The sequence below is a fragment of the Musca autumnalis genome, unplaced genomic scaffold, assembly GCF_047663935.1.
Source record: "Musca autumnalis isolate F117 unplaced genomic scaffold, ASM4766393v1 scaffold_1, whole genome shotgun sequence".
Lineage (NCBI taxonomy): Eukaryota > Metazoa > Arthropoda > Insecta > Diptera > Muscidae > Musca > Musca autumnalis.
In genome coordinates, this window is record NW_027411644.1 from 200763385 (window position 1) to 200907563 (window position 144179).

Below are 144179 nucleotides of genomic sequence, written 5' to 3' on the forward strand. Positions count from 1 at the left end.
TTGTATATCATGTGTACTGTGATTTCGATGTTGATTTCGCTGAAATCACGAAATGAGATGATTTCATTTTTGTATGCGAAATCATGATAATTTTTGCTTGATTCCGCGCGAAATCACGAAACGCCTTCGAAATCACGAAAAGACGCCGAATGTAAATCAAACATTATTGACTTTCCTCTGGATTGAATATCTCAAAAATTCCACGTGTAAAAAATACAAGGAAAGGACAGACGAAGACCAAATTTTCTAATTACATTTTGAAAGTATGAGCGAGGAGTCACGGTTATTAATAAATGTACTTATCAAATAAGTGAATTTAAATTATGTAAAAGTCCTAATATTATGTGCTGTTTATATTAGAGCTTTTTGCAGGGTTAACCTTCTTTATAAGGATTTGTTTGAAATATAAGCAATGGAATTGACATTTAAAACCCAGTCGGTTTGTTAAATCCGGTTATATATAAACGGGGTATTACGTTTATATATAACCGGATTTAACAAACCCACTGGGTTTCAAATGTCAACTTTATGCCATGTTCATACCAGCATTTGAATAACGTCGTTCGTTCTCATAATTACGAATTAACCCGTTCATACGACATGGTACATCATTCATAGCAACATGATTCATATTTTCATAGTTTTTGTTTACTGATTTTAAAGAAAGCTTCAGCCAAAAGACTAGTAAAATTAATTGATATGAACTGAAAAAATATTTGTCCTTCTTTCAGATATCTTTTTAATATTAAATTATATTATTTTCATTCATGTTTTCTATTTTTTCTCACAATTTTGGTGTTTTCAGTATATTTTCAAATTTTTCTATTTTAAAAATTAACGAGAGAGAAACCTGCCAAAATAAACTGTTGGTATACAGACTTTCAGGCAGGCATTTGAGTTTTGTTTCTAAATTTGTACGCGAATTTGAAACGATGGACAAGAAATGTAAATGCAATGAAAAAGAAGACAAAATTTGCTATGATTTGAATGTATACTAGTCGTTAAACCGTTTACTTTTCATTCATATTTTGCAGTTTTTCTAAAAATGTTTGGGTTTTTAATAAATTTTAAAATTTTGTATATTTCCTGTCATAATTAATTTATTTCGATAAATTCTCTCATTTTTTAGAGATGGGACATATTTTATCGTCGTTCTGAAAATAATTTAAATTGAACAATGTACACAAATCGTTGTTCGTTCTCAATATTTGGTATGGAAAATAAAGTAATTACATCGTAATTTGGGGTCGAACAACGAATAGAGAGCGAAACACCGTCAGTCTGAACAAGGCATTAAATAAATTCTCATAACGTGCATTTCTTCAATCATGGATATCTTCCGGGTTAATGGTACATGACCTTAGAGACTTAAAGGCTGCCTGACTATTGGCATATATAGTCACGGGTCCTGTAATAATCATTTACAGTTCCTGCTGCTTCCTTGATATCATGAATCTCTACTTGAAAGACGCTATTGTTATGCTTATATGAGTATATCAGGTATGTGATGGAAAACGATTCGACTCGTTTTGCAATAAATCGAAATCGTATACCTCTAATTTTGGTGAATAGTTTAATGAAATTGAAAATGGATCTTACAAATTTTATTCAAATAAGGGGCTTTTGCAAAACTATATATATCATCAACGACACTCCGATTATATACCATTTCGATTCTGCAAATCGAGTTGATTCGGTTTTCATCACATACCCGTATGATTAATTGATTTTCGCAGTAGACACCACTGCCAGTATTATCTTGCATCCGAACCAGACGGTACAGAGGACGGCTACCTACAACCCAAAAGTCCTTGCTTAGAATAATTAATGAAGGTGAGACAAACCTAAAAGAGGTGGGATTACTGTCAACCGTTTTAAATTGATTCTCGGAGTCTAAAAGCCGTCCGTCCTCCTTGGAACTGGACCAGGATGTTCAGAGGTTGGAGATCCAGGATTAATTTTAAAGAAGCTTGAGGAGTGATTTACTTCGGTGATTAAAACAGCGCTTTGCACACTTCATAGTTTAGATAGTAGTGCCTTATTCGCAGGTGCTTGCCACCAGACAAGTCCACTATAGGTAAATATGGGTGCAACCACGATGTATGACATGTGGTCTGAGCCCCCAACTTTTGCTTATGAAGATCTTCTAAAATCACCTTGTATATTTTATTTTTTTCAGAAAGCAGTTCAGTATATCCTTTGAAATTAATAAATCATTAAAAAAGCAAAGTATTGATAATTCAAAAATAAATGAAATAAATAAATAACGCCTCAAATTATGCTTTAAAATTGTTATTATTTGAATCAATGATATTTGCTCTGTTTATTCGATATTAGTTGTGTCTTTTTACTTTTTCAGTAATAATTATGATCTGTTCCAGTACTGCAAGAATCTACTAATTGAATTGAATTATCTTAGTAAAAAGTAGTAGCTTCTTGCAGGTTCTGGAACAGAGCATTATTCAGTAACTTCTTTTCAGAGAGTAAGAGAGATATTAATCTTTGATACGAAAATAGAGAAAAAAGTAAAAAGACAGCATTTAGTAAACTTTAGCAAGATAACAGTTGATAACCAAAACAAAAACTTTGGCGCCAATGCATAAAAGAAAAACTAAATACAAAGCAATGAAAAAGTTCTTCAATTTTAATCAAAATAAATAAAACATTATTAATATACATATGTATTAATAAAATAATCAATAAATATAGCTGAATCGTAATATTTATAGTATTTTTCCACAAAAATAAGTGGTCTGTTCCAGAACTGCAAGAATCTACTAATTTTTACTATTTTGTTCGATAACATAAAGGAAAAATTGTTATCGTAGTACAAAATAGTAGCTTCTTGCAGGTTCTGGAACAGAGCAAAAGTAAACATTGAACTGCTGAGCAGAACAGATAATTAAAAAAAACTGATAAACGTTGCTGGGAAAAATTCTTTCAGCAACTTTTAGCAATTTCTCAGCAATCAACTGTCAAAATTCTTCTCTCACTTCGCTCTCTTATACTGAACTTTTGTGTAAAAAGACAGCATTTAGTAACACTTCGTAATAATTATTATAAATAATCACGTAAAAAGACACACCTATTTAGTAGATCTGGCAAACCATCGATATTCCCAACATTAGATATTTTCGATATAATGTTTTAAAATATCGATTGCTATCGATATTATCGTTCAGTTGTCATCGCCATTAATTTGGAGATGAAAATGGCGGAAATGTCAATGATTTTCTTGAAAAGCAGCGAAATTTCTATTTATTTCAATGGATTTCAGGTTAGGGGTTTTTATTCCGATAATATCGATAGGCAAAACTATCTATCGATATTGAATTGCCAGCTCTACTATTTAGCTGAAATAGTCGATTAACAGATTAATCGAAAGTCGACTTTATACATCCCTACAGTTACTGTTGGCAACTCTGATTCTCTTCAGTTGCGTGTTGTCATCTCTCAGCGTCGCATTAAATTCATAGTTTTCATTTGAAAATATGCAAAATTTAATTAACTATTGATAAAATTGTAATTTGATGCAAATATTTTATAAATCAAATACATATAGCGAAAATAAAAGCATTAAAACGTTGAAAATACGGGTGTGAAAAACTTGAACATACCATCCAAAAGTAAAAAATTAAATCAAGGGGAACAAGCGAAAAAAGAAGAAGCAACATTTTCCAAAGAGGTGTGTGTTTTTTTTGCAAAATTATAAAAAAGAGGCGTTGTGTAGTGCGCTTAAGAGAGCCGAGAGCCTTAAAATTTAAAAAGAGTTGTGGTCCACAACTTTTGGATGAAGATAAATTGGCGCGTTTTTTGAGACTGTTTTTGTTTTATTTCAACTCAATTGTATTGCAGATGTTTTATTTGTCATGCTTTAATTTTTATTTTTTTTTTTCTTGAACAAAAAATAAAAACAGAAATAGGGGAGCAAAACAAATAAAAAATTGCTCATTGGTGCTAACTGCATATTTGCATATTTACCTTAATTTCTTTTTATTCGATTTCAAACAAGTAAAGAAGTGTCGAACTTTTTATGCCCTCCACCATAAAATATTCTGAACTAAAACGGAATAATTATTTTCTATCCTGTCATAAGGTAAAAAATGCATATAGAAATGTCTTCACTATGGGGATAAATCAAAGTGTGGACCTATGTTGATCATTGTTGGTGGAGAAGTTTTGTGACCACTGAGAACCTCAAATGACGAATTGCAGATACTTCGGTCTAAAATTTTACCTAAATTCCTCAGAATACCAAAAATCAGGAGGTACCCATTATATGGGGGCTATACCAAAACATGAACCTACGTTCACAATTTTTGGAACAAGAAGAGTTTACACGCGCACGCCCGATTTTTTTGAACTGTAGTCCTCCCGAGATATAGGCCATTAAAGTTCCAATTTTTCTTTTAAATTATAATTTTCTTTTGCAATAGCCGGGGATTTAAGACTTTCACCTATGGACAAGTGCAAATCTAGTGAATGGAAACAAAACTTTATTTTATATTATTAATTTTTCTCTAATTAGATATTTTTAATATTATTTTTGGAACTTTAAAGGCCTTTATCTCGGGAAGTATGGACTACATCTAGACAATATATATATATTTGTGATCAGGGCAACGAGACCTACCTGTGGTAATTTCGGGCGTGCGCGTGTAAACCCGTCTTAAGCCCAATTTTTACTGGAAATGTTTTGTGTCCACTGGGAACTTCAAGTGGCAAATTTCAGGTAGTGCGGTCATAAAATGAAACAAAAATTCTCAAAATACCGAAAATCGGGAGGTAACGTTATATGGGGAGGTTATATAGGGACTATAACCTATGTTGGCAATTTTTGTAGATGTTTTGTGACCACTGTTAGGTTAAACAATTTGGCTAAAATTTTCAAAATATCGAAAATCGGGAAGTACCGTTATATGAGGGCTATAGCAAAACATGGACCTATATTGACGATTTTTGTCGGAGAAGTTTCATGACTACTGAGAACCTTAAATGTCAATTTACAGCTGGTTCGGTTAAAAATTGTAGGTAAAAATCTCAAAATACCGAAAATCGGGAGGTACCGTTACATGGGAGCTATACCAAAACATGGACCTATGTTGAAGATTTTTGGTGGAGAAGTTTCATGACCATTGATAACCTCAAATCTCAAATTACAGCTAGTTAGGTTAACAATTGTAGCTAAAATTCTCAAAATACCGAAAATCAGGAGGTACAGTTATATGGGGGCTGTACCAAAACATGGACCTATGCCCATATCTTTTGGAATATAAGTTCGTTGATCACTAGGAACCCTAAATATCAAATTATAGCCAATAAAAACGTATAAATACCTGAAATCGGGCGGTACCGTTATATGGCGGCTATACCAAAACGTGGACCGATATAGCCCATCATCGAACTTGACCTGCCTGCAAACAAAAAGACGCATCTTCCCAAAATTTCAGCGTCCTACCTATATTTGACGTTTTGTCGGAGGGACGGACATTCATAGACCGACTCAGTATTTTACGCTGATCAAGAATATATCGATACCTCCAAATAATAGTATGCTAAGTCTAAAAAGTGAGTTTTGCAGGAGAAGCTCTCAAAGTTTGGAAATGTTTTTGAACTTCAGTACTATGCTAAGTCAATATTTGTTTATAACTTCTGTTCGGATTGACCGATCATTACCAAAATTAGACAGAATTTAATTTAAAGGACGTTCGACACTTCCAAATAATAGTTTGCTAATTCTGAGAAGAGAGTTTTGCAGGACAAGCTCTTAAAGTTTGGAAATTTTTTTGACCTTCAGTACTATGCTAAGGAAATATTTGTTTATAACTTCTGTTCGGATTGTCCGATCATTATCAAAATTTGACAGAATTTAAGTAAAAGGACGTTAAATATAAAAATGTAAAGAACTTGAAAACATGCTAAGTCGACTTAGCATACTATTGTTTGGAGGCGTCGATATATACTTTATAGTGTCGCAAATGATTATTTCAATGCGTTACAAACGGAAAAACAAACTTAATATACCCTCCATACTATGGTGGAGGGTATAAAAAGCAAACAGCACTAATAATTAAGGTCATTTGTATTCTGTGCACTCCACATGATTATTTTATTTGATTGTTTATTGGATTATTGACACTGTTGTATGTATTTGTTTATTTTTTTAATTTCACCGCCATTTATAATGTTTATTTTACTCTTTGATTTGAAATCATTAACAAATGATTTGCAAATATTTAAAATTTCCAATGCCAACTTCCTTTGGTTCCTTTGGGTACAGTTTTTTAAGGTAATTTATTTATGAAAAAAATGGCAAATGTTGGAGCAATGTTAACATATAAGGTCTGTAGTTCAATCCCTGACCTGAACATAACTTTTTTCAAATCCTCCTCTCATTTTGCTGAGCTAAATTTCTGGAAAATTTGGGCAATGAAAAAATTGTCTATAAGTTTTGTCGTATAATGTTCGATACGCCCGTTCGTATTGGGTTATATAATGGAAGTCAGGTGATAATTAGTCGAAAATGGAATGGGGAACAAATTCTCCTTTACAGAAAAAATAACAAAAAATTGTTAAATCGTAATTTTTTTAAGACGGGAGTAAATTTCGTCTACGCTTGCAAAATTTTATTTAGATCTCGGAAAGTATACATATCCAAATCAGAAGTAATACATCATTAGAATCGGTATGAAAAACACTATCTGTGGTAAAGTTTTCATATTTTTCTGCAGTGGGTCGGTAAAGGAAATATAAGCCTTCCTTTGACAGCTGGTGTTCTTCTGCTGCGATGAATAGGAGTACGACATTCACACTGTACCTTTGTACTGCCTGAGCTACTGCAACAGTTTGAATGCCTGAAACGCTCGTTGATCTAAAGGTTCTCGCTTATACATTTGGACCTCTCTCTCTCCAGATCATGAAGATCTCCCCTGACGTGCATAGGTGAGGAATCCTGTCCACCAAATCGTGGCAATATTACTAACGGCGATAACACCCAAGAAGGCACTGCATCAACAACATCTTGTTCTGTTGATATACCCGTAAAATCTTTGTCTCCTCATGTAGATGGTCCACTGGTGTAATGAGGAGGCACGTTGTTGCTGTCCTCAGGGGCGGCATTCTGTCTGGTTTGAATATTCTTCCACTGCGCAGCGCTAACATTTGTATAGTTTACAACAGACGGGCCTATTGCTTTGTAAGAGATCAATAAGGTTTCTTTGTAAGCACCCCAAGTGTTGTCGACCACCGACTTGAGAACTTTGATCCTACTTCTAGTTTTGTCTCAAATATCCGGGGCTGCGCGAACGACTTAAACATCGAACGTTACACCCAATATCTTGGGGTAGTTAGTGGTTGAAATCAGGGCACCATCGACGAATATTTTCTGGGGGAGTCTCCTCCTCAGCTCTTGTTCGATCCTTTCACAAAACTTTGTAACCTTAGCAACGTTGCAAGCTACAGGTGACGGTGAGCTTTGTTTTTTGGATCGCGGTGACTATGATGTTCATCCGACTCATAAAGTCGCTCACTCATTCATACATCCATTACATCTCACCGAAGTTGACATATGGTGGAGGTGGATTTGGCAATCGTCAAATTTGAACGAATTTGAATTCGAATAATCTTAGTGAACCTATCTTTAGAAACTAATAAGTTATCTCTAGGTTTGCTACAATTACCTTAATATCAAGGTAAAATGGTACTAATAACCATAACAGATAATCATCATGGCAAACTATTTGAAATTTATTTTTTAAATAATTTGCAAAACTTTGTTTTTAAACTTTTGGCTTAAAGGCCCGCTGTCTTTTTTGGTGAGCCAGTTTACAGTATGCTGGTGGTCGGTGGATGATGTATTTAGGGGGTGATAAAGAGAAGTTTATAACAATTTCCATTCGTTACGCTAGATGGTATTTTGAAAATCTGTTATTTTGCTGCAAATGTTGCGAAGAGGAGCTAGGGGTACAGTTTTTTTTTGCGAATCAACCAAACAACCATTCAGTCAGTCAGCCAAACAGCTATTGTGGCGGTTTTGTTTTTTTCGACATACCGCCTCTGTCCGATCAAATTTTGTTGTTGTTTCCTACCTTTATTTACTCACGTATCTACAAATGTTGTATTGTTGTGAAGATTTTTTCTATATGGCCGCATTGCTTGGCTGTTTCGCTATTTTTCGCGGTATCGCCGCCGCCACCACTGTTACTATTTTGCCATGCTTTGTTTATTTCAGGCATTTTTTTCTTGCGATTCATTGTTAGCTTTTTGGATTTTCATTTTTGTACACGGTTTGGCAAGAGTTTCAGTTCGCTGCTGCTTCAGTTCAGTTATAAAAGTGTAATCTCTTTACCAAGTTGTTGTGTTATTCTGTTGGTTGAAGCTATGTACGTTTATTTTTGCGGTGGCCTAGCTTAGTTAGAGCGTTCGTTATTAAAAGTAACAGCCATGAAATGAGAGATCCGTTGAGGTGTTTCACCAAAACTCGACTTAAGCTCTGTTGAACTCGTCGTTGGTTTTGGATTGTTGACGACGATGATGATGGTGATGGCTTATGCTTTGTTATGCCTACTAACTGTTTTCTTACTTTGTGACGGAATGAAGCGATGGTAGTAGATTAGAGTGGCCTATGTAGTGGTATTGTGACAGACCAACCAACCGTTGGAACTTTTGATGAACGTTTTAATTGTTGCCATTGTTTATATTGTTGTGCTGCTATTACTGCCATCGTGGGTATATAGACAGATACATTCATTATTATAGCATTTTTTAACTTCTAAAAAGTCACTGACCGATCGCATTTGAACGAAATAAAAAAATAATAAATCAATGGTTTGGGCAAGAAAGGCCGATAAAAAATGACTTTCTTTGTATTATGTGAAATAATGGATCGTGAAATTATATATATAAGAAACCTATATGGGAAGGCCGCATCCAAGAAAGTGTCCTTGACATAGTTGCAGAAATTATTTATTTAGTCAAAAGCTTTCAACACAGGCCAATCCATAATAACATAGATTTAAAGGTTCATCAACTGGTAGATCGATATACATACTTAGAACCACCTCGAACTAGTTCATCTGCTACTTCATTTTCCAGAAAAGTATAGCTCTAGATTTAATGGTCCATGACTAGAGATCCTTAAAATACCTATCCTGCACTTTCACCAATCTCTGCCCGAAAGACGCTGTAGCTATCATTAAGCTTAAATGGGTGTTTAAATAATGGTATCTCGCAGTAAACTACTGCGTCCCTTATATATTGCCATACCGTCAAATGGAGTGTCATCCTTATGCCTATTACCATATTTGGAAAAATTACGGATAGTAAGATACAGCTGAAGTAGGTGGGCACGTTGTTATATTCGAGCAGACTATCAATTATGTTTAAATATTTTTTTGATGTCCGAAATGTGAAGTACACCATGATACTGACTCTCGGAGCTTAAAAGTTGTCCTCACAGCCTGAAACTGCATCAGGATATCTAGAGGTTGGAGATCTATGATCACGTTCAGGGCGGTCTGAGGAGTTCTTTTAATTGAGACCATAATCAGAATTGCCGCAGCCCTTTACACACTTGATAGATTGGACAGTAATGCTTTATTCCTAAATGCTTGCCCCTAGACAAGCCCACCTTAGGTTAAGATGGGCAGGACAACGGTTACATACAGCCAGTGTATGACTTGTGTTCTCAGTCCCAACTTTTCCGAAATTGAGTTATTGCAGGAGTAGAGTGTAATAAGTCCTCTCTTCCCGCTCCTCTCGGTATACCTTTTCCGTGTTGAACCATGTTGATTGTACCGAGGTATTTTCCTTCCGGAGAAAGTGACAATGCAACTGCGTCCAAAACTTAAGGCTGGAAATAGGCAATTTTTGCGTTTCTGTTGAATTGTACAAGAACCGCCTTCTCTGATCGCCAGTTAGTCAATAGTACCAGTCCTCGGAGAAAATAGCCCTTCTATCGCAGCGTCAGCTGCCACGACAAAGCAGAGTAGTGTTGGCTCAACTACATTCGGGATGGTGTAGTCATCTAAATTTCTATAGGCCAAGTATCGATGACATCGGCCCGCAGGACACACTACACTCCCTCCTTTCCATCTTCTTTAATAGGAAGGAAAAAGTCTAATTGGTCTATAATCTTTGGGTAATGTGTGACTCGGCTTCCCGCTTTGAGGATGTAGGTCACCATTACCTCTTTCCCTAGGTCGGCTATGTGTGAGAAACGTCGGTCTTAAAAATCTCCGCCAGGATCGTAAGTACCGACTCCGCTACATCCTGAAGCATTGTCGGTGAAACCTTTTCATCGGCCCATTGAAGTCTTGAGAGGTTAGATAATCAGTCTATCAGCCGTTTATCCTTTACAGTTCGATTTTGATTGATTTGACTTGTCGTAGATAGGACACCATCAAAATCCGCACAACTGGCAAAGTAAACCCCTGATATCAGATCGAGGGTCTCTAGTTCAGACGGCTTCAGATTTGATGGCCGATAGTCACTATTTTATTATGATGAGCCCAGATAGCTCAGACAGCATGGACAAACATTTCCCACTGATTAGAATGACTCATCTGCGTAGGCAACTATCCTAGTTCCTAGTCTATCGAATTCTTTAAGTATCACGTTCAATCCACAGCCTTGGGTACGTACGTCATTGCGTCAGTAGCAGACAAGCCTTAAAAATTTCCTTTAATATGGTAGTCAAGACAGGTGACGCATTTTGAAGTATTACCACTCGGTCCGGGAGATTTATAGGGTTGAAAAGTATTGATCACCCACGAGATCCTTGGATTACTATAATCCCAACAGCAAATACCCCCTCGCAAGTGGAGCAGGTCATATTTGTATCCACACTAGTCTCCCTTGCATTCCAGAAAGTGAATATTTGTGAGCAGGTCTAGAATTTCTAGGGCAGAGTTCGTCCACGTGCCATAATTTCGATTGATACTCCCAATAAGTTTGGGATCCTTTGAGATCACCCTGATCTTGCAGCTGAATTAACTCTCTCTTTTGCCTCACTAAAGTTTATCCTGGAATTTCTCTTTCTCTGACATTCCTCTGACACCCTCCAGTCTAATATAGGCGTATCCTCCGTATTTGTAGGAGTTAGGTCTATCACCCTATTCTGCAAGGTGGCCGTATTACCCCTATTGCACACTCGTAGGATATTAAATACAATAGAATCGAATGTGGACTCATCCCTCATATTAGTTGTGTTTTTTTACTTGCCTGAGTGGTAAAACTCCTTCACTTTTGTGGCAAAACTGGTCATGAGAGAGCAATTTTGACAGTTTTCGCTTTTACAACTTTTACCATTAAAAAGTAAGGAACAGAGCTATTAATGTCATTGCTGATGAGCTTTCGCATCACAGTTCATTAGTACTTGGTCACACTAGATGGTTTCATTGAAAAAATTTCATGAAATCCAGGGTTCCTAGGTCGATTTCCATAGTAGACTAAAATCATGAAGTTGCTGTAGTGAGGAACTCCCTAAAAGTTTCAATGAAACCGCTCTAGTGTGACCTTCCACTTACTAAATTGCAACTGCCCAATGTCTCGTCCACTAGTTTGCGCACCAATTGACTTCGGGAGGGTCTGGTGCTTCATACGGCATGCAGACCGAGACTAGTCTCAAAGCTCTTCTGAGCCTACTTCCAGCCTAACTTCAGTCGTATCGCCGTCACTGTAATTGTAGAGTTCAATAAGATTTAGACTTTTCTTAGTTACGATACAAGTTCTTAAATTCTCCCCCTTCGAAGTATAGAATAGAGAGTAACGTCCATCGTTTGTACAAATAGGGTTCCTGAACCAAAGCGATGGCTACAACTTCAGTTATTCTAAGAAAGAGAAGAAGTTCCACAGCCGCCGCATTGCAAGTTTATTTGCACCACGCTAAGATCATGCAGCCTGCGTTCTTCAATGTGATTCCGGGATGCGGAGACGAAGCTGCCACAACCCGAAGTACAGCTCTCCCTTGCAGTATTTAACGTAATTCCTTCCATAGAGAGTTTATGAATTTATGTAGGTAGGTATCTGAGGAGACGATCATGGCATAGCCCTCCTCTACTATGATTAGAACTTGGCTACTAAGCTACTACTAGTTGAGGCGACGAGGTTCCGCTCTATTACAGTCGGTATTCTGACCCCATCCCAAAGTTATACTGCGAGATATTCAGTACAACTTCTTGGTTCACTTCGCGCAAGATCCCTTCTTCCTTTCTCAACCGGGCTTGGGACCGGCTTTGGCGTAGGTCACACATGTTTATATTCACGTTAATTTATCAAAAATGACAAGTAAAGTCTGCCCATGTATCACTCTCTTGTAAGAACCTTTGGCAGTTCCCCTGAAGAAAGTGCAGAACAAGTCTCGCTTAGGGGTACCTCTCGGTTCGGGTTGAAATTTTTACCACGGCAAGTCTTAAATCCCCGACCAAAGGCCGTCTACCTAAAAACACTTATTTTTTAAATGTAGACTTATAATAATGTAATAAATTATTATTAGAAAATTAAATTACCTTTTCAAACTGTTAACGGCATTGGAAAACAATCTTCATGAACTCTAAAACGCCACATTGGTTAATTAATAATGGTAATAAAAGTAAAAAGTCAAGACCCAAATCTCGGATAGTATTGATTTTCCCGGCAAAGTTATATATCGTTGTAATCAGGGTCCCAAGGGATACTTATGGTAAAAACTTCAGCCCGATCCGAGAGTTACCCATAAACGAGGCAATGGTGTTACAGTAAGACATGTCTGAAGTGCCAAGACCTATATCTCGGAAAGTATGGACTTCCCCCGTGATAGCTATATATCGTTGTGATCATGGTCCCAAGGGCTACTTATGGTAAAAATTTCAAAAATTTCCTTTGTTGGGCACGTTTTTTCACAACACGCATGAACAAGCCCTTAAACGCAGTTTGTATTAAAGTTTTTGGTGGGTTAACCTGCTTTATGGGGATTTATTTTGACGTATACGCAATGGAATTGACATTTACTGGTTTTATGCAAACGTACTATTAAAAATCCTTGCTGACGTTTGAACGCCAACATTGTGTTCATTGCCAGTCTCCACTCAATTAGAGAGAGGCGCAATTATTTTTGTTTGTTTCTCTCTCACTCAGCCCCCCCGAAAACAAAAACACTCGTGCATTTATTTTACTCAATTGAATTTTATTTGTATTCTGCTTTTAACGCGAATCGGTTGTGTGTTTTGTGACGGACGGAAGAAATATTTTATTTTGCAAGCCAACTTTTATTCTGTATTTAATTTAGTACATAGTGAAGAGTCCAACTGATTTCAACGGTGTATCGCATCGTTGTTTTGCCGCCGTGTATATTTTATTTGTGTGCTGCTGCCCGTCCCCATTTTTGTGTAGTGACAACAACAACAACAAGAAATAAGCAAGAGAAATTAATGAATAAAAAACAAGAATACAAAGAAATAAATTCAATTTAATAAAACGCAAAGTAAAAAAAGAAACCAAATGCAAATAAATAAATGTTAATAAATAAATGCAAATAAATACAAGAATATTGTGAAAAAGCTAAGCAAAGCAAAAGATTCAAACAAAGAAAAATAATTCCAAGTTGAAACTAGATATTCCAGCAGACATACACCACAGGAAATCAATAGATTATTAATAAAAAGGCGAAACTGTTGTGTGAAGAATTTTCCAAGAGTACTATAAAAAAAGTTATTTCTGTCTGCAAGAAATAGTAAATGAGCCAAGAAGAACAGAAAACCTAAGAGAGGATACCGAATAAGCTGGCAAAAGATAAAGGGTAAATAAAAACAAGTATACCTCCTAAAGCACTACTATGCCTGGCTGGCTTGGCTGTCTGATGTACATATTGCTGTGCTGGGCCCAGGAAAAAAGGGCGACGTCAAAAATAAGGAAAGAAAGAAGAAACCCCAATAAAAAAATAAACACCAGCCAGCCAAGCAGTGTACATAAGAGAAAGGAAATTGTGTAAAGTGATGGTTTTTGCGCCGTTTTTATTTTTTTCTGTTTTCGCTGGGGATATTCCCAGCTAACAATTTTTTCCGATTTTTTTCCGAATTCGGAACGAAACTCTGCACAAGTATGCGATTCTGATGTCGAATTCGTTCAGAAATCGGAACAAAATTGTGTGAAGGTGCCCACGAATTCGGAAAGTTTTATCGGAAAAAAATCGGAAGGAATATTAGAGTTTCTTTCCGAATTCTGAACGAATTCGCAAAAAAACTCGAATGAAAAAAAGGGAAATTTTAAGGGAATTTTCGATTATCTGCACAATTTCGGAAAAAACTCGGAAGGAACATTCGACAATCGCAAAAAATTCGGAAGATTATCGGATGTTTGATCCGATATTCGGAAAAAAATCGGAAAATTATCGGATGTTTGATCCGATATTCGGAAAAAAATCGGAAGATTATCGGATGTTTGATCCGATATTCGGAAAAAAATCGGAAGATTATCGGATATTTTATCCGATATATGGAAAAAAATCTGAATATTTTCGTAAGGTTTTATCCGAAAATCGGAAAAAATTTCGGTGATTTATATTTCGGAAAATGTTCGGATGTTTAATGCGAATTTTTTTATTCTTTATTTCATCATCTTCACAAGTTGGATTTAGTAGTATTCATTGCTGCTGCCCGCTGATATTGTGTGTTTGCAAAATTATAAAACACAACTTTTCCTAATAAAGTTTCCATGTGTCATCACGATGTTGTTCTTTATTCGGCGTATCTAAAATAGAATTAAAAATATTTGTTATTATAAACAGCTTTTTTCAAAATGTGTATGCAAACTTCCAATTTTAATTTGTTTTAAAACACACAATCATTTGTTCCGCTACGTCTTACTCACTTAACTGCTGCAAAATAACTAAAAACAAGGTACAGCATGCAAACAAAGCAAAGAAATTTCCCTTGCCGCTGGCGTTGTTTGTATACAATTAACTCTCAACCAGAGTTCGGGATTTTTGCTCGCGAGAAAAATACACCGATCAAAAATTCTTTCAGATTATGTGCAGAGTACTCGGAAACTAATCGGAAAGAAAACAAATCAAAATTTCCCTTCCGAGATTGTGCAGAGCACTCGGAAAATAATCGGAAAGAAAACAAATTAAAATTTCCCTTCCGAGATTGTGCAGAGCACTCGGAAAATAATCGGAAAGAAAGGTTACGAAATCTCGGAAAAAAATCTGATATCAGAGCCATCGGCAAAAATTGTTGGCTGGGTTGTTTGTGTATGCCTGCCTATTTATGTATTGGTTGTGTGTGTACAATTGTATATATTACGGTGAATGTGTTTTGCTTTGTTTTTGTTCGTCGTTTCTGGTGAATGACGACAAAAGGTCGGACTCGAATCGGACCGGTAATGAATGTGTTTGCTGTTGTTATTATTGTTCTTCATTAACGTGTGTTTGGGTGTGTGTTGTGTGTATTTGCTGCTGGATTTGTTGTGTTGTCTTGATCAGACAGAAAAAGCAAAATGAGTGTTTTTCTGAGAAAGAGGGTGTTGGTTTTTTGAGTGGCAAACGGAGAGAAACATTAATGAGAGAGATGTTTTTGAGAGTTTTTAGTGAATTAAAAATGCTCCAACCGTTGTTGGAGCCAAAATACTAGGGTGTAATGAAATCTCCCCACCTTAACTTCTCCTGCAAAACATGACTTGCTCTATTACATGTTTGTATGTATTTTAATCTCCCTATATAAAATACTGAATAAAAAACTTAAGTGTTTTTCATGTATGTATATAACTAACCATTGCGTTACTATTATTGTCGGCTTTGGTTTCGTTCGTTCGTTTTTTTTGCGGTAACGTTTTATGTTATCCGATGAATGAGTCAGTGTTTATATTTCTCTATATACATAAATATATGTACATACAAGTTTGTATGCATATAATGACGCGGTACAACGTATATAAATAATATGTACATACATCAATGACAATTGTTTGGGTGGTGCGTTTTGTTTGTATGTGAAAAATTACTTGAATGAGTTATGCAGCAGTGCTGTAAGGTGGCGGGAGGAGGGAAATCCCATAGAAAAACAAAACAATAGTGAAAAAAAAAACAAAAACATTGCCAAGTTAATGGATGAGAAATTCATTTGACATGAAATTGTGTTAAGTTTTCTCTGGTATAAATGGAAATCTTTTTTCATATGGGTTTGTTTTATTAATATCTATTAATCAAAGACCACCAGTTCATGAAAGCCATAGTAATTGTAATTACATATTTTATTCTTTGTTTTTGTTGATTATATTGATCATATGACAAAAAGTTAATCAGCTGTTCTAGTTTAAATCAAAATAGGTACAGATAAGAGGTCGTCTTAAAAATTACGTATTTCAAATTGTTGTATTTATTAGCCAGAGATTATTAGGAATAGACACAAAAGAGTTTGCGTTAAATTGTGAACAAAGTTTCCACTTTGGTATGATTATTTTTAAAATGGTCGGATGTCTGTTTGTCTTACACACAGACAGAACTTAGCGAATTCGATACTCCAACTAGACATCAATGTCCTCAAATTCATCCGTCAGTAACCTAAACTTAAATATCGTTTAGGGGCACATCTCAGATCGAGCCGAAAATTTTATCATAGTTAGCCCTTGGCACCCTGATCTCAACGATATATACATAGTTTTCCAGAGATTATTAGGAATAGACACAAAAGAGTTTGCGTTAAATTCCGAAAAAGTTTTCACTTATTTCGCGAAGTATGGACTTCCTCCAGATACAAAAATGGGCTGGTAGGTGCAAAAGTGGGCTACGCGAACTAAATTTTATTATAAATTATAAGTTCGTCCCAATAGCCGGTCTTCTGACGATGATTTAAGACTTGCACGGCTACGAGATATTTTTGGAGCTTTAATGTCTTATATCTCAGAAGGTAGGTACATATTCAAAAAGTTGAGCACTCAGACGACCCCACTGGTCATTCTCAGGTTGTTTGTAACCGGGGTTCAGTCCATTTCAACCTATGGTTGTTGTAGTTTTTGTTGTAACAGTGTATGATACGTTTATAAGTTCGTTTCCTGGCTCTGGTTCTATCTCCAGTGGTTGCTACTATGGGTTGTAATCACAAAGCAAATGGAGTTAGTTGAGCACTTTTGGCAGGGTAGTTTAAAAGGAGCAGAGTGTCGTGCGGGCCTGTGCTACAAGCTGGGCAGATGTTTTGCACGGTGTCATCGATCCATGCCCTATAGGAATTTAAACAGCGGTACTATCCTGAGCGTAGTTGAGCCAAAACTACTGTAGTTTGTCCTGCCAACTGATGCTCCTCAACTGCGATATATAGTGAATGTTATCCAAGGACCGCATTCTTTGTGAATGCTATTTACACCTGTTTGATAGGCATGTTGATCTAGGTGTTCTCTTTTGCAATTTTGGACATCTCTTTCTAGATCATGAAGATTCCTCCTGATATGCCTGGGTGAGAGGCGCTATCCACCATATGCGGATTAGAATAGCTCTCACGTAAAGCCTGAGTAAGTACTGCAACGAAAGCATGTCATTGTGTTGCTGTACCGGAAGAAAATTTGTCTCTTCATTCTCACACTATCGCAGTTCTTCCCCGTACGACTGCCGTCCACATATATAATTTATTATACAACGTTTGAAACTTGACCCGAGGGTAGTCTACTCGATGTCCTCAAACACCGTGGAGTGCTTGACAGTATCAAAGGCTTTTAATAAGTCAAGTGCCACCAAAACTGTTGTATCACACGGCATGCTTTGGCTGAGTCCTCCTCGACTAATAAGTGTGAATATGGCGTGCGTCGGTGTTGTCGTGCTGTGCTGCTTACGGAACCTATGCTGATGATTGGCAACTGGATAGCTGGAAGGACTAAAGGCTCAAAGATCTTTGCTAAGGGCGACAAAAACGAAATCGGTCTGTACGATTCACATTTGCTGGCATCTTTGCCCATTTTCCAGACTTCGGATACAAAGTGGGGGGCTAGTGACAAACTGAGAACATTAGTGAGATACTCCACTCCCGGCTCATCCAGCTGTTTCAGTATTACCATGGAGATTCCATAAGGGCCCAACGCTTTGGATGATTTAGCGTTGCTGCTGGCATTCGCATTGTAAATTATGGCGGTTCTTCCTCGGCAGGACGTAGTACTCCTCTCTTAGCCCTGTCACATCTGGGGTGCTCGACAAACTGTCGATTGAAATAACTTGCACACCTCTTCGCATTAGTCAGGGTAACATCGCCAAATGTGCCTGAGGTTCTATCTGCCTTCTTTCCAGCGTTCGTGATATAACCGTTGATGTAACTCTTCAGACGATTAACCAATTGTATGCTCACCGACCAACTTCTGATTCTGCGGTCACTGGGGTTGGCACGCCAAAGCTTATCACGCTCATTTGCTAATCCCGTCGTCTCTGCTGCAAAGTTTTGATCTTACTTCGGGTATTTGACCAGCAGGTATATGGCGAGCGGGTGCAGAAGTGGTGATGCCGTCTTTTCTGAAGGGTTGGTCAGATCTCTGAACCGGTGATTAGTGAATTCTCTGAAACTCGGCCTTTCATGTGATTCAGAGGTGATCAAATCGGGTGGTCTGCTGATGGAGAAAATTATGGGGAGAAGAGAAACAACGGTTTGCCATGAGACGTCATTTGTCAGACCAATTGCCGCGATGGTTATATATGGCGAACTGTGACATTCTCCGCTCATTCTGGTAGGGGAGTCCACATTGACCACGCGAAACGTAGAGCTATACATCTGTTCAGCTACCACTATACCACTCTGGTCATTTTCCAGGACCGAATGCCACAACTCATGATGAACATTAAAGTCCCCCAAGACCAGGCGGTTATGTTGGGCGTATAACGTAGAGTACAGCTATTTAACGGCGGTATGTATACGTTCAGCAACTCTACCTCGGCAATCTCACACCTGACTACGGGTGAGTCGCGTATTCTGTTGACCACGACAATGACTCACGCAGCATGTAGCAACATAGTCCCTGGCATGGACGAGTCCAGAACCATTTTTGTATTTGTTTCGATTATGTACATATATTGTTTTGGCTTCTTCTTCGAATACATATGTATGTATGTAGCTCTCTTATAAGAGCCACAATCGTCTTCATTTTTCGTTTCTTATAAGAAAAACCAATCGTTGAGACTTGAGATGATGCTTGGTAATTTTCCTATACCTAACATTCTTTACTTCCTTCTATATATGTATTATGTACATATAAACGTCTGTGTAAATTTTTTAGGTTTCCGAGTTCTGTTTCCTTTCACTGCCAATGAAAGGGCAATATTTCTTGATAGATACAACAATCCAAACAAATAACCAATCACTGGACCATTCGTCGTCGTTTTTGTATCAAGTGATGCTTCTGCTGCAATTGTTGTAATGAAAAATAATGCCATTAATGATTATTATGGAAATTGTTTTTGTATTTTAAACATTTTAATGTTTTTCTTTCCCTCTTCGCATAACATTCATTTTCATTTATTTCCCTACTTAAGACCCTTTTTGTTATTTCTTTTCCGTAATTTTATTTTGCTGATATTATTTTTCGCTGCTGCTGGTGGTGATGGTGGTATCCATTGGAGAAACTGTCTTCAATGCGATACCACGTTTTTTTTTTGTTGTTTTCATGATGCGCTGCTGGTGCTGGTAAACAGTGTAGTACTCTTTCGATGGTGAGGACGACGTTAATGTTGCAGCTGTTATTGGTTCGTTGCCAGCAGCAGCTGTGGTGTTTCTTTCTTCTCATTTCACAAAACCATGCAAAAAACACACAACGACAACAACATCTCTTGAAATTTAAGTGGGTTTTTTTGTTTGCTCCATCATTATGTCTGGCTTGGTTGGTTGGTTGATTTGCTTAGCAAGCTAGCTTGCTGACTAACTTGCTGGCTGGCAGACTTGCTCAATGCAAACGTGTTAACACGACCTACGCCTTTAGAAAAAAAAAACAACTGTATATAACACGAAAGAAGAAGTATAAAGAAATGTTAAAAAATATATTAACCATTTAACTTATCACCTTTTTTTCTGAAGTAGTTTTCTGGTTTTACCCTACTTCTCATAAGAATAATGATCTATTATTTTTTTATTCAAGTTTGTATGCTGATGTCTCTTGCTGACCCTTGTCCGCATGGGAATAGAATATAAATCATTTTGTATGGGACCATTGAAAGTCATTTCAAACAAAGAGTAGAAGAAGAAGTTACTCGCCAACTTGTCTTTCTCTCCAGACAATGTGATTCATTCACAAAGGAAGTGTTGAGAGGAGACTGCATTATTTTCAGCCTTTAGGCTGAAGAGGGTACATACATTGGATAAAAATGTGCCTCATCGAAATAATTGTTTTAGGCCCCAAGAATGAAATCCATTTCCGACAATTTTGAGTCGTTTTATCCATGTCCGTCTGCCTGTTCGAATGGCTGGAGCGCACAAAAACTCTCAAACGGATCAACCGATTTGGTCAAAAATTCGGTTCTCGTAATATTTTGTCCAAACTCAGACCAAGTTCGAAGATGGGCGTTGCCAGCACCAACTCCAATGACTGATGAGCTAACGCTCCTCTGTCTGAATTATGTTCAAACCTGCTTGATAGGATGGGACCTCTCTTTCTAGATCATGAAGACACCTTCTTACATGCCTGTGTGGCGTGTCCTTACCATCATATGGTGATTAGGATGGCTCCCACGGTAACACCCGACAAAGTATTGCCACGAGTGCATGCCATTGTGTTGTTGCAATGGAAGAATCTTTGTCTCCTCATGGAGATGGTACTGTGAAGACATGAGGAGGCACTTTGATGCAGTTCTCAGTCCGGCATTCTGACAGGTTTCAATATTCTTCCATCGCTTTGAACTTCTATCGTGGACCACACTGGTGTCGCATAGCTTTCCACAGATCAACCTATCGCGTTTTATGTGGTCAACAAGGTTTTTAGGGACTTGAGGACATTGTTCCTACATTTCAGCTTTTCGCAGATAGCTGTGGCATGCGCGGACGACGTGAACATGCTGTTGAATCTGACTCCTAGAATTTTGGGGTAGTTTGTTGTCGCAATTCTGCTACCATCGACCATGACATTCAACTCTGTTCTCACAGAGTGGCCGTAACTTTAAAGGCGGATATTTGCATACTCCTTGCGAGGAAAACGGTGGTAAGATCGGTCAAACAGGAGTTCCGACTTTCACAAATGTCATCAGGAAGGTACCTGTCGCTAAGATCGTACAATCATCGGTATACGTTACGATCTCGATGCCGTCTGGAGGGCACGGAATACGTAAGGGGTAGAGTTAAAACAGTTCAACGGGGTTTGGACTTCTTGTTCCTGAATTCCACGTACGACTTGCGTCCACACATATAATTGATTATTCAACGTTTCAAGCTTGGCCAGAGGGTTGTCTGATCAATGTCCTCAAACAGCGTGGAGTGCTTGACCGTATCGAAGGCTTTTGATAGGTTAGGTTAGGTTCAGGATGCGCAGCTGCCATGTTGACAGCTACTCCACTCGGAGACCTTGAGGTCCATTGTGATCATCCAAACTATTATTTTATTCGTGTTGTAGAGGTGAAAGATGATGTATTGATGTGTGGTTTGGGCTATTTGATTATAGATGCTGGATATGGCTATGTGTGTTGATGTTGGTTGAGTTGTAGATGGTGATGATATGTAACTGATGTGAAGATAATGGTGGTGTGGAGGACAAGTGATGTGGTGCCTGTTGTGCATAGAGCTATGTAGTGCTGTGTGACTGTGGGTGATGATATAAGTCTGTTGATGTGCTGTGCTTCTAGATGGTGGTGATGTGTAACTGGTGGCTATATGGTGATTTGTGCATTCAGGTTATGACAAGGAGATATGTTATATATATAAGGCTTTTGATAAGTCAAGTGCCACCATCACTGTTCTATCACACGGCTTTCTCTGGTTGAGTCTTCGACAAATACGTGTGGAGTTGGCGTGCAAGGCTATTGTCGTGCTATGCTTCATATGGAACCCATGCTGATAATCGGCAACTGGATAGCTATTTCTGACGCTGGGGGTGGAGTAAAGCCTCAAAAGTCTATGTTGTGGGCGACATCCTGCCTCAGTAGCAAAACCACCCTGACCATTTTCCAGACTTTAGGACGATGGGATTGAGACTATAGTGAGATATTCGAATACCGGCTTATCCAGCTATTTCGACATTGCCATGGAGATTCCATCAGGTCCCAACGCTTTGTATGTGTTCCTGATGACATTCGCAACATCATCCATTATAAATTGTGGTGGTTGCTCCTCGGCAAGACTATATCTTGTACTCTGGCCCTCTCACTCCCGGCGTGCTCGACAAACTGTCGATTACAATAACTTGCGAACCTCTTCGGATTGGTCAGCGTAACGTCGCCAAACCTGACATGGGTTCAGTCATGAAGATTTCATCAGGTCCCAACGCTTTGATTTAACGTTCCTGATGACATTCGCAACATGATCCATTTTAAATAGTGGTGAATTCTCCTCAGCAGGAAGACATCTAATGGGACGTTGTACTCTTCACCAAACGCCAAAAGTGACTGAGGTCCTATCTTCCTTCTTTCCGGCTGCAACCTTGCAACTCTTCCGATGATTTAGACATTTGTTCCGCTTATGTGCACTGATCAACCTGTTAACTTCCAGCCTCAGCTCCGTGACTCTGGGGTTGGCTCGACGAAGCCCATCACGCTCGCTTGTTAATCCCACCGTCTTTGCTAGGAAATTTGGTCGCGGTTCGAGTATACTACAGGGGATGATGTATACGAACGTCCTCTCTGCTACCCGAACATCAGAAAAGGGTTGAAGCGGTGATTAGTGAACTCGATGAAAATATACCATTATTTATGAAAGTGCGGCGTTCAGAGGTAGACAATTATGGGCAGATGGTCTGACCCATGAAAAATGAAGTGCTGCTAGGTGACGTTACTTGTCCTAGCGGGTGACACGATGTTTGTATCTGGTGAACTGTAACATTCGTCGTCCTCATTGACGGTGAAAAACGTAGAGCTATCAATATGCTCATCCAGCACAGCTGATCCTTACCGAGCACCGAATGCCGCATTAAAATTCCCCAAGACCAGTCGTTTATTACCTTCGAAAAGATGGCTTGTGTTGAGCCTATAACCTGGAGTTTATTTATCGGCGGGATGTATACTTTGAGCAGGGATGTATACGTTGGCATTTCCATAACTGACTGCTACCTCCATACATTCCATGTACGGGTCATTAGAGGCAGGCTCAAGCGAGATAGGTCTGTACTGAACAGACTGGTGCAATAGGTGCTGTAAATTACAGTTGTTTTTGACCTTGGTTTCCGGCAACGATGCGACCATGATATTCTTTCGACACATAAAATCCACTATTTCCTAGATCTTACCTTGGATTCCCTTGCAATTAAATTACAAAAAGGTTGCAGTGTAATGGCTGGTGTTAAGTGTTGCATGTGCGGCGGTTGTTGGGGGACCTGTAGGTGATGACGACAACGACTCACTGGGGACTGTGCTCTCGCAGGATGCGACAACATTGTCCCTATCGTAGCCCCTCACATGGACAAGTCCTGAGAAACACCCACTCCCGGCATCTATTCTTTTTAGCGAAGTTTGAGTGTGGAGGATGTGGATGTGACAGACCGAGAACATCGATATTGTCACGGATATGACACTCCGAACACAGAAAAACGATACAAATACAAGCATATGTGACAGCTGCTGGCCCCAACACGGGTGTGGTTCCGGGTCAACCTTTTATCCAAGAACTTGCCGCCTTATAATTTATCTACAAATTTTGGATAAAGTCTCCGTTGTTATGAAGTGTAAAAATACTTCGTTTCGGTTCAATTTTTTCGTATTTCTCGTATATTATTCACATCCAAATTGCGTGTTGCCTTGCTTATACATACTTATTTATGTTCACATGTATGTACATGTGCATACATAACTTTTTTCGACTTCCTTATATACTGAAAATGTATGTTTCCGAGAATGCTTTTTATACTTTTTTTGCTTCTTTTCTGTGTTTGGGATTTGCTTCTTAACGCAAAAAACAAAAAACACCTCAAACTAAACACATTTTAGGCATATTGTCGTCGTCGTCTTTGTCGCCATCTCCTCGTAATGACTTGTATTTTGTTTGGCCAGGTTATTTTTTTATGTGCTGCCTGTGATTAATACCATCCATGTCTTTAATTTCAGTTTTCTTTTATGGCTCTTTTTCTTCTACCATTGTACGTACTGTGGTGCCATTGAGCAACAACACGGTTGAAGGTTAAATCACAGACCGGCCTATAGGCTATATTATATACACGGGCAGAGACAGGCTCCATAATGAATATCTTCCGTGGTATAGAAAAAGAAAATGAAGACAATAATACCAGCAACCACACATGTCTCTGTTTTTTCTTCATTGTTTAATTTAAATGAAAGAAAAGAAGAAACATGTGTGTGTTTTGGGAAACCAAAACCTCTAATATTTCACAAAAGTAGCATTAGTTTTCAATGTCGGTAGGGGGAGATGTACAATAAAATGCGGGCTTATGACGGACGACAGGTTTTAATGCGAGGGCATTTGGATGAGGAGTTTTTTCTTATTAAATACAAAAAAAGAGTTGATGAAGTTTTCAATTTCTTGGACTGAATAATTCAGTAGATGTTTGACATCACCAAGGTAAAAGGCAAATGGGTCTGTAAAGAGGAAAAAGAACCTTTACAAATTACATATTAAGAACAGACACCGCATTGGTAACTCCAGTGGCAAACCTGTTGGTGCCAATACCATCCACCCATTCAAGCGACTGTGTCCACGCTTACCAGAGTTCACCTGATTGTTTCGAATATAGCATGGACTCATCCGAAAGCAGTACAGATTGTCTTCGAGAAGATGACAGTGCAGCATCAACGAGCAAAAGAAAGCATAACCCTACAGGTATTGCAAAACGATTTGTTATAAGATCAAAGCTGTGCCCCACAAAGCAGCAACAGTGTGTCACTAGCTTTCCGCTTAGGGCATCGAAATCCCTGCGAAAGCTGCTCTGGTGAAGTACTCTTTATCTGTACCTGTACACTCTGAGAACTTTCAGTATCAAACCATGGTTCTCAAGAAAAAATCTACAGAAATTAAGTTCGCTGCGCTCTTATTAAAAGATGAGAAATCTTAAACATTCGCAAAAAGACTTCAGAATGTGTTAGATGTGTTCAAGTTGCTGGTGCAATGTTGTTGTTACGTCTGGCTCTATCTCCAGTTCTAAGAATGTGGCTGCTTCGATGGGTTGTAACCACAAATCTACTAGAGTTAGTTGAGTAGGTTTGGCGTGGTAGTTGAAAAGGTGAATTGTATTGGCAGATGTTTTGAACGGTATCATCAATCCTTGCCCTACAGGAATTTAGAGGGCTGTACCATCCCAAGCCTATTCACACCTGTTCGATAGGCCTGTTGATCTAGGGGTTTTGTCTTTTTAGATCATGAAGATCGTGGTTGAGTGGCTCTCACGTTACAACCGAGCGAGTACTGTACGAGAACATGTCATTGTGTTGCAGCTCGGGAAGAATCTTTGTCTCCTCAAGCATATGGTCCACTGGAGACATGAGGAGGCACACTGTTGCAGTTCTCAGTTCTCCATTGCGTTGGACTTATATTTGCGGACAACACTGGCGTCGCATAGCTTACCACACACCGACCTATTGCATCATATGTGGTCACCAAGGTTTCTTTATATGCACCCAAAGTGCTGCCAGCTAGGAACCTGGTTCCAACATACTTCTCAGTATGTCTCAGATAGCTGAGGGGTAGTTTGTGGTCGGAATTCTGCTGCCATCGACCATGAACAGAGTGGCCGTAGATTTAGTGGTGGATAATTGCATATTCCTCTCAAATGACAACCTTTCACAAATGTCATCAGGGTAGTTACCTTCCAAGATCGTACAATCATCCGCATACGTTACAATCTCAATGTCGTCACGAGGCAGGGGAATACAGGAGAGGTAGATGTTCAACAGTTCCGAAGATATCAGCCCAATTTGGGGAACTCCCTGTTTTACTCTGGACTTCTTCATCCTGAATTCCACAACGACTGGCGTCCACACACATATAATTCATTATCCAACGTTTCAAATTTGGTTGGTGGGTTGCCTGCTCGATGTCCTCAAACAGTGTGGATTTTTCTTGACTGTGTCAAAGGCTTTTGAAAGTTAATCACCACCATCACTGTTCTGTCAAACGGCTTGCTCTGGTTGAGTCCTCCACAAATCTACTTACTAATATGTGTGAAGATGGCGTACAGCGTTGTTGTCGTGCTGTGCTGCTTATGGAACCCATAATGGTGATCGACAAGCCTCAAGAATCTTTGCTACGAGCGACAAAAGTGAAATCGGTCTGCACAATTCACCATTGCTGGCATCCATTTCCAGCCCATTTTTTAGACTTCGGGAACGAAATGGGTGGCTAAAGACAGGTTGTGAACTCTGGTGAGATACCCGACTCCCGGCTCATCCATCTGTTTCAGCATTATCATGGAGATTCCATGAGGGTCCAAGGCTTTGGATGATTTAGCATTCCTGATGGCATTCGCAACACTATCCATTGTAAATTGAGGTGGTGCATCCTCGGCAGGAAGAGATCTAATGCGACCTCGTACTCTCCTCACTCCCGGGAGGGATCGACAAACTGTCAATTGAAATAACTTGCCCACCTCTTCGACTCAGTAAGCGTAACGTCGCCGAACGTGGCTTGTGGTCCTATCTTTCTTCTTTCCAGGGTTTGAGAGTGAATTTACCTAATGATACCCACAATTCACTTATTCCTCCACTAATATGTCGCTGCTTATGAAACCCATAATGGTGATGGACAAGTCTCAAGAATCTTTGCTACGAGCGACAAAAGTGAAATCTATCTGCACGATTCACCATTGCTAACATCCATTTCCAGCCCATTTTCTAAGCTTCGGGAACGAAATGGGTGGCTAAAGACAGGTTGAGAACTTTGGTGAGATACTCGACTCCCGGCTCATCCATCTGTTTCAGCATTATCATGGAGATTCCATGAGGGTCCAAGGCTTTGGATGATTTAGCATTCCTGATGGCATTCGCAACACTATCCATTGTAAATTGAGGTGGTGCATCCTCGGCAGGAAGAGATCTAATGTGACCTAGTACTCTCCTCTTCACCCTATCACTCCGGGGGGGATCGACAAACTGTCGATTGAAATAACTTGCCCACCTCTTCGAATCAGTAAGCGTAACGTCGCCGAACGTGGCTTGAGGTCCTATCTTCCTTCTTTCCAGGGTTTGAGAGTGACTTTACCTACCGTTACCCACAATTCACTTATTCCGGCCCCAACGTTGCAACCCTTCAGATGATTTAAACACTTCTTCCGCTTATTCTCGCCGACCAACCTGTTAACATCCAGTGTCAGTACCCTGATCCTCGGATCACTGAGGCTGGCACGACGAAGCTTATCACGCTCATTTGCTAATCCTTTCGCCTCTGCCGGGAAGTTTGATCTCACTTTGGGTATTCGACCTACAAATATGTGGCGAGCGCCTGCAGCAGTAATGGTGTCTCGGAACGTCCTTTCTGCTATCCGAACATCAGAAAGGTTGAGCAGATCTTTGAAGCTGTGTGAATTCTCTGAAACTAGGGCAATTGGCTGCACGATTGACGACGTTCAGGGTTGATGAAATCGGGCGGCCTGCTGATGTAGAAAATTATGGGGAGATGGTCTGATCCAAGATTGACCGATCTATCAGCCCGAACTATACCCCTCTGATCATTGCCGAGGACCGAATGCCACAACTTAGGATGAGCTTTAAAGTCCCCCAAGAACAGATAGTTCCAAATTTCAAAAGCGGACTACTATTGGGCCTATAACCTGGGTACAGCTATTTATCGGCGAGATGTATAAGTTAAACCACACAACCTCGGAAGTTCCACACCTGACTGCTACCCCCAAACTTTCTATGTACTGGTCATTAGAACCAGGCTCAAGCGAGATAGACCTGTATTGAACAGACTGGTGCAATAGAAAAGCTATAACCACCCACTTCCTAATCCCCTCTGGTGCGATCCTTCCTCAGTTGGTTGTAACCATCACAACGCTGTAAGCTGCAATTGTTGTTGATCTTGATCATGCACTGCCCAGACCATAATATTCATCCGACTCATGAAATCTACTATTTCCTCGATCATACCTCGTAGAACGTTGCAATTAAATGTTAAAAAGGATGTATTTTCAGGGATTGGAACAACAACTGCTGGTGTTATGAGCTGTGTGTGCGGCCCCTATTGGGGTATTGCGGGAAGTCGCGTATTCAGATGACGACGATTCACTGGGGGCCGTGTTCACGCAGCATGCAGCAACCTAGTCCCTGTCGTAGTCCCTTGCATGGACTAGTACAACCCCCAATATGACCCCATCTATTGCATCTCATTGAAATTTGGGTTTGGTGGATGCGAATGTGACAAACTGAGTACATCCAAATTGTTCATATCACCTTATATGTAAGATTTTATCTAATCTTAAATAAAACTCAGCAAAATACGATACAGGGATATTAGGTTGGAAAAACGTCTTCGCCCTAGTGAAGAATCTTTGACTCTACATTTGCAATGTTCAATGATGAACTAATTAGGTTTTTCAATAGAAATGATGCCACGAATAATAAATCTTTTTTATAATCTGAATAGTATTTGCACTATATAAGTACATCATGGATCTATGAACCATATCTGAATAACGTGGTTAATTAATCTAAATAATCTAACTGGTGGGAATCATTCTATCTACTTTATCCAATTTGGTATAAAGATGAATATTTTTATAAATAACGTTTTTTATGTATTATCATTTCTAGATATTGCAATGGTTTTGGTTATTTTTATTGTATTCGTTGTTTATTTCGTAGGCAATCGAATGGTATAAAATTTGCGCGATTTTTCAATCATTAAAGTGAAATCGTTTTTGGGTTACTCATTTGGTTTTTTGTTTTTATTTTGTTTTCGATATCGTGCGATAAACAAAACCAGCAAATCAGCTCATAGCCAATTCAAAAAAAAAAAAAAAAAAAAAAAACGAACGTTTGGTTTTTTGATGATTTGTTTTGAAAGTTTTTTTGTTTATACGCGAACAAATACATACATACTTAAAGATAAATCTATGTATGCATATGTATATACTTGTTTAAGAAAACGTATATAATTTTATTTCTTTACTGAATCGTACCTATTTGTTTATGTTTATTATTTGGAAATATTATTCGTCATACGGTTTTGGTTTCTTTAGAATCATTTCCAAACCGCAAAGGCAAACAATTTTGTTTTGTTTTTTTTTTAAGAATTCTTGTTTTGTTTACCATCACCCCACGATTGTTCATTGCCATTAACCTCATTATGAGGATGATGATTAAGTGGAATATGTATTAAGAAAGTAAAGTAAAGAAAGAAGGGAATGTTGGTGGTGGGTAGTTGGAGGGAAGGGAATAACAGCAGCCGAGTTGTAGCAAACAAAGAACCAAAATAAACAACTCAAGCAGAATTGCAAAACAACTGAAAAATATATCACTACTGTGAATATGGCTCAGGGCAATGATCAAACCCCATAATGATCTTCAAGTACGAGTTGCACGATAATCGGCCATAATCGCAAAGCCAGTGAAGAACATGAACAAAGATCTAATTGGTATTCTGAACGTCAAACCTTTAAAACACTACATGAGCACAAACATTAATGACAACAACAGCTATACTCCCAAAAAAAAAAAAAACAAAGTTGAAACTTTACCGGTCCTCAGCGGCTTTAGCCGGATGACAAACAACATACATATTAAAACAAAAACAACTAACAAAGCCAGTTGAACAACCAACCAACAACCAAGCAACGTAATTCACCTTAAATGTTATTAACATTTTTGTAGTTGTTGCTTCTTTCTCACCACCATAATCATCATTATTATTGTCATTCTTTAGAATGACACTTTGTTTGGTTTGTAATGATGTGATGATGGTGGTTGGTACCTCTTCTTAGTTGGTTTTGGTATTGTTACCCATATTTTGTACCTGGTTCTTTATGTGGATTCTTTACCTTGTTTGTTTTTAATGGCAGCAAGCATTTCACTTACCTTTTTGTTTTTATTTCTTAGTTCCTTCTTTTTTCTTTGCCTTGTGTTTTCAAATCACAACCACAAACCAAACATCTATCCTCCTAATATCTATCTGATTGTTTGTCATGCCATGGATTATTATGGTTTGATCAAGTGAGAGAGAATAAGAAGGCCTTCAGTAAGTTATACAAACATCATGACTAGTTTCGTTGAGCAATTTCCATTCTTTGTCGTTTCCACTTTTTTGTACTTTGTATTTCGAAATGTGGGAATTTTGTTTGTTCTTTTTTGCCATATTTGTAGTTAAAAGAAGTCTTGCTATATAGTCGCCACAGATAAAGGGGTATTCGATTGGCTAGAAAATATTCTCCAAATGACTCGAATAATGAATGCATCCACCACATTGTCGAATTACAAGCCAATGCTGATTGGAGATTCATCATGATTCTGGTGGGCCTTCAGGCATTTGAGATCCTTTGAGTAGTCTTTCAGAGATACAAAAAGTTCTTCAAAATAAATGATTAGTCCATGAGCAAGAAATGAATGAACGGAATGAACCTGTTTCGGGTTTCAGGCATCAGAATAAACTCAATCTATATAAACACCATTTCTTTCAGATAGGGCCTATAGAAGCACCCTTTCTTTCAGATAGGGCCTATAGAAGCACCCTTTCTTTCAGATAGGGCCTATAGAAGCACCCTTTCTTTCAGATAGGGCCTATAGAAGCACCCTTTCTTTCAGATAGGGTCTATAGAAGCACCCTTTCCTTCAGATAGGGTCTACAGAAGCACCCTTTCTTTCAAATAGTGTCTATAGAAACACCCTTTCTTTCAGATAGGGTCTACAGAAGCACCCTTTCTTTCAGATAGGGTCTATAGAAGCACCCTTTCTTTCAGATAGGGTCTATAGAAGCACCCTTTCTTTCAGATAGGGTCTATAGAAGCACCCTTTCTTTCAGATAGGGTATATAGTAGCACCCTTTCTTTCAGATAGGGTCTATTGAAGCACCCTTTCTTTCAGATAGGGTCTATAGAAGCACCCTTTCTTTCAGATAGGGTCTATAGAAGCACTCTTTCTTTCAGATAGGGTCTATAGAAGCACCCTTTCTTTCAGATAGGGTCTATAGAAGCACCCTTTCTTTCAGATAGGGTCTATAGAAGCACCCTTTCTTTCAGATAGGGTCTATAGAAGCACCCTTTCTTTCAGAAAGGGTCAATAGAAGCACCCTTTCTTTTAAAAAAATCCACGATTATTGGAAAATATTTAAAAATCCACGATTATTGGAAAATATTTAAAAATCCACGATTATTGGAAAATATTTAAAAATCCACGATTATTGGAAAATATTTAAAAATCCACGATTATTGGAAAATATTTAAAAATCCACGATTATTGGAAAATATTTAAAAACCCACGATTATTGGAAAATATTTAAAAATCCACGATTATTGGAAAATATTTAAAAATCCACGATTATTGGAATATATTTAAAAATCCACGGTTATTGGAAAATATTTAAAAAATCCACTATTATTGAAAAATTTTAAAAAATCCACGATTATTGGAAAATATTTAAAAATCCACGATTATTGGAAAATATTTAAAAATCCACGATTATTGGAAACTATTTAAAAATCCACGATTATTGGAAAATATTTAAAAATCCACTATTATTGGAGAATATTTAAAAATCCACGATTGTTGGAAAATATTTAAAAATCCACGATTATTGGAAAATATTTAAAAAATCCACGATTATTGAATAATATTTAAAAATCTACGATTATTGGAAAATATTTGAAAATCCACGATTATTGAAAAATATTTAAAAATCCACGATTATTAGAAAATATTTGAAAAATCCACAATTATTAGAAAATATTAAAAAATCCACAAATATTTGAAAATATTTAAAAAAATTCCACGTTTATTAGAATATATATAAAAAAAAAAATCCACGATTATTGGAAAATATTTTTAAAAAATCCAATATTATTGAAAAATATTTTTAAAAAATCCACGATTATTGGAAAATATGTTTAAAAAATCTACGATAATTGGAAAATATTTTAAAAAATCCACTATTTTTGGAAAATATTTTTAAAAAATCCTCGATTATTGGAAAATATTTTCAAAAAATCCACGATTATTGGAAAATATTTAAAAAAATCCACGATTATTGCAACATATTTTTAAAAAATCATGGACTATTGGAAAATATTTAAAAAATCCACCGTTATTGGAAAATATTAAAAAAATCCAAGATTATTGGAAAATATTTTTAAAAAAATTCGCGATTATTGGAAAATATTAAAAAAAAATCCACGATAATTGGAAAATATTTTAAAAAAATCCACGATTATTGGAAAATATTTTTAAAAAATCTTGGACTATTGGAAAATATTTAAAAAATCCACCGTTATTGGAAAATATTAAAAAAATCCAAGATTATTGGAAAATATTTTTAAAAAAATTCGCGATTATTGGAAAATATTAAAAAAAATCCACGGTTATTGAAAAATATTTTTAACAAATTCACGATTATTGGAAAATATTTTTAAAAAATCTACGATTATTGAGAAATATTTCTTTGCCAGGACTTTCATTGCTGCCTACCAGCGACTTGAGGACCTTGTTCCTACTTCTGATCTTATCGCAAATAGCTTTGGCTTGGGCGGACGATTTAAACTTACTGTCGAAAATTACACACAATAGTTCGGGTTAGGTTTGTGGTCGGAATCAGGGACACCCACGACCAATATGTTCAGGAGGAATCTCATGTCAGCCGTCCATGTGGTGAACAGTGTGGCAATGGATTTGGCGGCGGATATTTTCATATTCTTCAGAAAGAAAAACTGCTCTAAGTCAGCCATGTAGATATTTAAACTATCAAACCTTTTTCACTTGCAAAAATCATCAGTCATTAAGATCGACTCCAACGAAAAATTAATTAAAAATAAATATTAAAAATTATCTTCGCCCTAATAGAGCAAAATTTTCAAATAAATATCACATATGTCATCGACGATAGGACTCGGCGCCAAGATCGTACACTCATCCCTATACATTACGATCACTATGTCGTTTGGAGGGAGTGCAATTTCAGAAAGGTAGAGTTTAAATAGTTTCGGAGATATCACCCCGCCTTCGTGAATTCCCTGTTTCACTCTACAGATTTTGGACTTGTTATTTCTGAATTCTACAAGCGACTGGCGTCCTAACAAATATAGTGGATAATCCAACGTTTCAAATACTGCTGGAGGGTAGTTTTCTCTATATCCTTGAACAGCTTGGCATGGTTGACGGTATCGAAGACCTCGATATGTGAAGAGCCACAATGATTGTCTGGAAATGGCGGGCAATACTGTTGCAGTACTATGCATTTTCAGGAATCCATATTGATGTTGGGCTACTGGCTTCTCATTGTCAGGAGGAGTGGTGCTTCTAGTATCATTGCGGTGGTACCGGCGTAGTACACTACTATTCGCCTTATCACTCTCGGGATTCTCTATCCTTCTTTCCCGGATTCTTGTACGAGCGTCTTCATTCACCGTTCAAAACGTGAAGCTATTAATTTGCTCGGCCAGCGCTGTTGTATTACATAGGGCGGAATGTCAAAGCTCATGATGGGCATTGAAGTCTATCACCAGACGGTTATTGCCCTCATAATCAAATTAATATCGGGCATATAACGTGGGGCACAACTATTCATAAGCGGTATGTACACATTAATCAGCTCGACCACGGCAGTACTACACTTTATTGTTTCTGTTTTTCTCCCATATTTTGAACTACCCTTTATTTCCTTACTTGGGATCCCTCATTCTTCTATTGCTAACAGGAGCATTTGTGTGAACAAACTTCTATTCCTCAATTTTTTCTTCTACTATAAGAATTGTCATTCCCATATTTGTGCTGTTGCGTTGTGGTTTTAGATCAAGAAAAAAGTTTCCCCTCTCTTAATGATCTTGCAGTGTGGTTAAACGACAACAATAACAACACCAACAACCGAAAAGAAAACTTTGAAATAAAACTTTATAATGTTGCCGACATAAAATGACGTGTCGTTTTATGCGATCCATGGATGGAGTGTGGAGTGAGTACAAAGAACAAGAAGAGCCAAGAAAATACAAGGAATCCGAGAATAGTATGGTTGGTTAAATGCTGCGTATTCGGCGCGTAACAAAGTTCAATATACTCTTAAGGCGACGTTGTTTGTCTGGGTTCTTTCTTGTTGATGATACATTCTTACATGAGGAACCAGACGACAACGACGGTCGATCGTCGGTCATTCAATGTTGTCTGTACTCGTATGCCTGCCTGTGTGTTTGTTTACATTGCATACTACGTGCGTATCTACACAACATCATCCAACCAACTACCGCTTTCCGGGCAATTGTCCATTTCCTATATGTTGTTGAAAAAAAAACGCTATTTAATGATTGATGATTATATTGATGGATGGACATATGGTATGATGGGATATGGTGGATAGACGGGGCTAGATTGTTGATAAAATGACATTTATCTGAATATAATTCTAATCAAATATCTCATACACACTGACTGGTGGTATAAGGAAGATGTAATATCTTTGTGAAACTTGTTTTGAAATGTGATTATTTAAATTCGATTTAAGGCATAAAGTATTGTTCTACTCCGGCCAAAACTGGCCAAACACAATTTTATTACTCAAGGCCTTTCCGAAGGAAAGGCTTCTTCTATAGACACTTTCTAAAAGAAAGGGTGCTTCTTTAGATCCTTTCTGAAAGAAAGGGTGCTTCTAAAGACACCTTCTAAAAGAAAGGGTGCTTCTAAAGACACCTTCTAAAAGAAAGGGTGCTTCTAAAGACACCTTCTAAAAGAAAGGGTGCTTCTAAAGACACCTTCTAAAAGAAAGGGTGCTTCTAAAGACACCTTCTAAAAGAAAGGGAGCTTCTTTGTTGGACTCTTTCTGAAAGAAACTGTGCTTCTATAGACCCTTTCTGAAAGAAACTGTGCTTCTATAGACCCTTTCTGAAAGACACTGTGCTTACATAGACCCTTTCTGAATGACACTGTGCTTATATAAACACTTTCTGAAAGACCCTTTCTGAGAGAAAGTGTGCTTCGATAGACCCTTTCTGAGAGAAAGGTTGCTTCAATAGACCCTTTCTGAGAGAAAGGCTGCTTTTGTAGAACCATTATGAAAGAAAGGGTGCTTCTTTAGAACCATTCTGAAAGAAAGGGTGCTTCTTTAGAACCATTCTGAAAGAAAGGGTGTTTCTTTAGAACCATTCTGAAAGAAAGGGTGCTTCTTTAGAACCATTCTGAAAGAAAGGGTGCTTCTTTAGAACCATTCTGAAAGAAAGGGTGCTTCTTTAGAACCATTCTGAAGAAAGGGTGCTTCTTTAGAACCATTCTGAAAGAAAGGGTGCTTCTTTAGAACCATTCTGAAAGAAAGGGTGCTTCTTTAGAACCATTCTGAAAGAAAGGGTGCTTCTTTAGAACCATTCTGAAAGAAAGGGTGCTTCTTTAGAACCATTCTGAAAGAAAGGGTGCTTCTTTAGAACTATTCTGAGAGAAATTCTGTAAAACCATTCAGAAAGAAAGGGTGCTTCTGTAGAACCATTCAGAAAGAAAGGGTGCTTCTGTAGAACCATTCAGAAAGAAAGGGTGCTTCTGTAGAACCATTCAGAAAGAAAGGGTGCTTCTTTAGACCCTTTCTGAATGAAAGACTGTTTCTATTGAAGCTTTCTGAAAAATAGGGTGCTTCGATGGACCCTTTTTTAAAAGAAACCGTGCTTAAATAGACCCTTTATGAAAGAAAACGTGCTTTGATATACCCCTTCTGAAAGAACATGTGCTTCAATAGACCCTTTCCGAAAGGGTGCTTGCATGGACCCTTTCTAAAAGATAGGGTGCTTCAATAGACCCTTTCTGAAATACAGAGTGATTCTTTAGACACTTTCTAAAAGAAAGGGTGTTTTTATACATCCTTTCTGAAAGAAACGGTGCTTCTAAAGACACCATCTAAAAGAAAGGGTGCTTCTTTGGAAGAAAGGGTGTTTTTATAGACACTTTGTAAAAGAAAGGGTGCTTCTTTGGATCCTTTCTGAAAGAAACGGTGTTTCTAAAGACACCATCTAAAAGAAAGGGTGCTTCTAAAGACACCATTTAAAAGAAAGGGTGCTTCTAAAGACACCATCTAAAAGAAAGGGTGCTTCTTTGGACGCTTTCTAAAAGAAACTGCCCTTCTATAGACCCTTTCTGAAAGACACTGTGCTTATATAGACCCTTTCTGAATGACACTGTGCTTATATAGATCCTTTCTTGGAGAAGGGGTGCTTCTGTAGAACCATTCAGAAAGAAAGGGTGCTTCTTTAGAACCTTTCTGAAAAAAGGGAGCTTCTATTGAAGCTTTCCGAAAGATATGGTGCTTCTATTGACCCTTTCTGAAGGACACTGTGCTTATATAGGCCCTTTCTGAGCGAAAGGGTTCTTCTGTAGAACCATTCTGAAAGAAAGGGTGCTTCTTCAGACCCTTTCTGAAAGAAAGGGTGCTTCTTTAGACCCTTTCTGAAAGAAAGGTTGCTTCTTTAGACCCTTTCTGAAATTAAGGGTGCTTCTTTAGACCCTTTCTGAAAAAAGGGAGCTTCTATTGAAGCTTTCCGAAAGATAGGGTGCTTCTATTGATCCTTTCTGAAGGACACTGTGCTTATATAGACCCTTTCTGAAGGACACTGTGCTTATATAGGCCCTTTCTGAAAGAAAGGGTGCTTCTATAGAACTTTTCTCAAACAAAGCGTGGTTCTATAGACCACTTCTCAAAGAAAGCGTGGTTCTATAAACCACTTCTTAAAGAAAGCATCCTTTTTTAGACCCTTTGTAGAAAAACCGTGCTTCTATAGACCCTTTCTGATAAAAGGGTGCATATAACGACGCTTTCAGAAAGAAAGGGTGCTTCTATACACCCTTTCTGAAAGAAAGGCTGCTTCTAGGGACGCTTTCTGAAAGTAAGGCTGTTTCTAGGGAACCCTTCTCAAAGATAGGCTGCTTCTGGAGACACTTTCTGAAAAAAATGCTGCTTCTAGAGGCCCGTTCTGATAAAAAGGCTGCTTCTATAGCCTTCTTTTGTCAGCTTATTGTAGAAATATTCTATTTGTTTACGACTTTCTTATCATATTTCTGCTTTTTCATTTCTTTCAGTGTAGTTTATGAAATGCAATTGGGTCTCTATAACGAAACTTTGTGTGTTTTCCTTTCCTTCCCATTCACTTTAAAACGCAATGAATTGTTAAAAAATTCTCAATTTGAATTACAGAACGTGAAGTTTATTTTGTTTATCGTTGTTGTTGTTGTACTTTTTTTGTATAATCAACAATCAATTGTGCTGCTGTTAAACTACAACAACAGACCTTTGATGAGGAAGGAAGGTAGGTGGGAGGAAGCGGCAAAATATTGAACAAAAGTGTGCATAAAAACGTGGTATGACCACCTTTCACAAGGTGATCAAACAACGTGACAAACAAAAAATTATAAAAAATACTACGCTACAGTAAAAGTGCGTTCTTTCTTTTCATTAACATTGTTTTCTTGTTGTTGGTGTTATTATACTTTCATTCAATTAAATATTTACAAATTCTTCTTTCAGCTAAGAAGAATTGGCGGCTATTTTCAACAAGTTGATTGATTGTTGTTTTTGTTTGCTACTTTTTTTTCTTTAATGAAAATTGGGTTTATGGCAGTCATTTAAGTGCTGCCGTTTAGGTAATTTCTATGCTTTTGCTTGTGTGCTGTTTGCTGTGTTGATGAATGTGTGACACTTTTATTGCAAAACCAAATCTAGGCTGAGGCATTTGGAGGTTACCATTTCAATGTGACACACACATACACTATTATTGTTGGTGTTGCCTTTTAATCATTGTACGTACTCAACAAACAACAAAAGTGTTCTACTAATCTTAATCAGTTTTGTTCAAAATAAATAAGCATTTCATGTGGTTTTGATATCCAAGGGCCAACTATAAATATGTGGACCGCTCAAATTATTTCCCGAGAGGCATATGAACACCACAAAGGAAGGGACAGGCATTGACTTATGAATGGGATAGAAACAGCTAAGGGAAATCACTAATTTTGGTCCTCATAGACCTCCAAAACGTAGAGCTATCAATCTGCTCAGCCAGCACTATACCTCTCTGGTCATCGCCGAGGACCGAATGCCATTAGAGCCAGGCTCAAGTGAGATGGGTCTGTATGGAACATACTGGTGCAATGGGAATGTTAATACCCCGCCTCCTCTTCTGGTGTGATCTTGTTGTTGGACTTCTTAATGGATATACACTACTAGAATATATTGTTTTCAGTTCTGCAGCCGTCGTTGATAAAAAGTTCCTAATGAATATTTGTGTCTGTACGCAAATTATAACCAATTATCAAGTTTTGCACCTTCATCTTTATAATCAGTTTAAATCCCCCTTAAATAAAAATAGCAAGTAAAATACGTATATTAATTTGTTATTCTGCCGCATTTGTGTGTGTATGTGAGTAAGGCCAACCAGTGTGTTGTGATCACGATATAATTTCTTTGTTCTTTGCCGTTTTCTTTATTAAACGAACTTTGTTTACATATTTTGTTATAAATAATAGCAAACATAGTAGAAGTGATCTGAACATAGGTCGGAGAAATGTTCCATAATGGGAGAAAAATCTTGCCGAAAAAATCACCGAATAAATATCCAAAGCGTTTGGCCCTAAAAATCTTCATAGTTAGGCTGAAACAGCTGAATGTGCCATAGTCGAGTATCGCTCTAAAGTTCTTAACCTGTCGCTAACCACCCACATTGTTCCCGAAGTCTGGAAATGGGCAGGTTACGGTGGTCCCGGTACTGAAGCCATGCAAGGATGCTAGCAAATGTGAATCGTACAGGTCTATTTCGTTTTTGTCGCCCTTGAGGCTTTAGCTATCCAGTTACCGATCATCACCATGGGCTGCGTAAGCAGCACAGTACGACAACATAGCTGCACGCCATATTCACACATATTAGTTGATGACTCAACCAGAGCATACCGTCAATAGCAAAGTGTTGGCAGAGCAAATGCCTTTGATACTGTCAAGCACTGAAAGGGTGCTCCTAAAGACCCTTTCTGATAGAAAGGGTGCTTCTACAGACCCTTTCTGTTAGAAAGGGTGCTCCTATAGACCCTTTCTGATAAAAAGGGTGATTCCATAGACCCTTTCTGATAGAAAGGGTGCTTCTGTTAACTCTTTCTGATAGAATGGGTGCCACTATAGACCCTTTCTGATAGAAAGGGTGCTTCTATAGACCCTTTCTGATAGAATGGGTGCTTCTATATACCCTTTCTGATAGAATGGGTGCCCCTATAGACCCTTTCTGATAAAAAGGGTGCTTCTATAGACACTTTCTGATAGAAAGGGTGCTTCTATAGACCCTTTTTGATAAAAAGGGTGATTCTGTTAACTCTTTTTGATAGAATGGGTGCCACTATAGACCCTTTCTGATAGAAAGGGTGCTTCTATAGACCATTTCTGATAGAATGGGTGCCCCTATAGACCCTTTCTGATAGAAAGGGTGCTTCTATAGACCCTTTCTGATAGAAAGGGTGCTTCTATAGACCCTTTCTGATAGAAAGGGTGCTTCTATAGACCCTTTCTGATATAAAGGGTGCTTCTATAGACCATTTCTGATAGAATGGGTGCCCCTGTAGACCCTTTCTGATAGAAAGGGTGCTTCTATAGACCCTTTCTGATAGAATGGGTGGCCCTATAGACCCTTTCTGATAGAATGGATGCCCCTATAGACCCTTTCTGATAGAATGGGTGCCCCTGTAGACCCTTTCTGATAGAAAGGGTGCTTCTATAGACCCTTTCTGATAGAATGGGTGGCCCTATAGACCCTTTCTGATAGAATGGATGCACCTATAGACCCTTTCTGATAGAAAGGGTGCTTCTATAGACCCTTTCTGATAGAATGGTGCCCCTATAGACCCTTTCTGATAGAATGGATGCCCCTATAGACCCTTTCTGATAGAATGGGTGCCCCTATAGACCCTTTCTGATAGAATGGATGCCCCTATAGACCCTTTCTTATAGAAAGCGTGCTTCGATATACCCCTTTTTGATAGAAACGGTGCTTGTATAGACCCTTTCTGATAGAAAGGATGCTTCTATAGACTCTTTGTAATAGAAAGATGCTGATGGAAAGGGTGCTTCTATAGACCCTTTCTGATAGAAACGGTGCTTTCTGATAGAAAGGGTGCTTCTATCGAAGCTTTCTGATAGAAAGTGTGTTTCTATCGAAGCGTTATGATAGAAAGGGTGCTTATACAGACCCTCGTTTTGCACGACAGCTGGGAACAGAGTTGAATGTCATGGTCGATGGTAGCAGAATTCCGACCACAAACAACCACAATATTTGTCACAGCTATCTGAGATTTAGGAACAAGTCCCTAGCAGATAAAGAAACCTTACATATAACGCGATTGGTCGGCCTATGCGGCGCCAGTTTGCAATGAAAAATATTCAAACCTGTCAGAATTCCGCCCTGAGAACTGCAACCATCGACATGAGGAGACAAAGATTCTTCAAGATCAGCAACGCAATGTCATTCTTTCGTTGCAGTTCTAACTGGGGTTTTACCGTAAGTGCCATACTATTCACCATATGGTGTTTAGGCCTCTACACACCCAGGCATGACAGGAGGGATCTTCATGATCTAGAAAGAGAGGTCCAACGTTACAAGAGGGAAAGAACCCCTAGATCAACAATCCTATCAAGTAGGTTTAAATGGCATTCACACTGTTGCAGTCGCAAATGCCATAAACAACCGTCGTGTTAATCTGGTCCTCGGAGCTGCGATCGTGCAGCCGCCTAAATTGCTATAGGGCAAACCCGCACCTGTCAAATTAACACTAGTAGATTTGTGGTTACATCCCATCGAAACAGCCACATTCCTAGAAGTGGATATAAACCCCAAGTCAGATTAAGCAGAAAAACGAGCATACAACCATATAAATAGTGTTACAACAACAACTACACGTACTTATGTATGTATACGAAGCATGGGTACTTGCGAAAGCAGATGAGACAGAACTTGGTGTGTTTGAGAGAAAAATTCTTCGAAAGATTTTTGGATCAATATGCGTTGGAGGTGAATACTTGGCATCGTATGAACCACCAACTATACCAGCCGACCGACCTCGATATAGCAAAACATATCGAGTTGCAACTATTGCGTTGGCCTAGTCATTTCAATAGGATGGATAAAGATGCCAACGAGAGAAGGCATATGAATACGAGTCATTGTTCTAAGGGAATGCCAAAACTCCGATGGAAAGAACAAGTTGAAGCTGATATCACGAAAAAAGGCATCCTTGAGGTCCAAAGACTGGGCATATGAAAATTGAAATAAATAAATAAAAGTGGAGAAGTAAAGTAGAAGATCGGTGCGTTTGGAAATCCATTCATAGTTCGGCTTATAGAACTAACGTTCAGTTTAGAATACAAACCCATCTAAGTAATTAAAGATGCGTCCTTAGGCATTTCAGATGACGAAATGTACAGAATAGGCTGAGGGAGATTGCCGATTTCCAAGAAAAACCTGGTTAGTTTGGAATCATAGATCCATTCGACACTGAAACTCTTGCAAAGTCAACAAAATAAAGTGCTTTAATCTTTTTCTTAACACCATTCTATCCTAAGACAATACGATTATTTGTTTTAATACCGGATGTTTTCGTCCACGTGTTGTTAGGAGGGAGTAGCCCCATAACATAGTGAAAAGTTTCTTTTATTGTATAACGACCCACTGTGTTGAGAGCTGCCTGTCATTGTAAATGACTAACAATAAACAGAATAAACTGAAATTTGGTCTTATCAATGGCGCAGTAGCATTGCACTGCATTACAAATTCGTTTTATTTTTTATTCTACTTTTCGTGTCTTTGTTGTTGTTTCGGCATATTTATCAATATTTGTTCTTGTTGTTTTTTTTCTCTTATTATTGTTTGCACAGTGTATCAGCAGTACATTGAATTGTCGCGCCATCACCAATAACAGCAACAAAAAAACACAATGGCATATCATTGGTGGGGATGATGGTGTGTTGGGTTTGCTGTGCTGCCTCGAGAGTGCTCGAGTTTCTTTACCTTAGCTTTTGGTCTTGTAGTTGCTTTTTTGTATTATTGTGCAACGTAATGCATTTTTCGTTTTGTTTGTTTCAATTTACCTTTTGTTTTCTTTCGGTTTGTTTTGTGGGTTTTCTCATCATCATCATTATGCTTTATTGTTTGTATTTTTTCTTGTTTTGTTTTTATTTTATTCTTGTTTTGTTTTTATTTTACCTTTTCCTCTTTGTCTTGCATAAATCTTCGACCCCTCTTCAATTGTTGTTTAAGTTTTTTAGAAGTAAAACAAACCACTTGTTCACATTTGTCAATCAGCCGCGGTTAAGTGTTTTGGTCTTCTTTATTCTCAAGTTAGTTTTTTAAAGTTTTTTTTTAATTTTAATTGGGTCGCTGCTATTATTACTGGGAATTTCCGAAGGTAGAAATTCTGATGAGTGTATACCCCAAAAAAGTGCTCGTGCTGTGACTCAATTAAGAAAGTTTTCTGCTTATCAATATTTTCGTAAATGAAGATAGCAACAGCTGCTGCATAGCCGTTATACATGAAAATGGTGTAAGTTTGTTTTTAGAAACTTGAGGACCTGGTTCATACATTCTAGCTTGTCTCAGATAGCTGTGGCATGCGTGGACGACTAGTACATGCTGTCTTATATGACCCCTGGAATCTTGGGGTTGTTAGTGGTCGGACTCTGGGGTTGACACGACGAAGCTCATCACGCTCATTTTCTTAATCCCCTCGCCGGGAAGTTTGGTCTCACTACGGGTATTCGACCAGCCGGTAAGCGGCGAGCGGCTGCAGCACTGATGTTGTCAAGGAACGTCCGTTCTGCTACCAGAAGGGTTGGGCAGATCTTTGAAGCGGTGATTAGTGAAATCTATGAAACTAGATCAATTGCATTTCCCATGTTTGATGAAAATGCGACGTTCAGAGGTGATGAAATCGGGCGGTCTGCTGATGAAATTATGGGGGAAGAGAAACGGTAGGTTGCAAGGGGCGTCATTTGTCACACCAGGTGACACTATGGTTTGGATTGCAACAGCAACGGCTGTTGTTAAAAGCTGCGTGCGCGCTGCTGTTTAAGGGGGACTGGGGGAGTCGTGTATTCTGATGACGACGATTCATTTATTAGGGGCTGTGTTCACGCAGCAACGTAGTCACATTGGCGAGTCTAGAGCAACCCCTAAGATGTATCCACTCCCGCCATCTATTGTATATCGCCAACGTTTGAGTGTGGTGACAAACCTAGCACATGCATATTGGTACTGGGGTTTCCTCCGTCGCGGCACCTAACAAAAGAATCCGGAGCAGGCATTCTGGTCCTCCCAACAAAGAAAAACAATACACTACTGAGGTGTCAGCCGCTGGCAGGAACATGGGTATCGTGAGGTTCCGTGTCAGTCTGGCACGAGAGAACCCGCCGCCGCGGGATTGACCGGTGCATCTTGGGTGTTAGAGCCGTGAGCATTCCTGCCACAATCTAGTGAACAGGCTTTCAGGTACGTCAGGAAGAACTTCATGATCTAGAAAGTGAGGACCAAAGATACAAGTGAGAAGTTTTAGATGAACGAGTATATTAGACAGCTTGACTAGCATTCACACTGATGCAGTTGCGCAGGCTGCACAAAGATACATTGCCCCCATCCGTCGCAACAGAAGAAAAACAACGACCAATTTAAACACTAGTGGTTTTAGCCCTGTTAAGATACGGTTTTAGCAGAGTTAAGATCCTCAATTCATATTGGGGCCCAAATTGATGACATAATACCAAACTTCAACAACAACTAAACCTGAATTCACTTAGAAAATCGGACTGGGACCTTCAAAATAACCAAAATCTAGATTTTGTGGTTCAATTTAATACAATGAGGTCACTAATATCCGCTAACATATAGTCGGGTTAGGCAATTTTTCATGTTGACTTAAGTTTTTAAACCCTCAGCCTTTAGGCTAAAGAGGTTATGGCATAAGTTGAGCTGAGCCGCTCAGCTCCGATCGGGACGAAATTTTTTACAGGTAGATCTCTACTTCCTGATCACGATAATATATAATTTTTTGGGAAATGTATACTTCCCGAGATAGGGTCGTTTGAAGTTCAAAAATTCCATTGGTTAAAGCCCAGCTACTAATAGTTCGTTTATATATAATCGGATTTAACAAACACACTGGGAATTAATATACGTCAAATAAATCCTTATTAAGAAGGTTAACCCTGCAAAAGGCTATAATATAAACATGGCCTAAGAGAAAAATTTTAAATTAAAAAAAAAATTGTTGTTCCCGTGCCCTAGATTTGCTCCTGTCCATAGGAGAAAGTTTTAAATCCTCGGCAGAAGGCCGTCTAATTAAAAAAATACTATTTAAAGAAAAAAATTTAGCTGAGCTACTCAACTCAACTTGCTTTGATACGACCAAAATAGTGTGCCTCGTCGAAGTAATGCTTTTAGACCCCAAGTATGTTTGCACGAAATCCGTTTCAGACAGTTTTGGGTTGATTTAGCCGCTTCCGTGTGCACGATAACTCTCGAACGAAGCAAGCAATCGGGTCCAAAATTTGGCATTCGTAATATTTTGTCCAGACTTAGTTCGAGATGGGCCAGCCATATCGGTTCACAAAAGTTCAAACATTTCCGTTAAAAAGGTGCGCACAATAACTCTCGAAGGAAGTATGGAAGTAACACAAAATTTGGAAAAAGTGAAGTTTAAGAGCTCTTCTCGGATTGTTTTGAATTTTTTTCAGCAGGTTATCCTTGCGGCCCCCTTTACGACGGAACATTTTTTTTCGAGGGGCAAGTCCATACTTCCTGAGATTAAAGGTCCAAGAAACCTTAACGGCACAAAGTAAAATGACAAATCCGCAACTCTTGCAGGTAGTCTTTGATTGGTCCAAACTTTGAATGAACATCATATTATTTCACCTAATCATGTATCAGGCTGGAATATGGACTGTATCGGGCCAGTCCTTTGGGCACCTCCCAAACAAATTTTGGGAATAGTGCAGACAAATCCGCAACTCTTGCAGGTAAACTTTGAGCATCGCATTATTTCATCTAATACATGAGGCTGGAATATGGACTGTATCGGTCCAGTCCTTTGGGCACCTCCCACACAAATTTTGGGAATAGTGCAGCTTATCTTGGATCGTTTTAATTTTTTTCAGCAGGTTGTCCTTGCAACAATTTTTTCAGGGACACGTCCATACTTCATGCCCTGCAAACTCCAAAAAGCCTGCCGGCACAAACTGAACAAGGTAGTACGTAATATAACCCTCGAAAGATGAAACCGATTTGGTCCAAACGTTGTTCATCGTATTATTTCTTACCGCCTCGAATTATGGCCGAATGTTGACTACATCGGACCAATCTTTCTGGTATCTCCCACACAAAGTTTGGAAACGTCTCGTCTGGTAGCGTTTCTAAATCTTTCTTTCTTTTCGAGCACAAGTCCATACTTCATGCGGCCCACAATCCCCAAAAAGCCTGCCGGCACCAACTAAACTAGGTAGTACGTAATATAACCATAGAAGGATGAAACCGATTTGGTCCAAACGTTGTTCATCGTATTATTTCTTACCGCCTCGAATTATGTCCAAATGTTGAGTACATCGCACAAATCTTTCTGGTACCTCCCACACAAAGTTTGGAAACGTCTCGTCTGGTATCGTTTCTAAATCTTTGGCAACATGTGTATGGGCATACATTTTTTCGGGACAAGTCCATACATCCTGGAATTGACCCAAAAACTCAAAAAAACCCTTTAGGTCGGTCCGAGGCTGAGGGTATGTATCTGTCGGCACAGCTGACTGATAATTTCTTACTTGTTTTTTTTTTACAATTTGTAATCCGCTTGTTGATCAGAGTTTTCTTTGTGAGCTGGATCTTCTGCCATGGTTTTTGGATTTGGAACACATTACACACTCATTACATAGATAATAATCTTGTGATTATGTTTAACAAAGACACAAAAGAAGAAACCAAATTATGTTTTTTTAAGTTTTAGATCATGCTGCCATGGTTTTAAATAAAAAATAGATCTTCATTGTGTTTGGATAACACGAAACAAGTAACAAAAATAAGAAACTTTAAAAATATTGTAGGCGGCAGTTTCTATTTTGTACAAAGTGTATTTCTTTGTGTGAGACTCTCAAGCGTGTCTCATGAACAGTAGAAAGAAAACAGCAATACATCGGATGACAACGAATCGTCGCTATATACAATAATAATTAAATAACTGAGTTATTTTTGTTGTTTGCTTCATTGTATATTTGAATGGTGGCCTAGCCTTGTCATTGTCGCCGTTTGATGATAGTCCACGTTGCTATGCTACCTACCTTCCTTTCTCCTTGCAACCTACCTACTTTTGTAGCTGTTTTTTTTTTCACATACTACTATGTAGATAAATTGAAATCCAAAACCATTCATAGCCACTAATGTACGCTAACACACAACTAATCGCAATGTTGGCTTGAAAAAAATTGTATATAATTACAAAATATTGTGTTGGCTGTGATAATACAGTAAATGCTAGATTTTATAACCAACGATACGATTAGTTTACAATATATGAGAGAGTCCTTCCTATAGATACTAAAAAATTATGGAATTCGAATAAAAAACATTTCTAAATACAAAATAATAAGAAAATATTTTTGTACTTATATATCCTAATTTCAACTCTTATATCTAAATATAAAATTACTCATCTACAAAAAAAAATATAAAAATATCCCTTTCTGTTCAGAAATCCGATATTTTCTAAACATTTAGATTTTTTAGTCTGTGGTCCAAAACAAAGAAATATTTTAACACCAATATCTGGTTTACTCCTTTCGATATCCCACTGTATATAGTTGTAGTCAATGGAAATATTTGAAAGCCACTGCATTTATTTCAATTCTTTTGTAAATGATTTAATATAATTTTTCTTTGTTCTTTTCTTTTTCATTACAGGTTTTTTTCTATGGTAAAACAACACTCACAAGATCAGCAGCAAATCCCCCATAGAAACATAATCTTAAAACAAAAACGTTACGGAAATAATTAACGTAAATCTCAACTCTCATCGTTTATAAATTATTATTAAAGAATCCCGCTGATTATAAAAAAACATTAAATGTGTTGTAGGAGGTGTATAGAAGTTGTCGTCTATACTTGAAAATTATTTGTTGCGTGAAATTTATATAAAAAAGAAAACGTACAACAACAACTACATTGCCAACATCATCCAACCACAAAGTCTTTTTGAAATCCCAGTTTCAAAAAAGAAAACGAACAACAATAACATAATAGAAGCCCCAAGAAGAAGAAGAAGTAGCACACGCAGATATTGTTACCATATACCGTCTACGGGACATGTCATGTCAGCAAGCCTCAAGATACATAGCAACAAACAACAACTCTACCATTGCTGCTGCTGTCAACAAACACCACCAACAACTCAACTCAACAACAACTAACATTAACAACAACACAATCAACACCAACAGTAATTTAGCAAGAATTCTTGCAGCCGAAGATCCGTATGTGTTCACAGAATCAGTGCCAACCACACCACCCATATTATTTAATACTCAGGTAAATATTAAAAGAGTGATAATATTTGTTTCAGATATTCCTACAATGGGGAAATATTTGCATAGCCTTATTTTAAGGCCATAAAAAAAGTGAATGAATTGGTGGATATTACTCTTAAATTTGGCTTTGATGTCGAATAATGTTCGGTGTCCCTATTATTGTTGTTTTTTTGAGGCTTGCAAAAGAAGAAATTTATTTTACTTGGGCGGATTTATTAACATTTTCCAAACATTATAACTGCCATTTTACATTTAGGATTCTTGGTGAACACGTAATGTCCTTTCCAAAATGTGTCGATATAGGATCACGATTGAATGAAGGCCCCTTACACAAGATTACCTCCTATTTCAAGTATTTGGACGAATTTAGGGAGATTTTTCAAACGAATCAACTCCAAATAGAAAATGTTCTTACCAAATGTTCTTGCCAAATTACAATTAAAATTAATTTAATTAATTACAATTAATTGGTTTGTACAATGTGGCTAGGACCGACCTTTCAAATACAGCCGAAATCGCTTTAAAGACGGGACTTGCGGATTTCGTCATAATAACCGATATGTTGTTATAAACGATTAGGTAAGGTTATAGGAAGCTGCCCATCCTATAACCTTAAATAATCGCCGTTGACCATTGACAGCCACTTTACTCAGAGATCAGTGATCCATTGTGTTCCCCATTAAAATAGATAAAAAAGGGGGTAGGGGAAAAGGAAGGAAGAAAGACAAGAGGTAGAAAGAGATATAACAGAGAGATGGAAAAGAAAAGGTAGTTTGTTGAATTTGCTTAGTCTAAAATGATCCGCCCCATAGCCACTTAAGGCTCTTGTAGTAGGTTAGGTTAAAGGACGCGTAGCTGTCATATTGGACAGCCACTTCACTCGGAGATCTTATGGTCCATTGTGTTCATCCTGTAGGGGGTTTGAAAGAGAAGAAATGTATATTACATGGAAAAGAAGAATAGATATCAAAGAAAGAGTTAACAAGGTAATGGAGTAAAAGAGTATTAATGGTAGAGAAGTCATTAAAAAGGATGTTTTAGATATAAGAGCGAGAGAGGAGAGTTTGCCACGCTAAGGCACATTGGTTGGTTCTCGTTGAAGCCATTTTAAACCTTTGGCCAAAAGAAGCAGTTTCGTCGGCTCGACTTGGCAGAACGTTGTCAGAGATGTGGTGTGTTCACCCTGGTCATGAGCACTGGACAACGACAAAATAAGTGTTCAATCGTCTCCGTCTCTTCTTCATCTTCGCATAATCTGCAGTAGTCGGTAGTGTCGTCTCTATCTGCAGGTCAGAGATCTTATCCTGCAGTGTCCTGTGATTGTTCCAACCATTAATTTCAGATCGGATTTCTTCATGGAGAGAGGGGATATAGTTCTTCGCTGAGATAGGTTGGGCCAGATTGTAGTAGGTTAGGTTGACAGCCACTTCACTAGGAGACCTTGTGGTCCATTGTGTTCGTCCTGTTAAAGTACTGAAAAGAAGATAAGGTTATAGAGAAAATAGGTAATGTGGACAAAAGGAAAAAAGGTGTGTATGGGGATTTAAGGGAGACCAAACCGCCTATGTCTTTTGACTGACAGTCTAGGGCAATGGTAGAGAAGTTGCTCGATTGTTTCAGTCTCTTCCATATCCTCACATAAACTGCAATACTCAATGTTGTTGTCCTCACACTTGCTTGTCATAGATCTGATGCCGCAATGGCCAGTAATGACCAAATCCTTACAGCTTTCTCTGCATTGCGCTTACAGAGTTTGTAGAGGAAGACAGAGGATTTTGGAGCCTCGTCTTTCCAGTTCATCAACTGTCTCATTTTCCTCAACATTGCAGTGCCCTGATTTATATTACATCTTTTTAAGATAGACCTACAACTTTGAACAGTCTTAGATTTAATAGTGAAAGATCCTAACGCCTTTAGATCAGCCTGGCTATCCACGAAAACCGTGAATATCCTCACCTCAAGGTCTGCCATAAGCGATTAATTTGTAAACGAGTTCGTCGACTGTATTTGAAATCTGTAGGAACCCTTACATGGACGCTATTCCAAAACGTCGTAATGAGATTGTATTTTCACTTCATATACATACGTTAAATCGGGAGATACCTTTACACAGGGGAATATATCAATATGTATACCAATGTTGACAAATTTCGGTCTAATTTTTTTATTTTGTAATATTTTTTTCAAACTTATGAAGTGTGAAGATGGGCTTGATCGATCCGCTCTTTCAAATATGTACCTCCCCCACATAAGTTCATTACAGCTTAAAGGCTATTTGAGGATCGTTTTCAAAATTTGTGGTTCTGTTCGGTGTGGTGCTGAAATTCAAAATCTCTAAAAAGAATCTATTGCTGGTGACCACAAACAACTTAACTTAATCACTGTTACAACAACAACAACAAAAACTTAACAGAGCTATCCGATTTTGTGCAAACTTTGCACATTGTAATATTGGATCAAGTCCGAGCAAAACATCAAAAACCATAATTGCAGCTTAAAGCGTTGTGTTGGTTACAACGTACTGAGGAAAGATCGCACCAAAAGTGGAGGGCGGGATAAGCTCTCCTATTGCACAAGACTTTTCATACAAACTTATCCGACTTGAGGCTGGGATCCCACGGCAGCGGATTATTTCTTACCGGATTGACCCAAAACCATAGTGTTTCGGCCAGTGGCTGTCAACCCAGCATCTAACCTGTACTTAACGTATGTTTCTAAGCTGCTACAACAACAATTTGAGGCTGGCTTGATGTAGCAGCCGAGTGTAGCAGTAACCGTACTCTATGATATAGGCCCAAATTTACCCCGCTCTTGCAGCATAATTAACTGGTATTAGGAGACTTTAATACTCATCATCAGTTGTGGCATTCGGTTCTAGGCAATAACCAGAGGGGTAGAGTGCTGACTGAGCCCCAACAAGAAATAGTGGATAGTGTCACAGTTCGTCAGATATACCATCGTCATCGTCAGATATACCTAGTTTCAGAGAGTTTACTAATCACCGCTTCAGTGATCTGCCCAACCCTTCTGATGTTTGGGTAGCAGAGAGGTCGAATACATGAAGTGCGAAAAAAAATTCCTAAACAGAGGCGCCGAGATTAGCTGTTGAAAGTGATGAGCTTCTACGAGCCAACCCCAGTGACCCCACAGTCAGGAAGCTGACACTGGAAGTTAACAGGTTGGTCGGTGAGCATAGTCGAAACAAGACAAGTGCCGAAATAAGTGACTTGTGAGCAACGTTTAAATCACTTTCGAACCCTGGTAAGAAGGAAGATGGGACTGATCCCAAGAGATGCGCAAGTTATTTCAGTCGACAGTTTATTTTGCACCCCTGGATTGACAGGGCGAAGAGAAGTGTACTATGTCGCTTTGGATTTCATCCTGCCGACGAGGAACCACCACAATTTACAATGGATGATGTTGCGAATGCCATCAGAAACGCTAAAACACCAAAGCGTTGGGCCCTAATGGAATTTTCATGGTAATGCTGAAACAAACAGCTAGTCGAGTATCTCACAAAGGTTCTTAACCTGTCGCTGGCCACCCACATCCTTCCATACAGATTGATTTCGCTATTGTTGCCCGTAGCAAAGACCTTTGGCGTTTTACTCTTTCCTAGAGTCAGAAATAGCTATCCAGTTGCCAATGGGGTTCCGTAAGCGGCACAGCACGACTGCAGTGCTGCACACCATCTCTATACATAATAGCCGAGGACTCAACCAGAGCAAGTCGTGTGATATAACAGTGATAATGACGCTTGACTTATCAAAAACCTTTGATACTGTCAAGCACTCCACGTTATTTGATATCTAGCAGACAACCCTCCGGCCTAGTATTAAACATTGGATAATCAATTATACGTTTGGACACAAGTCGAAGTGGAATTTAGAAACAAAAATTACATGCCGCGCAGAGTGAAACAGTTCCCCCAAGGTGGGGTGAGGTCTAAGCTCTACCTCTATTGTATTCCGTGTGGATGATTGTACGATCTTGGCGTCAGGTACCTTTCCTGATGTCATTTGTGAAAGGCTGTACTCCTATTTGACTGATCTTACCACCTTTTCCACGCAAGAAATATGCAAATATCCGCCACTAAATCTAGGGTTACTTTGTGGTGAACAGAGGTGAGAGCACAGTTGAATGTAATGGTCGATGGTAGCAGAATTCCGACCACAAACAACCCCAAAATTCAAGGGGTCATATTCGACAGCATATTCATGCCGTCCGTGGATGCCAGAACTATATGCCATAAGCTGAGATGTAGGAACAAGGACTTCAAGTCTCAAGCCGGCAGAACTTGGAGTGCAGATAAAGAAACCTTGTTGACCACATAAAGGTCGGTAAGCTATGTGGAGCCAGTGTGGTCCGCGAATATTAGTGCAACGCTATGGAAAAATATTTAAAGCTGTCAGAATGCCGTTTTGAGAACTGCAACGGGGATGCCTACTCATGTCTTCATTGGATCATCTACATGAAGAGACAAAGATTCTTCCAGTACAACATAAGAATATCATGCTCATAAGAATACTTGCTCGGGTGTTATCTAGAAAACAATCCTAATTACTAGATGGTGGGTAGGACCCCACTTAGGCATGTCAGGAGGGATCTTCATGATCTAGAAAACTGGACATCTCATTCTAGATCATGTAGATCTAGAGAAGAGAGAACCCCTGGATCAACAAGTCTATCAAGCAGGTTTAAATAGCATTCACACGGTTGCAGTCACAGATGCCATAAACAATTATCGTGTGAATGCTGTCCTCGAAGAATATTCCCCATCTATCGCAGCTGAGTAGTGTCAGCTGCCACGACAAACAAGCGAAGTTTTGGCTCAACTACGCTCGGGATGGTGCAGCCGTTTGGATTCCTATAGGACAATATCTCCATTTTAAATGTGAAAAGCTTTTCGTTAGCTTATATCAGAAAACTAAATTCGATTATGCGCTCCAAGTCTAGCGAATAGGATATCAAATAAAAATTTCCTCAGATTTCCCAGTCTAGATTCCTTTCTAAAATACTTATACATATACATTGGGTCATTTTGCTGATTGATTTGTTTCACTTTCCTCCTTCATTTGTTTTAAGGTCATTTGCCTTGTTGTAAATGCATTTGTTTATAACATTTAGGTCAACAACATATGGCTTGTTGTTGTTGTTGTTGTTTTTAAATAACATTCACATGACTTTAAAACACGTTTTATTTATTTTATGATTTCAATTGACGCATTCAATTTAAATTTAATTTACAAATGTGCACCCAAGTGAGGGAATTAAACCTCTTCAAAATTGGAATGAAATGTGTTGCACTTGAAATATTTCAAGGGGTCATGCGTCTATTAAAGTGAAAGTAGTTGATCGGCATGAAATTCTATGTCGGTTTCGACAACCCAGCTACATTGATTTTCATGAACACGCGGGTTTAAAAGAATCACCGTAGCTTCCAAAACGTAGTTTAAATGGGTAGAATTTTTGGTTTTGAAAATTGGTAATATAGACCCTCCTTTGGTATAGTCCCCCATAATATTGGTGCCGCCTGACAGCTGTAAAATAAAATTTTGTCTTCATTGGGATAAGTAAACGTGCCTTCCAAAAATTGGCAATATCGATCGATATATTAGAACAGGCCCCATATAACCCATATAACGGTACCACCTGTTTTAAGATAGAGTGTGTAAAAATATCCTGGCTTCATGCAGACGGTACATTAAAGTTTGCCTCATAGTGGAGAGTTTTAAAGAAGAGTGCGGGCCATCTTATTGTTTTTTTTTTTTAATATGGAAAAAGATGTGGATATTTGATTCTGCAAGATTTCGAGATGTATGGCGGGGTTAAATGTCCTCGTTGACAAGAAAAATCGGCAATGTTTATTTGCAGTTTATAAGTCCACAGGTCTTGATAATTTTTTAAACCTATTAATACTCACTTTTCAATAAATATTAAATATTTTAATTTAAATAATCTTTCGTATAGAAAATTTTTAAATCATCTAAAGTTCCGTGGCCTTTTCATTTTCAACGCATATACTTTATCATGCACCGTTTTTTTGTTCTTTCTTTTCCAATTTTTTTAGCCATTATTTCGTCATGCAGTTTCTTGATAAGACTTGAACAAATTTTTCCAAGTCAATAAACCTCGTGTCTATCTCTATTTATAATTGTGGGAAAAGAAGAAGGTAAGGTTTTTTACGGTCCAAGATCGTGTACCATCTGGAGGGGGGACAATAATAAGAATAATTACAGCAATTGCAAGTTATTTTGATAGAGATATTTTTCATTATATACTTCCTCCAATGTGGACGCGAAATTGTGTCCATATATTCTTTTAATGAAAATGAATATTTTTACTGCAAAGGGTGCTTTCCAAATGTTTGTAATTTGTCCAAGTTCTATGTACCTGTAAAATTTTCACCATTGCATTCTTGTCTATTTTGTTTTAGAAGTCTCGTTCCCGGTTAAGTGAAATAATCGGTGGAACAACAATCAGCTTAGCTAACGTACAGCATCAACAACAAATAACAACAACACAAACCAATGGCAAGTTAGCAGCCATTAAGACGCAGGCGTCTTATGATAAAAAATCCTCTTTATCCAACTCCACAACAGGAGCAACAGCTACTTCTTCTCTGAGTAGTTCTCTCAAAAATGTAACAACGCAATCTCTGGCAAACTGCAAGACATCATCAACCCACAACAACAAAAAAATTACAAATGTCTGCATTGTAAGGCCACAATTGCAACAACAGCAACAACAACCGCAACATGTGATTCACTCCTCTTGCACAGGGTTGGAGGAAGATTTGAAATCTATATCACCGCCACCGCTCTATACACCACCAACACCCTCATTATGGCAAACTCCGCTCTTAATAGAAGCAGCATCTCCTCCGGCAGTGCCAAATCCACCACCGCCGACTGCCGCCACACCTGCACCATTACAACAAAACAGTGTAACCTCGTCATCAGGTGGTGGGAATGTTGTTGGGCTAAGTACAAATGCCACAACGGTAATGGCCAAAGTGGCTCCTATTGTGGTACAAACAACACCATCATCAGGTTCTTTGGCCTCATGTTTGCCTCCTTCGAAATTCCACAATCACACATTGGCCCAACATTTACAAAAGCTAGAATGTTTGAAGAAACCAAAAAAGTCTGTTCAACCCATGGCAGCAACGACGCCAATGGTTGCCCCACCGTCGCTACCCTTTATCGAGGATTTGTTGAAGAACAAATCCTGTCTCTCCTCCGTAGAGCCGCGCATGGTGGTGGATAATGACGATTTGAAATCTGACAAACATTCCGATAGTGAAGAATTGAACGAAATTCCGGTTAATGTTATCTTTCGCATGGCCTTGGTGCCCCAGCAAGAGCAGCAACAGCAGAATGATAACCAAAGTAAAAAGCAAAATAAAACCACACCCGCCAATAACAGATTAACCTCGTCATTGTCAACAACGACAACGCCACATCCTCAAAACATAAAAGTGAACAGGAATCGTTTAGCCACAGCATCAAATACAACACCCGCCTCGAGATACCATTATACACAACAACAACAGCAACAACAAATCAATACGTCTTCCAAACAGCAGTCGCTTGAACAACAGGCGATAAAATTGCCCACACAAGACAATGTTATGGGAAATAACAATGACGGACAGAATATTGAGAACTCAGCTCCAACTTGTGGGCCACCACCACCAACAACCCTTTCAAAATCGAAATTTTCGAATACCAAATCACTCAATACCACCCGCAAATCTTGTAATGCCCACTCTCTGCAAAGCTTTGACACCTATCCAAGTGGTTGCTCCACCAATTCTAAGGGTGCAGTGGCCATTGTCCGCTTATCTCATCATCCCAATGAAGATCCAGCTTCAATGGATATATCCCACTTGGCCACGGCAACTGGTTTGCCGTATTGTTTGCAGCACTATTGGTTTAACTCCTATGAATTTCGCAAATCTTCGTCTGCGATGAAGGCGGCTGGCGGCAAAAAGCTAAGACGTTCAGCCTTAAGAGAGGAACGTATAGCTTGCTATAGGCAACAATTGCATCGTCAAGCCTTGCAATTCCTTTCCACAAGATCTCTGCAGAAGTTACCCTTAAAGGCAGCCCGAAGACGTCTGATATGTGTGGATCGTTTGTTGAGAAAGTATTATAAACAAAATGAACAGGGGTAAGTAGAAGATGACGTAAAAATTTACATTTTATCAACATCGACTTCCTTTCCTCTCTTTTACAGACTTTCTGCCAATGTAAAGCGTTGCACCTTTACTGGCTGTGATGCCAACGCTTTGGAAATGGCAACACACTGCCAAAAACATATCGTCTTGAGTGCTGGCAAGGAACTCTTCTTGCCTTGTACTGCAAAGTTTGCCGATAATACACAATGTCGAGTACCAGTATTTGATATAACCCACGATTTGCCATTGTGTCTGGAGCATGCCAGGAAACGTGATGCCTATAATCGTCTGTTATATGAGCACAGGCCACGTAAGCAATCAGCAGCGGCAGCCTCTGCGCCCACACCGGCAAGCATTCTCATGCAAGATGGCACTCACAAAAACACTTTTTCCTTGGGAAAACAAACTTATAAACAACAGCAACAACGACCTTCTACAACTGTGGTTAGCATTGGTAGTCAACAACAGACACCAATGCGTAAAAGAAAACAAACTGGCAATCCTGTGGGTAGGCCGCAGAAACGTCCAAAGAAAATACCAGAATCATCATCAACAACAGCATCATGCTCTGCTTCAAATGCTCCTCTATCCATTAATTTAATGCAAACGACAACAGCCACATCTTCATCAACAACAAATCAAATGCCTCGTTTATCATCAACAGTTTTAAGGCGTAAAGGTAGTATCACTTCCTTAGAATCCATAGCCAGCAATTCACAGCATTCAACAACATCCAATACCTCGCATACAACGCCTCAAGCAACACAACAACAATTCTATTCCATGACCAGCAATTCATTCTCAAATCAACAGCCAGCCGCAGCAGCAACAGCAACAACTGTGGTAAACACATTGCCACCTCCAGCATTAGCACCGCTCAGCACTGGAGGTTTTATGGTCAATAATAGTTTTCCACAACATTTGTTTAGTTTTGGTCATGACACCAATAACAGCAGCAACGCCACCACTGCTCCAAATGCGCATACAAATAAACATTCCTCCTCAGTCAGTAACAACACCAACAATCCGCCATCAATTATTTCACCCACAACAGAATTCAAGGATTTCATATCCAATTTACCAAGTTTTACCGTTACCCAACAAAAAACCGCAACAGCAACAAATTCAGCTTTAGAATCTATTGATCCTATGACCATTAATACAAATTCCAATTCGAATTTTACATCTTCGGGCATGGGCTCAACCACATCGCTAACCACTGCTGCCGATGATTTCTTAACACAGGATATGCTTAGCATATGTGAGAATAGTTCTGCCAGTTCGGTAGATACTGGTTTAGGTGGTTTAAGTGATCGTGAACTGATGTTAGTTGGTCCAGATGGAGGTGAGTGCATTTTGTTGACTTATTTTTTATTTATATTAATCTATCAATTTTTGTTTAGATGATATACCCTTGGGCGATACCCATCTACTGGAAGAAAATGATTTGGCAAATGTTTTGAATTCCCTGCCGGAGGATGCATTTAAGGAGTTATTTGCAACAGGTAAATGCGAATGAAATTATCTATTTTTACTTCCACTTTTCCACATAGCCTGGTTTACGTTAGATGTTTTCAACTTTAAAAGTATTTCCAACGAAGATTCCGGGTGAGAGAACGCCGACTTTACTAAATTTTTTTGGCTCAAATATATGGCACCTCTTTCTTATTGACAAGCGCAGCTCGGTGTCAAATGCAGTACAAAGCAGGTTATAGAAACGTTGTAATATGAAGCGGATTTCTTATCATGAAAAGAAATATTTCTTGATTTTGTTTAAGCTATAATTCCTGACTCTAAATTGATTGCAGTCCACCGCTTTTTCTCATTCTCTCCTTTTCCTAAAACCCGATATATTAAATGTATGTACTGCTGGTGCTGGTTTGATAATCCCTGGCCGAGTGGGGTATGCTGTAGTCAGTATCATTCTCATTCCACGTTTACCCGATAGTATGCTGATTCGATTCTCACTCAACCAACAACTTCGCCACCAGAATAGTCTGTAACAAAAGTAGGCTTGCTACAAAAACAGCAACTGATTACAGAGATCTTATTATGAAATAATTTATAATGTGTATCCACAGCGGTTCTCTGAAGGATAATTTTTGTTGTAACACTTTAGCTGACTCATTAAAATCGAAGTTGATGAAAGTACATGTGTCTGTACTGACGGGTGTTTAGGGTGTGTTTATTATATGCGCGAATGACGTATGCGGAATTGTGTGACAATTATAGGGATAAAATGTATTTGTGACTAAGACATACTCCAATTGAAGTCTTAACCACAGATCTATGGGGCGAAGGCCTGTGGATTGTGCAGAACGAATAGATGCTTGATTTTGTGCGAACCCTCCTCTGCACTGAGGCCGGATATCTTCCACATCTGTAATGATTCTCGTGTGGTCGGCGTTGAAGATTGCTGAACAACCAGCTTAATTGAAGCTGTGCGAGGATGATTCTGGGACAAGTTTGACTTCGGCAACCAACTGTTCTTGTAACTGTATCTTATATGTATGCATGTTCGCCCCTCTGCTTAATCTGGCTATCGGTCTATCACCAGTTCTAGAAATGTGGTAGTTTCGTTACATCCCACCACAGATCTACTAGAGTTAGTTGAGTAGGTTTGGACAGCGCACTTGAAAAGATGCTTGAATTCGCTCTCTCCCTCTCTGCACTGACGCCAAAAAATATTCAACACATGTTATGATTCTAGTCTGGTAGGTGTCGAGGATTGCTGAACAACCAGCTTGATTGAAGCTGCGCTAAGATGATTCTGGGACTAGTTAGACTTCGACGACCGACTGAAGGATAGTTGTTGTTGTAACTGTATCGCCAGTTCTAGGAATGTGGCTGCTTCGATGGAATGTAGCCACTGATCTACTGGAGTTAGTTTAGTAGGTCTGGCAGGGCAGTTGAAAAGGTGCAATGTATCGTGCGGGTCTGTGCCACATGTTGGGCATATATTTTGCACGGTGTCATCGATCCTTGCCCTATACGAATTGAGACGGCTGCACCATCCCGAGCGTAGTTGAGCCAAAACTACTCTGGTACGTCGTGCCAGCTGACGCTCTTCAGCTGCGATAGATGGGGGATGTTCTCCGAGGACCGACCGCATTCACACGATAGTTGTTTAAGGCATCTGTGACTGCATCCGTGCGAATGCTTCATAGGCTTGTTGATCTGGGAGTTCTCTCTTGTAACGTTGGACATATCTTTCTAGATCATGAAGATTTCTCCTGACATGCCTAGATGGGGGAGTCCTATTCATCATTCGGTGATTAGGATGACTCTCACGATAACACCCGTGTAAGTACTGCAACGGAAGCATGTTACTAGATACTGGAAAATCTTTGTTTCCTCATGTAGATGGTCTACTGAAGGCAAGAGAAGACATCCTGTTGCATTCATTTTTCCACCGCGTTGCACTTATATTCGAGTATCAAGCTGGCGCCGCATAGCAGCTTACCACAGACCGACCTATCGCGACAAGTTCAACAAGGATTCTTTATGTGGTCAACAAGGTTTCTTTATCTACACCTCAAGTGGTGCCGTCAAGGGGCTTGAGGACCTTGTTCCTGCAATCAGCTTTTCGCAGATAGCTGTGACATGCGCGGACGACATGAATATGCTATCGAATGTGACCTCTAGAATATTGGTATAGTTATTAGTGGTCGGTATTCTACTACCATCGACCAGGATTCAAGTCTCTTCGCACCTGCGCCGTCCATGTGATGAACAGAGTGGCGGTAGATTTAGTTGCGGATATCTGCATATTCCTCGAGTGCAAAAATATGGTAAGATCAGTCAAAAAGGAGTTCAGCCTTTCACAAATGAAATTGGGGAAGGTACCTGCCGCAAAGATCGTACAATCATCCGCATACGTTACGATCTCAATGTCGTCTAGAGGGGGGCGAAATATATGAGAGGTAGAGGTAAAACAGTTCCGAAGATATCACCCCACAGGGAACCCCTGTTTCACTCTAATGGGCTTGGACTCCACACATATAATTGATTAACCAACGTTTTGGCCGGAGGGTTGTCAGCTCAAACAGCGAGCAGTGCTTGACAGTATCAAAGGCTTTTGACAAGTCGAGCGGAGTGTGGAGATAGCGTGTAGCGCTGTTCTCGTGCTGTACTGCTTACGATAATGATCGGCAACTGGATAGCTATTTCTGACGCTGGTGAGGATTAAAGTCTCAAGGGTTTTTGCTAAGAGCGACAAAAGCGAAATCGGTATGTTCGATTCACCTTTGCTGGCTTCAGTAGCGGGACCACCCTGCCTACTTTCCAGACTTCGGGAACGATTTGGGTGGCTAGCGACAGGTTAAAAACTTTAGTGAGATATTCTGCTCCCGGCGCATCCAGCTGTTTCAGGTTCCATCAAGGTTCAAACGCTTGGGATGATTTAGCGTTCCTGATGACATTCGCAACATCATCCATGGTAAATTGAGGTGGTTCATTCTCGGCAAGATGAGTAGTATTCTGCTTTTCAAATTCTCAATTGAAATAACATGCTCACCTCTTTGGATCAGTCAGCGTATCTTCACCAAACATGAATTAGGTCCTATCTTTCTTCTTTCCAGGGTTTGAGATTGACTTTACCGTTACCCACAATTTACTTATTCCTGCTCCAATGTTGTAAATCTTCAGATTATATAACCACTTGTTTCGCTTATGCTCACCGATTAACCTGTTAACTTCTCGTGTCACCTTCCCTACTCTGGGGTTGGCACGATGAAGCTCATCACGCTCATTTGCTCCGGGTATTTGACAGCAGTTATATTGCCAGCGGCTGCAGCAGTGATGATGTCTCGGAACGTCCGACCCTCTCCTCTAATTCTGGTAGAAGCGTGCTCATTGACCATACAGAACGTTGAGCTATCAATCTGCTCAGCTATACCCCTCCGGTAATTAAAGTCCCCCGAAGACCAGACGGTTACGACCTTCCAAAAGCGGGCTAATGTTGGGCCTATAACCTGAAGTGCAGCTATTTATCGGCGTGCTGTATACGTTCAGCAACTTTACCTCGGCAGTTGCACAACTGACTACTACCCCATACACTTCATGTACGGGTTACTACCCAGCAAACCAAATGTCTGATGTCCGACACGTCTGAACAATTTCTGAAGCAAAGTCGTTCAGATTTCGTTCCGATTTCTAAATGATTTTTCGGAGACGGATTAGGTCAGATTTTGTACCGATTTCGGAACGAATGTCGGAAAGAAATTTCCTTTCCGAATTTCCCAAGGATTTTCTTCAGATTTCGTTACGAAATCGGACCGAAATCGATCCGACATTTCGTTCCGAAATTATGTCAACCACTTCATACAACTTTCGTTAAGATGTCGGTACGATTTCGGATCAGATATCGGACGTATCGTCCGAATTTTGTTCCGATTTCGTTACGATGTCGGTACGATTGGTTTGCTGGGTAGGTTCAAGCGCGAGGAAAGTCAATTCTCCACTTACACTTCTAATGCGATCCTTTCTGAGTACGTTGTAACCATCACAACGCCCTAAGCAACAGTAGTACATGTGCCGTTGTTGTTGTTGTTGTAGCAGCATATAATGCTGGGTTTGGCAGCCGCTGGCCGAAACACTTTTGGTTTCGGGTCAATCCGGTACGTAAGACCCCGCTGCCGTTGTTGTTGTGCTTGGTTTTCTGCAATGCCGCGACCGTATGGAATTGCCTCTGTTTTGCTCCAGTACAAACTGTTTACGCTAATTTATCTTTAGATAGTAAAAGTTTATGTATTAGGTAATGACCTCACCCATAAGATGATGACAACATTAACAAGGTTAGTGATCTGTCATATAAGGAATAAGACAACTTTCAAATAGATCCATGAATCGGTAAACTTTTGGCAGTTCATGGTTGTTCTACCATGAGTATTGTTGTTAGTGTAGAAGATGTGTGTAATTTTGTGAGTGATTGGAAATTTACATATATTCTGACATCGCAGCGTGATTGATTTGATATTTATAGTTCAAATCCTGAGAAAAAATTATCAAGGAAATTGGACCTTGAAGATGATGTTTGGATTTTATGTGCTCACAATTTTTATTCTTTAAGACAAGAGCTACAACTCTGCTTCTTATTAGCTGTTTAGAAGGTGTGAGCTGGATAAAATGATACTTTTTGACATCAAGGCCACAAACCTTTAAGGGTCCATAACTGCGAAAATACATGCGACGGGTCTTCTATTAAGCTGCGGTGTATGGGTAATTGTTTTCGTGTCGCACAGAGTAATATGCAGCTACACAAAGAAAGTGGGTGGTAGCAGTGTTGCTACGCTTCTCTTTCGTTCTATTTGTATTTAATTTTAGCTCCATTTTGGCAATAATCTTTCTTAAATAATCAACTTTTATTGATAGTAATATAATTGTTTCTTATCTTCTTCTTTTTTCCACTTCCAGTCCATCAAGATGAAAGTGATGAAATTGAAAGAGCCATTGAACTTGCCGATAAACATTTAAAAACCTTACAACAAACAATTAGCTCGGAATTGGGTGATTTTCTTGATTTCAGTGATGATATGCTGATGGATAATGGTGATATATGTAATGCTGAAGGTGTGGCGGTACCTAATGGTATTTTGGATACTGCATCTCTGTTTGTGGGAACTAATACAGCAGTTCCAGGAGGTTTAGTAAATGTCGGTGGCGGCAGCAGTATGGTATTGGGTGGGAATGGTACAACGACCTCTGTAAACGATATAAGAGGTTTAGTACAGACGTAGAAAGGAGATTAACAATACAACAACAATGAGAGGAAAATTAACTAGGTTGTTGTTGTGCGGAATGAGTTGCACCGCTATGAGGTTTGGAAAAGTTCTAATATTTTTTTTAAGTATACAAACTAAAAAATTAATTTTTAAATACATTTTAAAAATTGTATTCGAATTAATTGTAATATGTATTTTTTTTTTCTTCTTCTAAGAAATTTTTAAATTATATATCTCTAGAAGTTAATCTACACGTAATTTTCAGATGTAATTAAGGGGATTTCTTTTGTGGCAGGAATTTGGTAGTAATTCGAAAGAAATTGAATTCGAATCATCTTAGGGAAACTGGACCTAAGATTTCCTCCTTGATTTGGACATATATTTAATAAGAAGATTGCAAAAATATACAAATAAATTAGAATAAACTTTACGCAATCTGATGTGGAAAATTCCAATTAAAAAAAGTTTCAGCCCAATTTCCACAATTTTAGAAGTTAATAAAAAAATTTTGGTATTCAATTTTAATTTTTACAAAAATATAGTCCAATTCAGAACAAAAAAACTAATAGTTTTTACAGTGTTTTTTTACATTTTAACTCTCATCAGAAAACCTTCAATTTAAAAAAAAATGTGATTTATGTTTTTTCTCTAAAGTTTCAAAAGAAATCCTTTAAATTACATTTGAAAATGTTGTAGTTTTGTTCTAAGTTTATTATAATATTAAACAAATAAAAATAACAATGTGAAAGATGTGTGTATTTGGTTTTTTAATGCGAAAAAAAGAAACAAAATTGTAAAAAATGTATTTTTTCTGTTCAAAACGCTTATTTTTCAATATATTTTAAATAATTGTAATTATTATGTTAATTTCTATTTCTAAGGAAACTTAATGTTTGAAAACAGAAAAAAAAACAAAAAATGAACTTTAAGGTTTGAAATATCAAACACATAAAATGCTTTTAATTTCTAAAAAAATATATGTGAAATTTAATTATTTTATAAACAACAAATTTATTTTTATGAATAAAGTTTAGGCTTTGCTCAATCTCAATTGAGTTTTTATGTTTCTTAAAATAATTTGAAATTTTTTAATATTAAAACATAAAAACCGAAAAAGGCTATAAAATATTAAAAATAAAAATATAAACAAAACACACACAAAAAAAATTATTCCAACATTAATAATAAAAACAAATATAAATATAACAACAGAACATGTATTAAAAATTACTAAAAACAACAAATACAGTTTTAAAAACTTGTCGTAAAAAAAAAATAAAATTTTTAATATTAAAAATTGACAGTTTCGAATTTGTCAACAGAAATTGGGTTTGGAGTTTATCATTACTATAATTTTTATTTAAAAACCAATCCACATAAAACAAATTTTTAAATGTTTATTTACTTTTTATATTATTTTTATTTTTCTTTTAATTTTTTATTTGTATTCTTAATGTAACGTTTTTAATTTTTTATACATTTTTTTCTTTTCTTTTTTGTAACATTAACAGAATTTTTAGTAGTTGTAGTATAGAATTGTACTACTTATCAACCACACTATTTACAAGGGATTTATATTAAATATTTTTTCGTATATAAAAGAAATTATTTTAAAGAAAACAAAAAAATAAATATGTTTAGATTACAACTTTTTTTGTCAAACACCGCTTATTGTATTAATTGGATTAAATCTAATTAAATTTAATTAAACAAACAAACAAAAGAAAGAAACGAAAATATATTTTATTCCTAGGAAACACTTTTAGTTTAAAATTCAATAGTCGTTTTATTTTATTGGTGTTTGTTGGGGGTATTCGATGTTGGAAATGGGTTAATTCAAACAAATTCCACCATATTTTGTTAGGATTGCCCTCACGGTAACACCCGAACAAAGTACTGCAACGAAAGCAGGCCATTGTGTTGCTGTATTGAAAGAATATTTGTCTCTTCATAGATAATGAACTGAAGACATGAGGAGGCACCCTGTTGCAGTTTTCAGGGCGGCGTTCTGAAAGGTTTGAATATTTTCTATCGCGTTGCACTTATATTCAAGCACCACACTGGCGCCTCATAGCTTACCACAGATCGACCTATCGCGTTGTATGCAGTCAACAAGGTTGCTTTATCTGCACCCTAAGTGCTGCCGGCTAGGGACTTGAAGACCTTGTTCCTATATCTCAGCTTGTTATTGTTGTAACAGTGTTTATAGGTCTGTACGATAACTTCGCAAGTAAAAAGTATTTGCAAGTGCTTCTGTTGCTGTTCTCAGAGCGGCATTCTTACAAGTTTGAATGTTTTTCCATCGTGTGTCACTTAGATTCGCGGACCAAACTGGCGCCGCATAGCTTATCACAGGCCGTTATCGCTTTATATGTGGTCAACAAGGTATGAACGTCATGAACATGCTGTCAAATGTGACCCCTAGAATTTTGGGGTAGTTTTTTGTATTCGGAATTCTGACATTTAATTCTGTTCTCACCTTTGCCGTCTATGTGATGAACAGAGTGGCTGTTTTAGTGGCGGATCTTTGCATATTTCTAGAGTGGAAAAAGGTGGTAAGATCTGTCAAATAAGAGTTCAGAAAAGTTAACTGACGCCAAGATCGTACAATCATCCGTATACTTTACGATCTCGATGCCGTCTGGAGGAGGGCGAAATACAGGAGAGGTAGAGGTTAAACAGTTCCAGAGATATCACCCCACCTTAAGGAACTCCCTGTTTCGCTCAACGGGGCTTGGACTTCTTTTTCCGGAATTCCACGTACGACTGACATCTACACATAATTGATAATCAAACGTTTCAAGCTTGGCCGGAGGGTAGATGTCCTCAAACAACGTGGAGTGATTGACAGTATAAAAGGGTTTTGATAAGTCAACGGAACAATCACTGTTACACGCGGCTTGCTCTGGCTGAGTCATCGATTATATGTGTGGAGATGGCGTGCAGCGCTGTTGTCGTGCTGTGCTGCTTACGGAACCTATGTTGTTGATCGGCAACGGGATAGCTATTTCAGATTGCTACGTCCGACTAAAGCGAAATCTCTGCCCATTTTCCAGACTTCGGGAACGATGTGGGTGGCTGGCGACATGTTGTGAATTTTAGTAAGACCTGGCAAATCCAGCTGTTTCAGCATTACCATGAAGATTCCATCAGAGGCCAGCGCTTTGGATGATTTAGGCTTCCTGTTGACATTGCGCATTCCTCCTCAGCAGGGAGAGATCTTAGTACTCTTCTCTTCAACTTGTCACTCCCGGGGTGCTCTACAAACTGTCGATTGAAACAACTTGCGCACCTCTTCGGATTAGTCAGCATAAGGTCGTCAAACGTGACTGAGATCCTATCTTCCTTTTTTCAAGGGTTCGAGAGTGACTCAAACGTTACCCACAATTCACTTATGACGGCTCCAATGTTGCAACTCTTCGGCTTATGCTCACCGACCAACCTGTTAACTTCCATTGTCAGCTCCCTGACTCTGGGGTTGGTGCGACGAAGCTCATCACGCTCATTTGCTAACCCCGTCGCCACTGCCGGGAAATTTGGTCTCACTTCTGTAGTGGGATTCTGTAACTCATTTTTGCTGTTACCGACAAAAATCGGTAAAATTTAATCCCAAAATTATGACTAAAAACATAATGAAAAGTTGGCATCACTGTTTGTGTCGGTAGAGGCTAGCGATTACTTTTTACTCATCGTTAACTTACCGAAATATTTCGTTAATTATCGAAATTATAAGCATTTTAATTTTACCGACAATTATCGATAACAGCAAAAATGAGTTACAGAATCCCACTACTGGTATTCGACCAGCAGGTATATGGCGATCGGATGCAGCTGTGCTAATGCCTCGGAACGTCCATTATGCTGCCTGAACATAGAAGAGTTGGGCAGATTAGTGAACTCTCTGAAACTCGGCCAAGTAGTTTTACCATGATTGACGAAAATGTGGGCTTCAGATGTGATGAAATTGGGCGGACTGCTGATGAAGACAATTATGGGGAGATGGACTGATCCAAGGGAAATAATGGATTACCAGGTGACGTCATGTGTCAGACCAAATGACACGAACTGGCGAACTGTGACAGTCTCCGGTATCCTCATTAACCTCATTGCCACCCTCTGGTCGTTTCCGAGGACTGAATGTCACAACTCATAATGAGCATTAAAATCCCCCAATACCGGACGGTTATGACCTACCAAAAGCGGTCTAATGTTAGGCTTGCAACCTGAAGTACAGCCATTTATCGGTCTTATGTATACGTTCAGCAACTCTATCTCGGCAGTTTCACACCTGACTACAACCCTCATACATTCCATGGATGGGTCATTAGATTCAGACGCAGAGGAAAGCTAATCCCCCACCTCCACTTCTGGTGCGATCCTTCCTCCGATCTTACCTCGGAGTCCATTGCAATTAAATTGCAAAAAAGGTGCATTTCCTGGGATTGCAACAACAACGGCTAGTGCTCCGGGTCAATCCGGTACGAGAGAATCCGCTGCTGTAGGATTGCGTTTTTATCGTAGGTTGTTCCTGTGGTCCTGATCAAAATAAAATTTCTTAATTCGAAAACCTCATATTTCCTCATATAACAAAAACCTTACCTTGGTTTTTTTAACAAATTAGATTTGCGTTTTTGTTTTTTTTTTTTGTCTCGGTTTTTATTCATAGACTGAGTGCCTACATCTGTCATCAAAACTAACAGATACTTTACTTACCTTTTTCTAAGGACGGATTACTAAACTGACTTCTAAACCAAGACTTTTGTCGTTATCATCGGTAAATGTGGAATTGGGTATATAATGGACGTCAAAGTTGCGTCGATCCGGGGATGTAAAGTCTTACAGAAAATATCTAAGCCAATACAACTTGATTCGATTTTTAGAAAAACATTCGTTTGAAAGGTAACAAATTGTGTATTTAATATACACATTTAAACCTTCTGAAAGTTCACATAATAACCTGTATTCAGAATAAGTATTTGTTCACAAATCATAAAATATTTGTCTATATGTTTTTTAATTAAAAACTTAAACCGGTGCATTTACTTGTTAAACAAAGTACTTTGGTGATTTAAAACAAGGTAATAAACTTATATACATATTTTCTAAAATCTATTTGTATGTGTTAAATTATGTTGAGGTTAATGGTACAAAACCATTTATTGTTGTCGGATTACTACTACTACTGCTGCCTACTGCCGTTTTATTCGCTTTCGTTTCTTTTATAGTATCCTCGGATTTAAGTAGGGTACCTAACACAATACCCAGAAATAGAATTAGGCCCACTTGACTATTGGAAAAGAACTTTTTGGCACAATCTGTTGCATTATCAATATTAAGAGAGTAGATCTGTAAAGAAGCAAGAAACGAAAAGAGAAATTATATTAACATTTATTTGCAGAAATCTTAAAAAAATGCAATGCTTATTTAAATTATCCTAAGTTTCTTTAAAATTCATATCCAGTCCAATCATGAATATCAACTCTTCGTGAGATTTCTAACTCTCTCTTTAATGGGCCGATTCCGTACAGCGAGGCGAGTCATGTCGCGTCGTCTATCGTCTCTGTGACAAAATTTAAAAAATGCACTACGTACAGCGATAGAAAATAATCGTCGATAACAAGTTATTTTTATTTTATTTTTATTCGTTAGTAAAAATGAACGGCGACTGCTAATTTGTTGTCGCCGGAAAATGAACATTACGGCGACAAAATTTGACGTCGTCGTGCGATTTTGCCATACGTAATGGAAAAATTGCAACTGGCAACGCGACACGACTCGCCTCGCTGTACGGAATCGGCCCATAAGTAGTTGCAACTACAGGAAGACAAAATTTACGGGCAGTTTACATTCATGATCGGGCTGATTGCCCTTCTATCTTAATTAGGTGACTCGAATACCAATCCCTCCACCTTTTTTGGAAATCTTTTTCACTTGTTTTTCCAACGGAGTAGTGACCTTTCCGCATTCCGTATACCACTATGCCCTCATAATCATAATTCTTTTTAGCGGGAGCATTATTATTTGCTCTCACATAACTTGATCGTTGTAAAAATCGATAAGTTTAATCATGTTGACGTCATTACATATATAGCTGATGAAACTCGTGCTGAGACACTGTGACACTAAAGGGGCCAAGCCCGAGTCTTTCTAAAATTCTACAAAAAATCGTCTTTGGTCCTTCTTTCAAATTATGACGTTTCTTTATTGCTCTTCTGAAAACATTCGCATCTGCTATCCTTTCCCATATAATTTTTTAAATTTAAACATCAGAAAATATTCTCACATCTTTCACATAATTACCTGTTGTATTAAATGACCGCCAACAATACCAACTGAGGCGTAATAAGGTAACGTTTGATCACATGCCATACCGGCTGCTGTAAGTCCTGACAGCATTGCCGCTGTAAATCCAGACAACCATACTTTTGTATTATCACCAAATCGCAAAGCTGTTGATTTAACACCAATTTGTACATCATCTTTTTTATCCTGATGGGCGTAGATGGTGTCATAGATAATAGTCCAACATATACCGGAGAAATACAGCGGTAAACATGCCGACCAATCGACACTACCTTGGGTTGCACACCAACCCAACAGGGCGCCCCAATTGAAAGCCATGCCCAAAACCAATTGAGGCCAATAGGTAATTCGTTTCATAAGTGGATAGGTTATAACCAAACCCAAGGAACATGCACCCAACATAATACATTCCAAATTTAGCTGTAACAATATCAGTAGACCCAAACTTAATTGAGCCGATAAAAATACTATGGCATCGAATGGTGTTATTTCACCACTTGCCAATGGACGACTGCGTGTCCTCTCAACCTTTTTGTCAATATCACGATCCCATAAATCATTTATGGTACAGCCAGCACCACGCATTATTAAAGCACCGCTGGCAAAGAGACCCAGCATATACAGATCTGGCCAACTGCCAGCTTGGGCACTCAGCGCTATACTCCATGCACAGGGCCAAAAGAGCAGGTAGGTACCAATTGGGCGATCCATACGCATAAGGCGTACATATGGTGAAATTGCTGTGGTCACTTGATCAGTCAATTTTTTAGGTGGTTCCACCGATGGAATTTTGTCGTTTATGTTTTGCAGCAGTAATGGAGACTTGTGTAGGCATCTTAGTCCCAATCTCAAATAGTTACAGGTAGGAGGTGTTAATAACTTTGCCGGTCTTTGGTTATGAACTCTACGATCTTCAGTGTTTGTGGGTTGAAATTTTACACCCAAACAGCTGGGTTTAGGTAACCTTGCATTTATTAACAATCCTCGTAAACTCAACATTGGAACTTTTTGGGTAAGGAAAGTGGTTACAGGCGGGTATATCTAAAACAAAAAAAAAACCTTTTAACAGTGAACGCAATTTACCACCACAAACGTCTCACCTCAGTTTACTTGAAATGGCAAGATTTAGTTTTTCATCTAATATTCATCAAACTTGTTTTTCTTCTTGTTCTCTCGTTAAATTAGATTCGCAACTTTTATTATCATCCGATAAATTGATTGATGGGTTGGTTGAGAGGGAGGTCAAGGCAATCAAACTTATTTTTGCATTGACACTGTTTACAATTCGAACTTAACATGAATTATAATTTTAAACTATCCATTAATTAAAACCTAATTTATCGTATTCCTTTTTAATACTTCTTGTTAATTAATTATATTAACTTATATAATTTAAATTCTTGTTCTGAGTAGAAGTAGAACCGAAATATTTATTTACATCAGGGCGCATGGTAGAATCGTACAATAACAACGAAGAAGAAGAACAGATGAATTGGATGTCAATATCAGCTGTTCGCGTGATTCTTCTTCTTATATTTCGATGTATACAAAATTAAGTTAAGCATAGTTTACACGAAGTAATTTACGCTGCGTTTACAAATGCCAATATTGGCAAGACAATATCAAAAATACAAACCTTTTTCACAAATACATTTATAAATTTTTAAATATGTCCCAGCTAGCATTTGGAAGATTGCTTTTTCAAAAATCACATTGCGGAGTCTTTTTAGAATCCTTTTGGTGATCAAAAACTGATTAAGTCGCTTGTATGATCAGAAAGGCACTCGAAAGTGACTCCCTGTAATTATTAAAACGAGTTCAATTTATAATACAACAACAAATGCGTAGCAATCACAAATAAATCATTGAGGCGTTTAAAATGTGACTACTTTTTCGTTATTTATTGTAACATTTTGATCTTCATGAAGATTGAAAAATGCTTAATCAAAAAAGGGCCATGCAGGTGTTTGAAAAGTGATTATGGGGTCGATCATCGATAACAATTATCGTTGAGTGGCGTTGCCAGTTGTCAAAATTGATCCACGTAAGGCAACACTCAACTGAAGTTGCGAATCTCAGTTGACGAAGCGGCTGTTTTTCAGCAACCACCAATTTTCAGTTGCAGTGAACATTTTCGAAGAAACAAGAAGTAAAATAGAAGGAAAAATAAAAATTTCGTTAACAATTATTGATTCTTTGCATAATTAATTAATTTTGTGTATCAATATGGTGAAAATAACGACAAAGCAACAGTTCGAAATATTAATTGATAAACTGAGTGAAAATCCAAACTTAGCCCGAGGAGTTCGCGTTTTTGGTGAAACCAAAGCCACAGCGGATGAAGCGTGGAGGTCCATTTCGGACAATTTAAACAGCCATGGACCTCCAACACGAACACCTGAAGTGTGGCAGAGAGTCTGGATTCACTTTAAAGCAAAGTTGATAAAGAAAATGGCTCAAAATAAAAGAAACTTCAACGCCACTGGTGGTGGTCCATCACAAGAAGTGAATTTATCGCCTTTGGAGCAGACAGCAGCAAATCTTTTACAAATGAATTTGGTGACAAATCCAGTAGGTTCAGTTTATGGTATTGTGGAATCATGGGATGAAGATGAAATAATGCCAACTGTTGAAGCGGAGCAAGCCGTTGTTTCTCCTACCCAATGGACAGTGTTCGTCCCACTTCGCGGAGAAGTTGCAGAGAAGAGGACAACAAAACAAATCTCCTTAAGGAGCAAACGGCAACACAAAATTAGCTTTTGAGGACTATATCTAATCTGTACATTTTCTTCATCATCAAACAATAATTCCACCGAACTTATCATTTTTGGGACAGCAAATAAAACTTGACGATCCGAAGATTCAATGGCCAGGTTATATTCCAATCTTGGGTTGTTTTCCAAATTTGCTCGAAAACTCAGCCAAAATATTAAAATATTGTCCAGAATACACAAAAGAGTTATCCAAAGCGCAAATTATTTTTATTAAAAATAATGCATTTGTCGAAATTCGACGACACACACAAGTGGAAGAGGTTTGAATTGTTTCGCAGACACTTTCGTCGGAGTTGTATGAGGTTGCCAAGGAAAAACTTCTCATTGAACTTTTTTCTTTGCTTACCTTTATACTTCGAGCTGACGATTGATGTTTGGGTATAAAAAGTTTCTTGTTGAAGAAGTTATTGAAAAATAACTTCGGTGAAGAATATCCACAAACAAGAAACAAGGGAACTGATGAGATCCAGTGGCGTGGATCGAAACTATAGTATTCCCTGCCTTACCCCTTGGCGAACAATGCCAAATCTTTTCCACTAATAAAATAGTTGTTTTAAAATATTAAAACAACAACAATGGGATTAAGCCAGACTATTTTGAAAAAACAAAAAAAAAAAAAAATAATTAAAAAAATAATTAAACATTTTTTAAAATAGTTTTTTTTTGGCGAATAGAGGTCACAAGTTTGAAAAAACACTGATTGATAACATGTTTATCGTCCACCCAGTTGAGTTGACATTAATGGTACAACATTTCATCTCAGCCGCACAGACAACTGACAACGCAACTCAAGTTTAGTGGTAATGCAAGATCGACCCATATAATTATGTATCTTCTGATCATATTTTGAACAGTTAGGTTATTAAGAACTGATTTTTTTGTTTTAATTTTGTTTGGTTGTAAATAATTCTCATATACACTTTCTACAAAACGTTGATATAAATGTAACGTATAATATTAAGAGTATAGACAAACACAACACGTGTTCAGGTTTTGCCAAGTGAAATGAAGAATCAGTATACTAACCACCGCGCAACATAAAACAAAGGAAAGAAACAGAAAACAAAAAAGAATAAAAAGAAAATTCTTTTAATTTTTTCCTCTGTTAAAAAGACTCATAAATGACTCACTAAAGACTCATAAACGATTGTAAACATGACTCAAAAAAGACTCGAAAAAGAGTTACAAATTAATCAACAAATCACCAATAAATGATTAAAATACGACTAGAACAAGTAAAAAAGTATCAGTCGGCTTGGCCGACAGAGATATACCCTCAGCCTGTGTATATTGAAACAATTTTTACCCAAAAAAAACGCATGTATTTAGGGAATTTTGGGCGTTTGAACTGACAAAAATGTTGATTAGGATTAGAGATCAAAAGTTTTGCGGAGGAGATACTAAAAAGAATGGATCTCCAGCCACTACATATGGGGTTTTTTACAACTTCAGGGATGTTTGCTCAAGAAGTATGGACTTGCCCCTGAAACAACTTTTACCATCGCAATTGAGGCAGCGAATACAAGTGATTCGAAAGCAGGTCTTAAAGTGAACATGTATACGAAATTTTGTGAGGGAGGTACCGGATGGAGTGGACAAATATAGTCCATATTTGAACCTGATCTGTATCTGGTAGATATATTAAGATGTGTAAAGTATGGTCCAATTCGGCCACTCTCTTCAAGAGTTATCGTACGCACAATTTTACCGAACATTTTTGAACTTTTGTGGGGGAGGTACCTGAAGGAGTGGACCGATATGGCTTATCTTCGAACTTAAACTATGTTTGGACAAAATATTACTAAGACCAAACTTTGGACCGAATCGGCAGACCTGTTCGAGAGTTATTTTGCCCTCCAACCTCCTCACACGGTGTCATAGGGGTTTTTTTGCAACTTTCAGGCTATTTTCTCAGGAAGTATGGACTTGCCCCTGATGAAACTTATACCGTCGTATGGAGGGCAGTGAATATAAGTTGCTAAAGCAAAAATCAAAGCGATTCGAGAGATGGTCCTAAACTGAACTTTTCCAAATTTTTGTGTGGGAGGTACCCGACGGAGTGGACGAATTTAGTCCATATTAAAACCTGATCTAAGTCTGGTACACGTCCACGATGGGCAAAGTATGGACCATATCGGTTACTCCCTTCAAGAGTTATCGTGCGCACAAATTTTCCGAACATTTTCGAACTTTTGTGGGGGAGGTACCGGAAGGAGTGGACCGATATAGCTCATCTTCGAACTTAAACTAAGTTTGGGCAAAATATTACGAAAGCCAACATTTGAACCGAATCGGTTAATCCGTTCGAGAGTTATCGTGCGCTCCAGCTAGCCAGACAGACAGACGGACGGACATTGCTCAATCGACTCCAAATTGTCTGAAACACATTTCGTCCAAACATACTTGGGGTCTAAAACCTAGAGCTGGCAAATCATCGATATTGTCAACATTAGATATTTTCGATATAATGTTTTAAAATATCGATTGCTATCGATATTATCGTTAAGTTGTCATCGCCATTAATTTGGAGATTAAAATATCGGAAATATCAATGATTTTCTTGAAATTATGCAAAAGTAGTTCACAGAAATGTAAAGGAGAATAAACAAATGCTTTTATTTTATAAAAATGTAAACAATACATTTTATTTTACCGAAAAATGTGTACGTGTGACTACGGACTTACTTTCTTACAAACACACATAACCGAAAAGCAGCGAAATTTCTATTTATTTCAATGGATTTCGGGTTAGGGGTTTTTATTCCGATAATATCGATAGGCAAAACTATCTATCGATGTTGAATTTTTAAATAACAATCGATATTATCGATAGTGCCATCGATTTTTTGCCAGCTCTACTAAAACCATTATTTCGATGAGGCACATTTTGCCCGTATGAAAGTGTATATACCCTTCATAGCCTAAAGGCTGAGGGTATAAAAAGACACTATATACAATCAGAAAATTGGCAAAAATGACTGGAAACTAATGCAGAGGAAGACTCATTCGTGATTTGTTTAAAAGAGTCGCCCGAGGTTACATTTTCCTCCCGACAAAGGAGTCATTTATGATCGAGCTCATATTCCAGCTTTTTAATCGTGCGGTCGTATCAAATTTGATTAAAAATTTCAATAAATGCTTGCTGGAAAGTTTTTGGAACACTAAAGAAAGACTTTAAACTGACACAAAGCTTTACCCAACCTTTCTAAGCCATACACACAAGCAAAAGACGTGCTGTGACTAAATGACTAATTTCATGGAATTATTTCATTGAAATCGCTCTAGTGTGGACCAGGACTTACATTACGGCAAACTTTGTACGTGTCACTTCGGACTTTAAAAAAGGTAAACAGACATCTTCCCAGCAAAAACCAGCAAGCAATCAGCTGACTTGTCAAAACAGAACAATTTGTCCGCCAATAAAGTAAGTCCCAATTTACATTAGGCGAGTTTACTTGCGGCAATTGTCAGTTTGTAGGTGAGCGAAGGTGCTGAGAGGCAAAGGGTTACCATATGCCTCACCTCTCTCTCCTACAAAATGACAATTGCCGCAAGTATACTCGCCCAATGTAAATTGGGACTAAAAGGGAAGCAAAACTGTTGTATTTTATTTAAAATAAAAAAGAAAATGATCCAAAAAAGAAATTTTTCCACATTGCACCTTTGTTCTCCAAAAAAACAATGCAATTAGGCTTGCTATTTCCACAATAAAATTGTTTTTAATTTTCACAAGCATAAATCACCGAATAATTAAAAACAGCTGATTGATTGTTTTCAAGAAGAAGAGTTACAAGTGCTTGCTAGAACAAATTTGTCCAGCAAGAATTTGCAAACTCCCAGTAAAAGAACTGTCAAAATGTCTCTCTCGATTCGCTCTCTTTTGCTGGCTTTTTGTGTTAACAGAGGACTTCCAGCAACAATTGGTACAAATTGTTACAAGTTTTAGGGTAACCAGACATACCTATTATATGAAAAACATCTCCAGCCACCAAAACTTATCTACAAACCCTCAAACTTATTTCTACACAAAACCATTCCCTTACTTTTACAAGAGCAGTTCATTACTTTTGCTGCATTTTCGATTTAATAATAAAGAACAATTAAAGAAAAAAACATATTAGCTCTGTTCCTTTATGTGCAAGAATCTTCAATTTTTACCACTTTTTACTCGAAAAGCGTTCCTTTACTTTAGACACCGTACAATTCATATGGGAGCAGTTTACAACTTTTACTACTTTTGCCGGTTTTACTATTTTCAGAAGTAAGGGAACAGACCATTTGACTGTTTTGACGTGTTAAGTGCACCATTCTATGACTTTATGTTTTTTTTTTTTATACCAACGTACATAAATCGGCTTTTTCTTTTTATCTTAATATCCCTAGATGATTTTAGTTATCTACATTCATAGTAGTCCAGTTCAGAACCATTTCTTAATATGTTTATACTATCCACAACTAGATGTCGCTATCCTTAATTTCTTATACACAAAGAGCGAGACGTAGGAGGAGGAGGATTTTAAACTTACCAACAGATTTTGTCTGTGACCTTTCTTTTCTCTTACGGACGGTCGGATTTTTTTGCTCATTGATGCTGGATAGGATTTATTATCGGCCATGTCCCCTGTCTTTATCCTAAAGCGATCTAATTATAAAAGTTAACAAGTAAGAACGGCGTTAAGTTCGGCCAGGCCGAACTTGTTATACCCTCCACCACGAGTTGTATTAAAGTAAAATGGAACTATAAGTTTCCTTTCGCTTATGAAGAAGACTAAATACCTAATTTCAGCAAGTTCGGTAAAACAATGTGGCCAACCTCCAAAATACCGAAACGTCGATCTATTCCTACAGATTTCTTGCGGAAAGTTTTTAGACTCAAAGAAGACTAAATTCCAAATTTCCGATATTTTGGTAAAACCTTCAAAATACCCAAAATCAAGAGGCACGCTTCTATCGGGTACCCTTGTACCTATACTGTGTAATGTACAAACGAGAAGCTAGGAGTTTCCTAACTAACTCTCTGTATGAGTAGTAGAGTAATTACTAATAAAATTTAATTTCTGAAGTTCAATGAACTACAAGAGGACTGGGAGCCATGATATGCCAGCTTCAGCCGATTGGGGGGTTCGTGTCCCCTTGTAATCACACAACACCTACTCTCTACATAAACAAAAAAAGTTTTAAGACTCCCATATATCTGTATCTATCAATTGACAAAAGAAAAAATAAAAGAAGATGGATTGAATGTGCGTAACAGTAAACAGTAAACCCCATTTAGTAAAGTAGTATATCTATCATATTCTTAACTGAAAACAATTTAGTTCCTGATGGTATGGAACATCTGCCTCATAACCCTACCCATCCTTGGTCTTATTGGCCTGATCATTTTAAACAAGACCCCTAACTCGGACAATACTTACTCTACTCACACATCACCGCCGTAAAATTATCTCTATTTATAGATGCATGGTTAAATTTAATTTAACAAGAATTTCATTTATTCATAATCATGATCAATAACACTTTTATCTCTAACTTAGAGTAATTGTAAGTTATTTATGTTCGCTTCACACTCGAACATGTATGAAGAGATAAACTGGCATATTGCCGATTGCTTAGGTTTACTACAACAATGTGGATAGGTTTGAAGTTAAATACGCTTTGAATTAAACGAAGTTAAAGGAGATAAGGTATAGAACATATAATCAATTCCAGATTGCTTCTTGCATAATTAGTAGGCAGGTAGTAGATGAAATTCAAATAAACTTATCAATCATAAAATTAAAATTGCAAACTAAGTACTTGAAGAAACAATTTGAAATTGAGAATGTTGAAAACTTAGTCTATGATAGTTATTGGGTTTATATTAATTCACGTTTTAGAGGTTACTTTTTATAGAGCAAAATCAATTCCACAATTGTTCTTGCATTTTCTAAACAGATTTGGATCAGGTTAAATTCAAATATTTAACAATCACAAAATAATGCATTGAGATTTAGTAATTCAAAGAAAAAATTAAATCTTAGATTAAATCTCTTAAATACCTTTAGAATTTGGATCTCTTGCGACTTAGGATTTTATTATGTAGGGTGTAAACTGATTTAAAGAATAGTATACTTTGGTTAAAAAATACCAATATGAATTGAATTTGTGTTTCTTAAAAAATGAATAAGCTTTTTTAAAACTTCTATTTTTTCAGCAAAGATTTAAAAAAAAAAGATACATATTTAAAACATTTAGTTTTGCAATAGCACTACAGATGATGAGTTTCACTTACCACGTTTTGTTGCTTTTTGTAGAACTCCGAGGCCTCGTTGAACTTTTGCAGACAGTCGTGGCTGTATAAAATGTATGAAAAGGTTATGCTTCAAATATGCAATTGCAATTTAAAATCTTTGCTTGGGGACAAGAGATCTCGTTCTTATATCCATGATCAAACTTAGGCTAGTTTAGTAAAATTTTATGATGTAATTGAGTGCTCCAGGGTAATTGAGGTTGTTTCATTGAAGGTGGTGGCTTTTAAGTTGTCCAAAAAATCAGTATGACGTAATGGCGATCTTCCGACAAAATACCAATTGAAGTTATGATTTTTTTTTGTCGATATCTGCTTCATTGAAGGCAGTGAGAATAACTAATTCAATTGCTGGGTTCCTTTCATTCGTGGATTGACATAATGCTGATGAATTAGCAGGATTAATTTAAATGTAGCTCTTGAATAAATAAAGATTTCCTTTGAAATATTTGTGCAGCCCTTCTTTCGCCATGTGATTGGCCACAAACACAGGCTTTGGTAAAAACCAAAAGCCAGAGGGCTGTGAACACAAAAAAAAATCAAATTTATTAACAAACCCACTTTTTTATTGAATAATCTGATTTTACCTGCACAGGATTTCTTTAAGGTATTTAATTTTCTTCCGTAACGTGTTTGCTTTCTTCACTTGATTATTACAAAGGCCAAAGTAATATTTCTATTAAAATCAATAAATTAAATCGAGTTTCCTTAATATCCAAATTTATGTTTAAATTACCTCACCAAGTTTTGGTTATTTTTTTTTAAAGATTTATTACTATTACAATTTTACTCTGGCTATTGTAGTTTATTAATTGGTTATAAAAAGGTTGACAATAACCTTAATTAATGAATTCACTTTATTTGCGGAGTAACTTAGGAAATTCTGATTTGGTTACTGCAATTAATGTGTACTGATCAAGAAACACGAACAGAAAGATCGATGATTGGTACAGAGAAATCAGTGAACCTCTCTTGAAAGCAGAGATAAAATTCACCCCAACATTATCAGAGGAACATCTCAAAATTGGACTGTTTACGGTTATTTAAAACAACTTTGGGCTAATACGATATTAAGATTTCTGATTATGCATAACAGATTGAATAGAAAACGCTCAAAACATAACAAGAAAAAACAAAATGTGAGAAAAAAATAAAAACATTTTATGCCCGGACTTGGGCTTGAACCTGGGACTTCGGGTGTATGACGCCACGTTGCTACCCTCTGGGCTACAGCGAGTCTGGTTCGTAAAACATATTATTACAAAGTAGCTAGCGCTCACACACCTTGGCAATGTATTGTAACACACTAGGGGAAAGTATTAGGGCGCCAATATCACTTGGTCAGTGTGGTCTAAAAAAAGACACGAATCTAAAATAAAGAGTAAAGTCAAAAGAGGGAAGAATAAAACAAAATGTGAATTAGGAGGTGGTATGGGTGGGCTGGTAGAGACCTTACCCAGCATACAATTCGATTAGTGAAAAATTAACCGTCATAATTTTTTGTTTTTTTTTTTAAGCTTATGTAATTTTGATGCTCATTACAACTGATAGTTCTCTTTGATAACCCCATGGAATACTAAATAACAACTTTCAGTCTTTCGATGGGATATTGTCATCACAACCTTCAGAATTACGAAAATCGGTTGGTACCGTTCTATGGGGGCTATAGGAAGGCGTGAACCTATACCTCCAACAAAGATTAAATATGATTTTTTTCGTTCTAGGGAGGGCAAATGCTTGGTTTTTCGTAGTATTTATAACTTTTTACATACAAAAGAACTCTTTTGTAGGATCTAGGGGGGGGGGGGAGGGCAACCGCTCCCCTATCTACTCCTGGCTACACCCATGTTTATACCCTCTGCATTTATGCTAACGAGGGTATATAAACTTTCATAGGGCAAAATCGAAATTATGGTTTTAAATCCGTTTCAGACAATTTGGAGTTGATCTAGCCATGTCCATCCGTCTGTCTGGCTGGCTGGAGCGCACAATAACTCTCGAACGGATCATCGTAATATTTTGTCCAAATTTTGTTAAAGTTCGAAGTTGGGTTATATCGGTCCACTCCTTAGGGTACCTCCCTCACAAAAGTTCAACATTTGTGTCTTAGTTCATTTTAAGATCTGTTCGAAGATCCTTTGGAAATGTACACCGATGCTGTTCGTTGTGTTCCGTTTACAGCGATATTATATTTTCCATGGTTCCTGGCATACTGGTCCATTTCTTTAAGTACGTCCTCCGCAACACTTTTGAACTTTAATCCTAATCCATATTTTTGTCGGCAAGTTCAAATGTCCAAAAGATACTGAAAAGACCCTGAAAAAATGTTTCAGCAACATTTAGTAAGTAAAAAGACACACCTATTAAAGCGTCAAAAAAGCCTAGAGAGTTCTCCGACACTGATTTTACGGCAAGAGTCGCTTGCTTTTCTTATCTATTCGCGTTAAAATGTTTTTGTATCTCAAAACAATATTTAACTTGATCTTCCTGTATCGTGGAGGAAGAACTTGGTACTTTCATAAACGAAAGGAAATTAATTGTTCCTATTTTCTTCAATTAAGTTCTTGGCGTAGGTTATAAGAAGTTCGGCCCCTTAACGCCTTCTTACTTGTTATACCCTCCACCATAGTATGGAGGGTATATTAAGTTTGTCATTCTGTTTGTAACACATCGAACTAATCATTTGCGACCCTATAAAGTATATATATTCTTGATCAGGATAAAATTCTAAGACGATCTAGCCATGTCCGTCTGTCCGTCTGTTGTAATCACTCTAGCGTCCGCAATAATTGAGATAGAGTGCTGAAATTTTGCACCCGAAGGTCTTTTTTCCATAGGCAGGTCAAGTTCGAAGATGGGCTATATCGGTCCACTTTTTGGTATAGCCCCCATATAACGGTACCTCCGGATTTGAGGTATTTTGACGTTCTTCGCCACATTTGCAGACCGAATTAGCTATAATTTGGCACTTAGGGTTCCTAGTGATCAATAAACTTATATCCCAAAGGATATGGGGATAGGTCCATGTTTTGGTATAGTCACCATATAACGGTGCCTCCCGATTTTCGGTATTTTGAGAATTTTAGCCACAATTTTTAACCGAACTATCTGAAATTTGACATTTGAGGTTCTCAGTGGTCATGAAACATCTCCACGAAACATCGTCAACATAGGTCCATGGTTTGGTATAGCCCCCATATAACGGTACCTCCCGATTTTCGGTATTTTGAGAATTTTAGCTACAATTTTTAACCGAACTAGCTGTAATTTGCCATTTGAGGTTCTCAGTGGTCATGAAATATCTCCACCAAGCATCGTCAACATAGGTCCATGTTTTGGTATAGCCTCCATATAACGGTACCTCCCGATTTTCGGTATTTTGAGAATTTTAGCCACAATTTGTAACCGAACTATCTGCAATTTGACATTAGAGGTTCTCAGTGGTCATGAAACATATCCATCAAATATCGTCAACATAGGTCCATGTTTTGGTATAGCCCCCATATAATGGTACCTCCCGATTTTCGGTATTTTGAGCATTTTAGTTACAATTTTTAACCGAACTAGCTGTAATTTGCCATTTGAGGTTCTCAGTGGTCATGAAACATCCCCATCAAGCATCGTCAACATAGGTCCATGTTTTGGTATAGCCCCCATATAACGGTACCTCCCAATTTTCGGTATTTTGAGAATTTTAGCTACTGTTTTTAACCGAAATAGCTGTAATTTGACATTTGAAGTTCTCAGTGGTCATAAAACATCTCCAACGAAACATCGTCAACATACATAGGTCCATGTTTTGGTATAGCCCCCATATAACGGTATCTCCCGATTTTCGGTATTTTGAGAATTTTAGCTCCAATTTTTAACCGAACTAGCTGTAATGATCGGTATTTTGAGAATTTTAGCTACAATTTTGTCTATTCAAAAATAATCGTCAATATAGGCCCATTTTTTGGTATATCCCCCCATATAACTGTACCTCCCGATTTTCGGGAATTTTCAGTGGTCACGAAATTTCTTCACTAAAATTCGTCAACATGGGTCCATTTTTGAGGGTCTACATTGTTTTGATGAAACTACCCTCAATTTGACTCTTGAAGTTCCCTGCAGCTATAAAACTTTTCCGCCAAAAAATTTAAAGATAGGTTGACTCTTTGATATAGCCCCGTAGGTGGTACCTTTCACCTAGCTGAACACATTTTTTAGATTAGATTAGATAACACTGTGCAACAAAATGGAGGTGAAAGTCTGGGGCACGGAAAATTTCTCTTGGGGAAGAAAGGCCTTGGTGAGTATATTATGAACCCTGAAGGACAGATCCGCCGTGAGTCGAACTTCCGCGTTATGGCGTGATGAAATTTTTGTTAGAGACCCTGTGGGCCATCAGGAATTAGCGTTATATCTTTGTTCACTGTTGCTTAAGTGCTCTACAAAAACAACAAACAACGATATAATGCTAATTCATGATGGCTTACAGGGTCTCTTGCAAAAACTTCATCACGCCATAACGCGGAAGTTCGAATCACGGCGCATCTGTCCTTCGGGGTTTTTAATATACACACACCAAGGGCTTTCATCTCCAAAAGGAATTATCTCTGCCCCAACATTTGTGTTCACAGTGTAATTTAAGCAATAGTGGGAGGCAGTAGGAGTCTAACCATTGTCGAAAAGTTGTTCCACCTAAAATTGTAAAAGGACCCTAATTATTCCATTTTAATTAAGACTATTTTATGGTGGAGGGTATAAAAAGTTCGGCCCGGCCGAACTTAACGACTTTTTACTTGTTTTTAAATCAATTTGATTTGGAGTAAAGGGCAATAGGTTACCTGAAGGCATGAACCGACATAGTCCGCTCGGAATACCATCGGTAAAAATACAAACGATCCTTTAAAATGCCCTAATCTTCATTTAAGCAAAAATATCGAACTTTTGTGGGGTTGGCAGATAGAGGCCGTCTGGGAACTTGATGTAAGTTTGCAAAGTTTCGGCCAAATCGGATACTCAATTCGTAAATTATCGTGCTCATCAGTCGGTTTTTTAGCTCCATTGTTCATTTTGTAAAGCCACCTGGCCCCGAAAAAAAATTACCATAGCGGGGCAACAACATATTGCGAAAAAATTTCAAAACAATCAAGACATGTCCTTAAACTGACTTTTAAAACAAATTTCGAAGATTTTTGTGGCATGTACCTGAAGGAGTGTCCTTAAACTGACTTTTAAGACAAATTTTGAAGATTTGTCTGGGATGTACCTGAAGGAGTGTACCGGTGTAGACCATATTCTATCCTTTCTATGCGAAAATTTTTAACTATTGTGATTCAGGTACCCGAAGGAGTAGACCGATATGGCCCAACTACGAACTTGAATCACGTTTTTACAAATTGGTTTATCTGTTCATGAGTTTTATCGACTCGAAATTGTCTGAAACGGATTTCATTCAAACATACTTGGCGTCTACAGTCGTTATTTTGTTTGCCTAAAGGCTGAAGGTATAAAAATCCATTAACTGCATTGCGGCGAAATTGTTTGAACTTTAGAGATAGTGGTATCCAAAGGAGTGGACCAATGTTCATCTCGAACATCATCGAACTTTATATTTATATGTAGTCGGTTCAAAAGTTATCGAGCGCATCAGCCACTACACACGGTGGCCGTACGGGTTTTAATAGTTTCCGGACCATTTCCACAAGTTATACGTGTGTTCCCTGTGTGGGGGAGTTGCAGTCTTTGGGCAAGTGAGTTCTTGTGTTGACCCCGGTACATAGAACCAACTGCGATGAATGCCAGGCCTACAAAGCCATAGGACGCCCACTCCTCGACTATTCTGCCCCAGAATGGACTCCGTCCATTAGCGACACACAGTTGATTAACTTGCAAACTGTGCAAAACTCGGCACTGAGAAGAACCGCAGAAGAACACTTGCACCACGTCTGCAAGATGTAAAATTTTATACGGCATTCAACCCTTCTAACAAAACAGCACCAACTCAAATATACTCCCCCCAAATCACTCCAACCACACCACATACATGAACCCCCCCTCCGAGAGACAAATCCCAATTAGACACGCACAGAAGCCTCCAAACAACTCCACACTGACATTGTCCAGGACGCCATAAACTTGTACTAACACAGTGTTGTACTTGGAGGCAGACCCATCCACCCACCAATGATGAAGAGAGACGACAGAGACAGCTACCTACTCGGCACCCTCATAAACGCAACAAACAACATCAGTTGTGAAATAAAGAGAAGAATTGTATTGGCCAACAGATGCTACTTTCGGTTAAGTTTAAAAACAAAACCACACCTCGTCAAACAAAAATAACACTTTACCAAACACCCAAAAATACCCAAAAATATTTAAATCAAGGAACTTGACTTCATAAAAGCCAAGGAAAGGAAAAAGCGGTAAAAACGAAAATAGTAGATTCTTCAAATTTATAAAGGAACCAGTAAGAAAGTATCAGTCAGCTGTGTAGACGGAGATATATTATCAGCCTCTGGTAATACATTTATTATCAGCAAAACAATCATCGGGGCAATCATTAATAAAAATTCCTTGGGGAATTTTTCCCTTTCCGCAAATTCACAATTTTTTATTTCCATATTTATGTCCAAAAAGGGAATATTTTTGTCGATTCGGCGAAAATATTCTATAATTAAGCGATTCTTTAAGCTTTCAGCGTTTTAAAATATTGATTTAAAAGAATTTCACTTTTTTAAATTATTTTCCGTGCGAAAATTCCGAGGGAAATATTCATGATTGCCCAGAATAATTATGTCATATATAAAATATATTGAATCTGCGTCACGAGTTTGCTTCAAAATACGTAAATACCAACTCATTGACATACGAGTATACTAACAATTTTTAGTAAGCAAACTTCTGAATTTTCTCATGAAACAAAATAATATGTGTGTTCGTTTACTCAAAATTTGTACAAATTGTTACTGGATGTTGTTCGTTTACTCTACAGTACAATGCAAAAGACCTTAGCCGATTGCATGAAGTTACTGAACTTGTACAAATTTGTACAAATTGTTGAGTAAACGAACACACCTAATAAATTACATTAACAGCCTGTTTCTGTATGTCGAAAGAAGAATGTGTGCGAATGAAACACGTCCAAACTCTTGTGTATTTTCCAAATTTGTTTTTTGTTTTGAAGCAAAAGCAAAGGTAAAATTATTTCGAAAACTAAAGTTTGGGCGTGTTTCATTCGCACACATTCTTCTTTCGACATACTGAAGCAGGCTGTAAATAAACTAAGTTGGAAGACATTTTTGAAAATGTTTGAGAGTTATCTTGAGCACTGGTCATTTTATTATGTGCCGGCATTAAGTCTGGTTACTTTCCCAGCAAGAACTTTCTCAGAGAGTAAGCAGTTTTTATTCTCTTTTGCAAGAAAAATTTAAAAAGTAAACAGACATTTGAGCGTGTCAAAATAGTAATATGGTTGCCACCTTCTGATTGGCTGGTTGGCCGACTATGACATTTGTTTCGGTTTTTTGACATTTTTTCCATTTTGCCGTTCCCGTACTTTCACAGTACGCCCTTTTACTACTTTTACCATTAAAAAAGTACGGGAACACCCATATAAATCGCCGAATAAAAACAGACGATTGATTGTTTTGAGGAAGAAGAACAGTTGCAAGTGATTGCAAGAAGAAATTTGTCCAGCACGAATTTGCAAACTCTTAGTAAAAGAACTGTCAAAATGTCTCTCTCGAATCGCTCTCTTTTGGTGGATTTTTGTGTTATCAGACGACTTCCAGCAACAATTGGTACACTTTTGGGGTAACCAGACAAACCTATTATTTTTTGAAGCTTTTGGGTCATTACATCAGGAAGTATGGACTTACCCAGAAAATATCGTGCCGTTGCAAATGGGACCGCTAGGACAACCTGCATCAAAATCGTGAAAATCTATACAAACCCGGAAATGTGAACTTTGACCGCGATTTATTTAAAAAGCGATCCGGCAATTTTTTTTTTTTGATTTTTCTAATCTATGAACATGGTAGTTTCAGAATCCGCAAAAACTTCCCAGGTGTAAGCTCCTTTCATTTAAAGTTGGTTTGCACTTAACCGGATTTAACAAACCCACTGGGTTCCAAATGTTAATTCCTTAGTGCAACCGTCAAATAAATGCAAACAGCTCTAATACAAACTTCGTTTAATAAGCTTTTATTTTAACAGAAATAATAATATGTATAAATATACATGTTTGTTCAAAAAATAAAAATGCAAATTTTTAATAAAAAAGCCAGTAGGAAAAGACCAAAGTCGGGCGGGGCCGACTATGTAATACCCTACACCAGTCGAAATATGTAAAAATGGAATAATTAGTATACATCCCAATACGCAAATTGGAGCCATATTTGGGGAAAATCGTTAAAATACCTAAAATCGGGAGGTACCGTTATATGGGGGCTACAAAAAAACATGGACCTATCTTAACAATTTTAAGTGGAGAAATTTCGTGGCCACTGGGAACCACATATGTAAAATTTCAGCTAGTTCAAGCAAAAAATGTGGCTAAGATCCCTAAAATACCTTAAATCGGGAGGTATCGTTATATGGGGACTATACCGAACCGTGGACCTATCTTGACAATTTTTAGTGGAGCAATTTCGCGGCCATTGAGAACCTCAAATTTAAAATTTCAGCTAGTTTGGGCAAAAAATGTGGCTAAGATCCATAAAATACCTTAAATCGGGAGGTGTCGTTATATGGGGACTATACCGAACCGTGGACCTATCTTTACAATTTTTTATTGGAGCAATTTCGCGGCCATTGGGAACCTCAAATGTAAAATTTCAGCTGGTTTGGGCAACAAATGCGGCTAAGATCCTTAAAATACCTTAAATCGGGAGGTACCGTTATATGGGGGCTATACCAAAACTTGGACCGTTATAGCCCATCTTCGAATTTGATCTTCCGACGGCTAAAAAAATGGTATTCCCCAATTTTCAGCGAAATCGGTCAACAAATGCGACCTGTATGTTGCGAACGGACGGACGGACGGACGGACATGCATAAATCGACTCAGAAAGTGATTCTATGTATATCCCTAGAAGGAACTATGGTTCTATCTCGCTTCCTTTTGTATGTTACATACAAATGCACTAACACATAATACCCCTTACCACATAGTGGTGTAGGGCATAAATATCGTTGTCGGCGCGGAAAATTTTTTTACCGAATCGAGCCGCTAACGTTTTTCCTGTGAGCTCTCTCTCTCTCTCTCACAAACTAAATTTTGGAAACCCAATTTGTAAACATTCCCCTCTTCAGTTTGTATATTAGGCTTGTCATTAACAGATAATTAAATTGTTACTGTATCATTTTACAACGATTTTGTGCTTACATATTGCCTTAGGGCTTCCTACAATCAGATACAAAATAAACTTTGCCAGGTTTGTGGTTGGCTGGCATGGCAGGCATACGTCTTCTGTTTGTTTAGTCTGTTTGGTGTCATTTCCAAAATGTAACAAATTCGATTAGACAGTCAGAGTAGCTTAATATCACCACAATATTCTACTTTTCGAAATATGCCTCAAGGCATAACATGGAACTGGACACGCGAATGCCTGAGGATGTTTAAAATGTATTTATTTTAAATGTCACCAACAATAAGCTAGTCAACAGGGATGTTCCTTATTGCGGGATATGTTTTTTTTGTTCAATGATATTGCTTACCGGGAAGGACAATGACACAGTTGTTGCAAAGCTTGATCTAATTGAACAGTTAAATTATTTTGATTTCCATGAAGTTGTTATATTTTGCGATTTATTGTTAATCCAGTTTAAACTGTTGTAATTGTACTTTCCCTGGTTATATGAGACTTTAACCATAACTAATTATACCCTCAGCTTTTATGCTAACGAGGGTATATACACTTTCATACGGGCAAAATGTGCCTCATCGAAATAATGGTTTTAGATCCCAAGTATGTTTGGACGAAATGTGTTTTAGACAATTTGGAGTAGATTGAGCAATGTCCGTCCGTCTGTCTGTCTGGCTGGCTGGAGCGCACGATAACTCTCGAACGGATCAACCGATTCCGTCCAAAATTTGGCTTTCGTAATATTTTGCCCAAACTTAGTTTAAAGTTCGAAAATGTTCGGAAAATTTGTACGCACGATAACTCTTGACGGGAGTAACCGATTTGGTCCATACTTTGCAAATCATGAAATGTCTGCCAGACTTAGATAACGTTCCAATATGGACTCCATCAGTCCACTCCTTCGTGTACCTCCCACATAAAATTTCGGATAAGGTCAGCTTAGGACCTGCTCTCCAATCGCTTTGATTTTTGTTCTAGCAACTTGTATTCACTGCCCCCCATACGACGGTACAATTTTCATCAGGGGCAAGTACATACTTCCTTAGAAAATAGCCTGAAAGTTGCAAAAAAACCCCTATGACCGTATGAGGTGGTTGGAGTGCAAGACAACTCTCGAACGGATCTGTCGATTTGGTCCAAAATTTGGCCTTAGTAATATTTTGTGCAAACATAGTTTAGGTTCAATGATTAGCCATATCGGTCCACTCCTTCAAGTACCTCCCCCACAATCGTTCAAAAATGTTCGGAGTGGCCGAATTGGTCCATACTTTACACATCATAATTTATCTACCAGATATAGATCAGGTTCAATTATGGACTATATTTGTCCTCTAAATTCGGTACCACCCACACAACATTTCGGATAAGTTCACTTCAAGACCTGCTATCGAATCACTTTAATTTTTGTTGAATCAACTTGCATTCGCTGCCTTAATTACGATGGTAAACGTTTTTTCAGCGGCAAGTCCATTCCAACAGCCCGAAGTGCGTAATAAACCCCTACGGCACCATATGTAGTGGCTGGAGATCCACTTCCATAATGGTCAATGTCGATCCATTCCTTTAAGTATCTCCTCTGTAAAACTTTTGATCTTTAATCATAATCAAAATTTTTGTCGGTTCATACGCCCAAAATTTTTAAAACGCCCTAAATACATACCTGTTTTGTTTCAATAGACACAGCCTGTGTAACACAGGCTGAGGGTATATCTCTGTCGGCAAAGCCGACTGATACTTTTTTACTTGTTAATTCCTTAGATAGCTATTTTAAAACAGGTCGAATAAATTTGGAAAAAAATATTCTTTAAAAATCCACGCTTACAGGTCAAATAGATTTCGAAAAATATTCTTTAAAAAACCACGCTTACAGGTCGAATAGATTTCGAAAAATATTCTTTAAAAATCCACGCTTACAGGTCAAATAGATTTCGAAAATATATTCTATAAAAATCCACGCTTACAGGTCGAATAGATTTTGAAAAGATATTCTTTAAAAATGCACGCAAAATCGAAAATATATTCTTTAAAAATACACGTTTTCAATTCGTATAAACTTGGAAAAATATTCTTTAAAAATCCACCCTCGCTTTCAATTCGAATAGATTTGGAAAAATGTTCTTTAAAAATCCAAGCTTACAGGTCGAATAGATTTCGAAAAGATATTCTTTAAAAATCCAAGCTTACAGGTCGAATAAATTTCGGAAATATATTCTTTAAAAGTCCACGCTTACAGGTCGAATAGATTTGGAAAAAATATTATTTAAAAATCAACGCTTACAAGTCGAATAGATTTGGAAAAAATATTCTTTAAAAATCCACGCTTACAGGTCAAATAGATTCCGAAAATATATTCTTTAAAAATCCACGCTTACAGGTCGAATTGATTTGGAAAAAAATGCTCTTTAAAAATCCACGCTTACAAGTCAAATAGATTTCGAAAAATAATCTTTAAAAATCCACGCTTACAGGTTGAATAGATTTGGAAAAAAATATTCTTTAAAAATACACGCTTACAGGTTGGAAAAAATATTCTTTAAAAATTCACGCTTACAGGTTGGAAAAAATATTCTTTAAAAATCACGCTTACAGGTTGGAAAAAATATTCTTTAAAAACCACGCTTACAGGTTGGAAAAAAATATTCTTTAAAAATCCACGCTTACAGGTCGAATAGATTTGGAAAAAAATACTCTTTAAAAATCCACGATTACAAGTCCAATAGATTTCGAAAAATAATCTTTAAAAATCCACGCTTACAGGTTGAATAGATTTGGAAAAAAATATTCTTTAAAAATACACGCTTACAGGTTGGAAAAAATATTCTTTAAAAATCACGCTTACAGGTTGGAAAAAAATATTCTTTAAAAATCCACGCTTACAGGTTGGAAAAAATATTCTTTAAAAATCACGCTTACAGGTTGGAAAAAAATATTCTTTAAAAATCCACGCTTACAGGTCGAATAGATTTTGAAAAGATATTCTTTAAAAATACACGCAAAATCGAAAATATATTCATTAAAAATACACGTTTTCAATTCGTATAAACTTGGAAAAATATTCTTTAAAAATCCACCCTCGCTTTCAATTCGAATAGATTTGGAAAAATGTTCTTTAAAAATCCAAGCTTACAGGTCGAATAGATTTCGGAAATATATTCTTTAAAAATCCAAGCTTACAGGTCGAATAAATTTCGGAAATATATTCTTTAAAAGTCCACGCTTACAGGTCGAATAGATTTCAAAAAAATATTATTTAAAAATCAACGCTTACAAGTCGAATAGATTTGGAAAAAATATTATTTAAAAATCCACGCTTACAGGTCAAATAGATTTCGAAAATATATTCTTTAAAAATCCACGTTTATAGGTCGAATAGGTTTGGAAAAAATATTCTAGGTCGAATAGGTTTCGAAAAAATATTCTTTAAAAATCCACGTTTACAGATCGAATAGATTTGGAAAAAATATTCTAGGTCGAATAGATTTCGAAAAAATATTCTTTAAAAATCCACGTTTTCAGGTCGAATAGGGGGCGGGGTTTTATAATGACGCTGAATCCTTAAAACCTATATCTACACGTTTCAGTTTGAAAGTTGAATACCATCAACGAAGACTAAAGGCCAAAGTTCAGCCATTTCAGTTGGATGTTGAGCCCACAACCTTCAAAATACCGAAAATTGTGAGGTACTGTTCTATGGGAACTATATAAACCCGTTTGCCTATACACACACATTTTTGGTGGAAAGTTGTATATCCTCAACGAAGACTAAATGCCAAATTTCGGTCAATTCGGTGGGATATTGAGGCCATAACCTTCAAAATACCGAAAATCGGGAATTACCCATCTATGGAGGCTCTATAAAAATTTGGACCTCTACCGACAAATTTCAGGTAGAAAGACTAAAAAGCAAATGTGAGCCATTTCGGAGATATATTGAGGTAACAACCTTCAAAATACCGCAAATCGGGAGTTACCATTCTATACTGACAAATTTCTGGTGGATAGTAATATACCCCCAACGAAAACTAAATACTCACAACCCTCAAAATACCGAAAATCGATGCATCGATATAGCCCATTTTCAATAAAAAATTGTAGGAACACTAAAAACTTCTATACCAAATTATAATGCTCAGTCATAAATATTGCGAGCTGTATCTTGCTTCAACAAACGGACTGACGGACATGGTTATATCGACTTAGAATTTCATGCTGACTAATATGGACTCAATCGATCCACTGCTTTGGGTACCTCCAACATAAACTTTCGGAAAAGTTCAGTTTAGGACCTGTTCTCGAATCGCTTTGATTTTTGTTACAACAACTTGTATTCACTGCCCCTATACGATAGTCCAAGTTTTATCAGGGACATATTTAGACTTCCTGAGAAAATAGCTTGAAAGGTGAAAAAATAGGAAAAATTGTGTGCACGATAACTCCTGAAGAAAGTGACCGATTCAGTCCATACTACACACATCCTAATATATCTACCAGATATAGATCAGGTTCGAATATGGACTATATTTGTCCACTCCTTTAGGTACCTCCCACACAAAATTTCGGGCGTGACGTACTCCTAACGAACACAATATTTTCCCAATTTTTGAAAATGCGTAATTATATCCTCAGCATTTATGCAGACGAGGGTATATCACCAATATTTATGAAAATTTAACATTGCTGAAGCCAAGGTTTACCCTTTTAGAACACGCGACTTGTGATTGTATATTATACAAATTAAATATTTTTCGATAAAATGAAATGTTTTTGGACGTGGCAAAAAATATTGGCCTTAAAAGATAATTTGCGTGGAAGCTGTGGCTATATTTATGTTAAAAAATGGGTAAAAATGGGTTGAAGCCAACATGTCTTTTTTTGTTTTCTCTCGATTTGTGATTAAACCACACTTCTCTCGAAAAAGTAGAAGCAAACTAAATAAGGATCATCTCACTAATGCATTACTTTTCAAAATTTGAACTGCTTCTACCATTAACAGGTTTTTCAAAAAATCATATATAGGATTGTAGTACTTACGATTCTGAGTTATTTGATACTTATATTGTGAATGTAGTCTGCACAGCTTCATAGAAATCTGCATCCAAATGCGGAAATTTTGTGCGAACATTTTTCTAAAAATCATATTTTTCGGGTCTAATATTTGCAATTGTCTCTAGAATACCTCGTACTCCATTGCACATTTTAGTTTTTTATGTTCCGGATCCAATAAATCATTCCTCGTGAAAATCCATCTACTAAAACGCGAGTTACGAGAAATTCCAAAGTAGAAAAATCACCTAAAATTGTTTTTGAAAATGTCGCGTATTTTATCACGTTTTCTGCGGATCGTTTCCACTGCAATGAAAAAACTAGTGCAGCATCTTCGTTTTAGCGGAAACAGAGATTTGAAAACTTCACTGAAAAGGAAGCTACATTCATTTTATCCCAAAAAATAGTGTGTGATGCTACATCCACGGTTTTGGATTGATTCCCATTTCAGAAGCTTTGAGACATATCATCATCAACCCAAAAGCAAAATCCGTCTTTTTTATTGGGAGATTTAAGCAAAATGAAGGAAGTATTCCTACATATTTTTACAATATTTTCTACTACATAATACATGTGAAAAAAATATTTTTTCAAACAAAAACCAAGTGAGCCAAGGCTATAGTCGGGTCGGGGCCGACTATGTGATGCCCTACACCACTACCCCTGTTCATAAGCTTTTGACTAATAAAATTCAAAATATTAAAATTGAGATGGCTTAGCGCCTTTGCTCTGAATGTCTTCATTAACACAGGTCAATTTTTTTGAAACGCATTTAAGTGGATCGACAGTACAACCCAAATAAAAAAATGGAAAAGTGGGATGTATGCCAACCATCAATAGGCTTCTTTCTCCGTTAGACCCCCATCAACCCCCAAAATTTCGTGAGGATCCGATCAAAATTTCGTAGTGTGATTGCACAAAAATGGAAAAAGGGATGCATTACCGACTATTGCGATATCTCTGTTGTTTGACCACCTATGACAACATACTTCACATCGTTGTAAAGGTGATATTTTCTACTTTCCTTGCCAGGTTTTGCTTTCGATATACCTCCTACAGAAGAGAGATATTAACTTTGAAATAAAACGATGATCTTTTTTCCAAATATTTTTTTTCACATTCCGACCCCTGAATAATATCCGACCATTATCAAAAATCAAAAGTTTTTTCCTCTGTGGGACCCCCAATAACACCCAAAATTTCGTGACGATCCAATTAAAATTGCGACCTGTACCGTGATTTCCAAAGAAGTGGAAAAATGGGATGTATTACCGACTATTGCGATATCTCCGTTATGTGGCCACCTACGCCAACCTACTTTGTATCACTGTAAAGATGGGATTTTCTACTTTCATAGTCAGACTTTGCTTTTGGAAAGTCCCCAACCAAAGCTGTGATATTCGTCATTATAATTAAAATCGCAAAAATGAAAAGTTGGGTTTTATTTGCGACTATTGTGATATCTTCGTTGTTCGATCACCTACGATAACCTACTTTACATCATTAGAAAGGTGACATTTTCTACTTTAATGGCCAGGTTCTGCTTTTGGTATACATCATATTGAAGCTGAGATATTTCCTTAGGCAAAAAACGTTGTATTTTTCTCCAAATAAGTTTTTTGCCCATTACGACCCCTAAATATTATCCGACCATCACCAAAATCAATAGGCTTCTTCATCTGTGTGACCCCCATTAACCCTCAAAATGTCGTGACGATCCGATCAAAATTGCGACCTGTAGCGTGATTTCCAAAAAAGTGGAAAAATGCGATGTGTTACCGACTATTGCGATATTTCCGTTATTTGGTCACCTACGCCGACCTAGTTTACATCATTGTAAAGATGGGATCTTCTACTTTCATAGCCAGGCTTTGCTTTTGGAAAGTCCCCAACCAAAGCTGTGATATTCGTCATTATAATTAAAATCGCAAAAATGAAAAGTTGGGTTTTATTTGCGACTATTGTGATATCTTCGTTGTTCGATCACCTACGAGAACCTACTTTACATCATTAGAAAGGTGACATTTTCTACTTTTATTGTCAGGTTTTGCTTTTGGTATAGATGCTTTTGGTTGAGATATTCGCTTTGGAAAAAAACGTTGTCTTTTTATCCACATAAGTTTTTTGCCCATGCCGACCCCTAAATATTATCCGACCATCACCAAGATCAATAGGCTTCTTCATCACCATCAACATCCAAAATTTCGTGACGATCCGATCAAAATTGCGACCTGTAGCGTGATTACAAGGTTTAGATGGACAGACGGACAGACGGACGGACGGACGGACGGACTGACGGACGGACATACATAGCCAGATAGACTCAGCTCGTCGAGACATTCATTTTGATATATATATATAAGTATGGGTCTACGACCATTATTTCGATGCGTTACAAACTTTTTGGCCAACTTATAATACCCTCCCCACATAGTGGTGTAGGGTATAATTATTTTTTTGACAGAAATATGTGCTTATTTTGGCTGTAACATCGAAACTATAACACCAATCTGTATGATTGTAGTCTCATTTGATTCGCCGTGAAGTTTTGATCTACAACAAATTTTTGTGTAATTTTATGACCACTAAATGGGCCTTAATTTTGAAAAAATGGATTTTATGTACATTCCGCGAATTCTGTGTAACATTTTGCAGGTATTATGCAATCTACTCGCTGAAGTCACTTCGAGAGAACTTTTTTGTAACAATTGTGCTCATTAAAATAATTAGCGTTTTTATAATATTTTCTTTCTTAAAAAGCGAAATAAAAGCGCCATAACTTTTGTCCGCAACAACCAAAAATTGGCTCCCGACCAGATTCGTACTGGGAATTTTTTTCTTATCCTGCATATCAAAAATCGTTGATGTAGCGCGACAAAAATGTATCCTTTTTTCTGAAATGGAATATGAAATAATTGACAATATTTGTGATATACACTTTCATACGAGCAAAATGTGCCTCATCGAAATAATGGTTTTAGACGCCAAATATGTTTGGACGAAATGAGTTTCAGACAATTTGGAGTCGATTTAGCAATGTCCGTCCGTCTGTCTGTCTGGCTGGCTGGTGCGCACGATAACTCTCGAACGGATGAACCGATTTGGTCAAAAATTTGGCTTTTGTAATATTTTGTCCAAACTTAGTTTAAGTTCGAAAATCCGTTATATCGGTCCACTCCTTCCGATACCTCCCCCAAAAAAGTTCGAAAGTGTTCGAAAAATGTGTGCGCACGATAACTCTTGAAGGGAATAACCGATTTGGTCCATACTTTGCACATCGTGAAATTTCTACCAGACTTAGATGAGGTTTTAGTATGGACTCAATCGGTCCACTCCTTCGGCCCACAAAATTTCGGAAAAGTTCAGTTTAGGAGTTGCTCTCAGATCTCTTTGATTTTTGTTGTAGCAACTTTTATTCACTGCTCCCCATACGATGGTACAAGTTTAATCAGGGGCAAGTCCATAATTCCTGAGAAAATAGTCTAAAAGTTGAAAAAATCCCTATGACACCGGGTGTAGTGGTTGGTGCGCAATATAACTCTCGAATGAATTAATCGATTTGGTCCAAAATGTGGCCTTCGTAATATTTTGGCCAAACATAGTTTATGTTCGAAGATGATCCATATCGGTCCACTACTTCAGGTACCTCCCCCTGAAAAGTTAAAAAATGTTCGGAAAAATTGTTCGCACGATAATTCTTAAAGGTAGTAACCGATTTGGCCCATACTTTGCACATCGTGAAATTTCTACCAGGCGCAGATGAGGTTCCAATATGAACTTTATCAGTCCGCTCCTTTGAGTACCTCCCACACACAATTTTGGAAAAGTTCAGTTTAGGAGCTGCTCTCGAATCGCTTCGATTTTTGTAGTAACAACTTGTATTTGCTGCCCTCATTACGGCATTACATGTTTTATCAGGGACAAGTCCATACTTCCTGAGAAAATAACCGGAAGTTGTAAAAAAAACCCCTATGACACCAAGTGTAGTGGTTGGAGAGCACAATAACTCTCGAACTGATCAACCGATTTGGTTCAAAATTTGGCCTTCGTCATAATTTGTCATAGTTTCATTTCGAAGATACACAAAACCGGTCTACAACTTCCGATCTTCCCCCAAATATTTAAAAAAATGTCACTTAAAAGGTATGCACGATATCTATTGAACAAATTTGGTCCAAACTTTGGATCTCTTAATATTTTGTTCAAATTTAGTTTAACTTCTAAAATGGGGGTACTTTAGGGTACTTCATCCAAAAAAGTTCAACATTTGTCTCTAAGTGCAGTTTATGGTCTGTTCGAAGATCCGATGCTGTTCGTTGTGGTCCTCTTTACAGCGATATAATGTTTTCCGTGGACAAGTACATACTTCCTGGCGTACTGGTCCAAAAGTTATACGATGACCAACTGAAATGACTAGTGGGCGCGATATCTATCGAAAAGATATGACTCCCAAAATAAGATGGACTATGTTGGTCCATTCCTTTATGTGCCTCCTCTGCAACACTTTTTAACTTTAATCCTAATCCATATTTTCGTCAGCAAGTTCAAATATCCAAAAAGGCCAAAAAATACAGAAAAGACCCTAAATAGATTCGATCATAACATATATGAAAGTTTCAATTCACATAGGCTGAGGGTATATCTCTGTCGGCAAAGCCGACTGACACTTTTTTACTTGTTTTTGAAAATTTTTTGCTATTTCTTGGGAACTATAAAATATATTGTGTTCATTGTTTCTTTATTAGGTAATGTAGGATTAATGCATTTAAGAATCGTTTTAATAAATTACCGTAGTCATTAAACGCAGTGAGCTATTTTATTTTTCTTCAGGTACTAAATATCAGTAAAATTTCAATTTTAGAGGAGTAGAAGTTTTAGGAAACATCATGGAACAGAGTTTCGTTTTCGTAGAATGATGCCCGAGAGTGTTTTCTTTTAGGGCATACATATTTTTGTACCCGTCCCGGTCCGTCCGTTTAACACTTTTTTTTTTAATTTATTGAAATTACATGGATAAACATGTGTGTTTTGTCTATACCGTTTCCCATATTAATTACAGATTTTTTACACAACTGGACATTGTTTGAGGATATCAGTTTTTATATGAGTTATATTAGATTTATAAAAAACCACGGTGTATTTTTTAAGTTTTCAAGTACATCCTCCGCAACACTTTTTTATTTGTTTTTCCTTTATTAGCTATTAAAAATATTTACATTATAATAATGTCTCTGCGCCAAATGGCTTTTTAGAGGCTAGCTGGCAAATATACAATCTTATAAATTATTCCATACAATATTTAAAAATGTAAATGAAATATAAAATAATATTAAAAGGATCAAAATCTAAAGACAATGTCCTAAAATGACAGATTTATTTCAATATTTCCAATTAAGTGTTTCTTAAGTTTTTGTTGAAAACGGGAAATTTCATTGATTTCCCTTAAGCATATTGGAAGGCAATTATATTCAGTGAGACCACTATAAGCAACTCGTTGTTTAGTTAATTCTAAACAACAACGGGCAATACATACATAAATTCCTCGCTTGTAGTGTTCTCCCATGAGTAGTCGAGGTGTTTGCGTCAAAAGTTATAGTATGCGATCCTACTCCTCTAATACATTTAAATCAATTGCGAGAGACTCATGTATTTTTTACACTTTTGTGTATGAGGCCGAGCATTTCTGCCCAACAGTGATTTAAATACATACATACGTAATTATTTGTTGTTTGTATAAACATTTGATTGGTAGAAAGTTAGAAGCGAAATTTGGAAAAAGGTCCAAAGTAGAGTGTCTTTGTGGTAGATTGAAAACAATTTTCAATGCTCTGTTTTGAGCTGTCTGCAGTGACTTTAGATATGTAAAGTTCCTTGATGTGTATACCATGGGTAAATATGTCAAGTGTGAATGAATCAACGGTTTATAAAGAACCATTTTCAAATCAGTAAAGTTCCTTGATGTGTATACCATGGGTAAATATGTCAAGTGTGAATGAATCAACGGTTTATAAAGAACCATTATTGTTCTTGAATTTATGTAAAATACCTATGCCAGATGCCATTTTTGACTTTAATTTACAAATGTGATCCTCCCACAACAAGTTGCGATTCATGTACACACCAAGGTATTTCACACCTTTCGATTCTGTAATTACATCACCATCTACATATATGTACGCTAACTACTTCATCATTTTTCGAAGCATAAGGTCTAAATCTTACAAATTTCTTTTTACTAGGATTCAGTGAGCGTTTATTAAGCCATAAATACTCGCACAAAATTGAAGCATCGTATTCGATTTGAGTTTGCAATGCCCTTTCATAGTTGTAGTCATAAAGAAGACAAATGTCATCAGCCAACATAAATAGTTTGCCAAAAAAACTAATCCTTTAATCCTAATCAGTATTTTTGTTGGCAAGTTCAAATGTCCAAAAAGGGCCACAAAATTCTGAAAAGACCCTAAATACATTCGATCTGTCCGCACGGTGCTCTTGAATCAAAAATTTCCCAGGCGTAAGAAAGAGCAAATTCTAAATACTTATAAATTTAAGACCATAAGTTTGCCGAAGAGTGATGAGTTAGGTGTGTAAACAAAGATATTATCTTTGAGACACAACAAATAATAACAAGTTAGCAACAAAAACAAATCCAAACTTATCAAGAGAATCTTCACCTATATAAAAATAATCAGACCCTATTGTTCAAATGATCTACAAATAATACAATTAATCACAATTATACTTTTTTCAATGCAAATTATTCCAATCCTCACTAGATACGACCTTTAATACCCATATTATAAATCATTTAGAAAAAACATGCCTAAACAATTAACATTATCACCTGCAACAAAAGGAAATCATTTATCGATCAATCAATCGATTATAACATATGCCTCGATCATAAACCAATATCTGTTTGTCGCCAGGCATTGAACATTCCAATACATGTTTTTGATTGTCCCAATTTCTTTGTTACTCGTGTTTCAGTTTTATATTTTTTTTGCAAACTTATCATGTTTAATAAAAAAATATTTTAGAAATTTTATTATCGCTCTAAGTGCACATATTCCAGTCCAGCCATTGTATATCATATCACCTATTATGGTTTCATATTCGCGCTGTTTCTAACGCCATGTGTACCTTCACCCGTTAACTGTGTTCTTCTGTGTTCGAGTATATTTTTTCGTATTTGCCTAAAATTTTCAGAGACAGTAGTAACGTGTGAAAATTCACTCGTTACCTCCCAAAAGAGTTGGTTTTGGTGCGCTTGTTTTTAAGGTATTTGTGTACCGTCCGCAAGCTAAGAAATTTTCGTGTGCAAAAATTATTATTTTTCACCTCAATTTCCGAGCAATGAATGGTTTGTGCATTCGATATGTTAACATAATAAAACAGGTGTATCTATTGGGTATATCCATTGTCTATGTTAAGGATGATAACAGATTAATAATATAGATATAATTTCGGGAACATATTCTTTAAAAATCCACGCATAAAGGTCGAATAGATTTAAAAAAAAAACTTCTTCGCCTACAGGTCGAATAGATTTGGAAAAAATATTCTTTAAAAATCCACGCTTACAGGTCGAATAGATTTGGAAAAAATATTCTTTAAAAATCCACGCTTACAGGTCGAATAGATTTGGAAAAAATATTCTTTAAAAATCCACGCTTACAGGTCGAATAGATTTGGAAAAAATATTCTTTAAAAATCCACGCTTACAGGTCGAATAGATTTGGAAAAAATATTCTTTAAAAATCCACGCTTACAGGTCGAATAGATTTGGAAAAAATATTCTTTAAAAATCCACGCTTACAGGTCGAATAGATTTGGAAAAAATATTCTTTAAAAATCCACGCTTACAGGTCGAATAGATTTGGAAAAAATATTCTTTAAAAATCCACGCTTACAGGTCGAATAGATTTGGAAAAAATATTCTTTAAAAATCCACGCTTACAGGTCGAATAGATTTGGAAAAAATATTCTTTAAAAATCCACGCTTACAGGTCGAATAGATTTGGAAAAAATATTCTTTAAAAATCCACGCTTACAGGTCGAATAGATTTGGAAAAAATATTCTTTAAAAATCCACGCTTACAGGTCGAATAGATTTGGAAAAAATATTCTTTAAAAATCCACGCTTACAGGTCGAATAGATTTGGAAAAAATATTCTTTAAAAATCCACGCTTACAGGTCGAATAGATTTGGAAAAAATTTTCTTTAAAAATCCACGCTTACAGGTCGAATAGATTTGGAAAAAATATTCTTTAAAAATCGACGCTTACAGGTCGAATAGATTTCGAAAATAAATTCTTTAAAAATCCACGCTTACAGGTCGATTAAATTTGAAAGAAATATGTTTTTAAACATCCACGATTACAGGTCGAATTGAATTTGAATAGATTTCTAAAAAATATTTTTGAAAAATCCATACTTCCTGAGAAATTAGCGCAGTTTTCGCTGTATCTATGAGTAAAGTTTTCAGATCAGTCGTCTATTATCATCCTTAAGATAGACCATAGATACAACCTATTTTATTATATTAACATATCGAATACACAAACCATTCGTTTGTCGGAGATTGTGGTGAAGAATAATGATTTTTGCACCCGAAATTTTCTTATCATGCACACGTTACCAAATACCTTAAAAACAAGTGAACTAAAAGAACTTCTTATAAGAGACGGAGCGTGTGAATTTCCACACGTTACCAATGTCTCCCAGAATTCTAGGCAACTACGAAAAAATATACTCGAACACAGAAGACCACAGTTAACAGGTGAAGGTACTTAGCAATGCGACGCTATCGATGATTTAGAAACAGCGCAAATTTGAGACCATAATAGGTGATATGATATACAAAGGCTGGACTGGAATATGTGTACTTAGAGCTATAATAAAATTGTCATAATGCTGTTATATTAAACTTATCATTTTGCAAAAAATTATAAAAAATGAAACACGAGTAACAAAGAAATTAGGACATCAAACATATTTTGGAATGTTCCATGCCGGCCGACAAACAGATATTGGTTTATGATCCAGGCATATGTTATGATCGATCGATTGATCGATAAATAATTTCTTTTTGTTGTTACAGGTAATAATGTTCATTGTTTATGCATGTTCTTTTTTCTAAATGATTTATAATATGGGTATTAAAGGTCGTATTAAGTGCGGAGATGATAAGTATTAAGTTGCTAGAATAATTTGCATTAAAATAAATATCATTGGAATTGTTTGACCGATATGGGGTCTGATGTTGATTTAATTTTTATATAGGTGAAGATTCTCTTGATAAGTTGGGAGGTTTTATTGTTGCCGAGGTTATCGTTTGTTTTGTCTCGAAGATAAGCTTTTTTGTTTACATACCAAACGACTCATCACTCTTCGGCAAACATACGGTCTTTAAGTTTTTAATATTTTCTCTTTCTTCTCTTGAATCTCTTTTGATATTTATTATAGTCGTAGACCGACCTTTATATGTATATTTCAAATTGAAGGTCTCGACGAGGTGATCATCAGGAAATTCTTGGCAGAGGGGGGTCTCCCAGAGAGGAAGAATCCTATTCATTTTGGCTATGGTCAGATAAAATTCAGGAGCCGGAATGGGCAAACAATTCTGTGGAGGAAATAGTCATAATATTATTAATATACGACTGTATCTGCTGCGACTTCCTCAGCCTATATACCCTCAGCCTTTATGAATTGAACCTTTCTTCTAGGGACAATCGAATGTATTTAAGGTCTTTTCAAAATTTTGTGGTCATTTTTGGACTTTTGAACTTGCCGACAAAAATGTGGATTAGGATTAAAGTTCAAAAGTGTTGCGGAGGAGGTACTTGAAGGAATGGACCGACATAATCCATTATGGAAGTGGATCTTATTTTGGGAATCATCAAATGTTGAACTTTTGTGTGGGAGTGACCGATATGGGCCATTTTAGAAGTTAAACCAAATTTGGACATAATATTAGGAGATCCAAAGTTTGGACCAAATTGGTTGCCCCTTTAAAGAGATATCGTGCATACTATTTTAGTGACATTTTTTAAAAATTGGGGGGAAGTACCGGAAGTTGTGGACCGGTGTATGTAAGAAGAGTGGTCGTAATTGAGGCAGCGAATGCAAGTTGCTTCAACAAAAATCAAAGCGATTCAAGAGAAGTTCTTAAAGTGAACTTATCCGAAATTTTGTGTGGGAGGTACTCGAAGGAGTGGACAAATATAGTCCATATTCGAACCTGATCTATATATGGTAGATATATTAGGATGTGTAAAGTATGAACCAAATCGGTCACTCCCTTCATGAGTTATCGTGCGCACATTTTTTCCGAACATTTTTAAACTTTTGTGGGGGTACCAGAAGGAATCGACAGATATGTTTTACCTTCGAACTTAAACTAAGTTTGGACAAAATATTTCGAAGGCCACATTTTGGACCGGGTCGACAGATACGTTCGAGAATTGTCTTGCGCTCCAACCACCTCACACGGTCATAGGTTTTTTGCAACTTTCAGGCTATTTTCTCAGGAAGTGTGTACTTGCCCCTGATGAAGTGTGTACTTGCCCCTGGTACCGTCGCATAGGGGAATGTGAATACAAGTTGTAACAATAAAAATCAAAGCGATTCGAGAGCAGGTCCTAAACTGAACTTTTCCGAAATTTGGTGCGGGAAGTACCCGAAGGAGTGCATCGATTGAGTCCATATTGGAGCTTCATGTAAGCCTGGTAGAAATTTCACGATGTGCAAAGTATGGACGAAATCGGTTACTCCCTTCAAGAGTTATCGTGCGCACACATTTTCCCAACATTTTCGAACTTTTGTGGGGTAGGTACCGTAAGGAGTGGACCGATATAACCCATCTTTGAACTTAACTTTGGACAAAATATTACGAAAACCAAATTTTGGACTGAATTGGTTGTTCCGTTCGAGAGTTATCGTGAGCTCGGACAGACAGACAGACAGACGGACGGGCATGGCTAAATTAACTCCAAATTTATACCCTTAAATAACCTTGAATATACCGTAAATATCGTAACAGTATCTGTAATTGTAAATGGAATCATCTAATCTTCTAGCAAAAATAAGGAAACACCAAAACCTGTTCTAAAAATGTTGGTGTTTTGAAGATGCCAGAGCTAAAAATGGTGGATCCTGTAAGGAAAAACACAATTTTGCCCTCCTTTACTCCAAAAAATGAAGTAAAAATTGGTTGATATGAAATCTAATAGAATGTACGTGTTCTTTAAACATAGTCTAAAAGTATTTATTGGAAGCAAAATCGCGAGACTTTGAAGTAGAGACAGGATATGTTTATACATGTACTTGAAGGAAACTCATCTGAGCCTAGAACCTAAATTGCCCAGCACTTCAGACCTTTTAAAACACTGAGAATGAGTGGAGTTAACACAGTTGAATGAAAATCGTGCCAAGTTGTTATATAATTTTCCTTTGTTCAAATTAAACAAACTTTGTTACCATCTCTCAAGGAAATGTTCAGCCATAGGCCAAACCAAATGTACCTATGGGGACATCCATAAACATATTCTGCCTTTATTTCAAAATCTTGTGATTTTTCTTCCAATAAATACTTTTAGACTATGTTAAAACAACACGTACGTTCTATTAGAGTTGATATTAACAAAATTTTACTTCATTTTTTGAAGCAAAGGAGGGCAAAATTGTGATATTCCTTAAAAGACATACCATTTTTTGGACTGAAATCTTCAAAATACCAAAATTTTTTAACCGGTTTTTAGTCTTTCCTTTTTTGTTAGAAATTTAATCAATTCCATTAAAATTACAACTATTGTTACAATATTGCTGTATATTTTCGTGGTCCTTATAGGGTATTATCTTTATTTCTGGTCCCGCATGGGGTTTCAGCCCCCTCCGGGGTTTAAATTGTAATAAGCGGTGCGGAATTTATTCTGGAAAATAATGCTAGGAACTACAAACAGGACTTAACATTTTTGTAATTGATCGTAGTTTAATAGTACAAAATGTCAAGAAAATCGAAGGGGTCAATCATTGTTGAAAATTGATTTTAAATATTAAATCGCGAAAATTGCATCCATAAATAGCTGATACAGCAACAAAACATACAAAAAAGATTTTTTTCAAATTGGACCAATATTAAAGAAGTTATGAGTATTTCTTTGCATATAATTTTTACAGAATTCGACTTTTCAAGGCGCGATATCTCTGGAGCCGTTGGTCGAAAAAATGAAAATATACTGAAATGTTTTGTTGATGAGCAGCATCACCACTGCAAAAAATAAGGAAAATCAAAAACAAAGCAAAAACAACAACTTTCTCCTTGTTTTACCCCCGCTTATTGAAGCAACACTCCTATGTTCGCATTCTTTGCAAAGCAAAGACGACATAAAAACAGTGGTGGATATAAAATTCTTTAGTTCGACTCAAATTGTAGGGTAATCAGTTTTAGGGCCATATAGCAAATTTCTCATTTTGTTTAATTTGCTGGATGGGCTTATTGACCTGTTTATCGATACAGAGTCGGCGGAAAAGGGAACTGATGAAGTTGTTTGGTGACAACTGAAACTATAGTATTTCCTACCCTCCGCCCGCAACTAATCAATTTCATATCCACTGTAAAACATTTTGTTGTTATTCAAATACTTGAATACAACAAAATATGGACTAAAGCTGAAATAAACACAAAGATGAAAATCAAAAACTTCATTTTGAAAATGTTTCCGATTTCACTCAGAAATTCCCATATACATTAAGCAATTCTACTCGCCAGTCGAAATCGTTTGTAACGACATATGTATGTATCTAAAAGTCTCAAATTTCTGAGGTACTTTATAACTAGATAGCGGAACCCTATGCAAATTCATATATGGTTAGGATGGCCGTAGAGAAAATCTGATTAGACAGAAACTAGTTTTATCACAAATCACTAAATATTTATTTATTTAGTCTTCCTTAGAGGTATACAACTTTCCACCGGAAATTTGTAGGTATAGGTCCACGTCTTTATATAGCTCCATAGAACAGTACCTCCCGATTTCCGGTATTTTGAAGGTTGAGGTCTCAATATACCACTGAAATGGCTGGGTACTGGGTACCGGTCAATACCTCCCGATTTCTGGTATTTTGAAGGTCGTGGCTGCACACAGAAAAAAATGCCTCTCTAACATATTTTGCAGCAAACATATATTTGTTTGCAAGCAGTCCCAAACATAACAACGCCTTTCATAAAGAAAACAAGTAAAAAGTCGTTAAGTTCTGGCCTGGCCGAACTTTTTATACCCTCCACCATAAAATAGTCTTAATTAAAATGGAATAATTAGGGTCCTTTCACAATTTTAGGTGGAACAACTTTTCGACAAGGGATAGACTCCTACTGCCTCCCACTATTGCTTAAATTACACTGTGAACACAAATGTTGGGGCAGAGATAATTCCTTTTGGAGATGAAAGCCCATGGTTTGTGTATATTAAAAACCCCGAAGGACAGATGCGCCGTGAGTCGAACTTCGGCGTTATGGCGTGATGAAGTTTTTGCAAAAGACCCTGTAAGCCATCATGAATTAGCATTATATCTTTGTTTGTTGTTTTTGTAGAGCACTTAAGCAACAGTGAACAAATATATAACGCTAATTCCTGATGGCCCACAGGGTCTCTAACAAAAATTTCATCACGCCATAACGCGGTAGTTCGACTCACGGCGGATCTGTCCTTCGGGGTTCATAATATACTCACCAAGGCCTTTCTTCCCCAAGAGGAATTTTCCGTGCCTCAGACTTTCACCTCCATTTTGTTGCACAGTGTTATCTAATCTAAAAAATGTTTCAGCTGGGTGAAAGGTACCACCTACGGGGCTATATCAAAGAGTCAACCTATCTTTCAATTTTTTGGCGGAAAAGTTTTATAGCTGCAGGGAACTTCAACAGCCAAATTGAGGGTAGTTTCATCAAAACAATGTAGACCCTCAAAAATGGACCCATGTTGACGAATTTTAGTGAAGAAATTTCGTGACCACTGAAAATTCCCGAAAATCGTGAGGTTCAGTTATATGGGGGGATATACCAAAACATGGACATATATTGACGATTATTTTTGAATAGACAAAATTGTAGCTAAAATTCTCAAAATACCGATCATTACAGCTAGTTCGGGGGCTATACCAAAACATGGGGGCTATACCAAAACATGGACCTATGTTGACGAAATTTCGTTGGAGATGTTTTATGACCACTGAGAACTTCAAATGTCAAATTACAGCTATTTCGGTTAAAAACTGTAGCTAAAATTCTCAAAATACCGAATATCGGGAGGTACCGATATATGGGGGCTATACCAAAACATGAACCTATGTTGACGATGTTTGGTGGAGATATTTCATGACCACTGAGAACCTCAAATGGCAAATTACAGCTAGTTCGGTTAAAAATTGTAGCTTAAATTCTCAAAATACTGAAAATCGGGAGGTACCGATATATGGGGGCTATACCAAAACATAGACCTATGTTGACGATGTTTCGTGGAGATGTTTCATGATCATTGAGAACCTCAAATGGCAAATTACAGCTAGTTCGGTTAAAAATTGTAGCTTAAATTCTCAAAATACTGAAAATCGGGAGATACGATTATAAGTGGGCCATACCAAAACATGGACCTATGTTGACGATGTTTGGTGAAGATGTTTCATGACCAATGAGAACCCCAAATGTCAAATTGCAGATAGTTCGGTTACAAATTGTGGCTAAAATTCTCAAAATACCGAAAATCGGGAGGTACCGTTATATGGGGGCTATACCAAAACATGGACCTATGTTGACAATGTTTGGTTGAGATATTTCATAACCACTGAGAACCTCAAATGGCAAATTACAGCTAGTTCGGTTAAAAATTGTAGCTAAAATTCTCAAAATACCGAAAATCGGGAGGTACCGTTATATGGGGGCTATACCAAAACATGGACCTATGTTGACAATGTTTGGTGGAGATATTTCATAACCACTGAGAACCTCAAATGGCAAATTACAGCTAGTTCGGTTAAAAATTGTAGCTAAAATTCTCAAAATACCAAAAATCGGGAGGTACCGATATATGGGGCCTATACCAAAACATGGACCTATGCGGACGCTAGAGTGATTACAACAGACGGACAGACGGACTGACGGACATGGCTAGATCGTCTTAGAATTTTATCCTGATCAAGAATATATATACTTTATAGGGTCGCAAATGATTAGTTCGATGTGTTACAAACGGAATGACAAACTTAATATACCCTCCATACTATGGTGGAGGGTATAAAAACTGGTTTTTCTGAGAGATTTATTTTTTATTTATTTATTAACTCTTTTTATACCCTCCACCATAGTATGGCATTGAAATACTCATTTGCGACCCTATAAAGTATATATATTCTTGATCAGGGTAAAATTCTGAGTCGATCTGTGCACGTCCGTCCGTCCGTACGTCCGTGCGTCCGTACGTCCGTGCGTCCGTACGTCCGTCCGTCTGTGGTAATCACTCTAGCATTTACAAAAATGGAGATAGGACGCTGAAATTTTGGGAAAATTCGTCTTATGTTTGCAGGCAGGTCAAGTTCGATGATGGGCTATATCGGTCCACGTTTTGGTATAGCCCCCATATAACGGTACCCCCGATTTACGGTATTTTGACGTTTTTAGCTACATTTTCAGACCGATTTAGCTATAATTTGATATTTAGGGTTCTTACTGACCAGAAAAACTTATATTAGAAAAAATTATGAACATAGGCCCATGTTTTGGTATAGCCCCATATAACGGTACCTCCCGATTTTCGGTATTTTGAGAATTTTACCTACAAGTTTTAACCGAATTATCTGTAATTTGAACATTTGACATTTGAAACTCCTAGTGGTCATCACACCTCTCCACCAAAAATTGTCAACATAGGTCCAAGTTCGGATATAGCTCCTATATAACGGTACCTCCCAATTTTCAGTAATTTTGCAATTTTAGCTACAATTTTTAACCGAACTAACTGTAATTTGACATTTGAAGGTTGTAGTGGTCACCACACATCTGCATCAACAATTTTCAACATAGCCCCAATATAACGATACTTCCCGATTTTCGGTACTTTGAGGATTTTACTTGAAATGTTTAACCAACGTAGGTCCATGTTTTGGTATAGCCCCAAAACAAACCTCCCGATTTTCCGTACCTTAGCTTTATTTTTTGGACGAACTTTCTGTAATTTGAAATTTAAAAGCCAGCAAAAATTTTTCATTTAAGTTCATATTTTCGTATAGCCCACATACCACGGTGGTCGAAAGCACTGATCTAGCGGCGCGAAATTAATAACTTGCAAACGAATAGAGATACGTCACTGAAATTTTGCACAAACTCAGTTTGTACCCGTGGATAATAATGGGCCAAATATGAACAATATCGGCTAATGTTTTGGTATAGCCCCCATATAACGGTACCTTCCGATTTTCGGTATTTTGAGGATTTAAGCCACAATTTCGTAGCAAATTAGCTGTAATTTGGTACTTAGGGTTCCTAGTAGTCACAAAATATTTCCACCAAAAATTATGGACATAGGTGCACGTTTTGATATAGCCACCATGTAAGCGTACCTCCCAATTTAAAGTATTTTGAATACCATGACCACATTTTTAAACCAACTTGACTGTAATTTTGCATTCCGTGTTCTCACTGCGCATAAAATCTTCTTACAAAACATTTTCAATACGGATTTATGTTTCGATGTAGCCCCCTTTTATGGTACCGCCGATTCGTTGAATTTTTACTTGTCATCCCATATTTAATAACATATTTAGCTATAATATGGTATTATAGTGCCTCCGGGGGTAGAACTCCTCCTTGCAAACATTTCTCAAGATAGGTCCATATTTTGATTTAGCTCCCATACAAATGCACAGCTAAATTTGTATGAATTTCATGCAAAATCCCTTATTTTAAAAGTGCAGTCATCAAAAGATTTGCAAATATTTGCAGCCCAAATGTGGTTATTCCGTATCCAGAGAGTCCAATTTCTTTCCCCAAAAAATAATCGGACCTAAGTTCGGCTAAGTTTACAAGATGCACTCTATGGAACAAGCGCGTACAACCCATAAAAACACTAAAAAATTGAATTTTTTGAAAATTTATTGCTATATAACTAAGTACCTCCAGACCCCAAACTAATTTTTATAATTTAGATCTCACCCTCTGCTATTATTTAAAAATATATCTTGTCCATTTTCATTACGAATTTATTTAACATTTAAACAAATATGAAGTTAATTTTTTTGCAACAATTTTCTAAAATCTAATGCAACAAAAACTCTTGCATTTGATAGTGAATAACTGAGTGAATATTTACAACAACAAAATTGAAAAAACCAAATCTTTGTCTGCAAAGTGTCTGTAATCGATACAATGGATAATATTTCGCAATTTTATAGTTCGATTTTTTGACTTTTGCGCCGCTAGATCATTGGTTTCGACCAGTGTGCATACCTCCGAACTAGCTGTTAATGACATTTGAAGTTCCCGCGTTATGTACCGATTTTCGGTATTTTGAGGATTCTAGCTGCAATTTTTAACCGAATTAGGAGTTATTTGACATTAAAGGCTCCCATCAAAAACTGTCAACATAGGTCAATGTTTTATAATAACCCCTATATAACGGTACCTCCCAATTTCTCGCCCACCAAAAATTGTCAACATACATAGTTAGATATAGGCACCATAAAAAAGGGCCTCCCGAATGAAGCATTTTATGTACATTATCTGACATTTTAACGTACCCACTTAAAGTTGGGGACAGGAATGAAAACTAATTATTCCATTTTAGTTCAGAATATTTTATGGTGGAGGGTATGAAAAGTTCGGCCCGGCCGAACTTAACGCTTTTTTACTTGTTATTTATTAATTCTTTGTATTTATTAATTGTTTTATTTTGTAATATTGTAACTTACCGTTTCTTCTAAAGAAGTTCACTGTAGTTGTTATCGTCTTGTAAGCATAGCAGAACAATATGAATCATGTGTACATACATGTTGAGTCAATCAGCGCTAGGGTTAGCTACTAGATGTTGACTTTATATTAAAGAAATTACAAATTTGTAGTTGCGAAGTATTTGACTATACGAACTTTGTTTTTTCGACACTAAACGCACTGTAGTTGTTTGGTTTGTCGGTTTGTCAGTAACCTAACAACAATTGTTGCGACAGCGGTAGTTGTTGTGTGTGTGTGGTTTGTTAATAAGGCATTCCGCAGCTGCGAGAGCCCTGTTGTTAATCTCTTTGACCAAAATCCTCTCCACCCATAAAAAATATGTTCTAACATAAAAATATGTTGGTACCCAAACATATTAAATTGAGATATGTTACAAAATGTGCAAACATATATTTGTTTAGACACAAACAAATTATGTTTGGATCCAAACATATATTTGTTTGCAATCAGTCCCAAACAAAAATTTGTTTGGATCCAAACATATTTCTAACATATATTTTTCTGCTTGTGTGGATATGCATTTCTCTATTTTATCGACTTGTCTGAAGAGAATTTTAAAGGGGGAAAAATGTACACTAAAAATTTTTTGAAGATATTTTTTAAATATTTGTTGCATACGAAAATATGTAAAATGCATAAATTTTACATATGCAGAAAATAAAATTTGCATTTGTATAATTTATGCATTTTGCATATTTTTGCATATATGATATCTTTCGATTGCAATTTAATCAGAAGTCAAAAATATGCCCAGCCCAAAATTTGACTTTAATCGGATCAAAAATAGGGGTTGCATAAAATTTCTCTGACTATTTATAAACCACACAAAAAAATATCGCTTATAACGATATATCGGTTATAACAACATATTTGTGTCGGGAAAACTTTTTACTTTTTTATACATTATATTTCAATAAAATTAATTTCAAATTCAATTGAATACAACCTGTTACATAACACTTGTCACTGATCATTCCCATGACTATGTGTGTCCATTCAACGGAAATCAACAATAAATAAATTACTTCGTTTACCAAGCAATAAGTTGGCACAATGCGTGTGAACTGTGTGAAATTGGTTAACACGAAGGGATACCATGGGAATTAAGGACATTCTATGGCGTTTTAGCTTTACGCCTTTTACAACCTGTTTGGCCCACAAAACCTCCCTCTCTCTCTCTCTGTATGAAGGAAAGGAAAACAAATTTTAAAAAAATTCCCACCCAACCCCGTTTTACTCCTGTTTTGTGGTCTTTCCCACCAAATGACCAACGTTATTTCAATTTCTAATTGTGTCAACGTGAAAATTTATTTCTTGTTGCTTTTCCCCGGAAATGAAAAATTTTGTTGGTGAAAATTTCCACTTGTTCTCTTTTGTATTTAAGTAATTATAATTATGCACATATGTGGATGTGTGTGTGACAGTAATTTTGTCTACAAATATTTATAAAACCGTTAGTTAGTTTTGTTTTGTTGTTTTTTTTGTATACCTGTCGATTATAAAAATGTCATTTTAATAGCATATGGTTTACATAGCGTCGTCAGTGGGGAACAGCAAAGGTAGATGGTCATAAATTAAATTATTTACATCATATGAAGAACCAACAAATAATAGAAGCAACATATGAAGAATTATAGAGGGTGAGAGAGAGTATCATCTACTATTAAGGGAGATGTTTGTAACGACTTTCAAGTGATCAACTTGTTTTCTACCACTTTTCTATAGAAATTGTTGCTGCTGTCACAGCAACAGTTGGTGCACAATGGCATGAATTTTCGAAGCGTGGGATACACTAAATCGTTATGCAAGGAATAATAATTTGAAACAAGTAAAAAGGCGATAAGTTCGTCCGCGACGAACCAAAGTATACACTTATTTTGAAAATTTTTGACGGTGAAGTTTCCTGACCGCTGGTAATGTCAACATGCAGCTAGATCCGTCAAAAAATGTAGCAAAAATTCTCAAAATTCGGAAAATCGGGAGGTACGATATATGAGAACTATACCAAAAGATGGATCTATTTTGTCAATTTTTGGTAAATAAGTTTTGGGATCACTGGGAACCCCAAATGACAATTTACAGCTTGGTCGGATAAAAAATGCAGCTAAAATCTTCAAAATAATTTAAATCCGGAGGTATGGGGCCATACTTAAACATGGGTCTATGTTGACAATTTTTGGCGGAAAAGTTTTGTGACCACTGGGATTCTCAAATATCAAATTACAGCTAGGTCGGATAAAAAATGCAGCTAAAATTTTCAAAATAATTTAAATCCGGAGGTAAACCAAAACATGGACCTATATTAACAAATTTTGGAAATGAAGTTTTGTGACCCCTGGGAACTTCAAATATCAAATGACAAAATAACTTAAATCCGGAGGTATGGGGCTATACCCAAAGCATATACCTATGTTGATAAAATTTGGTGGAAAATTTTGTGACCACTGTCAAATTACAGCAAGGTCTGGCAAATTACAGGTAGGTGAGACAAAAGATTCAAAATAATTTAAATCCGGAGGTATGGGGCTATAACCAAACATGGACCTATGTTGACAATTTTTGGTGGAGATGTTTTGTGTCCACTAGTCCTCAAAACATTTAAATCCGGAGTAATGGGGCTATAATCAAAGCATTGGCTTATGTTGGCAATTTCGAACAACAAATTCAGCAAAATCCTCAAAATACGTAAAATCCGTAGGTACCGTTATATGGGGCTATACAAAAACGTAGACCTTGACCAAGAATGTTGTTATTGTAACAGTATTTGATATGTTCGTTTTCCTGCTTAATCTGGGTCTATCTCCAGTTTTAGGAATGTGGCTGATTTGATGGGATGTAACCACAAATTTACTGGAGTTAGTAAAGTAGGTTAGTTAAAAAGGTACAATAGGTCGTACGTGCCTGTGTTGTGTGCTGGACAGATGTTTTGCACGGTGTCATCGATCCTTGCCATATAGAATTCAGACGGCTACACTATCCCGAGCGTAGTTAAGCAAAAACTATTGTGGTTTGTCGTGGTAGCTTGTTCTTCTCAGCTGCGATAGATGGAGGATGTTCTCCGAGAACTGCATTCATACGATAGTTGTTTATGGCATCTGCTACTGCATCTGTTTAAACCTGCTTGATAGGCTTGTTGATCTTGGGTTTCTCTCTTCTAGATCATGAAGATGCCTCCTGACTTGCCACGGTGGGGGTCCCATCCACCATATGGTGATTAGGATGGCTCTCACGGTAACACCCGAGCAAGTACTGCAACCACTGTGACAGGTTTAAATTTTTTCCATCGCGAGGCACTTACATATATTTGCGAACCACACATACGCCGCATAGCTTTTCATCGCGTTATATGTGTAGTCAACAAGGTTTCTTTATCTACACCCCAAGTTCTTCTAAGCTAGGGACTTAAGGACTTAAGGATAGCTGTGGCAGGCGCGGATGACATGAAGATACTGTCGAAGGTGATCCCTTGAATTTTAGGATAGTTTGTGGTCGGAGTTCTGCTACCATCGACCATTATATTTAACTATGTTCTCACCTATGCTGTCCATGTGGTGAATATAGTGGCCGTAGATTTAAGCTGTGTTCCTTTACTTACCTGAGGTTACAATTTTTACCATTTGTTACCATTTTTAACCTGCAAAGCGTTCCTTAACCCCAAAAAGTGGTAAAACTGGCAGCAATTTTTAAGAGAGTGAGAGAGGAGAGAGTGCACATATGCCTTTCTCTTCTACCACGGGCTACCCGACAAATTTCTGCAGGTAAAAATGTGCTCTGTTCCAAAACATGTAAGAATCTACTATTTTTTACTACGATAACATTTTTCCTTTATGTTACCGGGAAAAATAGTAAAAATTAGTAGATTCTTGCAGTTCTGGAACAGACCAATGGTAAAACAGATTTTTCGACATTTGCTTGACGATTGTTTCACAATGAAGAAAAAAATGAACGAAAAACAGAAGAAAAAGGCGAACGCTGACAAAACAAAATTAACAATTTTTAATAAAAGAAGAAAATTGATTTTTATGTTTCTTTTTGACATTGCTACCAGATCTACCATTTTTTCGTTCCTTTTGAAATTTTGAGCAATTTTGACAGTTTTCTCTTTTACCACCTTTACCATCAAAAAAGTAAAGGAACAAAGCTTTAGTGGCGGATATTTGCATATTCCTCGCGTGGAAAACGGTGGTGAGATCGGCTAAATAGGAGTTCAGTCTCTCACAGATGTCATCAGGGTAGGTACCTGCCGCTAGGATCGTACAATCATCTGCATACGTTCGAGGGGGCGGTATGCAGAAGAGACAGAGGTTAAACAGTTCCGCAGATATCACCCCACCTTGGGGAACTCCCTGTTTCATTTACGGGGTTTTTGACTTCTTGTTCCTGAATTCCACGTACGACTGGCCTACAACACACATAATTGATTATCCAACGTTTCAAACTTGGCCGGAGGGTTGTCTGCTCAATATCCTCAAACAGTGTGGAGTGCCTGACAGTATCAAAGGCTTTTGATAAGTCAAGCGCCACCATCATCGTTCTATCACACGGCCTATCCTGGTTGAGTCTTCGGCAAATATATGTGGAGATGGTGTGCAGCGCTGTTGTCGTGCTGTGCTGCTTACGGAATCCATGCTGATGATCGGCAACTAGATAGATATTTCTGACGCTGGGGAGGAATAAAGGCCTCGATACATAAGAAGCATGGAATTCTTGCTGAAGTCATATCTGATGAAAGATTAAAGACCAAGTTCGACCTAATAAAAATATTTCAGAATCACATTTGAATTAGGTCGAACTTGGTCTTTAATCATTTACCAAGTTATGACTTAAGCAAGAATGCCATGCTTCTTATGTGTCGAGGCCTTAAGGCCTCAAGAGTCTTTGCTACGGGCGACAAAAGCGAAATCGGCCTGTACGATTTACTTTTGCTGGCATCCTTGCCTGGCTTCAGTTGCGGGACCACCCTGCCCGTTTTCAGACTTTGAGAACAATGAGTGTGGCTAGCGAAAGGTTAAGAACCTTAGTGAGATACTCCACTCCCGCCTCATCCAGCTGTTTCAGCATTACCATGGAGATTCATTCAGGGCCCAACGCTTTGGATGATTTAGCATTCCTGATGATATTCGCAAGATCATCCATTGTAAACTGTGGTGGTTCATCTTCGGCAGGAAGAGATCTGATGCGACGTAGTACTCTTCTCTTTGCCCTGTCACTCCCGGGGTGGTCGACAAACTGTAGATTGAAATAACTTGCGCACCTCTTCGGGTCAGTAAACGTAACGTCGCCAAACGTGACTGAGATCCTATCTTCCCTCCTTTCGGGGTTCGAGAGAGACATAACCGTTGCCTACAATTCACATTAACCGGTGCCAATGTTGCAACTCTTCAGATGATTTAACCACTTGTTCCGCCTATGCGCGCCGACCAGCCTGTTAACTTCCAGTGTCAGCTCCTTGATCACTGGGGTTGGCACGACAAAGCTCATTACGCTCATTTTCTAATCCTGTCGCCTTTCCTGATAAATTTGGTCTCAATTCGGGTATTCGTCCAGCGGCTGCATCAGTGATCATGTCTCGGAACGTCTTTTCTGCTATCCGAACATCAGAAGGGTTGGGCAAATCTCCGAAGTGGTGATTAGTAACTCTCTGAAACGAGGTCAAATAGCTTTCCCATGATTGATTAAAGTGCGGCGTTCAGAGATGATGAAGTCGGGTGGTCTGCTGATGGATGCAAATATGAGGAGATGGTCTGACCTAAGAAAAGCAATCGGTTGACAGCTGACGTCATTTGTCAGACCAGGTGACACGATTGTTGTTGTTATAGCAGTATGAAACCAACGTAGAAGCATAGGCTTGATGCTGGGTTGGCAGCAGCTGGCCGAAACACTATGGTTTTGGGTCAATCCGATATGAAAGAATCCGCTTCCGAGGGATTGAGGTGACACTATGGTTATGTCTGGCGAACTGTGACACTCTCCGCTAATTCTGGCAGGGGCGTCCTCATTGACCGTGCACAACGTAGAGTCATCAATCTGTTCAGCCATAGTTTCCGAGAACGAATGCCAAAACTCGTGATGTGGATTAAAGTTCCCCAAGACCAGACAGTTATGACCTTCCAAAAGCGGGCTAATATGTTGGACTTATAACCTGGAGTATAGCTATTCTTCGGGGGGATGTATACGTTCAGCAACTCTACTTTGGCAGTTTCACACCTGACTGCTACCCAATACATTTCATGTACGGGTCATTAGAGCCATGCTCAAACGAGATAGGTATGTATTGAACAGACTGGTGCAAAAGGATAGCTAATCCCCCACTAACACTTCAGGTGCGATCCTTCCTAAGTACATTGTAACCATCACAACGCTGTAATCTGCAGTTGTTGATGAGTTAAGTTTCCTGCACCGCTGCGATATGATGATCTTCCGACTCGATCTCACCTCGGATTCCATTGCAATTAAATTGCAAAAAGATGCATTTTATTTTAACAGGAACAGAAGCGGCTGGTTTTAAGTGCTTCTGTTGGGGCGACTATGGGGAAGTTGCGTATTCTAATGAAGGCGACGTCTCGCTGGGGGCTGTGTTCACGCAGCATGCAGAAACATAGTCCCCGTTGTAGTCTCTTGCATGGACGATGGTGTGGTGTGATGGATGCGGATGTGACAAACTGATCACATCCAAATTGTTCCTGGGGTATGCTCCGTTTCGGCACGAAGCAAAAAAAAAATCCGGAGCAGGCATTCCGTGGTATGCTGCTTCCAACACAACGATCCTAATCCAAACATGTGTATGCTGAGCCGGAAGCCGTTGGCCAGATCACGGGTGTTGTGTGGTTCTGGTCAATCCGATATCAAAGAATTCACCGTAGTGGGATTAAACAATTTTGGTGATGAAGTTTGGGAACCTCAAATGTAAAATTACAGGTAGTTCGGACAAAAAAATTCCGAGTTGACGTTTTATGAGGGCTATACCAACTCATGGACCGATTTTTACAATTTTTGGTATTGAAGTTTTGTGACCACTAGGAACTTCAAATTGCAGGTATTTCGAAAAAAATGTATCAAAAATCCTCAAAGTACGTAAAACCGGGAAGTACCTTTATATGGCGACTATACCAACACATGGTCTTATTTTCACAATTTTTGGTGGTGAATTTTTGTGATCTCAGGGAACCTCAAATGTCGAATTGCAGGCAGTTGGGAAACAATGTATCAAAAAATTCTCAAAATACGTAAAATCGGGAGGTACCGTTATATGAGAGTTGTACTAAAACATGGACGTATGTTGTCAATTTTTTTGTAGATAAGTTTTGTGACCACTGGAGACCTCAAATGACAAATTATAGCTAGTTCGCATATAAAATCCGAATTAAAGTATGACTATTGAATTTTATTAAATTTCAACCCACTGTGTTGACTACAAAATCCAATACAAAAGTGGTAAGCAAAACATTAGCAGCTAAAAACGAATAATAGTTACACCATTGACTAACTGACGCACTGGCTGGGCACTACAAAAAAACATCAAGGAAAATTCATAACACACGTGCACAGGTGGTGAAAAATGTTTATGGCCAAAACAGTATCTTTCTCTTAATTTCGTTGGTATTGTTAAAAGAAGGCACTATCAAAACAAACCCACAAAATTCAAAACGAAGAACGACGTCAGTAGAAACCGAAAAAAGAAAACAAAAAACAGGTGGCAGTCAGAGTTGGTGGTTGGTGACAGGGTAAATGCAGTCAGTTCCTGCAACAGAGGGTTGCCTTACTGGGTTGTTGGTTGTGTATTTTTATGATGACCCAGAGTGACCTCAATTCCATCATACCACGCAAGAAAACAATTGGTTTTCTACAATGAATGCATTAACTTGACTTACATGTCTGTCTGTCCGGCCGTCCTTCTGACTATCCATTCATCCGCCCCTCTGTTGAATGTTTGTTAGACAACAAGTTAATGTCAAAGTTAAATGCCGTTGAAGTTTATGCACTTTGTCAGGTGAGCGTGTTATAGTTTCTTTGGTGGTTGCTGGCTATTTCCGTTTGTTGTTATTGCCTCTTTTCTTCCTCCGGCCCTCATAACTAATTAGAATGCATTCCATTGGAGGGGTTTAAAAAATATTTCCCGCTTAACTATTTCATGTCTTTGAATAGTGAGTGGCTGACTAGCAGCACATTTGTTGCGCCAAAATTCTCGGTAAATTTATGTCAGGATGCAACTTATTTTTTGTTGGCTTGTAAAGCCACCCTTGGGAAACACTATTGGAATTGGGCGGCATATAAAGGAATTTTTGTTAAAAAAAGAATGAAATATTTTAACTTTATGATTTAATGTCATTGTTAATGATCAATAAAATTGAAGTTGAATTTGGGTCATGTTATTTTGTTCTTATGAAGGTGGGAGGGTAGAAATTCGTCGATAATGTTATGGTAATTCAATGCTGTGATAATCATAGGCAATAATTTATGCTATTTTCATGGGAATTACATTTATTCGATTGCGTAATCGATTTTAAATTTCTTGCTTTCAAAACAATCTAATTTTGTAAAAGCAATAAATTTGTACTTCTCTATATCCTCAGCCTTTAGGCTAACGACGGTATATAAACTTTGATACGGCAAAAAATGTACCTTATCGAAAAATGGTTCGAGACCACTCGAAGGAATCAACCCTTTTGTACCTCATAATATTTTGTCCAATCTTAGATGAAGTTTTAAGATGGGCCATATTGGTCTGCTCCTTCCGAAACCTCCCCCACGGACGTACATAGTTGTGATCACGATAACTCTCGAACGGAGCAACCAATTTGGCCCAAGATTTGTTTTTCGTAATATTTCATTTGAATATGGACTATATTGGTCCGCACCTCAGGGTACCTCCAACACAACATTTTAAAAATGTTCGCTCAAGTGCAGTGTAAAATTTCGAAATTTTTTCTGTTGTTCTTGCGGGCACGTTAGCAAAAAGTTCACTTTAATAGAAAAGAGGATGCAAACAGACTTTTTATACCATCAGCATTTATGATAACGATGGTATTTACACTTTCATACGGGTAATATGTGCCTCATCGAAATAATGGTATTAGACTCCAAGTATATTTGGACGAAATCCGTTTCAGACAATTTGGAGTTGATTTGGCAATGTCCGTCCCTCTGTCTGTCTGGCTGGCTGGTGCGCACTGTAACTCTCGAACGGATAAACCGATTTGGTCCAAAATTTGGCCTTCGTAATATTTTGTCCAAATTTAGTTTAAGTTCGAAGATGGAAATTTAATATATCTACCAGATATAGATCTGGTTCGAATATGGACTATATTTGTTCACTCCTTCGGATAAGTTCACTTTAAGACCTGCTCTCGAATTACATGGATTTTTGTTAAAGCAACTTGCAGTCGCTGTGTCTGTTATGACGGTAAAAGTTTTTTCCATGGGCAAGTCCATACTTCTTGAAAAAACAGCCCGAAACGTGTAAAAACCTCTATGGCACCTTATGTAGTGGCTGGAGAGCACGATAACTCTCCAAACTTAGTCTCAGTTCGAAGATGGGCAATACCGCCTCACAACTTCCGGTACTTCCACCCGATATTTAAAAATGTCACTAAAATGGTATGCACGATATCTCTTGAATGGGGCAACCAATTTGGCAACCAAACATTGGATCACCTAACATTTTGTCCAAATTTAGTTTAACTTCTAAAATAACCCATATCAGTCCTCTCCTTAGGGTACCTCCCCGACAAAAGTTCAACATTCGCGTCTAAGTGCAGTTTAGGGTCTGTTGGAACTTCGAAGATCCTTTACAAATGTATAACAGCGGTTTTATGTTTTCTGTGGACAAGTCCATGCTTTCTGTCCTAGTGGTGTAAAAGTTATACGATGACCCACTGAAATGACTAGTGGACGCTATGTCTATCGAAAAAATGTGACTCCCAATCGGCGTTGCCGACAGTTTTTGGTCGGAAATCGTCAAATCGTCAACGAAATTTGGAAAATCGTCAAAAAATCGTCATCATGATCCAAAACTAGGTTTGGTTACCGTTTAATGCGATTTATTAGCCGATAGGTTTGTCAATGAGACTGACAACATAAAATGTACAACCCACAGCAATAAATATAACCCAATCTCACATAAAGGGTTGTCCCTAGTTGGGCAGACCAAAAAAAACTCATTTTCTTGAATTGTTTTTAAAGAAATTACCAATTTGTTTTAAGTTCTTTCATCAAGAAAAAAAGAGCATATCTTATACTACTTTTGGTATTTTTGTTGTTGAAAAATATTGCAAAGTCTTGTGGTAAATGGCTATCTGCGAAACCCTTTTTTGTAAAAGCGTTTTGCGATGCCAACGATGACTCGAAAACGGATGGGTCGATTATCGTACATGTTGAAAGCATTTTAAGGACCTATTAATCTTGTCTTAAGGCGAAACAGAATTTTAAACAAACTTTTTTATAAACTTTTTTATAAAAAAAAATTAACTGCCAAAGTCAAAATTTCGATTTTAACGAAAAAAATTTGTTGTTTTTTTTTGTCAGTCAAAATTTTTTTAAAAACTGTCTCGCTTAAGTGCAAGCCTTTTATTTATTAAAAAAGCACACCATGTGAAGATCGGTCAATTCGGTTTCGAGCTATCGTTGGCATCGACTTCAAAAATGCCATTTCGAGAAAAACGCGTTTAAAGTATCTATGCTACATACAAATCTCAAGAAATTTTTCCCATCTTGAATTTTTTTCCGGCATACTCCACACTACCTGTACTTCAAAAATAAGCCAATATTTTTTTTTTTTTTTTTTTTTTTGAAAGTGACAAGTGGAGGTAGTCCCTTAGGTACCGCTATAAAACAGCATTCAGAAGATGATAGTTTTCCCTGTGGTTTTCTAGTTTGCATTAATGCAGCAAGGTAAAGCTGGGTACACATTGCCAGCTTTGAATGACAGATTAGCTCAAACATTGCTTGCTTGACAGTGTGACCGCCCATGTTTGTCGGTACACGTACATTTGGTTGATGGGCAGTCGAAAATCGACAAAAACTCTCATTAAAGATGACATGGGTCGGAAGTATTATGGTAACATGGGGCGCCTTCGCCACTGGGGCGGCTACGCCAGCGCCGATTTTCTCGCAAAATACAAGTGCTAGGAAAAATCCGTTAAAAGCAAATTTGTGAGTTTAATGAAGATCTATTATCTCCCAAAAGTTGGCAGTTGTGTCATAGGTATGATAGCGGACGCCCGCGGTTTTGTGTTTTCAGGGTATTGGGAAAAATAATTATGGTAGGTATTTTTTGTGATATCTTCTTTACCTTTTGTGATATCAAAAACACATTTTATACCGTTAGAAGACAACTACTGAAGAATATAAATCCCAATAATTCGCATGAAAAAAGCAATTGCTAATGTCGATATATTGATATTATGAAATATGTAAGGGGTGGGGCGCCTACGCCATGATAGGGGCGTGGTGGGTTAATGTTAAAAATTTGTCATGTTTAACTTAAATTCTTTATACCATAGATATACCACACTATAATATGAAGTTAAAATCAAATATTATCCTAAACGTATCTTGTTTCAGTTATATTGTGATTTGTGTACCTAAATTCAAGGCACCTACTTCAATTAACGGCTAGAATCGGTTACTTTTTGTGAATTTTAAAATAATTTTTGATTATACAATAGAAAACATATTCCGTTTTTGCATAATGTTGATATTTAAAGATGAAGTATGGTAAATTACAGTTTTAGGGTCTGTTGGAGAATGTTCAATATCGATGGCGAAGCTGCCCCATGGGTGGGGAGGCTTCGCCACTTTTTACACATTTGTAAATTCTCAAAAATTATTTTTTAAAAACAAAATTATAACAATTTATATATCAAAACTTATAGTCAAGATATGCTAATATTTGTACCAAAAATAATATTTAAAAAAACTTTAACGGTGTCGGTATGAGAACATTTTGAACAAAAACGTGGCGAAGGCGCCCCATGTTACCATATATATCGAAAAATTTTCACGGAAGATTTTCATTCATTAACAACCCTACATCAAAATTTTCAGCTGATGTAAATCCAAGATGAACTTACCTATGAAAATACCTCTATTCCAGATATGTGCCTAAATAAAGCCAATCCGTCTCGAAATTGTTTAAAAACATTAAAATAGCTCATGAAACCGAGTTTGGAATTTTGTTTTCCTTAAAGACTTTCGTGAAATTCTGGTCAAAATATAGTTATCGTGTTTTATTTCATGCAATTCGGGATTACGTGAAAAATCGTCATTTGGGACCATAAAATCGTCAAATCGTCATTTTTCAATTTTAGGCCAAAAAATCGTCAAAATGACGATAAATCGTCAAATTCGGCAACACTGCTCCCAATGCAAAATTCACTTCCATAATGGACTATGCCGGTCTATTCCTTTAAGTCCTTCCCAGGCAACACTTTTGAACTTTAATCCTAATCCACATTTTTGCCGGCAAGTTCAGGTGTACAAAAAGGCTACAAAATTCCTAAAAAAACCCTAAATAGATTCTATCTGTCCGTAAATGAACGTTTTAATTCACATAGGTGGATTTACTGCAAAGTCCATCTCATGAAAATATCACAAATATATTTAATTTTCTCAAAATATTAAATCTTCATCATAAAATATAATTTTTACTTATGTATGTACTCGTATTTATCTTAATCGTAATTTAGTTCTATATAAGGCCGATAGCCCTAGATGCTAGTGCTTTTTTATAATTTTTTATTATGATTTTTAATTGTAATAAATATTTCGAAAACAAAAAATAATAATTCACATAGGCTGAGCGTATATCTCTGTCGCAAAGCCGACTGATACTTTTTTACTTGTTCTTTATCCCGTTCATATTTTGAGCATTGAAAATTTATAAAGTAAAATATGAAAAACTTGATCAAAGTGTAAAATTCGATTCCTCACCCGCCTAATACTTATGGTACAAAATTAATATTTTTCGTACACTTATGGCGGTTCAATACCAAACACATCAACAGTGGCACTCATTCCAAATGTCAGTATACCAATTCTATTTTTTCATCCTAAAACAAACTTAGTAATTTTTGCAAATTTATAGTATCTATTTCGCACCTGCAGTGACCCTAATATCAGAATTCAAGCTTTATCTTTTCATTCACGTTGTACCAAATTTAGTAACATTTATTACTTTCGACCTTCTTACACAAACGACCTCATTATCTTAACATCACTCACCAATAGTTACCATGTTACCAAATTTTGGAATTCCAGATATATTCCATGCCAGTACATTTGAATCGCTTATAGTTCCAATTTTCTCCTCATATCAACCCTACACATCACCTATGACCATAATGCAACATTTTAGGATTCCAGTTCTATCCCTTTATCTAATACCAACATTATTCCAAATGTAGTACCATTTAGCACTTTTCGTACACTTATAGTATGCATTTACACAATTTCAGAAATCCAGAAAGACCCAATACCAAATTTTCACACTAACGTTGTATTGGGTGAACTACTTAGTACCTTTCGTACCATTTAGTACAAATTTAGTACCAGTTAGTACATTTCGTACTTATAAATGCGAATTTTCAAAACTACATCCATGTCTCAACCCTACACTCCAACTGTTATCTTAATTTCAAATTTCAGGATACCAGCTTTATCAGTACCAAATTAAGTACCATTTAGTACAAATGAGTACGATTTTCCAAACCTATATATATAACATCCCAGCAAAATGTTAGATGCCAAAGATGCCATTCAATCATGGGTGCAAGTGATCTGGCATGTCATCTTTTTAGCATCTTCATCGATGAATTTTATATGAGCGTGGACCCCAAAAAATGCTATTCATTTTTGGATCCAAAGCATGTCATTTACACCAATGCTTTAGCATGTCATTTTCACCAACCCTTTGCAATGACATTATCATTACGACGAGAGTTTTAACAACGTTGGTTGTGATTTCGAGTCTCCGACAACATCAAGCCTATTGTAAATAATAATTAATCTTATATATTTAGAAAAATGTGTATAAATAAAAAAACAAAATTCATCTCTATTGGATCGATGGAATGGGTTCAAATGCTAATGAAAAGATCGGATCTTTAACGACTTCCTTTGCATGGTTTCAAATGCTGATGAAAAGATCGGATCTTTCACGACTTCGTTTGAACCAATGCAAAATATGCCATGAAATCACGTCATCGCATGGAACCCCTTCCTTCAAATTTTGCTTGATAGGGCGTCTACAAATTCTCTCCACCTTTGTCGATCGTTAGCTAGAATTTTTGCTTGGTTCAAGGGAAGATTGCAAGAGAGACATTCCTTCTTCACAACACGGATCCATGTATTTCGAGGGCTGCCAGGATTTCGATGGCCTTGTGGGTTCCAATCTAGAGCTTGTCTTGAGATTTCACCAGGAGGTTTCCTCAAAATGTGGCCAATACATGCACATTTGCGTCTGCGGATTTCATGTTCTATTGGATTGCAGTAGAGAGTGGAAAGCTGTGCGGTTTTGTTGATTCTGTCGGTAAGAGGTCGACATCTTCGATGAACTTCCCATGGAGCGATAACTGAGATGCTTTATTAGAACTGATCCCGATTAGTTCGGTTTTCTTCGCATTTATCTTCAGGCCAACATAATTCGCAATAGCTGACAGTCGCTCTAACTTTTACTGTTTCTGCCGAATCTTACATTGAAAAAAATGGCAAAGTTTGTCGGTTTTCCTTTTTTTGCACGAGAATATTCTGGACGGAATTCTTCCACATGAGAAAATCTTTAAGTCTTCAAAATATGTGAAAATGATGGGGCAATACAAATCGTAAGGACTGCATGCAATAATAACTGTAAGCAATTCACGACCAAGTTTCAAACTGGATGTAAGCCAACATTTTAGTGTGCATAGCCTCAAAAGGAGACCTCAAGTTGTAACGCTCAATAACATCCATTTTTCATGATTTATTTTCCGAGAAAACTACGTAACTTTTTGGCAGATTTTTTTCTTCATATGAAAGAGAAAAATATTACCAAGTTTTGAGGTCGTCTAGGAAACCTTGTTTTTATTTTTTTTTTATTGCGGTGCCAACTCTATCTCGAAAACGAATAAACCAATTGTCATATATTTTTGTGGCAGATTTCGAGAAAAACACAGTTTATATGCTGCATACAAAATAAAATAAATTGTTCCCATCGAACGCTCATACAGAGGCAATATTGTTCCGATCGACTTAAAAATTTGACCACATATTCTATGTTACTTATATTTTCTACTTTTTCTGAAATTTATAAGTAGGGATCCCCCTTAAACTAAAATTCATCGGTCGCATTTTGAACTTTGGTCTGTGTGGATAATTTTATTGAAATATTTGAGATATATTGTGTACACCACTCAGCACGTAGGCAGATGGATGTTTTCTGGAACTGAAAAATTAGCAAACGATGAGATTTCGTGCACGAAAATATTCTACAAAAATGTTGCTAGGAACATTTTATGTAGGGTCGGTCCACTAGGACAAGAAATCGATATTATCAAGTAACGCGTAAAACTGATAAAGGACAATGAAAACGTGACAATGTCGATTTCTTGGATACGGGAAACCAACATATAATTTTCGGTGTAACATTTTTGTAGAAAATTTAATTTTGTTTTACTTTTTGAGTTCCAGAACAAAAATGACATTGGCGAAACTGGGCTAGAAGGACAGCATATTTGACAGAAAGGTTCCTCATTCCATTTAACAGAAAACATGTCATTTAAAAATGATGAAACAATATCTCCAAACAGAGATATAAAACTATTTTCTCAATGTTTGATGGCGGGTCAATAAAAAAAATCATTATGTCATGACTCAGAAATGTCAGCTATGGGATCGTTTGGGGTTCTCAATTGAGGCTTTCATTCCCAAAAGGAATTTTCCTTTTGGGATCATAACTTCCATTTTGTGTCACAGGGTATTCAGTAAGATTTCCCATAGAGACCACAATGTCTTTAATATAAGACAAGGATGACTTCTCATAAAAAAACAAGATGAGAATACCAATAGACCTTTGTGAGAAGACCAGTAAGACTTCTGACGAAAGAGGTTAAATTCCAATCTTAATTAGATTCTCATAGAACTTTACGTTTGTTTGCAAAAATGTAACGAATCAATTGGATCAACAAAGTAGGGATGAATAGACTACCCTTCAAAGGATAGTAAATATTCTGTGAATTGTCCTTAGTATAATATATAATTTGCATATATATTTTCTTATACCTTTCTTTTAAAATAAATAATGATTTTTAAAAAAGTTCTTGTTCCAAATTTAATGTTATATTTCTATAACGTGGAACAAATTTTGCCCGGAGTCGAGTTATTTTTTTCGACTTAGACTCCAGCAAAATTGCTCGACTCCGACTCCGAAACCCTATATTCCTTCCAGGCGTAACCCTGCGCATCGGTGGAGACTGCGACATAGCTCGGTGCAGAGAAGAAATCACGCCAGCGTAGCAATTGCTCCTTTGTATTGGCGAGATCATTGCTATTTCCATCTTTGTGTATGTCTGTGGTACGTGATTGTTTGCAACTCAGCTGTTTAATAACAGCATGTACATCTCTTATATTACCCATTGATGATACGATTACTGCTGTCTCTGCGATGCTACTATAATAAGCTTCTCTATCTCTCCTTGCCATATATGTAACTTTGGCGGCCGACTGGCGGTATAAGGTTCGTGCATTTATTTTATCAGTAGCAGATTTCTCGGAGGGTTTCGTAAGATAACCATAGCTTGTATATCTGAAAGTGTGCTCTCTACGAGGGGATTCTAAGTATTGTGCTACTGCATTTTTGTATTGCACAGCTATTTGTGGATTTTACAGTAATCTTAGTTACAAATATCAGGATTCCAGCTTTATCCGTTCAATCAAATCCAAATTGTACCAAATTTAGTAACATTTAGTACTTTTCGTACCCATAAGAACGAATTTCCGAAACTACCTCCATATCTCAAGCTCACACTATACCTTCTACACTACCATTTAGTACTTTTCGTACACAAACCACCAAAACCACTTCCTTATATCAACTGTAATTGCCATACTTGAATATCATTCTAAATTTCAAGTTTTTAGCTCTACTCGTGCACATACTCGTAATACCAAATGGTATCAAATTTACTACATTTTAGTACTTTCCGTACATTTATAGTTCGAATTTCCAAAACCCCTTTGGTACATTTATCCTACACACCATCAGTGACCCTCATTCTACTTCCTTCTACTACTTTCCGTACCCATCTAGTCGGAATTTCTAAAAACCCTACCTTATCTGTCACCTTGGGATCAAGAGGGACCCTCAGGCAAAATTTCAAGTTTCTAGCTTCAGCTGTTTGTTCTGGCCTTACTTGATAAATCAATCAGTCAGTCAGTGAGTCAATCACTTTACTCTTTTATTAATATAGATTTCAGGATTCTAGCTCTATCCGTTCTATCTCTATCTCCATATCTCAACTCAACAGTAATATTTATTCCAAGTTTCATGGTTTCAATCCTATTATACCAAATTTAGTACCATTTAGTTTACATAAGTACGAATTTCCACACCTACCTCCATATGTCAATCCTGTAGGATAATCGGAATTCCAAATTTTAGGATTCCAGCTTTTTCCGTTGATCCAAATCCAATTTTCCAGCTACAGTGGGCAACGCAAACTGCTTTAGTAAAAACAGTGTTTCGTAGGCGGCCATTTGTCAGAACAATGCGCAATATTTTTCAGCAAAAAAAAAAAAAAAAAAAAAAACAAAAAATCCGAAAGTAGCTCAAGGTGTTATCTAACAGATGAAAATAAAATCTTCTTAAAAAAAGGTAGATTTCTTGTAAGAAATTCATGAAAAATTTAATTTTTCGGGATCAATAAGTGGCTATAACCCCTTAATGGTATACAATTATCCACCCGAAAAATTTGTCGGTATAGGTCCACTCGAGCAAAAATACTCATTACGAAAACCCCCTACTAAAACCTAGTTTTGAACTTTGTTGACAATTTTCCAAATTTTCTTGACGATTTCCGAACAAAAACTGTCGACAACGCTGACAATACTAGGTAGGGCTCATGGAAACTGCTTAGCCAAATGGGAATTGGTTGGCCACAGTGCTGTCAGCAGGGTATCTAGCAAGGGAAAACGAAATTTTGGAATAGAATGAATAAGGTTCCGAATACCAGGTACGCAACCGAAATTCTATTCCCCAAAAATTATGTATTTACGGGGTTTTCAAAATTTTGTCAATTTGGCAACAAAATATGGACACTTTTAAGGGTATTTATTTAACGATTGTGGATATTCGGAATAAATGCTTACGTTGAACGTTTGCGGAGTAGGTACCTGGAGGAATTTAATGGCACAGTCTATTTTGTAAGTGATCTTATTTTAGTTTTTAACCGTAGGATTTTTTAGAGCTCTCTGCTATTATGTCGGGAAAGATGGAATTGCCCATCATAAAATCATAACGCTGTAAACAGGACCACAAGGTGTAGCGTCGGTAAAAATTTCAAAATGAAGGAGGTGTATATCGGATAAATTTCTTATGGAAGAAATTTTACGGTTGGATAGTTTAGAGCCTGTGTTTTTCTTTTCTTTCGTTTTTTCATAGTAGGCTGCTTTTTCTAGGGGAGGGTTACTAACCCGACGCCCAAACCAACGTTTTATAACGTTCTTATGGATGAACGCGCGGCACATGTTAGCTCACTACCTTTAATGCGTGTTGACACCACGGGGAGGTCAGTGTCCACTTGAGATGAAGGAGGAGAGACCAAGATAAATCCTGGCCTTTGCCATGTTAAAGCCGGTGAGGACTGTTCCTTGGTATCTTCCATCCCCTACGTCATAAGACAGTATGCTCTAACCACAGGGGCATAAGTCTACTCCCGATTGCCTACAAGATCGTGTCAGGGATATTGTGCGAACGACTAAAGCCTATGGTCAACGAGATAATTGGGCCATACCAATGCGGCTTTAGACCTGGCAAATCCACTATTGACCAGATATTTACTCCGCCTTAAATCCTGGAGAAGACAAAAGAGATACAGATCGACACTTACCACCTTTTTGTTGACTACAAAGCAATTTTAAATGGAAGGTGCTTACACCTCAGAAGTTTTTGCGAATTCTGAAACTACAATGTTTATAGATGAGAAAAATTAAAAAAAAAAACAAAAAAATCGCCGGAGCGCTTTTTAAATAAATCGCGATTTAAGTTGATATTTTTAGGGGTTGTTTAGGTTTTCACGATTTTGCTTAGAAACCGGAAGTCCTGTCAAAACGGGTCTAAAGAAAATGTTGTAGCAGTGAAAATTCTCTACAAGAGTGTTTTTTATGGTATTTTCGTAGGTTTTACCATTATTGAAATATAGAAGTTCAAATTGGGCCAATGCACTGACTGTATTGCCCCCTTATAAAACAATGTCATGAAGGGTGCGCCTTAACTAACTTTTAATGAAAACCGCTTACACAGGGAAAGTTTTTATGAATTCTGAAACAGCAATGTGCATAGATGAGAAAAATCCAAAAAAAAAATCGCTGTAGGGATTTTTAATTAAATCGCGGTCAAAATTCACATTTTTATGTGTTTTTTAGGTTTTCACGATTTTGCTTGGAAACCGCAAGTCCTATCGAAATGGTGCTAAAGAAAATGTTGTAGCTGTGAAAATTCTCTAGAGGAGTGACCTCTATGATTTGTTCCCAGGTTATACCATTTTTGAGATAAAGAAGCTCAAGTTACATTTTTAGGTTTTTTTGTTAGAGTTTCGCGATTTTTCTTGAATGCGGCAAGTCTTATCGATATGGGACCTGAGAAAATCTTAAAGTTGTGAAACTCCTCTAAAAGACTGGCTTATATAACTTTTCCTAGGTTGCACCATTTTTTTTAGATATATCAGGTTAAGTTGGGAATTTGTAGTCAAGACATTGTTTTATAAGGGGGCGATACCGAATTGAATTGAATTTGAATTGTCCCAATTTGAACTTCTATATCTCAAAAACGGTAAAACAATCTTGTAGAGAATTTTCATAGCTACAACACTTGCTTTAGTCCCATTTTGATAGGATCTGCGGTTTCTAAGAAAAATCGTGAAAACCTAAACAACCCGTAAAAATGGCAACATAAATCGCGATTTATTTAAAAAGCGCTCCGGCGATTTTTTTGACTTCGTATACCTCCGCACCGCCGTAAAGACAACAAACGACATCAGTTGTGAAATAAAAAGAAGAATTGTATTGGCCAACAGATGCTACTTTGGCTTAAGTAAGCACTTCAAAAACAAAGCCACAACTCGTCAAACAAAAACAACGCTTAACAAAACACTGATTCGAGTACTACCCATTCTGATGTATGGTTCAGAAGACTGGGTATTTGCGCAAGCAGACAAGGCAGTGCTTGGTGTGTTTGAGAGAAAAATTCTTCGAATGATCTATGGACCAATCTGCGTAGACGGTGAAAATCGATGTCGTATGAACCACGAGCTGTATCTGCTATACAACGACATCAGTATAGATAAACGTATCGATATGCAACGATTGCGTTGGCTAGACCATATCATAAGAATGAGCGATGATGAACCCGCTAAAAAGGCGTATAAATTCGGGCCGCATGGCGGTGCACGCAGAATTGGCAGGCCAAAAGATAGATGGCGCAAACAAGTGGATGAAGAGATGACAAGGCGCGGTATTCCAGAAAGCGAAGCACAAAACAGAGAGAGTATGTTTAGAGTCTGACAAAAAATTACAACATAGGTCAAGAGCGACTTCCGTTATATCAATGAGTGCACGCCAATTTTTATTACATCAGTGATATGGGTTCTACTTTTTATAGCCGAATCCGAAAGTCGTGCATCACTTATGGAGAAGTTTTACATAGCTGAAACTCTCGGGAAATGTCGCTTACAGTACGCAGAGGGGTATTTTTTTATTGTTGAACATTTTATGTTGTCTGGCCTGGGAAATCGTTTGCCATTTCACCACGTTAGCAGCCTATGAAAAATACTGCGGACATTTTCCAAACTATCCGAGACATGTCCTTAGACTACATTTGTGCGAAAAATTTTGAGATTTTGTGTGGGTACCCGAAGGTTATTCGAACTCCCTGGAGAGCTATCTTGCCTATCGTATTAACGAACAGTTTTGAACTTTTGTGGGGAGGTACCCGAAAGAGTAGACCGATATGGCTCATCTTTGAAATTAAATAAAGTTACGAAGCCAAAAGTGGACCAAATCGGTTGACCCAATCGAAAGTTAACGGGACCTCCACTCAGCCAGGCATACAGACAAACCATTATTTGAATGAATCACATTTTTATAGTATCTAAAAGCTGAGGGTATAAGATATTGAATACTTATCCATAAACGTATTTTGACCATTCCGACCCGTTCATCTCCACCAAAAATTTCGTGTTAAGATGGACGGACGGACGGAAGGACACATACAGCCAGATCTACTTTGCTCGTCGAGACGTACATATGAAGCTAGCTGTGTCTCTATTATTTTGATATGTTACAAACTTTTGAACCAAAACCAATGTATAAAAACCTCCGCACTTAGTGGTGTAATATATAATGACCAAAAATCCCCCATTCATCTTAAATAATATACGATTTGACAAAACTGTGAACTATAGTGTAATTACAATCCTCAATTTTATAGACAGAAGGACAAATGCACATGACTAGATCGCTCCTCAAGATAACTTGATTGCTGGATTCTTCCACCTGAAAACAATTTCAACCACATGTTTCAATTCAAATCGATGCTACACACATACTATCCATGATCACCCACACCATTTCTTTTATTACAACATATGGGAGTACCTTTGCTGACTGACGGACTGGTGTTTATTGTTGTCACCGTGAATATTAACATTTCCTGTTAACTGCAATTAGAAATTATTTTACAAAAGACCAGAAGAAGTCTACGAAGACAGCATTTTTTTCTGCTACCATTGACCAAGCCAGTCAGCCAGCCAGCCAAGTCAAGTCAGCCCTTTGCCATAGTCATTTAAGAAGACAGATGATGATAGTGTTCCCCCTCAAAAGAAGGCATCAATTTAGTCAGCCAACCAACCAACAACAAGTCCAAACACATATCAGCTGAAAGTAAGAAAACAGCTCGTGCCGTAAAGGCATTTCAAATGCTTGTAATTCGTTCGTTGGTGTTTTAGACATAAATCATGGACAAAATTGCGCCGCATAGTCGTAGAAAGTCGCAATGGAAAGCAGCAAAGAAATTGTAAAAAAACCTCTGGAGTTTAAAGACGACAACGGCGCTGATGATGATGATGACGACGATGTTGTTGGAAGCAACTGTTATTCTTCGTTACTTGTTTTCTTTCTATCACGCCATGTGCACTGAACCGAAAATTTGGAGTGTGCCTCGATTATCAGTTGAATAGTTGTTATTTTTGTTTTTTGCTGTTTTTGTTGTTCGTGCTGCTGTTGTTTTTATTTGGTTGAGGTTTACAGGTGGTGTGGTGGTGGCGTTTCTTTTGGTCGGTCGACAGGTGATGTTACAAAACCCGGCATCCTTCCTTATTAGATGACGTTGTAGATTTTGTTGATCGTACATTTCATATTCATTTTCTTAGTTTTCATTCTTCTTATATGGTAGATATGTAATAGATTTTTATTTTCTTCTTCTGCCTACCCTCAATGTTCTTTAAGCTGTTAATGAAAAAAACGCTCAATTTTCTTGGTGCGTGTTCGCTGGGCATTAATTTGTAATTTAAAATGAAAATTAAAGAGAAGTATAAATTACCTGTTTAAGGAAAAAAGTAAACAAAATTATGAGACATAGATGAAATGGTCTGGGTAGCAATCGTGACAAGTGTTCAGTGTCAAAATAGCGCAAGCTTTGTCACAGAATATAAGTTTTGTCAGAAAATTGGAGAATTTTTCTATTGGAAAATTATGGCGAAGAAAGTTGGTCATCATCACAAAATTGATCTTCGATTATTGCATACTTTAACAAGCAAAAAAGTATCAGTCAGCTTTGCCGACAGAGGTATACCCTGTACACCTCAAATGTCAAATTACAGGTAGTTTGGGCAAAAAACTTCAAAATACGTAAAATCAGGAAGTACCGTTATATGATGGCTATACAAAAACACGGAAATATGTTCAAAATTTTTGGTGGAAAAGTGAACCTCAAATGTCAAATTAAAGGTAGTTTGGACAAAAACTGAAGCTAAAATCTTCAAAATATTTTATGTCCGGAGGTACCGTTATACGGGGGATATACTAAAGCATGGATCTATGTTGGACTTAATATACCCTCCATATTATGGTGGAGGGTGTAAAAAAATTCAAAGCGATCCTTGAACAGACCTTAAAAGGTGTTGTCCGATATGGACCTTCTTGGAAATTGATATACGCTTGGAAAAAATTTTACGATGTACAAATTTTCGGCCAAATCTGATACTCAATTCGTAAGTAACCATGCTCATCAGTCATTTTAGTTGTAGTAGTAGCAACGCAAATATGTTTGCCCGTGTCTTACTTCAGTTATCAGGTTATGGCTCCACTGTTTCCAGACTCAAACCGGTTGCGCAACTTGGACCGGTTGCGTCCATAAAGAATCAGTAGACATGTTAGTGGCGTTAGCTGGGCAGCTAAACAAATGCCGCGTGTCGTGTGATTCCAATCCACATGCCGGACATGTGTTGGGTACCGTGGCATCAATCGGACTAAAACCACTCATGTTTGCCTTAGCAGCTAGCGTTCTTCTGCTGCGATGGATGGGGGGGTTGTTCCTTAAGGACGACATTCAGATGTAAGGTTTATGTCAGATATAAGGTTTATGGATCAAATCGAAAAAATTGGGGGGTAGGAATTAAAAAAAAAAGTTTTTTGTGTCACTCTAGAGTTGGTGCACCGGTAAAACCTTCGTCTCCTCATGAAGATGATCCTCTGGTCTCATGAGGAAGCACCATTCTTTCACTGCGTAGCACTAACATTTGTATAGCACATTGGTGCCGCATAGCTTACCACAGACCAACCTATTGCTTTGAAGGAGGTCAACAAAGGTTTGTTTGTCAGCAGCGCAGGTGCTGACGGGCAGCGCCTTGAGGACTTTGTTCCTACTTGTGATCTTATCGCAAATAGGTGTGGCATGTGCGGACGACATAAACACGCTGTGGAACGTTACACGTTACAAAATTTTGGGGTAGTTAGTGACCGGAATCAGTGCGCCATCGACCAAAGGCATCCTCATTTCTGCCGTCCAGTGTGGCAGATTGTATCAGACCTTATTACAAGCCAATTCAAGGCTTTCTGTATGAATTTTGCGCCAAGAATTCCGCGGAATCTATTCACTTCTTGAGAACTCTGAGGAAAAACGTACATTTATCGATGATGTCCAGGAATATATATTAAGCACAAAAACAACTTCAAAGCTTTCTAGGGTCTCAATATATACCATGTGACACTAATTGTGTGCTTTTTATAAAGTTCCATACCTAAAAACGCAAAGAATTAGGCAAGGGTCAGCTTTAAAGAGTTATACCAGAAGTTTGACCTCAAAAAACGACATTTAACCCCCAAATATTATTTTCTTTTCTCCAAAAATATATCTCAGACAGCCAGAGATATTCGCCAAAACAATAAAATGTAGAAATTTTGCTGTTAATTCCATAAATTTTACGGTAGTACACATATTTCCTTGGGGCGTATGTAAACTTTTGTCCCCATCATTTTTTGGTTTTTGTAAAATTTACCGTTATTTGTATAATGGAATATACTTTTGTTGTATTAAATATTGTTTTTTAGCGAGAAGAAATAAAACTGTATATTTGGAATTTCATAAAAATCATTACTTACCCTAAAACCCGGGGGTGTATGTAAACTTTTGTCCCTCTCTGTATATTGGTCACACTACACCATTTTCACATGTAATTTGAAGAATTTCAGTTGTAATTTGATTATTTCATTTGAAATTCGAAACATTTCACTTGTAATTTGAGAATTCCAATTGAATTTCGAATTATTTCATTTGTAATTTGAGAATTCCATTTGATATACGAATTATTTCATTTGTAATTTGAATTTTTTCATTTGTAATTCGAATTATTTCATTTGTAATTCGAATTTTCCCATTTGTAATTTGAATTTTTCTATTTGTAAATCGAATTTTTTCATTTGGAATTTCAAATGAAGAAAATTCAAATTACAAATGGAACAATTCGAATTACAAATGAAATAATTCGAATTACAAATGAAAAAATTCAAATTACAAATGAAATAATTCGAATATAAAATGGAATTCTCAAATTACAAATGAAATAATTCGAATTCCAAATGAAATTTTCAAATTACAAATGAAATAATTCGAAATTCAATTGGAATTCTCAAATTACAAGTGAAATGTTTCGAATTACAACTGTAATTATTCGAATTACATGTGAAAATGGTGTAGTTATTTCACTGGGTCATCTTATAACTTTTGGAGCAGTATGCCAGGAAGCATGGACTTGTCGACGGAAAACATAATATGACTGTAAACAGTAGGACCACAATAAACAGCATCGGCATTCATTTTCAAAGCACCTTCGAAGAGACCCTAAACTGCATTTCGACACGAATGTTGAACTTTTGTGGGGGAGGTACCCTAAGGGGAAGAAGAAGTTTTCGTGCTCTCCAGCGACTACATATAGGGGTTTTTACACCTTTCGGGCTGTTTCCTCAAGAAGTACGGATTTGCCCCTGAAAAAACATTTATCGCCGTAATTGAGGTAGCGAATGCAAGTTGCTTCAACAGAAATCAGAAATCTATCCGAAATTTTGTGTGGGAGGTATCCGAGGTAGTGGGCAAATATAGTCCATATTTAAACCTGATCTATATCTGGTAGATGTATTAAAATGTGTAAATTATGGACCAAATCGTTCACTCCCTTCAACATTTTTGAACTTTTGTGGGGGAGGGACCTGAAGGAATGGACCGATTGGGATTATCTTCGAACATAAAGTATGTTTGGACAAAATATTACGAAAGTCAAATTTTGGACTGAATCGGCAGATCCGTTCGAGAGTTATTTGCGCTCAAACCATTACATACGGTGTCATAGGGGTTTTTTGCAACTTTCAGGCTATTTTCTCAGGAAAAATGGATGAAACTTGCACCGTCGTATAGAGGGCACTGAATATAAGTTTCTACAACCAAAATCAAAGCGATTCGAGACCAGGCCCTAAACCGAACTTTTCCGAAATTTTGTGTGGGAGGTACCCGAAGGAGTGGACCTATTGAGATCATATTGGAACCTCATATTACTCTGTTAGAAAGTTTACGCTATACAAAGTATGAACCAAATTGGTCTCTGCCTTCAAGAGTTATCGTGCGCACAAACTTTCCGAACATTTTCGAACTTTTGTGAGGGAGGTACCGGAAGGAGTGGACCGATGTAGCTCATCTTCGAACTTAAACTAAGTTTGGGCAATATATAACGAAAGCCAAAATTTGAACCGAATCGGTTCATCCGTTCGAGAGTTATCGTGCGCTCCAGCCAGCAGGACAGACAGACAGACGGACGGACATGGCTGGATCGACTCCAAATTGTCTGAAACACATTTCGTCCAAACATACTTGGGGTCTAAAACAATTATTTCGATGAGGCACATTTTCATCGTATCTATACACTTATACCCTCTTTAGCCTAAAGGCTGAGGGTATAAATATTTCCTTTATAAAATTTTTCATTTGGCAATTATTTCCTTTATAAAAGATTTCATTTCAAATTTTCATAGAACAAGAGTTGAGCCCCAGGACTCCAAACCTTCAATCTTCTCTGCTCGTTATCCTATATAACACTGTGCGACAACAAAAAAAATGACAAGGAAAATCAAGTAGATTATGAAGATAGAGCTAAAAATATGAGACACGTGTATCGGCATTTTTAAAGTTTACGTCGGAAAGTAACCAAAATAGGCGGGGCAATTTCCGCCCATTTTTAAATAACACTGTGCGACAACAAAAAAAATGACAAGGAAAATCAAGTAGATTATGAAGATAGAGCTAAAAATATGAGACACGTGTATCGGCATTTTTAAAGTTTACGTCGGAAAGTAACCAAAATAGGCGGGGCAATTTCCGCCCATTTTTAAATTTTTCGAAATATTCGAGTTTAGATATCTTGGAATCCTTGCATTTCAGGTATATACTGCCTTTGGCAACTTTACTTAGGACAAAAAAAAACATTGTTCCACAACATCCCATACGGGACAAGGGAGACTTCTCTCATATCAATGAGTGCACCCCGATTCATATTTAGCTCAATGATATGGGACCTACTGTTTATCGCCGAGTCCGAACGGCGTGCCTTAAGACACCACTTGTAGAGAAGTTTTTCAAGGCTGAAATACTCAGGAAATGTCGCCAACATTACTGAGCGGTATTTTGCCACCGTTGAAAAATGTTTGATGTTGCTTGGCCGGGGAATCGAACCCCCGACCTTCTGCGTGCAAGGCGGGCGTGCATACCATTGCACCACGGTGGCACTTTACTTAGGAGGGTTTGGGAAATATTTTTGTTAAAAATTTTAACCCTCATGCGGTTCATCAAAGGGGTCTTTTTGTCCTTTTTTCGAAAATCTTTCAAAAACTTATTAAAAATGTGATCGTATCAAATCCGAATATTCTACAATGTTGTTCGCCATAAAATTTTACTATAGGTCTCAGAATACACCAAATCTGTAACTCTTGTCTAATCGCCAGGAATCTCTAAAAGTGAAAAACACGTTTTAGGGTTAAAGTCGGTCTTCATCTGAGTTTATTCAAAATTGTCCCACAAAACATAATTTTAGAGAGATGATGTCAGAGACAAAATATTCTTCGTCAAATTTCACCATAATATATAGGTTTTAGGGCCATATTTTCCAATTTTCATACAGATTTTCATCAGAAAAAACAAATTTTCATCAAAAAAATTGGGAAATACTTTCATGTTTTTTCAGCAAAATTGATACTGATATTTTCATGCTATAGAATGTAAATAGACATTTCATTTCTTTGGTGGCCTATGGTAAAACTTGACGAAGAATATTTTTGTCTCTGACATCATCTCTCTAAAATTATGTTTTGTGGGACAATTTTGAATAAACTCAGATGAAGACCGACTTTAACCCTAAAACGTGTTTTTCATTTTTAGAGATTCCTGGCGATTAGACAAGAGTTACAGATTTGGTGTATTCTGAGACCTATGGTAAAATTTTATGGGGAACAATTTTGTAGAACATTCGGATTTGATACGATCACATTTTTAATGAGTTTTTGAAAGATTTTCGAAAAAAGGACAAAAAAGACCCCTTTGATGAACCTCACGAGGGTTAAAATTTTTAACACAAATATTTCCCAAACCCTCCTAAGTAAAGTTGCCAAAGACAGTATATACCTGAAATGCAGGGATTCCTAGATATTTAAACTCGAATATTTCAAAAAATTTAAAAATGGGCGGAATTTGCCCCGCCTATTTTGGTTACTTTCCGACGTAAACTTTAAAAACGCCGATACACGTGTCTCTTATTTTTAGCTCTACTTTCATAATCTACTCGGTTTTTCCCATCATTTTGAAAAAAAAATTGAATTTTGTTGCACAGTGTAATGAGAGCAGGAAAGATACCACTGCCAAGGTAGGTTCTAAATGTAAGTTGAACCACAATGTATCTTTCAGATCTCTTCTTACCGGTAGCAGCGCTGAAAAGTGTTCCATACGCCATTTGCCTGATTCGAGAAAAACTCAAGTTAATGTTTAAGGCCATACAGGATAAAAATGGTGCAATAATCCAATACTTTAAGAGCTCAGTTCTACTTAATTAAACTCATATAATATATCAGTAGTTTATTTTAGTAAAATATCTGTGATAGTCTAGAAGTTATGGCCAATTTTTATAATTGCAAAAAGTTGCTGAATTGTTCCATGGAATCTTTATACCCTACACCACTATGTGGGGAGGGTATTATAAGTTGGTTTTGGCCAAAAAGTTTGTAACGCATCGAAATAATGGTCGTAGACCCATACTTATATATATCAAAATGAATGTCTCGACGAGTCTCGAAAGTCGATCTGGCTATGTGTGTCCGTCCGTCAGTCCGTCAGTCCGTCAGTCCGTCCGTCCGTCTGTCCATCTGTCCGTCTGTCCATCTGTCCGTCTGTCCATCTAAAACTTGTAATCACGCTACAGGTCGCAATTTTGATCGGATCGTCACGAAATTTTGGGTGTTGATGGGGGTCCCGGAGGGGAAGAAGTCTATTGATTTTGGTGATGGTCGGATAATATTTAGGGGTCGGAATGGGCAAAAAACTTATGTGGATAAAAAGACAACGTTTTTTTCCAAAGCGAATATCTCAGCTTCTATATGGGGTATACCAAAAGCAAAACCTGACAATGAAAGTAGAAAATAACACCTTTCTAATGATGTAAAATAGGTTCTTGTACGTGATCAAACAACGAAGATATCACAATAGTCGCAAATAAACCCCAAATTTTCATGTTTTCGATTTTAGTTATAATGACGAATATCACAGCTTTGGTTGGATACTTTCCAAAAGCAAAGCCTTACTATGAAATTAGAAGATTCCATCTTTACAATGATGCAAACTAGGTCGACTTAGGTAACCAAATAACGGAGATATCGCAATAGTCGATAATACATCCCATTTTTCTATTTTTTTTGGAAATCACGCTACAGGTCGCAATTTTGATCGGATCGTCACGAAATTTTGAGAGTTAATGGGGATCTCAAAGAGGAAGAAGCCTATTGATTTTGGTGAGGGTCGAATAATATTTAGGGGTCGGAATGGGCAAAAAACTTATTTGGATAAAAAGACAACGTTTTATTTCCAAAGCCTATATATCAGCTTCTATAAGAAGTATACTAAAAGCAAAACCTGACAATGAAAGTAGAAAATATCACCTTTCTAACGATGTAAAGTAGGTTCCCGTGGGTGATCAAACAACGAAGATATTACAATAGTCGCAAATTAAACCCAAATTTTCATTTTTGCGATTTTAGTTATAATGACGAATATCACAGCTTTGGTTGGATACTTTCCAAAAGCAAAGCCTTACTATGAAATTAGAAGATTCCATCTTTACAATGATGCAAACTAGGTCGGCGTAGGTGACCAAATAACGGAGATATCGCAATATTCGGTAATACATCCCATTTTTCCATTTTTTTGGAAATCACGCTACTGGGCGCAATTTTGATCGGATCGTCATGAAATTTCGAGAGTTAATGACGGTCTCACAGAGAAAGAAATCTATTAATGTTGATGATGGTCGGATAATATTTAGGGGTCGGAATGAGCAAAAACTTTATTTGGAGAAAAAGTCAACATTTTATTCCAAAGCAAATATCTCAGCGTCTATAAGGGGTCTATAAAAAGCAAAACCTGGCAATGAAAGTATAAAATATCGCCTTTACAACAATGTAACGTAGGTTGTCGTAGGTGGTCTATTTTTTTTGCGTATTTTTGCGATTTTAATAATAATGACGAATATCACACCTTTGGTTGGGGACCTTCTAAAAGCAAAGCATGAATAAGAAAGTAGAAAATCCCATCTTTGAAATTATGCAAAGTAGGTTGGCGTAGGTAGTCAAATAATAGAGATATCGCAATAGTCGTTAATGCATCCCTTTTTTCCACTTTTCCTGCAATCACACTACAGGTCGGAAATTTTCACGAAATTTTCTCACAGAGATAGAAGCCTATTGATGTTGGTGATGTCGACAGTAGACAAATATAAAATTAAATATTAATTATTTTGGTTCAGTTCGCCTTAAGTCATTTGGTATAAAAGCCAGATAGGTGAAAACTTTTGTATCTCCATAAAATATATGTTGTCGAGTGAAAAGATTATTCACAGAGGTAGTGGTGTAGGGTATCACATAGTCGGCCCCGTACCGACTATAGCCTTTTCTCACTTGTTTTTTCATGTTTTTGGCAGTTTGTGTCACATGGAACACGTTCAACCCAAACACTTTATCATTCGTGTTCCACCTCCCTTATATGAAGTGCTACTGTGGAGTTTAAAAATCAGGACTGTAAATGAAACATTGATTTTTTTCCATATAAATACAATAAGGATCATAATTTTAGGTTTCCTTAACATTTATTTAAGGGATTGCCTCCACTTATCACTATTTTTTGCGATAAAAATTTCGATCGGACAAAACGGATTGATATTTTGCATTTCTAAAGTAACATAAAACATTTAAACGCGTTTTTCTTATAATACCATTCTTGTAGTCGGTGTCCACACTAGCTTCAAGTCGAATGGACGTATATTTTTGTGGTCTTACATCAAAATTTTGTCTTTAAACTAGGGATTTTTTGTTTAAACGACTAATAAATTTTCGTTTTCATATTACAATAAAATATTCAACAATATTTGGATTTAGAAACTATTATTCTTCAGTTTTTAAAACAAGTCTTTTAAAACAATTTGTTCCATACGCCACATTATTCGTAACTTGGCAAAAATGGGCAATTTTTTGTTCCAAACGCCATCATTTTTCCATCATTTTTGGTGCGGAATTTGTCCCTTTTTGTTCCATAGGCCAAACGACATGGATATGGAACTAAAAAGTTCAAAGTTGTTTTGTTCCATACGCCAGGCTTTATGGATATGGAACAAAACGACAAGATTTCTTGGGTCACAAACCGGATATGGAACATACTGGCATCTGAATATCTCAGAAACTATAAGAGATAGAGAAAAACCGAAAGAGCATGAAAAAATCTGAAAGAGCATGGTTCAAAACCTTGTACGGTACCTTTATCTCAAAATGTCAAAAATGGAGTATGGAACACTTAAGCATGACACCGACGCTATGATACCAAATGACCTATGATAGAGTTGACTCTGATGGGAAGACCAATGACAAATGATGGCTTATCAAAGTCGTCTGCTTGAGACTGTGTTTTCGGATGACGGGGAACCTCCCAAACAAACGCCGTTTGGTAGAGCTCCGCCTATATAGGAGGCAAGGTTACATGTTTCGGATGCCAATGTCAATGTGGAGAATTTTTTTGACATCTAGGACAGAGATGGTATGTATGACGATTTTTTAGGTTTTCGACGGTAAAAAAGTTGTAAACGTCGAAAACGTCATATACCCGTAGAAAACTTATAAAAAGTAGTAAACGTTATAAACATCAAAAAATTTATGTTACCATCATATTTATACCCTCAACATTTATGCTAACGAGGGTATATACACTTTCATACGGGCAAAATGTGCCCCATCGAAATAATGGTTTTAGACCCCAAGTATGTTTGGACGAAATGTGTTTCAGACAATTTGGAGTCGATTGAGCAATGTCCGTCCGTCTGTCTGTCCGTCTGTCTGGCTGGCTGGAGCGCACGATAACTCTCGAATGGATCAACCGATTCGGTCCAAATTTTGGCTTTCGTAATATTTTGCCCAAACTTAGTTTAAGTTTGAAGATGGGCTATATCGGTCCACTCCTTCCGGTACCTCCCCCACAAAAGTTTGAAAATGTTCGGAAAATTTGTGCGCACGATAACTCTTGAGGAAGTAACCGATGTGATCCATACTTTGCTCATCGTAAAATTTCTACCAGACTTAGGGCCATTATTACATGTGTTCTTTTACTATCTGATGGATTTGAAAATGCAAAATAAACTAATTTGGAGGCATTAAAAATATAATTTTCACATTGAAAGTTAATGAAAAGAAGCTCCTCCTTGAAATTCCATCATCACTTTTAAATTTAGTTTAACCGCAACGCTATAAATCTGTTCGGTAAATCCAAACTATAACAAAAGAAGACTTATAATAATGGGGGTATGATGTGGTTCCAATATGGACACAATCGTTAAACTGCTTCGGGTACCTCCCACACAAAATTTTGGATATGTTCAGATTAGGACCTGCTCTCAAATCGCTTTGAGATTTGTTGCAGCAACTTGTATTCACTGCCCCCCCATACGACGGTACAAGTTTAATTGGGGGCAAGCCCATACTTCCTGAGAAAATAGCCTGAAAGATACAAAAAGCCCTTATGACACCGTGTGTAGTTGTTGGAGCGCAAGATAACTCTCGAACGGATCTGCCGATTCGGTCCAAAATTTGGCCTTCGTATTATTTTGTCCAAACATAGTTTAAATTGGAAGATAAGCCATATCGGTCCACTCCTTCAGGTACCTCCCCCACAAATGTTCAAAAATTTTCGGAAAATTTGTCCGCACGATAACTCTTGAATCGAGTGACCGATGTAATCCATACTTTGCACATCCTAATATATCTACCAGATATAGATCCGGTTCGAATATGGACTATATTTGTCTACTCCTTCTGGTACCTTTCACGCAAAATTTCGGATAAGTTCACTTTAAGACCTGCTCTCGAATCACTTTAATTTTTGTTGAAGATATTTGCATTCGCTACCTCCATTACGACGGTAAAAGTTTTTTCAGGTTCAAGTCCATATTTCTTGGGAAAACAGCCCGAAAGGTGTAAAAGACCCCTATGTCACCATATGTGTCGGTCGGAGAGCACGATAACTCTCGAACTGTTCAACCGATTTGGTTCAATATTTGGTCTTCGTCATATTATATCCAAACTTAGTTCCATGGGGCAATACCAGTCCACAATTTCCGGTACTTCTCCGCAATATGTAAAAAATTTCACTAAAATGCTAGGACAATATCGCTTGAATGGGGCAACCAATTTGGTCCAAACTTTGGATC

General features: G+C 37.4%; 2 protein-coding genes across 5 annotated transcripts; one reads left to right on the forward strand and one right to left on the reverse strand.

Annotated features, from left to right (window-relative positions):
* The first annotated feature begins 3424 nt into the window (after positions 1-3424).
* Positions 3425-64451, forward strand: l(3)L1231 (zf-C3Hc3H domain-containing lethal (3) L1231). Of its 4 annotated transcripts, none has more exons than XM_073959895.1 (6): positions 3425-3685; positions 47152-47775; positions 54211-55949; positions 56016-57301; positions 57360-57461; positions 62371-64451. In XM_073959895.1, exons 2-6 carry the CDS (start codon positions 47554-47556, stop codon positions 62691-62693), a joined length of 3672 nt encoding a protein of 1223 aa, XP_073815996.1. In that variant the 5' UTR covers positions 3425-3685; positions 47152-47553; the 3' UTR covers positions 62694-64451. The 4 variants fall into 4 exon arrangements, with proteins under 4 accessions (XP_073815996.1, XP_073815998.1, XP_073815995.1 ...); XM_073959897.1 differs by having other exon boundaries at positions 3432-3685; positions 54214-55949; XM_073959894.1 differs by lacking the exon at positions 3425-3685 and adding an exon at positions 13161-13774.
* Positions 64452-67675: 3224 nt separating this feature from the next.
* On the reverse strand, positions 67676-70488 carry Coq2 (ubiquinone biosynthesis protein COQ2, mitochondrial). Its single transcript, XM_073959898.1, has 3 exons — positions 70082-70488; positions 68979-70022; positions 67676-68024 (listed from the first exon to the last, which is right to left on the reverse strand). Exons 2-3 carry the CDS (start codon positions 69978-69980, stop codon positions 67806-67808), a joined length of 1221 nt encoding a protein of 406 aa, XP_073815999.1. The 5' UTR covers positions 69981-70022; positions 70082-70488; the 3' UTR covers positions 67676-67805.
* Positions 70489-144179: the final 73691 nt, after the last annotated feature.

Excerpts from the sequence above, each read along its gene's own strand:
- Coq2 (XM_073959898.1), bottom strand. The coding sequence starts at position 69,980 with ATGTTGAGTTTACGAGGATTGTTAATAAATGCAAGGTTACCTAAACCC. Across the intron at positions 68,025-68,978 it reads GCGGTCATTTAATACAACAG|ATCTACTCTCTTAATATTGA; the intron begins GTAATTATGTGA and ends GCTTCTTTACAG.